This window comes from Pteronotus mesoamericanus, unplaced genomic scaffold (genome assembly GCF_021234165.1).
Source record: "Pteronotus mesoamericanus isolate MK-2021 breed Mesoamerican mustached bat unplaced genomic scaffold, CSHL_Meso_final contig_493, whole genome shotgun sequence".
NCBI lineage: Eukaryota > Metazoa > Chordata > Mammalia > Chiroptera > Mormoopidae > Pteronotus > Pteronotus mesoamericanus.
The window spans coordinates 920,231-1,055,413 of record NW_026555183.1 but is presented as its reverse complement, the minus strand read 5'-3'; the positions used below and the strand labels follow the sequence as shown (position 1 = coordinate 1,055,413).

Below are 135,183 nucleotides of genomic sequence, written 5' to 3'. Positions count from 1 at the left end.
AATCCCCCCGCCTTGTTCTTTCCTGTGGGTCATGCATATAAGTTCTTTGGCTACTCCATTTCCTACACTCTACTTTACATCCTATGGCCATTCTGTAACTACCTATTTGTACTTCTTTTTTTAAGAAAAAACATTTTATTTGCTAATTTATTTCCAGAGAGAGAGGAAGGGAAGGGAAGGAGAAAGAAAAGGAAAGAAACACCAATCAGTTGCTTCTCACATGCCCCCAGCTGGGGACCTGGCCCACAACCCAGGCATGTGCCTTCACTGGGAATCGAACCAGAAACCTTTCAGTTCTCAGGCCAGTGCCCAACACACTGAGCCACACCAGCCAGGGCCTGTTTGTATGTGTTAATCCCCTCAACTCTTTACCCTTCCTCCACTTACCTCTCCCATCTGGGAACCATCAAAACTCTCCATATCCATGATTCTGTCTCTGTTCTTCTTGTTTGCTTAGTTTGTTTTTTATATTCAATTGTTGACAGGTATGTATTTTTGCCACTTTAATATTCATAGTTTTCATCTTCTTTTTCTTAAATAAGCCCCTTTAACATTTCATATAATAATGGCTTGGTGATGATGAACTCCTTTAGCTTGTGCTTGGCTGGGAAGCTCTTTATCATCCCACCCATTCTAAATGATAGCTTTGCTGGGTGAGCAATCTTGGCTGTAGGTCTCTGCTTTTCATGACTTTGAATTTTCTTGCCAGTCCCTTCTAGCCTGCGAAGTTTCTTTTGAGAAATGAGCAGACCATCTTATGGGAACTCCCCCGTAGGTAACCAACTGATTCTCTCTTGCTGCTTTTTTCTGTTTGTTTTAGATTTTATTTATTTAGTTTTAGAGAGGGGAAGGGAGGGAGAAAGAGAAAGAGAAACATCAATGTGTGGTTGCCTCTTATGTGCCCCCTGCTGGAGACCTGGCCCACAACCCAGGCATGTGCCCTAGATTGGGAATCGAACCGGCGACCCTTTGGTTTGCAATCCACTGAGCCATGCCAGCCAGGGCTCTCTTCCTGCTTTTAAGATTCTCTCTTTATCTTTAACCTTTGGCATTTTAATCATGATGTGTCTTGCAGTGGGCCTCTTTCCATCCATCTTGTTTGGGATTCTTTGTGCTTCCTGGACTTGCATGTCTATTTCCTTCATCAAGTTAGGGAAGTTTTCTTCCATTGTTTTTTCAAATAGATTTACAATTTCTTGCTCTTTCTCTTCTCCTTCTGGCACCCTTATGAGGAGCATGTTGGATTATTTCAAGTTGTCCCAGAGGCTGCTTATACTATCCTCATTATTTTGGATTCTTTTTTCTTCTTATTCCTCTTGCTTGGTTTTTTTTTTTTTTCTTCCTTATGTTCCAAATCATTGATTTGATTCTTGGCTATATCCACTCTACTGTTGTTTCCCTGTAAATTGTTCTTTATTTCAATGAGTGTATCCTTCATTTCTGACTGGATCTTTTTTATGCTGCTGAGGTCCTCACTAAGTTCCTTGAGCATGCTAATAACCAGTGTTTTGAACTCTGCATCTGATGGATTGCTTATCTCCATTTTGTTTAGCTCTTTCTGGAGTTTTGATCTGTTCTTTCATTTGGGCCGTGTTTCTCTGTCTCCTCATTGTGGCAGGCTCCATGTGTCTGTTTCTGTGTATTAGGTAGAGCTTCTTTGATTCCATGTCTTGGTAGTGTGGCTCAATGCAGTAGGTTTCCTATAGGGTCCAGTGGACCCTCCCCTATTACCCAAGCTGGGTACTTGAGGTGTGCCCTTCATGTGAAGTGAGTACACCCTCCTCTTGTAGTTGAGCCTTGGTTGCTATTGGCAGATCAATGGTGGGGGGGGATTTACCCAGACCAGTCAGCTGCAAGGACTGGCTGTGACCACTGACCACCAACCTCTGCCCTGTGTGGAGGATCAGCTGTGCAGGGGCAGGGTGGTGGTGCTCTGATGTGGATGGTAGCTGTCCCCTGGGTGCCCAGGGCCCTGGGGTTTCCCGGGTGGTCCAGGCCAAATCAGCCCCTACCTGTGTTGCCCGGGGTACCCTGCCTAAGCTATAAAGCTATCTGAGATGGCTGCTACTTGTGCTGGGCTTGGAGATTCCCAGATATAGCCAAAGTGTGAATCTAGGCTGTTTGCTGCTAATTTTGAACCTGGGGCTCACTGGGACCAGCTGTTGCTCATTTGAGAGGATTTAGGAAGTGGTACAGTGTGAACAAAGATCTGCCATTCATAGGGAAATGTATCTTGGGTGGGACCATAAGTTGGGTGGCTCTGAGTCTCTAGGGGATCTAATAGTGTTAGCCAAGTGGATGGAGTCTCAGATGTGGCACCAGCTTGCCGGCTCAGTGACTCTGTGGGGTGATGGTTTACAAAGGGGACAATGGTCTCTGCTCACCTTGACGCCAGATAGATACTTCAGTATTTACCCAGTATGCCACTGGGCCTTTGAAGCTGCCACCCCTGTCCTGGAGTTCAGAGGGGGTGAGTCTGAGTAGGTGAGTCCGTGTGTGGGTTCTTTAAGAGGAACTGCTTGGGGCTCCAGAAGTTTCTTCCACTGACTCAATCCCCGCTGGTTTTTGCAGCCAGGTGTGGGGATTTATCTTCCTGATATTGGAACACTGAGCTGGGGAGTCTGCTGTGAGGCTGGTACTTCTCACTTCCAAGATGTCCCTCCCGAATTTTATCCACCGCATGTGGATGTGGGACCAGCCCATTCTGTGTCGGCACCCTTCCTACCAGTCTGGATGGATGTGGTTTCTTTAATTCCGTAGTTGTCAGACTTTCATTCAACTCAATTTCTGTTGGTTCTGAGTAATTGTTGTCCTATATTTTAGTTGTAATTTTGATATGGTTGTGCGAAGAGGTGAGCCGTGTCTGCCTATACTGCAATCTTGACCAGAAGAGTTAAATTTAAAAAAAAATGTGTTATTTATTTATTTTTAGAGAGAGGGGAAAGGAGAGAGAAAGAGAGGGGGAGAAACATCTGACGTGTGAGAGAGAAGTCAATCGGTCGCCTCTCACATGCTCCCGACTGGAGGCCTGGCCCACATACCAGGCATGTGCCCTGACTGGGAATTGAACCAGTAACCTTTTGGTTCACTGGCCCGTACTCAATCCATTGAGCCACACCAGCCAGGGCAAGGAAGAATGAAATTGTTTTTAAAAGATAGATTCCAAGAGGTAGACTTACTGAGTTGAATATGATTTATTTTATAAAGCTCTCAATTGCACTGCAGAAAATGTACTCTCCAACCAGAATGCTGGTTTCCCCCATCCTTGTCGCTGTTGGGTCTCCTTGGCAAAAATCTTTTAAAAATTTCGTTTGCATGGCAAGAGCAAACAACCCAGAAATGATAAAATCAGAGCTTTGTGACCGACTAGTCTCGTCTCCGGTCAGTGAGGAAAAGTGCTGGGGCAACTGGCTTAAACCTCTCATTGGAAGGAGTGAGCTCCCTGTAAATTATATCGCAGCTCTTGCTAAAGTCATTTATTATCACAGCTCTTTTATAGATGCCATCGGATTGTCTCGAAGATGGTCGTGCTTTCTTGGAATAAAGGCAGCTTTGCTTCCTTTTCAATGTGGATGGCTTTTATTGGTTGATATCGTTTCTCGACGTCGGATTGTATTTTCCTGCCTCTCCACATGCCTGGTAGTTTTAGATCGGATGCTAGATATCGTGATTTTCCCTTGAGTGCTGGGTATCTTCATAGTCTGAGACATATGTTTTGCCATTAGTTCTGGATGCTATTAAGTGACTTGGCTAGAATTGGATCCTTTAGAGTCTGGCTCTCAAGATTTGCTGTGTGGGCCCTTTCAGAATGGGAGTCATTTTTGCCGCACCCTACTGAGGCAAAACCCGTGGGAGCGCCCTGCCTGATGCCTCCCAAATTGTGAGGTTTACCACCCTGGCCGGTGGGGACAGCCACTAGTCCCTGTCCTGCTTGAGCCCTGGGCGTGGTTACCTTTCATCCCTTCAGGTAGTTCTCCACCCCCCGGCCCCGCCCCCGGCCTCATGCCGATTCCTCACAGGCTTGTGCTGCTCAGTGGCCTGCGGAATACTGGGGGGGGGGGGGGGGGGGGACCCTCTGGGATAGGCAGCGTTCTCTCCCTCTGCCACTCTCCCCGCTGCGGTCCTCTACCTCGCAAACTCTAGGTGCTGAGGATTTCGGTTCCTACTCCTAAACTACGGGTGTCCGTGGGCTCTGCCAGGAAACTCCCTGTCCACACAGTCGGCTGGGGCAAGTGCAGGGCAGACCTCTCGTTTCTCTTCTCCCAGAGATCACTCATCGCTCGATACCCGTTTTCTTTACAGCCTGTGTTTCATATATTTTGTCTGGTTTTGGGGGGTTGTTTCAAATAAGTGGCAGCCTAAATCCAGTCCCCGTTACTCCATCTGTGCGAACAGAGCCAGCCATTGTAGGACGTGGGGAGCTGTGACGTTGTGAGCTGGGGCGAGAGAGATGCCCTCGATGGGCTGATGGCCGCGGTGGTCACGATGATTGTGAAGTATCTCACCTGACAGCATGCAGCACTCGTAGTGGCTACAGATAGGGTCTGTTTGTCTAGCTTGTTTTCAAAGAAGATTTTATTTATTTATAGAGAGAAGGAAAGGAATGGAGAAAGAGAGGGAGAGAGACATCAATGTGCAAGATATACATCAATAGGTTGCCTCTCGCACGCCCCCTACTGGGGACCTGGCCCGCAACTCAGGCATGTGCCCTGACTGGGGGATAGAACCTTTCGGTTCACAGGCTGGCACTCAGTCCACTGAACCACACCAGCCAGGGCAAGAATCATTTCTTTAAAAAAACTAGAGAGCCCTGGCTGGTGTGGTTCAGTGGACTGAGTGCCAGCCTGTGAACCGCAAGGTCGCCAGTTCTATTCCCAGTCAGGGCACACGCCTGGGTTGCGGGCCAGGTCCCCAGTAGGGGGCATGCGAGAGGCAACCAGATATTGATGTGGCTCTTTCTCCCTTTGCGTCTCTCTAAAAATAAATAATTTTTTTCAAAGAAATGATTCTTAAGTTCTTAATTGTTGATAGATGAGGACTTAGCTCTTTTACACCATGTACTCTGCTTCCTCTCCTCTTCCCCACATGGTTCTGTTAAATTCTAGGAATTTCTCTCTTTTCCCCTGAGGTAAAAACTCACCTAGTTTAGTTTTTCATAGTCGTAATTTGTTATTTCACAATGATGATTTTAAAATTCATCTTCTTTGACGAGCTCTTTCCTCTTCCTGCATGGTTCTCTCCAGGGCGCCTGCCTGCACAGCTGCCACCCTAGGACTTCCCTTTGTCTGGTCTTGAGTCCTTAAGCTAGATCACCTGGCTTTCTCTTTACTCTTTTACCTCTCCTTTTTCTTTACTTGTTTGCATTTGAAGTTAGGTTTAATGAGATCTAATTCCCATACCATTAACTTCCCCATTTTAGGTGTACTAGTCTAGGACTTGGGCAAATTATATATATTCCTATAACCACCACCAGAGCCTACCACCTTGGCCCCATCGACCCGACTGCTGAAACTGCTTGCAGCTTTAATATTTAGGTCAGGCCGCGGAAGTCCTGTTCCATGCCTGCTCTGGGATCCCCTCACTCAGAGAGAGCCAAGGCCTTCACAGTGACCTCCAAAGCCCTATGTGACCTGGCCTGCACCCTCACCGGCCTCCTCCCCTCCCCTCTCCACCTTGCTCACCCTGATCCAGCCCCATTGGCCTCCTCCCTTTTCTGAAACACAGTAGGCCCCCTGCTGCCTCAGGACCTTTGCGCTGGTTCTTTCAGGTCTGGAACTGCCTTCCTCTGGGGATCTACTGGGTGCACTCAAATATCATTCCTGGCCAGTCTAATGCAAATTGCATTCCACTTTCTCCCCACCTGCATTATTGTAATAGGTATATGGAGGGTAAGAGGTAGGTAGGTGTATCATGAATAAGATACAACTGGGACAGTAAGGACTTGTCAGATATGAAAGTCTGGGTGCAATGAAGCCACTGGAGGGTTCTGAACAGAGCAGGACAATGGGACAAGATCCATCTTATATCTTAACAGGATCCCAGTACCTCCCACACTGAGTACAGCCTGAGAGCAAGCAGGGCAGAAATAGGGATAGACGGGGATCCAGGCAAGAGACAAGGGCACTTGGACCAGGCTGGGGGCAACAGAGGCGGGGAGAAGGGAGTAGATTCCGAATGGATCTTGAAGGTAGAGCCACCAGCACTTGCTGATGACGTGAACATGGCCCTGGACCTCCTTAAATCCTCAGAAACCCTGCAATGAGTTACCCTACCTCCTGTAAAGAGAGTCCAGTTCATCTGGAGTCCAACAGTCTCCCAACCTGTTTCCCATGTTCGCCGACCACCTACCTGCCCCAAGGACAAAGCCACACACGAACTCCATTTTCCCAACATTTAATTAGGAAAAAAAAATTACATGAACAAAAGAAAACTCATGCAACGAAAGAGGAGGGAATGCTGTTTTCAGGACGATGAAACGGGGTCAGATTCCTCAGAAGAGGCAGAAGAACAAAGGAGTAAGGCACTGCCGCCTCAGCCCCTTGGGGCGGGCGCAGGACAGGGCAGCTGAGGATGAGGGGATCCAAGGCAAGTGCAGACAACACTGAGGAAGTTTGGCAGTAGGGCCAGGAGAAGGGGAGTTCTGGGGCCCCCAGGACCAGGTCAGGCCCCGGAACACGTCTAGTTCCAGCTCTCCAGGTGCACGGAGAGAACAGGGCCCCGTGAGAATGCACGGTCCAACTCCCAAGGAGTGTGGAGATGGACGCTGTGGCGCAGCTACAGGGGGAACCCCTGGCACAGCCACGGTCGGAGGGCAGCTTCAGGTGCATCGCCCCACTCCCAGTGCTGCTGGTGCCAAGGTCCCCTTCTTGGAACGGGTGGGGTCAGCCATGGCAAGGATGAGGTGCCAGAAGCTAGGCCAAGGCTGACAGTGTCTCAAGGGAGTCAGGACGACTCAAGGAGAGGTGAATGAGGTTAGCGACATCCCGGGGAGGGGGACACATATTTACAAATAGAGAGGGTGAGGTGGAGATAAATTAAATAAATAGGCGGTTGGGGGTATAAATAGCAAGGAGGGCAGGGGCTGTCACAACACCCGGGCGCAAGGGCAGGAGGCTGGGGGCGTTGCTGCTGCTGGGGTCGGGGGGGCTTGGTCCTGTCACCCCCTCCCTGCCTGCAGGGCCCAAAGCAAGGCACTAATGACGGGGGCCCAGGTGTGTTGGGGGCATTTTGGCCTGGTGACCTCACCTATGCCACCCAATCCCGGGCTCAGCCCTGAGACCCAGGCGTGAGCCCACCCCCTCCTTGACAGGAGGATGGCCCAGGACTGAGAAGCCTCCTCCTCACCGGTTCTGCTACCCTTAGCTGTTGCTGGACATGAGGCTGATGATCTGTTCCAGCTTCTGGCGCAATTTATGCTTCCGACAAGAGACGTCTCTGTCCAGAGCGGTGAGAACCTGAGGGAGGAAGGCCCCAGAACTGGGCTCACAGGGAGGGGCCAGATCCCCCTGGGCAAAGCCCTCTCCCCTTGAAGTGTTGAGCTCTCCCCTCCCTCACACCTCTTGGGCACATCCCTCCTCCCGAGGCCCCAGGAACCTGGGAAGGGCTCCACCCTCTTACCTCTGAGCACACCTCCCAGCTTTTCCTGGGCCCCAAATCCTCCTCCAGCTGCAGAGCCTTCTTTTCCTCCTCTCCCAAGCCTCATCTGGACTCGTTGTCCCCAGTTCTCTCTTCTCCCACCCCCCTCCTAATGCCTCCCTGCAAAACTTCTCTCGTCCAGATCTCCATGGTCTTGTCACCAAACCCAGCCAGCTTTCTTGGGTCCCCTCTCCCTTGACCGTCAGCAGCGCCTGACAGCTCATCACCCCCTCCTCCCCGATCCTCCTCTGTAGGCAGTGGTGGGGGGTCCTCACACATGTCCCAGGACCAGCTCGGCGCTCTTGGGGTCCTTCCCACCCCACTGGCCACCCCCACTCGTCTCTGCTGCCTGCTCCACATCTTCTCTGCCACCTCTGAGTGTCCCAGGGCCCCAGGGCTCGGTGCCAGAGTCACCCTCCCTCTGCACCCACTCTGCTGCCCTTGCTGAGCTCGCCCAGGCTCAGGGCTTTCAGGGCCACGCCCTGGTTCACAAATTCGTATCTCCAGCCAAGAATACACCCCAAAGTCCACACCTCTATGTCCCTCGCCTGCTGCCTCCTCCGGTCACAAAACCCACAGGCCCTGCAAAGGGCTGCCCATGCTCCTGGCCCTCAACTTTTGCCCAACCCAAACTCTGTCCTATAGCCAGTGGCTTCTCTTCTGGGTCCCTCAAATCCCAGCACTGAGGAACAGCGTCACCCGTGCCGACCTAGGGGCCTGCTTTGGGGAGTGAGCGTGAGCAATCTAAAAGATGGGCTCCCTCCACCCTCCAGCCCTCCACTTCCTGGTGGCACTCCTCGACTCCCACCAAGTCCCCTGCCTTTGTCACACCCAGAGCAGCACACACCTCCTGGCGGTACTTGGTGACATAGAAGTAGAGCTCGCTGAGCGCGCTTAGGACACTGAAGTCACTGGCATGGAGGCGGGACTGTTCCACCAGGTAGGCATCCATGTCCTGGTCACTGATGGATGCCATCTTTGCGATGTCCCGGTAGTACCTGTTGGGACCCTGAGTAGGTCACATGGGCAGGTGGCACACAAGCCAAAGTCCCTGCCCTGCTTGCCAGGCCAGCCTCTGGGCCTGTTTCCTGTAGTTGGCCCACCTCAGACGAGCCAGCCCAGAGAGGGACAGCTCCTGCCTGCCCCAGCCCACGGCAGTTTCCCCTGGGCCGCCTGGCTCTGCCTCCCCCCAGGCACGGGGCCACGGACTAGGGCGCACCTCTCCACCCAACTCTTGTAGTTTGGGATGTCCTTGGCATAGAGCAGCTTATTGGAGGGCGAGTCCTTGCCCAGGCGGTGCTCGGATGTGGAGCAAGAGTCCATGAAGGTCTGGGCCACCACTGACAAGCAGGCGTCCGTGATGCTGCTCTTGTGGATGTCGAACACAAACTGCGGATTCTTGATCACATTCACCCAGAAGCGCAGGGGCAGGCTGGACGGAGGGACACATGCATGCAGCTCACTAGTCTCCCCGTGAGCACCCTCTCATCACTGTTCCCCTCCACGGTTCCTGTCTGGCCAGCCCACACCTTTCCCTGAGCACCGAGGGTGCCACATTTAGGGGTAATAGCCTTTTCTTTAAGTGTCTGCCAGAGACATAAGAGAAAACAGCTAGCAGTTGGGCCAAGCTACCAGCATCTCCGCCCCGTGCCAGGCCCTGAGGACTAAGAGCCACCTGTCGGTACTGGCCCTGCTACCGACCAGCCAAATGTCATATAGAGCCCACCTCAAAACTGCGCTCACTCGCCCTCTTTGCTCAGTGGCACCACGGACACTGGTCTGCTCCTGCCTGGATGACCCCTCCAGCTCCCATCGGGTGTCCTGACCCTGTGGCCCCTGAGTCCTGGCAAAGCCACCGGCCTCTTTCAACCACCCACCCCTAGAGAGGCCAGCAGCAGCAAGGCACGGGGCAATACCAGTTGCTCTTCCAGGTATGGCGTACGTCAGGGTCACTGATCTGGTGCTGGTCGGCCTGCTCGTCCAGGAAGTCAAACATGTACTTGATGGCCAAGGGCAGGGCAGAGCCCCGGTGCGCCGTGCTAAACACGGTCTCAAAGAGGTCGTCCACAAACTTCTGCAGCGTGCCCTGCGGGGGCACAGCAAAAATACGGGCTGTGAGAGAGCCAGGTGAGAACGTCCCCGCAGTAGGACAGGCAGGGGACTGACCTGGCAACGAGCAGGGCTCCCCTGCAGGGCCGGCGCGCCCCTGAGCCAGGGTGGCCTGGGGCAGGCCTATACCTTGGTGGCCAACAGCCGTGTCAGGTAGATCTCTGAGACCATCTTGCTGCCACGGTCCCCCTCGCGGTGGTCGGCGTGGTCGTGGTTCTTCACCAGGTGCCACAGCTTGGTGCCCGTCTCCTGGTCAGGTGTGATCATGGGTGCCCGAGAGCGGAGGCTGTCAGGGCTGCTGGCTGTGCGGAGCAAGCTCTCTGGGGCAGAGGACCAGTTTCCCCTTAAGCCAGAGGGGCCACACCAGCCATTGCTGGGGCTCTTGCCCCGCTCTGTCCCGGGAGCCCAGCAGGCTGAGGGGGGCCTGTCTGCTCTTGGTAGCCCACCCCACTTCTAAGCCCTAGGGAACCGGAGACCTTCCAAGGGCAAGGCCCATGGAGGCCACCAAAGCCAAGCTGGCCGCTCGGGCAGGGTCTCCCCGTGACGGCTGTCATAGCTTCAAAGGGCACGGGGCCAGCAGAGGCCACCACACTGAGGATACCTACCATAGCGGCTGAGGGAGCGGGTGAAGGTGAAGGAGTTGGCCATGTTATAGGCAGACACTTGCTTGGGAACCAGTGCCACCAAGGAACCATCTGTTACCTGGAGACCCCAGAGACAGAGAGGGAGCAGTGCAGGAGGCCGAGAAGACGAGGGGCCCAAGCCAACACACAGCCCGACCCTGCAGTGTGCATGCAGAATAGCTCCCGGGGCTTTCTGAGAAGGGCCTGGGAAAGCAGGGGCCGAAGAGGGAAGGAGCCAGGGTCCCTGCTCCTGTGTCATCAGGGCAGGGCCACAGCTCCCAGGTGGCCCTAGGGGTGAGTGGGCCCCCAGCCCCTCACCTGGTAGTGGGCCAGCGAGTTGACCCTCTTCCAGTCACACTCGATCTTAGTGGTGACGTCCTCATCCTGGAGGATGATGCGGGCCATGCGGCCCTGGCGCCACTCTGCGGGCCACGGACAGTCCTTGAGGACCTGCTCGGTGTCCCCTGAGACCCTGGGCCCACTCAGAGGCCAGAGGCCAGGTGGGCAGTGTGTGTGCCAGCCAAGGTAACATGGCCACAAGGTGGGGGCCAGGAGGACAGGGTGGAGGCCTCACCTAGATCCATGTCCTCAGCTTTGGGACGCTGGGAGTATGGAATGCCCTTGTAGACAGCATCCAGCAGCTTGTCTTTAGCCTGGGTGATGCTGTCGCAGTTGAGAACCTTCACCGGGACCTGAGTGCTGCCCTCGCTCTCCGGGCACACACAGTACAGGGTCTGCAGGCGAGGAGAACCACACAGTGGGTCCTAGGCAAAGCTCCCACCCATCCCCCATGTCCAAGCCCCGCCCCCCAGGTCCCCCACTCACCAGCGTCTTGTAGTCAATCTGCTGCCGGATGAGCTTATCCTCACTCAGGGAGTAGCGCGCCTCACCTGTGATGGCGTCGATGGGGCCCTTCTCCATCTGTTGCTTGATGGCGCAGTAGAGCAGGAAAAGCGGCTCTCCGGCGCACTCCTGCGGCCAGAGTCGGGAACATGGCTCGCTGCCTGCCTGACAGCCAGCTCCTTTCCCGCGTCCCCTTCCCTGCAGCCCAACTGCCAAGCGCACCTTCAGAAACTTATGCAGCAGGAATGTAAACCAGTTGGTAAGCATCTTCTCAGCCACTGACTCCGTCCTAGGGCAAAAAGGCTACTGGGGCCCTGTCTGGCCTGGCAGGGGTTAGGGCTGCTCAGGGGCCAGGCTGGCAGGGGTCGGGGGCCGGGGTTGAAACAGTACCTGCGCAGTAACAGCTTTGGGTGGTTCTTGCTCTCAAGGTTCTTCTCTATGAGGTCTGCCAGCAGTTGCTTGAGCAGCCCTGTGGCGTAATCGAGGCGGCTCTGCAGGGCCACCATGGTGAGGGAGGCCACCGTGCCACGATCACGCATGGAGAAGCTGCTCTGGGCCTCCAGTGTGTGGATGAAGGTGAGCACGAAGGCGCGGCTATGCAGCAGCTGCCCAAAGAGCCGCAGAGCCTTCTCGACATTGGGCGGGCTCTGTGAGGGACAGAGCGTGTCAGAAGTGGGGCACTGGCCGTGGGGACGATGGGGAGTAGGCAAGCGAGGTAGGAGGCTCACGTCCAGCTCCTTGAGCACTGGGTGAGCCTCAATGCCTGGGAAGAGCACGCGCACGGCATAGGTCCGGTAGTCTAGGAAAGGGATCTGCACCACATCCATATGGTTTGTCAGCTCGTTGATGTCTGTCTGCAGCTCAGCAAAGGCTGGGAGGGGCGGGGAGAAAAAGTGAGCAGAACAAGAAGAGGGAAGCACCCAGCCCACCCACCTTGCACTGCACCCCTACCCCAGGCACCTTCCTTGCATTCCAGAGCCACGCGGGACTCCAAATTGTCCATCTGGAGTTGGAGCCGCTTGAGCGTGCGGTCTGCATCCTGAGTTTTGCGCTTGTAGGCGACCAGCACGGCGGTGATGGCCAGCAGCAAGAGCCCGCCCCCTGCTGCCAGTCCCACCATGGCTGGCAAGGTCAGTGCCCGCTCGGCCGTGATGTGTAGGGTGCCCAGCCAGAACTCCAGGCCGCCCACCAGCACCTACGGGGATAGGCTCACTATGAGCTGAACCCCACACCCACCCCGCACTCCCCTGGTGCCCTTCCCACCCCCGCAACCCACCATGACAGGCTGCCGGCCTGTCTGACTGGGCGAGTCACACAGGAGTTGCGTGTCTGAGACGGTGAGCGCACACGGCTGGCCCCCGATCAGCACGGTGTAGTTGAGGCGGGAGCTGCCAGCTGCCACAGGGATCAGATTCTTGCCCTGCGTATGGAGGGCACGGTCAGCCAGAGCTCCCCACCTCCCTGCCCTTCACAGCCCCTGCACCCCACTGGCACCTTCAACACTACGTGGGAGCCAGGTTTGACATCCAGAACACCGGAGGGTCCAAGTGGCTCAAAGCTGGGGTCGGGGTAGTAGGTGAAGGACGACCGGTTGAGGGAGCGGGCTGTCTGCACATGGTCTAGCAGGAAGCCAAACTCATCAGGGTGTTCGCCCTGGGCCCGCGGCTGGGGCCGCCCCAGGAAGATGCCAGGGGCCTTACACAGCATGGCGGTATCGTTGATAACCTGGCACGTCTGCGTGGACAAGGGCGGGCAGCTCAGTACATGAGACTACACGCTAGCAGGAGCAGGGCGAGGGCGGCTGGCACTCACATTCGTGGTCTCGATGCCTCGGTACTTGGCCCGGACCCGGGGCTCTTGGACCGTCAGCAGGTGGGTCCCACTTACAGTGATGGCGGTGCTTCCACTGGGGACAGGGGAGAGGGGCCTTAGGCTCTCTTCCCCAGTGCCCCCAGGCCAGCCCTGGAGAGCTATCAAAGCTGCGGTGGGGGCCAGTGACCCGCACCTCCAGTCACTGGGTAGGTGCCAGGCGCTCTGTGGTCAGGAGGACACTGCCCCCTCTGCCAACAAAGGCTCAGGTTCAGAGGAGTCTACTTCGATGCCCAAGGACCCAGGGGTCACGTAAGGCCCTGGAACGAGAGACTGGGGACCCGTTCTCCCTAGGGTCTTACTTGATGATACTCCAGGTGGGCTCCAGGTGAGTGACAGTGGGGTCCTGGGTGTAGGTGTAGAGAACTCCGGGGCTGGAGATGTTGGCACGGTCAATGGCCAGGGTGATGGGGGCCTGGCTGGGGCCCAGGGTGGAAACAGGCGAGATACACACGATTGCTTCGGCATCCCTCCTATGTGCGCAAGCGGAGTGCTTTGAACAGGTGGCCCAGGGACCTCACCGGCCCCGCCCCGCCCCTGCAGCCCCTACCGAATGCCCACCCCAAGACTGGCAGGGCCCTACCCACCTCACAAACTGGCACTCGCCATCTCTCATGATCACTGTGACCCTGCTGCCGGCATCTAGAGAGTTTCCAGAGATGGTGAGCCTCGTGCCCCCGGAAGCCGGGCCCCGACTGGGACTCACACGGTCAAACGTTGGGGTCTGTGGGAGAAGCAGCCCTGAGGGGAGGGAGAAGGCAGCCCGGTGCGGGCCATACCCTCTCCGAAGGGGTGGGTGTGGGAAGGGGTGGGCGGCTCACACACCACAAAGCTATAGAGCTGCTCTGACTGTGTTCGGAAGTCAGCAGAACAGTCGCCTACACAAAGCTCCACAGGCCCCGGCGGTGGACTGGGCACCAGCGACTCCTCCATCTCACACACGATCCTAGGGGTCAGAGAGGGTCAGAGCCAGCCTCGGAGCACCAGCCTGAGTGCCTGCACGGCCACACTCACCTCTCGGCGCTGATGTACTCAGCGGGGATGGAGTTGCAGCGCACACCGGCCACCCGAAGGCCCACCTCTCGGTAGGTGAGGCCCAGGTTCTCACCCACAATGGTGACTCGGGTGCCTCCCTCCTTGGGCCCCATGAGTGGGTGGATCTGTGCAACAGAACAGGAGGTGAGAGGGTGAGCCCTGACTCCCAGGCGCCCAGCATGCGGAAGGTGTGGAGGCTCACCTGGGCAATGCGGGGGTGGCTGCAGCGCGTGCCCTTCTGGCTTGGGTGCATCCAGTTGGTCTTGGGAGCTGGACAGTGGGCCCGCAGCTGGCACCTGTGCTCCGAGACGCACCAGCCGCAGTTGAAGCGGGGGTCGGCCTTGAGGCAGAGGCCGCAGCTGGGTCTCTGTGCCCAGCACTTGTACAGAAGAGCTGTGGGCACAGAGGGCACTGCTGGGGGCCAGCTATGGGGAGCTAGGGCCACCGAGGGCCCTGACAGAGGGTCCCCCTGTTGGACCTGGTCCCAGCGTGGGCCAGCTCTGCCCTAGAAGGCAGATTCCTCAGCCCCATCTCACCCCTCACCTCGGAAGGTGGCAGGCTTGTCGATGGGGAAATCTCCGTCCCAGACCACAGAGAAGTCCAGCTCGGTGTCACCATACTCATCACCTTCATAGGAGTACTGGGGGAGAGGGACCACAAGACCCCTCAGAAGGTCACCTGCCACAGCCACCTCAGGCTTCCAGGCCAGTAAGCTGGACACAGACCCAGGGGAGGCGCGGCAGGGGAGCCTCACCGAGGCGTTCTGGCACTGCACGCTGCTGCTGTTGAAGCGCACGGCGGGCACCCGCTGCTGCCGCCCCTGCACTCGCACTACACACTCGTAGTTCTTCTGGCCTGACTGGGGCTGTGGCAGGTTCTTGGCCCGCAGGGTAAGAGGCTGCATGACGCCAACAGGGATCAGGAGGTCCCCGCTGGGCAGGATCTCAGGACAGCCCTGCGGGGAGAACACCCGTCAGCCATACCGCAGCTGCTGCCATCTTGGCCCAAATGGGCCAGCCCTGCATTGAGGAGGCTCCAAGAAACCAACCAGATCAAAGACAGAAAGGCCAGAGGCCAGCCCACACAGAGCCCAGCCCCCTCACATGCAGCACCCGCCTCACCTCAGGGCTGTGGACCCTGCCTTCCTGGAAGGAGCACTCGTGGGGGTGGCCGGTACACACATGGCGGTACTTACACCAGTGGCAGGGGTAAGGGCTGCCAACGCAGGACATGCACCTGGGGAGGGGAAGGCTTCAGCAACGACAAAGAAGGCCAGGCCTGCCCCCTCAACGCCCCTCCGATGGGACACGCAGGGAAGTGAGGGAATAAGGCACCAGGGCCCACCCGAGGCCTACACAACACAGCAAGGGTTGAAGTGACATGGGGACAGAGGTCAGGGAGACCAGTACTCACGACTGGAGGACGCTGCAGTTGTAAAAGACAAAGTCAGTCCCGGCGAACCTCACACCAGTCTCCTTGGAGAGCAGCTGCAGCCGCACGGTGCGGGTGGCCCCTGCAACGAGCCCCAGGGTAGCCGCGAGCCGGCCGGGGACCGAGTGGCCCCATCCCAGGCAGCCCCAGCCACTGACCATGCCCCCTGGTGAGAGCCCGGAGCTCCTGGAGAGAAGGCGAGGGGCAGCGCAACTCCCCAGAGGGCAGCAGGACGGCCTCGTTCTCCGTCACCTCCTCAAAGGCACAGCTCACGCCTGCGCTGAGGTCGGGCACATTACGCATGGCCACAGTCAGCTGGGGAAGGCAGAGGACTCAGCAGGGTACGCCTCGAGCCAACGCACGCATTGGCCTATGCCCCCTACCACCACATCACTTACCTGCACCCCAGGCGATGTCACTGACACGTTGTTGGGCCGGACCCGCACCTGGACACACTTGCTCAGTTCCTCGGCAAAGCCATGTGGGGCTGAGGCACCTGGACAGGCCCCTTCTCGACAGCATCTGCATGGGGTCAGCCAGAGCCCATCGCGCATCTGCCCTGGGAGGGCCCTGTCCCGGACTCAGTGGGGGTCTGGGGGGGATAGGGTACAGCCGGCCCAGCCCATAGTGCCTGGGCCCCTGGGGTCCGAGTGGCCTCGCTTGGGGTGGAGCTTGTGCTCATTAGCTGGAGAAATGGAAGGAGAGGGAAGGGAAGGCCTAAAGGGCCCCGCTGAGAGAAGTGAGCACGTGGGCGAGGGCAGGTAATGTCCTCCGCGACCAACGACATGCCCGGGTGGCTCCTCCCAGGAACAGAGCCTCGCTGAGCCCATCATCACCGCCCAGCCCCGCACTGCCTCCCTCACCTGTGCTGCAGCACACACCAGCCACAGTGCGGGTCCCCGGAGCCCAGGCAGGCTGCGCAGCTCACGTACTGCTCGCATGTCTCCACTGGGAGCTGGCTCACCTGGGGACGACCTCATCAGCACCCACCCCACCCCCACACAGCCGCCCACCGCCACCCGCCTCGGGCCCACCTGCTTCTCACTCAGGAGGTAGATGTGCCGGTGGTCAGGGCTGAAGAGCAGGTCTCGAAGTATGGGGCTGCCATCCACCACAGGCACTGTCTCGTACAGGTGGGCATCCTGGGAGCCATCGACTCGTACCTGGGCCACGAGACCAGGGACGAGGGATGACAAGCCAGTCTGATGCCACAGCAGCACCCCATGCACCCAGGGCGTCCTCTCCTAGAGCCAGGGACTTTCCAGCTTGTGGCCAAGCTGAAGCCGGGGCCTGGCGGGGCTCAGCGCTCGGCCTTCCCCTGCCCCCACATCTCCATGAGCAGGGGAAGGAGGGCTCAAAGGCCATCCCCTGGAGGGCCTCGAGGGTGACTCAGCCAGCCAGAAAACGCTCCCAGGAGACAGACACAGAGAGATTATTGATGCCTAGGGATGGGGGATGGGAGAGAGGGGTGATATCTGAAGGGGAAGAAGGTTTAGGGTGATGACAATGTCCTGGAATGAGACAGTGGTGAGGGTTGCACAACTCTGCAAACTTCCTAAAACCACTGGAATGTATACTTTAAGCAGAGGCAGTGTACGCAACGGGAATTACACCTCAATAAAACTGTTAAAATGACAAAAAGGGCCCAGGATGGGAGCAGGCCCAGCCCAAGACCTCAGCAGCTCCCTTCACAAACCTCCCCCCAATCACCACCCAACCCACCCCCCCCCCCCCCATCTCCCTGGGGATAGCTCTACAATTGCCAGGCAGGCAGGGTGAGAACGTGCAGGCTGTCCTGACTCCGCTTTAGAGCAGAGCAGAGCTCCCAGGGCTCATCTTCCCATCCCGCAGCACCCGCAGCCCTGGAACGGAGGCAGCTGTGGCACTGCCGCGCATGACGGGACGAGAGGGCAAAGAGGGTTCTGTGCCGTGTTCATTTGACTAAGGATCCAGCACTGACGGCCGAGCCGTGGCCACCTACTCTCCCGGCAGGGAGGCCCCAAGGTAGGCCTGGTCTCTGTCCCTGCAGCCACAGGAAGCCGGCAATTGAGGCAGAAGCGAGCGGTGGCGCCGGCACAGGTGGGTGGCTGCGGGAGCGGCCCGTGGATCACGGCCAGTCTCCTGGGGCCCAGCCGCGGAGGTGCCCCTTCCCCTATGGGCTGTGTACCGACCAGGGTCTCACAGGGCTCACCTGCACATTTTTGTCCCTACCCCTTACCGTGTATCTCAAAGCCTAGCCCAGTCTCCACGTGCCAAGGGGGCCAGGGCCTACCTTCTTCAGACTGCCGCTGCGCGTGCCGATGAACACCACGGAGTGCTGGTGGTAGGTGTAGGCAGCCACACTGGCCATGCCATCAGTACTGTCGGCCAGCAGGGGCAGCCCTTCAATCACATGCAGGCCGCCCAGTGGCTGGTTCAACACCAGCCCGCAGAAGTTTCCATTTATCTGCATGGGCTGGTGAGACAGGAGGAATGCGTGTGAGACTCAACGCGTGGGGGGCGGCAGCTGGGCGGAGGCCATGAGACCCCATGTTGAGGAAGGGAGCAGGATCTGGAACTTGTTTCCCACCCGTTAAGACCGACTGCTCGCCGTGGACCCCACAGGAAATCGGGGGGCTGAGGAGAGAAACGGAGGAGGAAGAGGAGGCAGGAGCACGTAAGGAGGACGAGGCCTGGGCCCGCGAGATGGGACCGGCCAGGAGACTGCCACTGACTCAGCGAGGGACACCCATGAGATAGAGCGAGATGCGGCAAACTGGGGGTGGGTGGAGGGGCAGAAAGAGAGAGAGATGGTCCACAAGCAGAGAGCGCCCACCGAGAGAGAGTGAGAAGGCAGGCCAGGGGAGAGGGCAAAGCGGCAGATGCAGGGAGAGGACAAGAGAGGGCAGAGGTCCCTGAGAGGGAGAAGCAGATGTTCCAGGGCTAAAGCCCACTGTGCTCACAGTATTGATGCAGGGCAGCTCCTTGTTGAGCAGCCAGGGGAGGGCCAGTGTGCCTTCCCCTCGATAGCAGGACTGGATACGGCGCCGGATGTGGGCGTTGATGGTGCTAAGGGTAAAGAGGCAGAGGACGGTCTGCCGGGGCGGGCTTGCCCGGTTCTTCTGGCCCTGAGAGAAGACAGTAAAGAGGATGTCCTCATCAGCCGGCACACCCAGGGCCTGGGCCAACAGCAGGCCGGGCTTGGCCAGGTGGGCACTCTGCACTAAGCGGTACTCCACGCCGCGCCAGGAGCAGCCGATGGGAAACTCCACGTATGAGTAGAACTCTGAGTCCCCTGCGCACATGCGCACGATCTTGGATGTGAAGAATTTCTCGCCCGCTGTGTCCAGCAGCGTCTGCTGGGTGTCCAGCTGCAGTGTCAGGAAGTACACGAAGGAGGCACTCACAAAGCCGTAGATGTAGTAGATATCAAAGGCGGGGTACAAGGACAGGGTGTCTGAGGGAATCTTGATCTGTGAGGAGACAAACTCATCCTGGTACACCTGGAGAGCAGGCCGAGGAGAGAGCATGGGACGAGACCTGGGTCTGTTATCAACCCCCCAAACTCTGGCCCTTCAGCCCCCCCACGACATTGTCCCCCCCAAGGCTTCCCTCATGACCTCCCCTGGCCCACAGTCAGAGGAGCCCAGACCGGGAGCCCCATCCTGTGCCTCAGCCCATCCTCCTGTCTTCAGAAGCTTGCCCTCTCTAGCACCAGGGCTCTTCCAGAGGTGGAATCAGGAAAGAGTGAAGGCAGGAGGGATACAGATGCTGGCTCTTGAGAGGGACGGGAAGAGAGGCAAGGGGAGGATGGCAAATAAACGGGCAGGTTCACCCACCAGACTAAACATGTCGGCACTGTCCTCATCACTGATGAGCTTGCGGGAGCTCAGAGTGGGGAAGTACTCAGACTTGCCATCCACGGCGGTACCCACAAACAGCTTGCTGGGCCCCTGGCCCTGTTCCACGATGACACCGGCCATGGAGTCGGGCTCCTGGGCCCCTGATAGATAGTGCTCCTTTCGGTGGTGGGGCTCACCCAGCTTGAAGAGGTCATCCAGGCGCAGAAACTGGCAGATGCCTTGCCAGATGCTGCCACAGGCCACCAAGCGGCGGGCAGCGTAGTCTATGAGAAGCAGCTTGTTCACATTGTCCACAGGTGCCAGGCGGTGGGTGCACACACGCATACTGGGGGGTGGGTAGCAGCGAGCATTGTCCTCAACAGGCCCTGTGACGTGGGCCCGTAGCTCGGTCAGGTTGGGGGCCAGCTTGAAGACTCGGTTCACTGCACCCACAAATACCTCCCCAGTCACCCGGTGCACAGCAAGGTGGGTGAGCGTGGTATCTGTCACCGAGAAGGCAGTGAAGGGCCTGCTGCCACCCAAGGCTCCCCCCATGGCAAGGAAGAGCAACGGGAGGAGGCTGACAGTGGGCATGGCAGGTGGCTGCGCCCCGGGACGAGCCTGAGAAGAGATGGCGAGTGCAGGTCAGAGGTCAGAGCCCCCTGGCCCAGGCTGCCGGCCCTCCTCCTGCCCCAGGACCCCCAGCAGGCTAAGCTCCATGCCACAGTGGGTGGAAGCCACTCATTCACCTACCACCACACCAGAGCCAGAGCCCCAGATGGTGACCATGGCTGGGAGAGGAGGGGCTTCCACCAGGGCGCATGAGTGAGCAGTAAGAGCAGGCAGGCTTGGGGGCCATCAATCATCCCCCACCCTCCAACCCCCCCACCCCTGGAAAGGAGCCAAGAGGCCTCGCCTCAATTGGGCCACACCCAAGGGGGCAGCAGAGCCAGATGCTGGGAAAGGCAGGGAGGGAGGCCCTCCTGGAATGAGACCCGAACACCAGATCCCAGAGCTGGGAGCAGCTAGCCACACACAAGAGCCACTGTAGACAAACCCCAGGCCACAGAGACTACCCACGCCCAAACTGGGGGAAGGGGAAAAGAAGGGAGAGAACATCACAAGCCGGGGGCTGGCGGGGGGACACCACCCCAGAATGGCACAGCCACCAGAAGCCCTGGAACAGAGCTTTGGGGCATCACGGCCTGAGACTGGACCCGCACAACAGCACCACCACATTTCCACTCCTGGTCCCAGCTGCCCCTTCACCCCGAGGGCCTCCCTCAGATGGCTGTCCAGGAGCCTGCTGTCTGGCCTACCGGCTGCAACACAAAGCCAAGTCTCGCCTGCCCACCCCCACTCCCAGCCAGGCACCACCGAGACAGACATAAGTCAGGCTCTGCTCAGGCACAGCCAGACAGATGGCCCAGGCAGTTCTGCACAGCTCTGCCTCCAGATCCAGAGGTTAGCTGGAGAAGGGGAGGCGCCAGGGGGCCCAAGGAACCCTACGAAAGGGGAGCACAGACCCCAAATACAGAGAGACTTTGGGGAAATGGGGTGGGGGCTGTGAGGACAGTGCCCAACTCGGCTGGGTTTTCACCCCCAGGCCACACCCAGCTGTCCCGCCAAACCCAGGTGGCAAAGATAGCAGAGCAGCGTCACAGCAGCCGACGGGGCAGCCAGCAGGGAAGAGCTTAGTGCTACCCTCTCAGTGCCCAAGCCCCAAGGGAGACAGAAGGTACCCAGATTCGGTGGGTGTGGGGGATGCAGGGAGCCAAACCAAGGAGGTGCAGAAGAGAGAAAGGAAAAAATGCATTTGCTAGAACAAGGAGCAGGCCTAGCTTGAAACTGCAAAGTTTCAGCTCAGACTGATCACCTCCCCAGGGTTCTTTTGTCAGGTCCACATCCTGGACCCCTAATGCAACAGCCAGAGAAGAAAGGAAGGCAAAAGAGAAGACAGACTGCATCCCGCCCTCGCCTCCTTCACACCCCGCAAGAACACAAGCCGAGGAATGGGGACGGGGACAGACTGGGAGGGTGACCTGGAGAGGCAGGATTTGAATTCCAAGCCCCCCCATTCCAACCTACACCTGTAAGTGGGAGCCTGGGGCATCATAGGCACACCCACCTCTCTGCCACAGCTCAGCCAACAGAGGGCCGAGGATAAGGACAGCCCCTCACGGAGACAAGGCTGGAGACAAGGCTCCAGCGCCCGCTCCCCAATGCTCCCAATGCCCCCCACCATGCTGCTAGCCGGTCTCGCCCTGCCCCCACCAGGGGCACCCCTCGGCCGACCCACGGGGACCCTAGTGGATGGAGGCGCCACAGCAGTCCTTGGAGAGGCCGCTCCTCCACCACAAAGGGTCCTCATTGGGCAGGGGGGCTGGGCTCAGAGTGACCATCCCTACCAGCTCGGGGCACGAAGGACCAGTCAGACCAGCGCCCAAGGAGCAGGAGGAAAGGCAGGGCGCGACCCCCTTAAGGTTGACAGAACCCTCGCGCTGCCCGAGCCCCGGGCCGCTGAGTGGGCTGACCTCGAATGGGTGGCGGGGGATGGTGGCCACCTACCTGTCTCTCCGCCACCGCTGGCTCCTGGTGGCCTCCCGCCAGCCACGTGGACGCGCCCCCGATCCCCACACCGGTCCTGCTGGCGTCCCCCCCCGACCCCGCCGCCGCGCCCCACGTCCTGAGCCTTGTGCCCCGCGCACCACTGCCGCCGCCGCCACTGTCGCCGCCGCCGCCGCCGCCCACACACTGGGCAGGCCCGCGGCCGCCAGGGCCTTTTAAACACGGACCGTACCACCGCGCCGGGCGGGGGCGCCCAGGGAGGGCCGGGCGGTCGGCCTCAGGGTCTGGGGCCGCTTTTCTCCGGGGTCGGTGGAAGGCCCAGAGCACAGCCCAGGCCCCGTGAGCTGCTGGAGTCCCAACCCAACGAACTGACACAGCCCCCCACTCGCGCAATGGCCGCGTCCGCAGCGCGCGCCTGTCCCCCTCCTTTCCACCCGCTGCCTCGGGCAACCCTGGGACCCGCGCGCGCCCACGCCACACCCCCTCGGGCCCGGGGCGCGCGCTTGGCTAGCTCAGGCGCGTGCCGGCCCCGCCCCGCCCTGGCGCTCGGAGGAGCGTCGGGGCCACCTGCTGCCAGAGTGCGGCCTCCATGGTCTCTCCGGCACACGCCAGCCAAGAATTCTGCGGTCCTTGCTTAGGACACGATACCCGTAATGGTCCATAACCTGGAGGGCCAGCGACTAATAGCATGCAAGTGCCCAGCACGAGGGCTTGAAGCTGTCACCGTTTACACTTGGCCCCTTCCCCAGCTGGAGACCAGAATGGGAATCTGGGGATTTCGTTCCCTTGCTTTCCACCTATAATTCATCTATCATATAAGTCATTTAAGTCACACATTTAAAGTGTGACATTCAGTAACTATATTCACAAAGTTGTGCAACCACCCCCGCTATGAAATTCCAGAACATTTTCGTCACCCCCAAAGGAAACCATCCTACCCATTAGCAGTCACTCCCCAGTCTCCCTCCCTCCAGCCCCTAGCTAAGGTTAATCTACTTTCTGAGTAGGATTTCACTGTCTGGAGGTCTCAAATGCATGAATTCATGCAATGTTCGCGTGTCTTTGCATCTGGCTTCTTTTACTTCCCATAATATTTTCAAGGTTCATCCATGTTCTAGCATGTATCAGTACTTCATTTCTTTTTTAGGGCCAAATAATATTCCATTACATGGATAGGCCACATTTTATTTTTTCTATTCATCAGTCAGTGGACATTTGGGTTGTTTTCATCAATTGGCTATTGTGAATAATGCCTCCAGAAACACTAGTGTACAAATTTTTGTATGAACACATTTTCATTTCCCATCCACATAGGAGTGAAATTGATGAGTCACATGAGAACTCTACTTTTTACATTTTTGAGAAAAAGGGCCAAACTGTTTTTCAAAAGTGGCTGTACCATTTTACATTCCCACCAGCAGTGTATGAGGGTCCCAATCTCTCCACTCCTTTTTTTAAAGATTTTATTTATTTATTTTTAAACAGTGGGGAAAGGAGGGGAGAGAGGGAGAGAAACGTCAATGCGTGGTTGCCTCTACGCACTCCCCAGTGGGGGGACCTGGCCCACAACCCAGGCATGTGCCCTGACTGGGGATTGACCTGGCGACCCTTTGGTTCACAGGCCAGCGCTCAATCCACTGAGCCACACCAGCCAGGGCCCAATCTCTCCACATTCTTGACAAGACTTATTATTATCTTTTTGTTTCTAGACATCCTAGTGGTTTTGAAATGGTGTCTTGTGGTCTTGATTTGCATTTCCATGATGGCTAATGATGTTGAGCATCTTTTCATGAGCTTATTGGCCATTTGTATATCATCGAAATGTCTATTCAAGTTCTTTGTCTATTTTTAATTAGATTTTTGTTTTGTTGTTGTTGAGTATTAGGAGTTCTTTATATATTCTGTATAGAAATCCCTTATATATGATTTCTAAGTATTTTCTTTAATTCTGTGGGTTCTCTTTTCACTCTGTTGATACTGCACTTGGATGCACAGTTTTAAGGGTTTTTTTTAAAGATTTTATTTACTTATTCTTAGAGAGAGGGGAAGGGAGGGAGAAAGAGAGGGAGAGAAATGTCAATGTGTGGTTTCCTCTCACGTGCCCCCCAGTGGGAACCTGGCCCGCAACCCAGGCATGTGCCCTGACTGGGAATTGAACCGGTGACCCTTAGGTTTGCAGGCTGGCACTTAATCCACTGAGCCACACCAGCCAGAGCAAGTTTTGATGATGCCTAATTTATTTATTTATTGTTACTTGTGCTTTAGTTGTCATACTTAAGAAACCATTGTTAAATCCAAGTTCACAAAGATTTACCCCTATGTTTTATTCTAAGAGTTTTATAGTTTTGCTCTTAAATTTAGGTCTCTCATCCATTTTGGGTTAGTTTTAGAATATGATGTGAGGTTATGGCCCAACTCATTCTTTCGCATGTTGCTATTATCTAGTTGTCCCAGCACCATTTTTTCAGTCGTCTTCCTTTTCTTTTTCTTTTTTTAACTTTATTTTTCCATTACAGTTTGCATTCAATATTACTTTGTATTAGTTTCCAGTGTACAACACAGTGGTTAGACAACCATATACTTTACGAAGTGTTCCCCCGATATTTTCAGTGCCCACCTGGCACCACACATAGTTATTACAGTATTATTTACTATATTCCCTAAGCTGTACTTTACATCCCCATGACTATTCTGTAACTACCAATTTGCACTTCTTAACTCCTTCATCTTTTTCACCCAGTCCTCCAACACCCTCCCCTCTGGCAGCCATCAGTCTTTTCTCTGTATCTCTGAGTCTGTTTCTGTTTTGTTTGTTCGTTTATTTTGTTCATTAGATTCCACATTTAAGTAAAATTATATGGTACTTGTCTCTCTCTGACTGATTTAACTTAGCATAATAGTCTCCAGGTCCATCCACGCTGTTGCAAATGATAAGATTTCATTCATGTTCTATGGCTGCACTATATTTCTATATTTCACTGCATATATGTATCCGGCTTTTTTATCTACTGATAGTCACTTGGGCTGTTTCCAGATCTTGGCTGCTGTAAATAATGTTGCCATGAACATAGGGGTACATATATTCTTCTGAATTAATGTTTTGGGTTTCTTCAGATACATACCCAGAAGTAGAATGGCAAGGTCATAAGATGGTTTTATTTTTAATTTTTTGAGGTATCGCCTTACTGTTTTCCACAGTGGCTGCACCAATCTACATTCCCTCCAACTTAAACTGGAGTTTCCTTTTCTCCCCATCCTTGCCACATAATAGTATCTTTTAAAGGGCAAAAGTTTGAATTTTTGAAAGTCCAACTTACCAATTTTTTCTTTTATGATTAAGGTTTTTTATTTCCTCTCTAAGAAACCGTTGCCTAGCCCAGTCACAAAGATTTTCTCCAATGTTTTATTTAGATGTTTTTTAGTTTCAGCTTTTATTTTTAGGTCTACAACCCATGTCAGGTTCATTTTTCTGCATGGACTAAATAAGGCATGTGAGTTTTCTGTGGCCACCATCACAAAATTCCACAGAGTGGCTAAAACCACAAGCATTTCTTCTCTCCTAGTTGGAGGCTAGAAGTCTGAAATTGAGGAGTGGGCAGGGCTACACTCCCTCCAGAGGCTCCAGGGGAGGGTCCTTCCTTGTCTGTTCCAGCTTCTGAAGGGGGCTGGCAATCTTTAGCATTCCTTGGCTTGTAGATGTGGCACATGTTTCTCTTGTCACGTGGCATTCTCCCTGTGTCTGTCTCTTCTCTTCTTAGAAGGATACTAATCATATTGGATTAGGGCCTACGCTCCTCCAGTATGGCCTCATTTTAACTGGATCATGTATGCAAAGACCCTGCCTCTGCATCAGGTCTCATTCACAGGGAGACAGGACATAGACGTGTTTTCCCAGGGGACAAAATTCAACCCATAACATCAGGGTTAAAGTTTACTTTTTCTTCTCTGACCAGTGTGGCTCGGTTGGGTGTCATCTGGCCAAGCAAAGGGTCGCTTGTTTCATTCCCAGTCGGGACACGTCTAGGTTTCAGGCTTGGTCTCCGGTCAGGGATCTGCAACACACAACCTATCGACATTTCTCTTCTTCCCTTTCTCTCTCTCTTCCCCACTTTCTAAAAAATAAATGAATAACAAATACTTTTTAAAAGTTTGCTTTTCTGATAAAGGTACTTCTGGTCAAGATGGCAGTGTGAGGCAGACATGGCTAGACTCTATGGACATCCACCTCAAATTACAACTAAAATATAGAGCAACAATCACTCAGAATCATTAGAGACTGAGTTAAATGGAAGTCTGACAACTATGGAATTAAAGAAACCACATCCATCCAGACTGGTAGGAGGGGCGCACACGTGGAAGGGGCTGGTCCCACACCCACATATGGTGGGTGAAAGTTCGGGAGGGACATCTAGGGAGCGAGGAGTCCCAGTCCCACACCGGGCCCCCCAGCCCAGGGCTCCAGTGCCAGGAAGGTAAGTCCCCATAACTTCTCGCCTCAAAAACCAGTGGGGACTGAATCAGTGGACAAAACTTCTGGAGCCCCAAGCAGTTTCTCTTAAAGATCCCACACACGGACTCACCTACTCAGACTCACTCCCTCTGGACTCCAGCACTGGGGTAGCAGCTTGAAAGGCACCAGTGGCATAGCGGGAGACACTGAAGTGTCTGGCATCGAGGTGAACAGAGGCCATTGTCCCTTTTCTAAACCACACCCTCCACCAGAGCCACAGAGCCAGAAAGTTGGTGCCATCTCTGAAACGCCATCCACCTGGCAAACACTGTTTAACCTGCCCTGGAGATCCCCAGAGACTCCGCCCCACCCACCTCATGGGCCCACCCAAGCTGCTTTTCCGTTTGAATGGCTGGTCTCTGCTCCTGCTGCACAGCTTCCTAAATCCTCCCAAACAAGCAACAGCTGGCCTCAGTGAGCCCCAGGCCAGCACTAGCAGCAGCCAGCCTAGTTGCACAGCTTGGCTTTGCCTGGGAATCTCTAAGCCCTGCACAAGTAGCAGCCATCTCAGATAGCTTTATAGATCAGGCAGGGTGCCCCCGGGCAAAACACAGGTGGGGGCTGAATTTGGCCTGTACCACCCAAGAAACCCCAGGGCCAGCGCACCCAGGGGACAGCTACAGACCACGTTTGGAGCACCCCCACTCTGCCCCTGCACAGCTGATCCTCCACACAGGGCAGAGGTTGGTGGTCAGTGGTCACAGCCAGTCCTTGCAGCTGATTGACCTGAGTAAATCCCTCCCATTGAGCTGCCAACAGCAACCAAGGCTCAACTACAAGAGGAGGGTGTACTCACCTCATAGGAAGGATGCATCTCAAGTACCCAGCTTGGGTGATAGGGGAGGCTGTGCCACTGGACCCTACAGGATACCTATACTTTTTAAAAGATTTTATTTATTTTTAGACAGAGCGGAAGGGAGAGAGAAAGAGGCAGACAAGCATCAGTGTGTGGTTGCCTCTTGTGTGCTCCCCCACTGGGGATCTGGCCTGCAACCCAGGCATGTGTCCTGACTGGGAATCAAACCAGTGACCCTTTGGTTTACAGGCTGGTGCTCAATCCACTGAGCCACACCAATCAGGGCCAGGACACCTATTGTATTAGGCCACACTACCAAGATGGAGAGTCATAGCAGCTCTACCTAATACATAGAAACAAACACAGGGAGGCTGCCCAAATGAGGAGACCAGGAAACATGGCCCAAATGAAAGAACACACCAAAACTCCAGAAAAAGAGCTAAATGAAATGGAGATAAGCAATCCATCAGATGCAGAGTTCAAAACACTGGTTATTAGCATGCTCAAGGAACTTAGTGAGGACCTCAGCAGCATAAAAAAGATCCAGTCAGAAATGAAGGATACACTCATTGAAATAAAGAACAATTTACAGGGAAACAGCAGTAGAGTGGATAAAGCCAAGAATCAAATCAATGATTTGGAACATAAGGAAGAAAAAAACAACCAATCAGAACAAGAAGAAAAAAGAATCCAAAGAAATGAGGATAGCGTAAGTAGCCTCTGGGACAACTTGAGGTCCAACATGCTCTTCATAAGGGTGCCAGAAGGGGAAGGGGAAGAGCAAGAAATTGGAAATCTATTTGAATAAACAATGGAAGAAAACTTCCCAAATTTGGTGAAGGAAACAGACATGCAAGTCCAGGAAGCACAGAGAGTCCCACACAAGATGGATGCAAAGAGGCCTACTCCAAGACGCATCATAATTAAAATGCCAAAGGTTAAAGATAAAGAGAGAATCTTACTTTTTAAAGATTTTATTTATTTATTTTTAGAGAGTGGAAGGGAGGGGGAAAGAGGGAGAGAAATACCAATGTGTAGTTGCCTCTCAAGCACCCCTTACTGGGGACCTGCCCTGCAACCCAGGCATATGCCCTACACTGAGAATCAAATCAGCGACCCTTTGGTTCACAGGCTGATGCTCAATCCACTGAGCCACACCAGCCAGAGCTAAAGAGAGAATTGTAGAAGCAGCAAGAGAGAAGCAGTTAGTTACCTACAGGGGATTTCCCTTAAGATGGTCAGCTCATTTCTCAAAAGAAATTTTGCAGGCTAGAAGGGACTGGCAAGAAATATTCAAAGTCATGAAAAACAGGGACCTAGAGCCAAGATTGCTCACCCAGCAAAGCTATCATTCAGAACTGAAGGGCAGATAAAGAGCTGCCCAGACAAGAAAGAACTAAAGGAGTTCACCATCACCAAGCTATTATTATATGAAATGTTAAAGGGACTTATCTAAGAAAAAGAAGATCAAAAGTAGGAACAATAAAATGGCAAAAATATATATCTATCAACAATTGAATCTAAGAAACAAACTAAGCAAACAAGAACAGAGACAGAATCACAGATCCAGAGAATGTTTTGATGGTTGCCACATGGGAGGGGTATGCAGGAGAACGGGTGAAGAGGTGAGGGGATTAAGAAGTACAAATAGGTAGTTACAGAACATCCACGGGGTTGGAAAGTACAGTATAGGAAATGGCGTAGCCAAAGAACTTACGCACATGACCCATGGACGTGAACAACGGTGTGGGGATTGCCTGAGGGAGTGGGGGGTGCTGGGTGGAGGGGACAAAGGGGGGGGGAAATCAGGACAACTGTAATAGCATAATCAATAAAATATAATTTAAAAAATAAATAAAAGTTTATTTTTTCCACTGAGATAATCTGACTGCTCCAGTACTATTTCTTTTTTTTTTTTTTTAATTTTGTTTATTGATTTTAGAGAGAGGGAGGAAGGGAGAGAAAGAAACATTGATTTGTTGTTCCACTTTTTTATGCTCATTGGTTGATTCCTGTATGACCTGGGATCAAACCTGCAACCTTGGTCTATTGGGACAACACTCTAACCAACTTAGGTACCTGACCAGGACCAGCACCATTTATTTCTTTAATTTAAAAAAAAATTATTTATGTATTCTTAGAGAGAGGGGAAGGGGGGGAGAAAAAGTGGGAGAGGAACACCAGTGTGTGAGAGAAACATCCATTGGTTGCTTCTTGCACAAAGCCCTGATGGGGTACAGGGCCCCTGTGCAACCCAGGCATGTGCCCTGACTGGAAATCAAACTGGGCCTTTTACTTTGAGGGACGACACCCTACCAACTGAGCCACACTGGTCAGGTTGCCAGCACCATTCCTTAAACATCACAGCTCTGGCCAGGCGGCTTGGTTGGAGCATCATTCTATACACCAAAAGGTTTCAGGTTCAATCCCTGGTCAGGCCACATACCTAGGTGGCGGGTTCGATCCCCGGTCTGAGTGCGTTCCAGAGGCAACCGACTGATGCTTCTCTCTCTCTCAAATCAATAAACAGCCTGGGCTGGTGTGGCTCAGTGGATTGAGCGCTGGCCTGCGAAGCAAAAGGTTGCTGATTTGATTCCTAGTCAGGGCACATGGCCTGGTTTGAGGGCCAGGTCCCCTGTTGGGGGCATGCGAGAGGCAGCCAGTGTTTCTCTCACACATCGATTTCTCTCTCTTCTTCTTCCTTCCTTCCCCTGTCTCTAAAAATAAACTTAATTTTTTTAAAATTTTTTTAATATGTTTTTTTAATTAAACATATCCTCAGGTGAGGATTTAGAATAAATTTTTTAAAAAACATAAATGTAAGGATTTATTCCTGGAATCCTAATTCTGTGCCATCTACCTCTATGCCTATCTTTGCTCCTATACCACACTGCTTTGATTACTGTGGCTTCGTAGTAAGTTTTCAAATCAGGTAATGTGATCCCTCCAACTCTGCTCTTTTTCAAAATTGTTTTGGATATTCTAGGTCCTTTGCGTTTCTGTATAACTTGAGGGTCTGCTTGTCAATTTCTACAGAAGAGCATGCTGGGATCTGGGATAGGGACTGCATAGAAGTCAAAGATCACTTTGGGGAGAGTTGTCATTTGGGGGCAGAATTCTAAGATGACCGCAAGGTTTCTGCCTCCTAGTGTACAAACAGTCCCCTCCCCTTGAGGCAGAACAAAACCTCTGCACATGATAGGTCTTCACTTCCATGGTTAGGTTACTAATCTGCTGACTTTGAGTTCATCAAAGGGGAGATGACCTGGGAGGGCCTGGCCCAGGCAGGTGGGTCCTTAACCAAGACTGGGACCTTCCTGAAGGATGAGATTCAAAGCATGAGAGGGGCTACGGCCCCTTAGGCGGCCGTCAGGAGCTGAAGCCATTCCCTGGCCAGTAGCCAATGAGAGAACAGGGATCTCAGTCCTACAGTCACAGGGAACCAAATTCGGCCCAGAACCACGTGACCTTGGGAGAGGACCCTGAGCCTCAGATGAGACGGCAGCCCAGTCAACCTTGATTGCAGCCTTGTGAGACCCCGAGCAGAGGATCCAGTTCCATTACGTCCAGACTTCTGACCTGCAGAAACTGTCAGGTAACAAGTGAGTGTTTTGAGCTACTGAGTTTTCATTAATTTGTTACAGGCAAGTGAAACAATACAGTCATCCCGACAGCATTGAGTCTTCCAATGCATGATCATGGAATGTATTTCGGTCTATGTAGATCTTTAATTCTCTGATTCCGTTTATGTGAAACCTCCAGAACAGGCAAATCCATACAGGTGGAAAGTAGATTGGTGGTTGCCAGGGGCTGGGGGTGGGGGAATGAGGAGAGACTGTTTAATGGGTACAGGGTTTCCTTTTGAAATGATGAAATGTTCTGGAATTAGATGGATGTGATGGTTGCGCAACGTTGTGAATGTATGAATTGCCACCAAAATGTGCATTCTTAAATGGTTAATGAATATTTTTATGTGACTTTTTCCTCAGTTGAAAAAAATTTAAAAATAAAACCCACACTAAGAGAGCACGAGCCCTGGTGGGAAGCAAGAGCGCTCTGTGGGCAAAGTGCAGGGCGGCCAGGACTCTGTCACCTGCTGGTGGGGTGGCAAAGTGGGTCAGGCCCCAGGGAAAAGAATTTGCCAATATCTGGAAAATTAATTACACTGTTCTTTAAACAAAAGAATGAGGCTCTGCACACAAAGATATGGAGAGACATGTAGGATATTCAGATATATTAAGTGACAAATACAAGTTCTTCTTTGTTGGGGGCATTGTGGGAACTGGGCCAGGAGAGCTGAGTGGAGGTGAGGCATCGCCGTGTCCACCCTTTCATGCTGATGTGTGAACCAGGTGAATTTCTTGCCTCTGCAGGACGGTCCAAGGTAAACAAGAAAAGATCAGCATCCTCCTCTTCTCACTCAGCTACTTCTGTGACCTTTCCTCCCAGCCTCTCCTCCCCCTCCCTCCTTCCCTCCGTTCCAGGCCCCACTCCCCTGTGTCTTTGCATGTGGATCACTCCCTGCCCAGTTTTGCAATGACTGACTTGCCTTTCTTGTCAGCTTCAATGTCACCACGCCAGAAAGGTCTCTCCATCTTGCTTGTTCATTTCTTGTTCCATATTTGTTTATATCCACATACATTCACACACCTACACACACACAATGAGTGAAGGCTGGGCTGGCCTTCGTCTCTCCATTGTGTCTTTGGGATCTAGTGCACCTCTGGCCCTGGGACACTGGTCCCCAGAAATATTGTCAACGGCTTACCGACTTCAGTGACTTCATGTAGTTCGAGCATCAGACAGCAGCTCTCCAACTTCTCTCCGCAGCCGCCCAGCCCCGCCTCTAAGCTCCACGTTCATATGAATCCAAGGTCTCAGGAGAGAGCCCTAGGGCTAGACAGTACCCGCTCCGAGCAAAAACTTGGGGGACAGCTGCAAGAAGCTTGCTCCACCAATGCTCTTCCAGCTGGTCCTTCTGGACTGCCACCGCAGTCCGTACTTAAGACAAAAGGCTCCCCCCCGGGCTCCCCCACCGTGGTGCAGCCTTTTTCTTCACTGGCTCTAAGGGAGTCTCCTTCCCTGACGGTCCCCCTGCCCCTTGATCCTGACCCCAAAGGGCTTCTTCCTGGCCCGGCCTAACTTCCCAGGGACTTAAGGGGGCTTCGACCAACGAAGTTCTTCCCTGCCACGACCCAAAATTGAGCCTCAAAGAGCTAGCTTTCCAGAAGGTACGAGGCTGAAGGAGGCTCCCTCAGAAACCATCCGCCACTGGGTGAACTGGCTGAGAGAGGTTCATTTCCCTGGGAAGCCTGCTTTTCTGATGGCTTCTCAAAGAATGCAGGAGGGGGTTGGTGGAAGGCCAAACAATCCCCCCTCTAGGGTTCCTGGAACCGAACAAAAGGTCCTATTGAGGTTCCCCAGACTTGTTCATGACCTAAGGTCAGGCCTGGCCACCCCCTCCCTGCTGTGCCCGAGGTATTCTGGCCCTCCTCCCTCCTCCAAGTGACCCCAGATGGCCACATCCCAGACTCAGGGCCTGGAAGCCTGAGTGAGAGCTCCTAGCTGCCAGCCAGGCCTCCCCAGGCTCTGGCTGAACAGGACACAGGGTCCTGCTGTGGGAGGAAAAGGGCATAAGAGCCTCAGCACCCAGCAAAGCCCACACATTTGCCAGTGAGGTGGGGCCACGCTCGGAGCTTGGAAGCTCCCTACCAGCCAGGAACTGTCCCCCATCCCCTCCGATTGGTCTCAGGCAAGGGGAAGATGGGCAGTAGCCAGTTGTGGTCAGCTTGCCTTCCTCAGCCTCCTGGAGCCAGGTCTGCCTGCCTCAGCTTACCCAAGGGGAACTAGGGAGCACCCACCCCTAACTCAGATTCCCCCTTGGGGCCATGAAAGCAACCAGCCCCAGGGCAGTCTGAGCGGGGCACCCACAGCAGCCTTCCCATGTCAGGACTAAGGAGACATGCTGGGAAGGGCCCAGAGCAAGGACGGCAAGGGTGGGTTTGCATAGCTGTGGTAGCGATGCTGGGTGGCTAGGAGCCACAGGACAGGCCTGTCCCCTAGGGAACAAGCAGCTTGGAGACACAAGAGAAGCCCAAGGGCCTGGGAGGGAGGCTTGCGGCGGGATGCCCCTCCCATTCACAGTAAAAGAACCACAATGCCACGTAGGTGCCTTGGGGAGGGTGGGCTGGCTGCAGGCACAGCTGGACCTGCGCAGGCCCCTGTGGGTTGCAAATGCCCCCCTTCTCCCTCCTCAGACTCACATTCCCACACATCCTCTTCCACCCTCCCACCCCCACCAAACACATTCTCGCCAGACACAAAGACCACAAATATTGAATTATTCCTTTTATGTGAAACTTTCAGAATAGGCAAATCCACAGAGACGGGAAGTAGACTAGGGGATGCCAGGGGCTGGGGGAGACTGCTAATGGGCATGGGGTCTCTTTTTGGGTGCTAGAAATATTCTGGAACTAGACAGAGGTGATGGCTGCACAGCATTGTCAATGTACCAAACACCTCTGAATGCACACTTGCAAATGGCCAAAATGGTGAGCTTTGTTATGTGAATTTTATCTAAAAAAACGTGTCTTTTTAAAAATAAAACACTGCTCTGACTCTGACATGTACATTTCTTTTTTTTTTTCCCTACAAGGTTTCATTTATTTATTTTTAGAGAGGGGAGGAGAGGGAGAGGGAGAGAAACATCAGTGCGTGGTTGCCTCTCACACTCCCCCTACTGGGGACCTGGCCTGCAACCGAGGCGTGTGCCCTGGACTGGGAATAGAACCAGTGACTCTTTGGTTCACAGGCTGGCACTCAATCCACTGGGCCACACCAGCCAGGGCTCGCGCGCGCGCTCTTTTTTTTTTTTTTTTTTTTTAAGATTTTATTCATTTATTTTGAGAGAGAGGGGAAGGGAGGGAGAAAGTCAGGGAGAGAAACATCAATGTGCAAGAGAAACATGGATAGGTTGACTCTCATATGCAACCTGATAGTGGTGGGGGCTGGGGGGGGCAGGACCGAACCCACAAGCCAGGCCTGTGCCCTGACCAGGAATCAAACCGGTGACCTTTCACTTTGTGGGACGATGCCCAACCAACTGAGCCACACTGGTCAGGGCCATGTGCATTAATCATACAAGAAAAAAGCAGTAAATGACAACATCGGGGGGCAGGGGATGATCAGTGACGTCACAGGAGGGAGGAGCCAGGCATCTGGAGTCCTAGAGGCCCAGGGAGTGGGGAGACTGTAGGAAACTGGGGGAGCAAGTCTGCTCCACCTGTGCATTCACCGGATCTGGTGTGAGGACAAAGGGACAGAGAAGGGAAGCCAAGCTGAGCAGGGGTGGGTTTGCCCATCACCTGTGGTCCTCTAGCAAAATAATGCACACCACCCCCAGCCAGGCCAGCTCCCACGCCCCAGCTCAAGCTGACTAGCCCAGTCCCAGGGCCACCTCAGGAGGGCCTCCTTACCGTGTACTTGTCCCACTTCTTCTCAGGGTCATATGGTTCCCAGCGGCTGGCGGGGAAGATGTGCTTGTTCTTCTCATACCAGCTCCTTAGCACCACCTTGCCCGCATGTGACTGCGGAAGGGACAAGAGCCAGGCCTTGTGGCTCAGAGCCACCTGGGGGCCTGTTTCTTCACTTCCCCTTCCTCCACTGCTCTTCCCTCCCCTGGCCCAGTGTCCCAGCACCACCATACCTCATCCTTCTCCACAGTGGCATCACTGAGCAGCCGCACATCATCATGAACATCAAAATTGAAGAGCGGCCCTGCAGGGGAGAAGCAGCCGGCTCACCCTCATGCTGCTGCCCTGATATGTTGGGGACAAGTCGCTGGGGAACGGAAGGGACCGGGCTGGGCACACTCACCACTCTTCCCTCGTGCCTTGGTGACGATGAAATCATAGAAGCTATGGTGCTAGGGGCAGAGGACAGGAAAGCCATGGCTGACGATCCACCTCGGCCTCTCCCACCTACGTGCCTGCCCGGAGGCTGGATGCAGGCACAGCTACACACAGTGTGCCCCCAGCCCGAGCCAGGGCTCCAGAGCAGAGCAGTGACTGTCCCACAAAGCCCCCAGCATGCCAAAGCTCACCGCCCCTCCCTCTGCCACCCTGCCCAGGGCTGTGGGAAGAGAAAGGGGACTCACGTGGGGTATGATTAAATCTTCCTTGATGTACATGAGCTGCTCCACCCCTGCCGACCTGAGGGAGAAAAGCAGGAGGTGTGGCTGGATGAGGAAGCAGCCAGCCAAGGAGACCAGTGCCAGAGCTGGGAGACAACCCCAACTGCTTCGAGGCCGGCCTCTAAGTATGGTGAGCCCAGGAGTAGTGCCCACTGGGCTCCACCTCTAGGTTAAACAGCTAAGGCCAATGCTCCCACCTAAGCCGCATATGGTGAGAGGAATGGAAAAAGAATCCTGACCTTCTTCCTAGGAGCACAGTGCCAGCATGCCCCCTTCCTAGCCAGGGAGTAGTCATCCCGGTGTGCCACAGGCAGCAGCCACCACCGGGGGGTCCTGGTACCAGGGCTGGGACTGCAGGCTCCACACGCACACACACACTTGCTCACACACGCTCATGCGCATGTACATGCACGCGCGCGCACCCTACCTGAGCTCACTGAAGTCTTTGCGCAGGATCTCAAGTGCCTTCTGCAGGAACTGCTGCATAGTGTTGCCTTTTTTCATCTGCATGAGTGGGCCCGAGAGCCAGCACCCAGGACGCCAAAGAGTTGGAAGGGAAAGATGAGGCTGTGGTGAAGTGCTCTCAAGAAGGCAGGGGCCTGGAGGCCCCTGCCAGGGACCCCAGAACCCTCACTACCGTCACAGGTGGCCAGGCCCCCTTCCCCGCTCCCCCCAGGACCCACAGGGGCCACCCACATGAAGGGGCCTGTGGGGTTCCAAATTCAGATCAAAGCTCCTCCTCACCGAATCTTAGGAGCACAGGGAGCGGGGCGCAAGCCCCACACTGCCCACCTTGACTGTCCGCCGGTGCCCAGAGCCATCCCAATAACTGAAAGTGATTTCAATCTCTTCACCTACAAAGCAGAGTTACCACTAAGCCTCCAGAACCACGTGCCCCCAGGCTCCACAAGCTCCCTGAGGCTCAGTCCCCAGCCCCGGGCTCTCACTGCCCCAGGACGCCAGGCTGGGCCACGCTGGCCCCACTTGGTGAGCACTCACTCTTGATCTTCTCCTGCTTGGCCTCCCATTCCTGCCGCAGCTCTTCCCGGAGCCGATTCTCCTCCTCCTGAGAGAGGAAAGGGATAAGGAGGGAGACCCGAGGCCGCTCAGAGCAAAAGCCTCTGCCAAGGTCGGGGCCAGGGCTGGGGTCAGGCTGCCTTTACCTCGCGGTCACGGTCAGGCAAAAAGCTTGTGTCCACATCTGGGTTCTTTCCCAATTTCCTCTTCTTCGTGGGGATCTCTGGAGCTAAAGGAAACACGGGCGTCAGCTGCACCCCGGACCTTTATCGCTCGGGCCTCGGCTCAAATGCCACTTCCCGGGAGGCTTCCTAGACCATCCTGGTTGGGACTCACTGCCCTCTGCTCCCAGCCACAGAGGCCTGCATTGTCCTCTTCGCAGCACCTATGGAGACCTCAAAGGCACCCTTACGAAGGGGCCTTCACCTTGATCTCTACTGCCAACAGTGGGCAGACCAGGTGCTGCGTTCTTGTCCCATCAGCTGTGACCTGGAGTACCCTGGAGGATTTAAGGCGTCAACGTCAGTGCCTGAGGGAGGAAGGGCTCCTTTTCATTGGGTGGTAGGTTCCCCTCTGTACCGCAGTCACATATCCTATGTCTCATCCAATCCTCACAACAGCCACAAAGGAGCATGACATTCCTTTTTCCCATTCGAGGATAGTGAAGCCCAAAGCCAATGGGGAGAAGGGCAGGAGAAGCCAGCTTTGCCAACATCCTGGGACTCGGCTTCCCCCATTAGGACGTGGATGAACTAGAATGGTGCTTCTTCAACTTGCTGGTCTCAGCGCCCTTTAACACTCATACAAGTTACCAAGGACCCCGGGGAGTTCATATCTATGCGGATGGTAGCCAACGATATTCACTGAATTAGAAATTGAGCCTGAGAAACACTGAACACTGTAGAACAGAAAAGCAAGCACTGTTACCTGTTAGAGTAACGATGCCATGTCACGTGGCCTCTGGAAAACTCCACGGCACACTCATGAGAGACAGTGCAAAAGGCCAAGAACGTCTTCGCATGATCATGAATGCTTTTGACCTTGCAGACCCCTCAAAAGGGTCTCAGAGACCCCCAGGGGTCCCAGGCCACTCTTTGAGAACCACAGACCTGGAAGACAAGCCTGCCCTCCAGCCTGCTGCCCCAAAGCAGGGTTTCCAGAGCCTGGCTGCACATTAGAATCACCCAGAGTTTTTTTAAAAATCCCATGCTGGTGCCCCATCGCCAGGTCCCCAAACCAAAACCTCTGGGGGGAGGAAAGCCCCAGGGAACCCCTGGCGATACAGTGAGGCTGACAGCCTTTTCCTAGGCCCGCACTGTCCAAAACGACGGTCCCTGCCACATGGGTGTGTAGCTTGTGCAATGGCGTGCTGATAGTAATATTTTAAATACCAAATACGACTAAATACTTAATACTTCTAAGTAGTACGGAAATGAACTTCACTCATTTGCTTCCCCGTGTTTTACTGTGGTTCCTGGAACACTTGAAACTCCAGGAGGCTCACAAGCTTCCTCGTGACCACATCAGCCACTCCCCTTAAAGCTGTCACACCTGAGCTGTCACCACACTGAGCAGTGCCATCTTGAACTATTCCTTGGCCATCACACTTTCTAAACCAGCCCAGGCCTGTCACTGCACCCTCCTGAGTCCTCAAATGTGTCCCTCCTGTTACTCCACTTCTGGGCTCACTCATTTCTCAACTCCACATTTCCCCACTCCCACATCTCTCTGGCTATTACTGAAATTCCCCTCATCCTGAAGGCCCAACTCAACTGTCCCCCATGGGCCACTCTCCCTGAGCCCTGGGCCGGCCCAGGCCCTGGCAGGCTGCATGCTGACCCCTGTGATTCCCATTAGAGACATAGTGCCCTGCTTCTGTCCATCTGCCTCAGCCCTGGCCCCGCCTGAAGCGGGTGCATGGCACACAGGGTCCCCGTGCTGGCTTCGTCCTCGCTCCCCAGCCTCCCCAAATTATCCCTGTAACCCCTTATTCCTTCAGCTGAGACCTGCACTGCCCAATTACTAGCCACTGAATTTCTGTGGCTGTGCCAATTGAAATTAAACAAAATTTAACAGTTTGGTGCCGCAGTGACACGAGCCACATGCCCAGTGGCCACTTGGCAGCAGAGACACGTACATTCCATCATCATGGAAAGTTCTACCAGCCAACCTGATCTAGACCATCCTCTCCCCAACTCGGTCCATCCTTCTTGGTGACTACAGCAGCTTGCTGTGGCAGCCTCTCGCGCTGAAGACCCCATTCCCCTGCGCAGGGGCCACGCGTCTGGCTCTGACTCACTGTGCCACTGAAAGCGAGCCGCCCCCCGCTTAACTCAGCTTTACACACACTGCAGACTTGGCCCTTCCTCTCCTGCCCTGACATGTGAGGTTCAGGACCACAAATGTAGCGGGCAATCGAGGTTGGGGGGTGAATGTGCTTCTTCGCTCTAGTGCCAGAAATCCAGAACAGAGCGCTGCAGGCAGGGCCCCTCCCTGGTGCCCCAAGCCTGCCCTCACCTTCCCTTTCCAACTCCTCATACATGGCCTCCTCCTCCTCCTCCTCGCCCACCTCCTCTTCTTCCTCCAGAGTGAAGGACAGGCTGGAGATCTTCCTCTTAGCCTCTTTCTTGCGTTCCTTCTCTCGCAGCTTCTCCAACTTCCTGCCAAGGTATGGATAGGCATCATACACCATAACCTCACCCCGAGGTCCCGTCCCTGACCCAGAAATGCCTATGTGCTCAGTGTGGGACCCATGTTGTGCAAACCCTGAGGAGTTCTACTGCTCTGGGTCACTTCAAGCTCATGGGCAGGGTTTGATTACGACACAAGGGTCCCCCCTTCAAGGTGCAGGAACAGCCTGACCCGATCCCAAGAATGAGCTACATCTCAGAGGAGGGCTCCTGGAGGGGAGGAGAGGACTGACAGCTGCAGTTCCTTGGACTGCTCCTTCTTGGCCAGCTGCTTCTCCCGTTCCTTCACCAGTGCTTCCTGCTTGGCCTTCATGTCATTCAAGGTCACAAGTCCTGTGAGACCAGCAGACGTGGATAAGGATCAATCACCCAGAGCCAGTGAAGTGACAGGCCTCTGGGTCCAGAAGAAGGAGACATGCATGCTTTACGCACCCACTGTGCTGGACTTGAGCTCTGCCTCCACAGCATCATAGTGTGCAGAGAACTTCTTATCAATGTTGGATTTCATTATGTTCTCCTGAAAGCGATAGAGAGTAGCAGTGAGGGCCGCCCACCACCCCACGATGGAAGTGGGGACCTGGATTCTTGGATTCCAGTCCCAGATCTGCTCCTGGCCTAGAATATGACCTTGGAGAAGAAATGTCTCCCTTTCCTCGGTCGATGGAAGGTTCCACAGGGTTGTGAGAAGCTCTTTCAGTGCTGAGGGAGCCAAATGGGGTTCTTTCCCTGTGACCTCTGAGCTGCTCTGGCCCCTCCCTGCCTCCCACTGAGGACCAGGGCTCCCTCAGTAGCCTGGAGCCATGGGTTCTACCTGCCTTTGGAGTTTTTCTGCACCCTGCTTTTAAGCTGAAGCTCTGGAGACCCAAGCCAAGGGGTGACAGGAGAGTGAAGAGTGGCCGAGGGACCTAGTTCCTCCCTGAACAATGCTGTTCCCTCTCAGCTCCAGATGTTGCCAACAGCTTCCCATGAGGCCCCCTCACTCGGCTCACCCCCATCCCATGTCCGTCCCCTCTCTGGCCAGTGGCTTCCAGAGGAGGTGGCCAGCAGAGAAATGTACCTCTGGCTGTCCAGAGAGTCAGCACCGAGACAACGGGGCATGAATCGAGGCCTCAGCAGGACTCAGCATGGGGCCACTTCCTTGGACCCAGCTTCCACAGTACCTAAGGTAGGAGGCTCACCCCTCGAGTCCTCAGTTCATACTCTTCCAAAACAAGTCTCCCGCAAAGGCCAAGAGAGGGCTCCTTCCTTCCTGATCTCTCACTGACCTTTGTGAACCACTAGCGCCCCTGATGCTCTCGTCTACCTTTGTTGACACACAAAGGGCTCTGGAAAGAGCCTCAGCAAAGGGTGGATTGGCTGGGGCCTGCCCTTCCTAGTATCCATTGGCTCAGGGCAGAGAACCTCACTCTCAGGGCTCAGGAGCCAGAGCAAGGATGCTCTGTGCCTGCGAAGGGTCCCCCAACGTGACTAATGGAACCACTGACTGTGGCTTCCTCCAGTTGGAGACGTGTCACAAGGTAGCCTGGCTCAGCCTTCTGAGCCCATTTTATAGATGAGCAGACTGTCGCCAGTTTGCTTCTGCCCCTTGCTGAAGATCAGCAAGCAAGGACCCCAATCTGCACGCCGCCCGCGCTCTATGCCCGCCTACCGGGGTTGCGCGGGGCCCCAGGGGGCGAGGCAGTGGGCAGCACGCATGCTCTAAGGCGCCCCGGCCCAGCCCGCACCTCGGCGATCCGCTGCTTCATCTGCTCCATCTGCTCGCGTTGCTTCTCTCTCTTCTTCATCAGGTGCATGGCGCGGCCCGCCTCGCTCGCGGCGCCCTTGTACTGAGCCATGTTGGCAGCGGCAGCGGCAGCGGCAGCGGCGACAGCGACAACAGCCAGGCAGAGTCAGCGGCTCCGGTGACCGCGGCGCCCGGCGTCCGTACAATCAGCAGACGCCCGCGCGCCGTGACGTCGGCCACCGGGAACGTGCGGGCGCCTCGCCCCGCCCCGGCACGTGACTGCCGGCCGCCCCGCTGATCATCGGAGGCAGGCTTGGGGTCCCCTCGGCTTCCCGCCCAATAGTCCACACTCCTCTCCTCCCCTCAGCGCTGGCTTCTTTGGTTCCCCGTCAAGTCCCCAACATTAACCCGAGGACAGAGGCTGGGCTCCCCAGTCCTACTTCCTCCTGTTGATCCCAAGGCTGAGCATCCGGGCCCTCCACTTCCTCGATGTTGACTCGGCCCAAGGCCAGACTGCCCCGCTGCTGCTGCCCCGACAGCCAGTTTCCCTCGTTCCCACCAGTTTGACCCTCACCCAAGACTGGGCCCAAGTTCTCCCGTTTACAGACCACGAGGCTGGAGCCTGGGTCCCCTCTGCCTCCTCTTTGATTTGGGGGGAAGGACTGCTTGCTCCTCTTCAACTCCCACCGCCCCCCCCCCAGGCAGACCCCTCTCCCACTTTCTTTCACATTGACTCCTGATGATGGCAGTCCTGGTGCCAGCACTAACTGGCTGGGAGGCCCTGGGCAGGTTCATGTGACTTGTGTCCTTTGTATAGGCCCTTGTAGATCCGGAGCTCTTTTAATTCCCTGATGAAGAAAGTGACTTTTTCATAGCCATCAGGAGCCAGGCTAAGACACAGTCCCAAACTCATAGAGACAGCATGATATCCCAGTAAGCCAAGGCCCCTCCCAGTGCCCAACTTTTAAAAAATAAAGCTAAGCCCTGGCTGGTATGGTTCAAATAGATTGAGCACTTGCCTGCGAACCAAAAGGTCGCCGGTTTGATTCCCAGTCAGGACACATGAGCACTTGAGCGTGGGTTGCAGGCCAGGTCCCCAGTGGGGGACCCGTGAGAGGCAACCACACATGGATGTTTCCTTCCCTTCCCCTCTGTCTAAAAATAAATAAATCTTCAAAAAAAAAAAAAAGAAAGAAAAGAAAAAGAAAGCTAAAGATCTGAGCTCAGGTTTCCACACAGTTTTATTGGGAGGTTTTGTTTTCTGTGAAATACACTAGAGGTTGGGGAAGGGCACACATTCACTTTGCAAGATAAGGGTTTCCCACCACTAAGGGAAAGTCGTGGAGGGGGGTACACTGGGGGTCTGGATCCATTTTCCCACCTCCTTCTGCTTTGCTCACATTTCTCTCTCAGCAAGTATCAAAGGACAAAGACACAAAGAAACAAAAACAGTAAGATCAACCTCCAATGGGGCCACACCCAAGCCCTTTCCCCTTGCAGGCTGCCTAGGTCGCCAGGGGAGCTGCTCCACAGCCCCAGGCACCAAAAGACGGCAATGGAGGGGTAAAGCACTCTCTTCTCAGACAGGGTGGACAAAAGTTAATAAATTAGAATAAATTAACGGGGATGGGGAATGAAGGATGAAACTTTGTGCTGGGAGGGCCCCTTCTCTCCAACACGCAAGAGAGTTGGTGGGGGGAGGCAGGGGGCATCTCCAAAGGCCACTACAGTGGGAGGAAGAGCGGTGGGGGCAGAAGTCAGCTTTTTCTCCACGTTCTTCCCAAACAGAGCAGAAGAATTACAGGTAGGGGGAAGAAACACACATTAAGGAGAGGAACCCTCTTTTCCCAGGATAAGTAAGGGCCAAGAAAGAGAACACTATCCAACCCCCGCCCCCCATCTCCCAAGCCATCACTAAGATTAAGGATTTGGTCAGTGAATCAATGAGGTGGGTGACAGGAATGTGGTGGGGGAAGCAGAGGATGCTGGAAACGGGCGCCCAGCCATGCCCATCTCCCTAGCCCTGGAGGAGAACAGGGGAGAGGGTATCCGGGGCTGGGGGAGGGTCAGCAATCACTGGTCAGCTTCTCCAAAGACATCGTTCTGTTTGCGCTTCATGTTCTCAAAGTCGAAGGCGGAGCCTGCCATGCGCTTGTAGATGTCTTTGATGTCATTGCATGTTGTCTCAAAGTGTGTGGTGGCATCGTAGGAGCAAGAACAGAACACCTGAAAACAGTGAGAGCCAGGGTCCAGGGTGAGTTGGGCAGGGCCCTGGGCAGGCAGCCAGGAGCCAGGGCCGGGCTAGGCTGCCTACCTGGCTCTCAGAACCGTCGTCGATGGGCTCATACAAGTCACTGATGGCCACAAACCTGAGGGGCAGATAGAGGGGAGGAGACAGGCTTCACAACCAGCCTTGCGCTTCCCTGCTCCCCATTCCCTAGTCCTCCATCTCGGTGGCTCCCTTCCTCCCCCAAGCCCCTCACTTCTGGTCAATGGGCTCCAGCAGCTCCAGGGCCGGCTCAACCTCCTTTTCAGGCTCCGTGGTCTCCACCGTGGTGCTGGCAATGGCGATGTATTTGCCCTGAGCAGCCACATTATGTGCGTAGGAGATCATGCACACGTAGATATCTGCCCGCAGGAAGCACTCCATTAATGTGGGCACACAAAGGGCTCCCGTGGGTGGGCTCAATTTGGGCTTGCCTGCCCCTCCCCAGCTCCACACAGCAGGCAGCATCGAAGCTGCCATCCTCATGAAGGGCAAGAGTCCAAGCCACCCAATCCCTAGAGCTCCAAGTCATGGGGACTGTGATGTGGGTCCCTGTTCTTCCATGGAGGGATCAGGCAAAGAGCTCCAAGGCTTATGAGGAGAGGCAGTCACCCCAAAGACAACACCCCGAAGGAAGTCTCGTGGGGCTTGGCCTACCTGACTTCCTGTTGACCTGGTTCTGGGGGATGATGATTTGGCAGGAGTTGGCATCATTGGTGTTCTTGATGGGGTGGCTAAGGATACAGATGATGCGGATAACCTGGCCAGCCTTCCGCACACGGTCTGGAACGTAGCTGGGGTCACAGATCAGCTGCTTGCATCGGGCCACCTGTGAAAGCACCAAAAGGCCTTGTCCCTATTCAACACTCCCCTAAGTAGTCATGGGGATGGGCCCACCGCTAGGACTGGCAGCTCCGGCCCGCAGGGCACTCCTCTGAGCTGTCACCACTGCCCCTCCTGTAGCATACTGCTCCATCCTGCATCTCAGAGAGACAGATCCCCATATGCAGAGCTGGACGACCCCCTTTGCTGAGACACTATGATCAGGAACACTCCCTGGACCACTGACTGACACAGCACGTGTGCTTTGAGAGATACCTCTCCCCAAGAGGAATGGCTACGTAGCCTTCTGGAGTTCCAGTGGCCAGCCCGAGGCCCTCAGAACTGAGGAGCAGCAAACCCAGCAGAGCCAGGGTCACTGGGAAGAGAGCCCCTTAAGAGCTCCACCCAGACCATCATCATTGCACTACGGGGAAGGCTTACCTCTCCCTCAGACTTCACACCCACCACCTTGCCATTCTCCATGATGATGTCATCCACGGGTTTGTTCAGCATGTACGTTCCCCCATAGATGGCACTCAACCTGTGGTGGGGAGAGTGATGGTGAAGTACCCCACCCAGAAGAAACAGGGGCCAGTGCCACTGTACCCCCACCCCGACCAGCACCGGGGTGCAGAGGGGGCTGCCCCAGGCAGGCAGAGCTCAGGAGACCCGATGGTTCTTCCCAGGCCTGTCACCCAGAATATCCTGCAAAGGGTAGCCTGAGGGTGGCGTGAGAGCACAGCTCCTCAGGGAAGGGGTCTGGGAAGCAAAATGAAGGGCTCTGGGGAAGTCCCGACTCAAGTTTCCAAGTACTCAGTCCAGCCATAGCACTGCCTGACTCAGGCCGTGAGCAGAGCGAGTCCCATCCGCGGTGGGCTGCCTCTCCAACTCTGCCCTTCAGCACACTGCGGCGGCACCCCCATTACCCAAGGAGGATGCAAAGTGAAGGAAGACCACGTGGCAGACCATGAAATGCCATGAAAATGCTCAAAGGAGCCGTTCCCATTCTTGGCCTTGGTCCTACTTAGTACTGCCAACTGAAAGAAGCCGTTTCCTCACCTCGCAAAGCCCTGAGGCAGCTCGCCAAGGCCGTAGAGTGGGTATAAATATGGGCTCTTGCCATACCGGGCCAGGGACTCACTGTACAACTTGATGCGGTTGATGGTCTCAAGACAGGGCTGGTCCAAGTAGCTGGGGGGACAGAGTCAGAAGAGGCTCCAACAGCAGAACTCCCAGCTTACCCCCACCCAGGCACCAGACCAGCATTCCCCCACCCTCAATGGCCTGAGGAAGCCTATGTGTTAAACACAGGGAAGGAATGGAAAAGGCAACAGGTGAACATGTGGCTGAGTACAAGAGATGCGCACGGTGGGGCCAAGGAAGCAGCAGGCAGGGGGAGGGGGGCAGGGTGCAGGCCAGGCGAGGTGCAGTGTGCCATGCCAGTTTCCCCTCACTCATCAGTGCGGTAGAGCGCCAGGGCATGGCCAGTGAAGTCAATGACGTCCTGGCCCAGGTCAAACTTCCGGTAGACTTCACGCATGCTGGTGCTCTGGGGGTCGACGCCCTCAAAGGTCTTGGGGTCATTCTCATCAAAGTTTGCGACAAACACTAGAAACTTGCGGAAGCGCCGTTTCTCAAACATACCCATCAGATCTGCAGAGGTGACGTGAGGAGAGCCTTCATACCACACAACATGAATCTCTCCTTCCCACCAGGCAGGCCAAGAAAGCAGGTTCCCCAGCTCCCAGCCGAGTTCTCCCACTAACCACCATGTGACCTTAGATTAACCCCGCTGCCCTTCTCAGCCTCTTTCCCACCTGTACAGGTTCAGAAGGACCTCCCAGCTCTGACACTGGGGGATGTTTCACTGGTCAAGCGGTGGAGTCCCTGTCAAAGGCTAAAGTCTCTCAAGAAGGAGTCCCTCCCTCCACATCCCCTCTGCATGTGGACTTCCCTCATGGCGACCCGTGTGAAGCACAGTCAGGGTCAGTAGAGGGAAGACAGAGCAAGGGGCTTCCGCTACTACACGGGGATGTGACCTTGGGCAAGGGGTGCCCCCATCCCCATGACTCTCTGCCTCAGGGAACCCACACTCACTAGAAGCCAAGGCTTCAGTCTCAGTGGACGGCACTTTGTAGATCTTGCCCCCCTTGTAGACAAAGCTGCCCTCCACCACCTTGAAGTCCAAGTAGCGAGTCACCTCTGTATACAGTAGCATCTTTACCAGCTGCCCTGCAGGTCAGTGAGGGAACGGCAACAGTATCAGTATGGCTCCATCCAGAAGCTCCATTTGCTCTGGCTGCCCCTTTATGACGCCTGACCCTTCTCTGATTGTCCCAATCACAACCCACAATACTTCCTTTGTCTCCCTCACCATTGGCCATGAGGAATTTGGGGATCAGGTCAACATTCCAGTCTCGGCCCCGGCCCATCGACTCAGGTGGCCCCTCCAGCAACTGAAAACGCTTATACAGCTACAAGCAGGAAGGAGAGAAAGAGAGGTATCTCTAAGACCACCCCTCCCTCCCCTGCTCCCCCTTGCCCAAAGAACCTAAGGAGTGCTTCGGCACCCTACGTAAGAGGCTAACAAGGGATGGGCCTGGGCTCCGGTGGCCTCACCTCCTCCAGGGGTGTGATAGAAGAGCTCTCACCCCCATAGTAGGGGTTCCGGTCCATGTGCAGCACCTTCTTTCCATTCACAGACATGATGCCCGACAGGATGCATTCCTGGGGAAAGGGTGACATTTGCTGCACTCCTGACCACATTCCCACCAGTAGCCCTTGTTCCCCACCCCAAACTGAAGAGGAGAGCAAAGCTAGGACTCTGCATCAACCGACAGCTCCTTTCACCTGCCGCTGGCCAACTTGCCTAAAATTGGGGGGCAATGGCTTCATCTGGCCTCGGTCTCCTTTATAACCTTGCGGGGCAAAGAGGTGAAGATAAGTAACAGAGGCACAGAGAGAGCATTGAGCAGACACCCGGATGGACTATCAGCAACTACTGTGCCAAAGAACTCATCTATCTACATAGAAACAAACGAAAAGACAGATAAGACACAATGAGCCACAGAGACCCAGCTGGACAGGGAAGAGCCTCTGGAAGGGAAGTGAAGAAAGGCTTAGGACAGTCCAGGAATCGCAGGCCCCACCCTGGGCTGCTGGGTCCTCCAAGTTGTCCCTGACCCTGAGTCTTCCTACCTGGGGAGGGGATTCTGCACCAAGATTGAGGGAGAGGAGTCTCTTAGAGGAGCAGTCCAACGGGGTTTGAGGGAAGGGGGAAAATAAACACCTTCACCATTCACTGTCAATAGCCCAAGGACAAAGGCTGAAGGCACTAGTCAGCCTGAGGTCTCCATGGGAAACCAGGGTGGGGGAGCGGGAATGTGGTCACTGCTGCTCCTTCTGGAACATTCCCTGGGTCCCCAGGCCCCATAAAAAACCAGGGAGGCAGGATGTGGGCCCACCCTGGTGAGGCCCCTCGACCTGCAGTCCTTGTATTTCATCATCGCCAGGATTAGCGCAAGATGGGAGGGGATGCTGGACCAGCCGCAGGTGCGGGCGGTGTAGGGGCCAGTGTCGAAGGGTGGGTATTGGGGGATGTAGGGCCGAGTGGGGGTGCAGGCCGAGTGGGGGTGCAGGCTGGGATGGGAAGCACGGAAGGGGCCGACGGTCGGGGCCCGGGAAGTCGAGTTGGCAGGAAAAAAGGGTGCCGTTTCTTGGAGAAGGGGCCACGGCGGTGGATACAGGCGATGTCGTGAGGGGGTGGGCACGGGGCTGTTTTTTTTTTTTTTTTCCGGGGACCCGAGCGCGAGCGCCGGGGGCGGCTGCGCCGCGGCTGGCAGTGACAGGATGGGGCTGGGGGCGGCAGCATAGCGGGGAGGAGGGGGCGATGCGGGACTCCAGGCGCCCGAGGCTGCACTTACGGTGAGGCCGGTGCCCAGCACGATCACATCGTATTCCTCATCCATGGTCAGGCCTCGGTGCCAGCGCTGTCGGCTCCTCCTCCTCCTTCACCACAGCCTCCGCCGCACTGGACCAAAGATGGCGGCGTGTCGGCCACCGTCAGACCCCTCCGCCGCGTCAAAGAGTTCCGTCCCCTCCCTGTGCCCCACCACGCAAGGGCCGGGCCACCGCCTCTCCGGCTCTCCTCCCGGGAGGGATGCCAGCGCCCAGGCCTCAGCACCAGCAAGGCTCCACTCACTGAGAGCCCTGAGGGGAGAGGAACGGGGTGGGAAGGGCGGGGCAGGCCGATGGCCGGTGCTGCGGTGGAGGGATCCGTGCGCCGGTCTGCCTCGCCCTCCGCCCCGCCCTCCGGGATGCTTAGCGCAGCCCCCAGGGCCAGGCGCACGCCCCTGCGACAGTAGGGGGTGGCCCCAAAGGGACCCGAGGGCTGCTTTTGTCAGGGTAGTCATCCCCAGGCGCTGACCGCCCTGCCCCTTCCTGCCTGTGCACTGCAGACCCCCCCCTACCCTAGCCACTTAGGGGTCCAGCTTGTTGAAGACCTACTGCCTCTCCCCTGGCTCCCTGAGGCAGTCCGTAGACCCCTACAGGCCTTCCCGCCTCCCCCTTGACCTGACTTGGCTAGTTACATCTGGGAGTCTCCCTGGAAGCCCTCAGCCAAGTGCATCCCTCATGGCCAATTCAGAAATGAGTGACAAGAGGCCGAAGCATGGCGACCCATCTTTATTTTATTAGGAAGGAAACCCACCAAGCTCCCCAGGCTCCTGCTAGGCATCCCTGGCAGGAGCCGCCAGAAACCCAGTTGAGCACACCCAGTCCACCTGCCGTGTAGGTCCCTTCCTTCTCAGGCCACAGAAATAAACCCGTGTACTGCTTACTGTTAGCACATCACCAAAAACACCACCATCCAAGCAGGACAGACAAAAAGTACTTCCACCCCCCAACTCAGGGAGCCTCCAGCTCCTGGCTGCTGCAGGGAACCCCATAAAACCTAGGGAGGGAGCACTGGCTACACAAAAGCACTATAAACAGCAAGGGGTGAAGGTGGAGACATGAAAATAAATAAGGAGAAAGGGGGAGGAGGAAGGGGCTCTAGAATTCATGTCCCCTCCCCTCACAATCACCAAGTCTGGGAGATTTGTCTACCATCTACGCAGAATATGTACACCTGTTGATAGAAACGGGGGCGGGCAGCCCCAGGGAAGTCTCTCAGAGGGCTGAACAGGAACAAGACAGGCTGAGGGGAGCTGGGGGTTCATGCTATGGTAGGAAAAGAAGGAAGTCCTTCAGTCCAGCATGCCTCGAGGTGAGAAAGTGACAACCTGGACACCATCACACCCCTAATCCCCAGTGGGTACAGGGTCACACAATCTGGGTCAAAGTGATGGTGGGGCCCTTGTGGTCATCAAAGCGGTCCATGGTCTTGAGGCTCAGGATCATGTGCAAGCCGTAGGTGAAGATGAAAAGCATGAATAAGGAGGTGAGCAGCCCCATCCAGATGCCCGGGGAGAAGAAGCCGGCACAGTCGCTGGCGTAGGAGAACTGCTCGCCTGCCACGTTGAAGGCCTGGATCTGGGGGATAGAAAGGACCACGTGGCCCCACAAAGAGGGAGGCCCAGTAAGGGCTGACGTTCCCAAGTTACTGGGTAGTTCAAATCTCATGGGATGGAAGCCTAAGCCCAAAGACTTCAGGCCTCTGATCCCTCCCCTCTCTACCAGGAACCTGCTACCTCCAACCTGGGCTCCTCCCTGCTCCCTACCTGGAAGTCCTGAAGAGTCATATGCCAGAGAGAGGGCTGTGTGCGGGGCACAAGGAGACTGCCCTTGTTGCTAAGACTGCTGACGTACTGGCAGTGGAAGGAGTAGATGCTGGGCCCTGTGACCTGGGAGGCGTTGAAGTAGACTACAGAACCATTGCTGTGGATTTCGAGGCGCTCCATGGTAAACCAGTGCCGGGCTGATACTGGGTAGAAGCGGTTCACCAGAATGAACCTGGGGGAGGCCACAGCGCTGTCAGGTTGCTGAGGAAGCCAGAGCCACACCGCAGTGCCCACCCCACACCTCAACCGCCCCTCGGACTCACTTGAATGTCACCATGGTGCCAAAAAGTTGTTCATAGGTCAGCGCAAGCCTGCAGGATCAGAGTAAAAGGCAAGCTGTCAGGCTCTGAAAGAGCCCCGAGCATCTCAGATCAAGTTGCTCAAATCTGCTCCTACCTAAGCTGCCTGGGTCCTCATAGCCACCTGAAGAGGCAATGCCTCCACTTGAGAGATGGGAAAACTGAGACCCTGTCACATTTCAGACCAGAGCCAGTATGCAGGTCACCCACCTCCAGCTGAGGGCTCCTTCCGCTGGCTCCCCTGAACCCACCGCCCCTCCTCCTTTCAGCTCCCCCTTGGGGTTGTTGAGGTGCCCAGGTTGGGCTTTGGGAGTGAGGACGGTCTCTCTCGCCACACAGGGAGGGACTGGGAGCCCCAGGACTTGCTCAGGCCCGGTGTGCAGCACAGTGCAGTCTCCTTGAGGCTGCTCACGGAGGAAGCATCAGGTTCCCAGGTGACTGGGAAGTATTAACAGCCAAGGTCCCAGTCAAGGACTAGAAGGCACAGGGGAACAGAACTCTGGGCAACCCCTACTTTGAGAGCCCTCCAAGAGCCCCGCCCCATGATACCACCAGCATTCCTATGGTGAACACACACACCCACCCCAAGTGACAGGTATTTTGCCTTTACCTGGCAACGGAGTCATTCCAGAAGGAGCCGGTTAGGTTGAGATTCTGGCCCCCAAATGTCAGGGGCGTCAGGTCTTCCCAGTGTTCCCTATATGCCACTGAGAAGTTCTGGGCCCAGAACAGGATCCGGGGGGCAGTGTCATTATAACTCACAGGGGGGTGGACCACAGCTGACACTGGCTGTTTTTGCAGTAGCTGGCGACCTAGCCCTCCAGCCACCATGGCTACGTCACGGGCCACCTGCAGAAACAGCCCACAAGCCTGCTCTCAACGGCCCTGGGAGCAGGCCCAGGCCCCCAACCAAGTGGCCTGCCCTCACTGTCCCTCTCTCCACCATCTGTAGTCCCCCCAGTCACACTCAGAGGCCCTTCCTCCAGGAAGCTTTCTCTGGCTGGCCCCTAAGCCTTTGTGATATTTATTCCTAGTCCCTCCAACTCCGGAACACTTGGGACTTATTGTCTGAGCGTGCCAGTCTGCGAGACTGACAGGGCAAAAGCGAAAGCGGCACCTGGAAGGAGTAAGCAGGCCTTCACGGTTCACATTCATCCCCTCAGACATCGGCCCGGCGAGAAGCTGGACCCCGCCAAGGCCCCTCGGAGCCACCCCCCCTCCAGGCCAACTCACCACGTGGCCTCTGCCCACACCTCCCAGAGCCCTTGCAGCACGGCACATACCCTGGAAGGGCGCACCGCCGTGAGGGCCGCTGTGTATGGGACATCTTCAGACTTGAGCATGCTCAGCACCTGCCCAATGATCTCATCTGAGGGGCAACGGGGAGAGCAGAGAACCAGGTCACAGGAGGACGTTCATAGCAACGCTTCCCACGGCCTGTTAGAAACCATCTGGCCTTCACATGACAGAAGCCAGCAGAGGCAAGGTTGTGCCCTTCCGCATACCGTATCAGTGGCCCCTCTTGACGGCGCTCCGTGAGATCAGCTCATTGAATTGGGAACCACCAGATGTTGCACTGTGAAGTGCCCCCACCCCCGGCAACTGGCGTGTCCTCTGTAGTGGGACACTGAGACCCTTGAGGAGTCAGCTCCCCTCAGCCTTCACCAGTGCTTCCAGTGTCCAATGAGGGTCCCTTACAGCAGCTGCTTTCTCATCCTGCCCACCCCTAGGCTCCCCTGGGACACCTGTGGCCTTGACTGTCAACTCCCTAATGCCAAGCCCTAACTAAAGTGAATGAAAAAAGATGAAGATATAAGAAACTCCAAACCCACCCTTAGGTTTCCAGTAACCTTTCCACAGGGAACGACTGACTGTCCTTTACAGCAAAAAGAACAAAAATCTTCAGAACTGCTTTTTGAAATGTTGTCCAAGCTACAGGGTTCATGCTGCCTAAGTGGAAACTGGCTCCAAGGCTCCTGCATGGAAGACCCCTAGACATCCTGAAATCTCTGCCAGGAAGGTTCCAACTGCAGATGGGCGAGGCCTGAGGGCCAGCAGTTCCCTGATCAGCTGCCAGTCGCTCCGAGAAGCAGGAAAGTCGCCCTGAGGTTGAGGAGGGGCTGAGGAGCTGTGGACTAGCTCTCTGTGGTTGAGGACTGGATAAGGATGGAAAGCGCGCACTTTCCCTGACCCTACTCACCATTGCCCGTGAGGACTTCCCTCGGCGCCATTAGACCCGAGCTACGGAAAAGACAAAGTGTTAGAGCCCCCACAATCCAAAGAGCTCTCCGCCACCCGCGGCCGCGTTCCCTCCGCCCCCCAGCCTGTCCTCTACTCAATGCCACCACCCTTCCCTACGAGCCCCATTCACCTAACACATTCCAGCTGGGAGCTCTGGGAGCCATGCTCACTGCTCCCTCCACATCTTTGCTCACCTCATGGCCCTGCCTGGAGTCCCTTGCCCCTGCCTTCACAGTCCCACTCATGTCCCTGCCACCTGCCGCATGAAAGGGTCCTGGCTAGGTGAGTTGGCTCCCTGCCACCAGAGCCCAGGTCCACCTTGTCTCTGGAGGCCCAACAGGCCTAGTTCAGTGCAGGGCACCGACTCCTGAGACACATCCCGGCCGGAGACCCTTCCGGCCTCTTCTGGCCATACAGGGCACCTTCTGGAAGGGCTTCAAGGTTCTGAATGGGAGGGCTGTCATTGTCGACTGAGTTGTGCTACCAGAGCCCAGAGCCTTGAGGCTGGAGGCTGGGCCATACCTGGCTGTGTAGGGCAAGCGGATGAGCAGCAAAGCTGGGAGGCTAGCATTGAGCTTGAGCTCCCGCAGGGTGGCCAGGTCCACGTGCAAGGGGCTGGCCCCAAGCTTCTCCTGAAGGTAAGTGGTCAGAGTGCTGACTGCATACCAGTCAACAGCAGGAAGCACAAGAGAGGAGGGGGCCAAGTCCAGGGCATTCTGGGGACAGAAGATAGGTGGGGGATGAGTTAGCAAGGGACTAGTGGGCCTGACCCAGCCCCCCAAACCTCTCTGGTGGCCCTCCTCTGGCAAGCGACACCCACGCCCACACAGGAGTCTCATTCGGAATCAGAAAGAAAATGCCCCACACCCCTGGCCCCTGACACTCAGGCTTTTCTATCCACAAAGCCAGCATCTCTGGTTCCCAAGGGGACAGTTCTCATTGTGCTCGGGGAGCGGGTGCAGAACAGCCCCCACGACCCGCAGCTGGGAAAGGACTCTTACCTCCAGGTTAGAGAAAGTGCTGTCCTGCTTGTTTCCAAACACACCACCATATGCCGTGAAGTCCTCAATGCTCAGCTAGTAGGGAAGCAGGGAAGACGGCCTCAGAAGGTTGGGCCAGGGCCAGGGCAGGGGGCAGACACTTTCCCTGTGCATTTGCAGGGCCAACGAAATCTCATTTAGAGTCATATTTGGTTTGGTCAAAAGAGCAAGCAAGGGCAAGTTGGGAGTGGGGGTGCAGAAGGAAGGTTCTTTCTTTTCTTTAGCACCCTCCTTGCAGGGTGAGGGTTAGAAATCATGGAAGGCAGTCATGGGGTTGGGAGGAAATCTGTGGGCAGCTGACTTGTGGTAACCTCAGGAGTTAAGAGTCAGCTGCCTGCCTGCAGACAACAGGAACTGGGTAGGGAAGAGAGAAGCTAGGGGAACGGACTGGGGATGCAGTTAGAAGCATTTACTCCATCCCCCCGCCCCTCGCCACCACCACCACTAAAGGGAAGTCAGAAAAAAAGGAGAACCCGCGTACTAGTTCCAACAGCTATAGCCACCTGTGTCCAGTCTGGATGGGACCTTTTTTAAAGAAGGGTGAGAAGTCCCCCTCCCCACCTAGTCTTGGTGGAAGCAGAGAAACAGGTAAAGATCTTGGAACATGCTGGAGAAAGCACTTAAGTCTTCTGAGCTCCCCTGACCACAGGAACCCCAACGACCATCTCTTTTCCTCTGCAACCTAGAGACGTCCTTCAACTGCTGCCCCTCCACCCCAGCTCCCAGCTTCCTCTGGCTTTCCCCAGTTAGGCCCAGAGGCGATCTTCAACAGCTTCCCTAACCTCATTCTGTTTAGTATACACACTTGCCCAGCTTCCTCTCCCTCCTGGACAGGAATCCTGACCTTGTCTGGACACCTGGGCTCTCCTTCTGAAAGCCCAGAAACCCCCACTATCTCCTCATGTCACTCCATGCTTGAAACAACCCAAGGTTTCCTTGCCACATTTAGAACTGCAACCAACCTATTCCTCCCCATCTCCTGGCTACCTGGCTAACAACCTCCCACCCCTTTCTCTCACTCCCCATACTCCAGAGACACCAGCTCTTCCATGGGCTCACCAAGACCACTCCTTGTCCAGGGCCTTTGCACCTGCTCTTCCCTCTGCCAGGAACATCCTTCCCCCACAGTCACGTGGCTCTGTCCCTCCCTCTCTTTAGGTCTCTGCTCAGATATCACCTCCTCAGTGAGTCCCTGCCTCATCACCTTAATCTTAAATATCGCTGCCAGTCACTCGGTCCCCTCAACCTGCTTCTTTTTTCTGTAAACACTATAGCACTGACATTATATAAGAACTTAGTATTTACTTGTCATCCTCACATGAATGTCAGCTTCCTCAGAGTGGGGACACGGGCATCCTCAACACTTAATAACTGGTACATAGTAAGCAGTTTATATTTGGAAAATGGACAAATGCTATGAGATAGGGACCCAGCTAGATGTCTTATGTGGATATTAAGAATAGCTCCTCACAGCCCTCTGATGAGGTGGTATTTTTATTTTACAGATGCAGAAACTAGCATTCGCAGACTATTCCAAAGGCTGTTAAGTAGCAGAACTAGAACTGAGTTCCAGTCTGACTACATTATTTTCCACCTCCTGGAAGGACTACAGGAGAGCACGATTGCCACAACCTGCCCACAGAGTGACAGAGCAAGACCACAAGGGAAATGAGCCATACATGCCACGAACAGGGAAGGGACAAGCAGAGGCTCCATAACTTCCCAACACCAAACCTACACTGCCCTAGAATCTTCTCATGGTGTAAATGCCTGGTTTGGGAGCAGAGAGACATGAATGGGGAGGAAAACAGCATGCGGATTTTGAGCACAAACTGGTGGGGCGGGAAGATGACATCTGACAGACTCAGGCTGGGACCAATTGTGATGTGCAAAAACCAGCCAATCATTGCACCTCTACAAGCCTTAGTTTCCTTGGCAGTAAAGCCAAGATAATGACATCAGCTTAGCACAGTGCATATGAAGCACTCAGTAAGTGATCATTTCTTAATTTCTATTATGATCATTACAATTAGAATCACAACTCTGTCACCCACTAGCTAGCTGTGTGACCTTGAGCCAGTCACTTCCCCTCCCTGGGCATCTTGTCTTCTCTTCTGTAAAAAGGTTCAACAATCCCCACCATGTAGAGCAGGTCAGGTAAGTGCATGGTACCCTAGAGGCATCTGGCCTCCAACCACTTGCTTCCCCCAATCAAGTTGATGCCATTTCTGGGCCCCCACTTTTCCCATTGAATCTTCTCCCACAGGCCTTCCCAAGAGAGGAGCCACACCTCCCTGCAGTTGGGACAAGGTCACTGAAGCTTCCCTTGGGGAATGGGCTTCACTGTCCTGGGGAGAGGGGGCCTGTCTGTCTCCCGAAACCGAGGGAGAGAGGGCTGGGCAGGCGCACCTTGTCTTGCAGGAACAGCAGCACATTGCGGGGGCCCAGCTCCAGGGCGGGGTCTAAGTAAGTAGAGAGCTGCAAGTCGCTGGTGATGTGGCCCTCATGGGTGTCGGTCGCAGGAGCCCACAAGTCCCTGCCAGTGGACAGAAGAGGTGCTGTCAAGCGGGGGTGCATGGCTTGAGATCCAAAGCCCGCGAGCTCCCATCTTGAAGTGTGGGTCCCGGAGCTCTGACCCGGCCGACTCTCTCTGGGCCGCCGAGCAAGGGAAAGTCCCCTCTGGGCCTCGCAGCTTCTTGCCGAGTCGGGCGAGGGCACCCTAACCGCCACGCTGCGCAGCGCGGCCCGCCCCAGCCCACCACCCCGCTCACCGGTCACTCGACCACAGCACCAGCGGCACTTGCTGCTCCGTCGCTGCCGCCGCCACCAGAAACAGTGACAACAACCGCATTTGCCAGAACGCCGGGACACGCTTCGTCCCCTCCCGCACCCAAGCCGCCACCTTCACCGCCATCACAGCTTCAGCTTCCACAACCTCGGCCACCACTGCCGCCACAGATCAGGTGACCCTCGCCCCCGCCCGAGCTCCGCCCCGCACCACCATTGGCCAGAGTGTAGGCCTGGGACCCAAGCCACAGGAGAGATTGAACGAAGTGCCTGCCACTCACAGCCGCTCCTTTTCACTGATTGGCCATACGTGTCTCTAGGCGCGCACGCTCCTCGTAGGAAAGAGGTTGGGCTCAGCCAACTGCCAACGCCACCTAGCGGACGGCAGCTGACACACACAGGACAGGCGGGGCGGGGACAGCGGGAGGCCTGGAAGGGCTTCCGCTCCACAGGTCCCCGCACCCCCGGGTTCGCCCCTGTTTTAATCTTTCCGCTTAAAATGTCAAGAGTGAGTGCCTGGGGAGGGCATGGAAGCGCCGCCCCCTTTCTCCGTATTTTGCCCTGTGCATCTCTTCGTCTGGCTGTTGCTGAGTTGCGCAAGAGGTGTGATGCTGGCAATTCAGATGTGCCAAAGAGAAGCCGTAAAATACTTCCTTTAAGTGAAAAGCTTCTATGTAGAATTGTTGGAATGATCTTTGTGTACAAGAGTTCCAGAGTTGCTGGAAAGTGGAAACTGTATACCTTCAAACTTCACTTCTGTGCAAGGGGAGTGATACAAGCTTTATCTGTAGAGGACAATGGATAGCATCGGAAAGGAAGATGCTGTCCTTCCTGCTCCTGTCTGTGTGTGCACCCATCATCCACAGCTTGCTTGCTCTCCAAAGAGTTGTTCCTGCAGCTCTTGGTAACTGTAAACCAACTCTGGCCTGGGCAACCCAGTGAACTTCTATACTATCCAGAGGGCTGAAACGACATCTTTTAGTGAGAACCCACCCTTCCAAGGAAGTTTGTCCTTCTTTGGATATACTCCCTTTAGAGTTTGCTGTTTACCTTTAAAGTTACTCTCCTATTATTGCTTAATAATTTTTATTTTTTAAAATATCTTTTAAAAAGTATTTCATGACCTTAGAGAAGAAGAGAGAGAAACATCAATCAGCTGCCTCGGATACGCGCCCTGACCGGGTACCAAACCCCTAACCTAGGTCTGTGCTCTGACCAGGAACAAACCCTTGATCTTTCAGTGTACGGGACAATGCACCAACCAATTGAACCACACCAGCCAGAGCTTAATAATTTTTACATTGAAAGTTCCATATTTAAATTACTGTGTGTTGGGAGACCAATTCCCCTGTATTTCTTGGCATTCCTGCACGGCTGGGGCCTTCTGAGCAAAGAAAATTGATAAGCGATGATAAATATGTCTCCTTTCCTAGAGACATTCTAAGATCATTAAAAATTTCCTTCTTTCTAGAGATTTGCTTTTAGCTTACATTTAGAGCAATAAATCTGGAGATGGCTTCCCCCTCCCTAGGGAGGATTTGTTTAATTCCAGAATAAAGATGAGGGGTGTGTGTGTGTGTGAGTGTGTGTGTGTGTGTGTGTGTCTCTTGGGTGGCAGAGGTGCCGGAAATGCTACATAGCTCTCAGTGTCATAATTTCAGGGTTCCTCTCCTGTGGGTACAACTCTCTACATACATGTGCAAGGTAACCAGCACTAAAATGTTCTATGAGTAATAAACTCTGTTCTATGAAAAAAATCCAATTTTCCTGCAGATGGACCCTCTGTAGGGAGAGAAGAGAGCCCAGGATAACATCCAGAGGAACACCAGCACTTATAATGAGCAGGGAGGAAGACAATCCGGAAGAGATATTGAAGGAGCAGGAAAGATGAGGACAGAAAACTGTTTCTTGGAGTTAGCAACAACTGGAGACTTTGGTGAGAAACACTGGTGTAAAGAAATACAGACATGGTATACGATTGTTCTCTCTCGATGTTTGCCTTAAAGAGAGGAAAGAGACAGAGTGACAGCTAAAGTCAGAAGATGTGAGGCACTGTCTCGGATGAAATTGAGAGACTCATTTTTTCCTGTGCCTTTTTTTTTTAATTTCTCAGATTGGTGACTAGTAGAAACAAACAAACAGACAAAACCCCCAATAACTATAGCCAAATATTGAACTCTCACTAAGGATATGTATACTGATTTATTTGGGAGGAAGTGAACTGATGTCTGTAACTTAGTTTGAAATGCACCAAAAATAAAATGAAGAGAAGCATTGGTACAGAGATAGGTGATAAAGCAATGATAATAAAATGTTAATGGCAGGATCTAGGGAGTGGATAGGATATATGGGGGTTCACTGTAAGCTTTTTTTTTTTTAATCATCACCCGAAGAGATATTTTTATTGATTTTTTTTTTGAGAGAGAGAAACATCAATGTGAGTGGGAACCATCAATTGGTTGCCTCCCATACATGCCCCAACTGGGGATCAAACCCGCAACCTAGGTATGTGCCCTGATCGGGGATCGAACCAGCAACCTTTTGGTGCATGGGAGGGTGCTCCAACCAACTGAAGCACCTGGCCAGAGCACTGTAAGCTTTTTTTTGACATTGCTATGTATGTGCTGGATTGAATGGTATCCCCCTAAATTTCATGTCCATCTAGAACTTGTAAATGTAACCTAATTTGGAAATAGGATCTTTGCAGATGTAGTCTAGATAAAGTCCTGCCAGATTAGAGTGTTGTCCTTATAAAAAGAGGAAAATTTGGGCACAGACACACAGGGAAGATGGCCAATTGACGATGATGGAGACAGATTAGTGATGCAGCTACCAACCAAGGAACTCCTGCAGAAGCTGCGAGTGGCAAGGAATGGTTCTTCCCCAGAGCTCTTAGAGGAAGCAGGCCCTGTTGACACTTGTTTTTGAAGGTTCCAAATGCACTTTATTTCTTCAGTCATGCCATATTTTAATGGGTACACCGTGCTTTCACTTGGCATCAGTATGAGTTGGTTTTGAGACAGTTCATTATTACAACAGCTGGAATGATTACTGATCTCTCCATTCCTTTGGGGTGACTCTGCCAACAGGGGACAGGTTCCATTTTGTTCCAGTTTGTGTTGCTGTATATACCCATGCAGCAACACAGAAAGCATTACCACATTTGTCATGGAAATCAGGTGTCAGTTTCTGGTTGCTCTGCCTTACCGTTATTTGCTGAATGCTATGGACCGGGAGACAACTTAGTGTGTTTTCGGCCAGTGGAAACATCGTGAAGCTGAAGACAGAACTCCAGCAACTACAGCTGCTCGTTTGTTGGAACTTCCCATCTAGTACCCTTGCAAAGAACCCCTGTTGACACTTTGATTTTGGACTTCTAGCCTCCAGAACAGAAGAGGATAAATTTCCACTGTTTTAAACTGCCCAGTTTGTGGTAATGTTACAGCAGCCCTAGGAAACTAATACACTATATGTTTGACATTTTAAAAAATATTTTAAAATTTATTTTTAGAGAGAGGATATGGGAAGGAGAAAGAGAGGGAGAGAAATATCAACGTGCAAGAGAAATATCAATTGATTGCCTCTCACATGCCCCTGACTGGGGATCTGGCCCGCAACCCGGGTATTTTGCTGTGTATAATGCGTGCACCCTTATTTTTCCCTCACAAATTTGGGCAAAAAAGTGTGCCTTATACACAGCCAAATACAGTATGTGTCCTGACCCCCTGAGCAGGAAACCAATCTGCAGCCTTTTGGTCTGCGGGACAATGCCCAACCCACTGAACCACACCAGTCAGGGCTGGTTTGACATTTTTGTTAACAAAGATACATGGAACACTAGCTGGTGTGGCTCAGTGGATTGAGTGCCGGCCTGCGAACCAAAGGGTCACTGGTTCGATTCCTAGTCAGGGCACATGGCTGGGTTGCAGGCCAGGTCTGCAGTTGGGGCATGTGAGAAGCAACCACACATTGATGTTTCTCTCCCTCTCTTTTTCCCTCCCTTCCCCTCTCTCTAAAAATAAATAAATAAAATCTTTAAGAAAATACATAGAGAAGAAAGTTTAATATTGCCCATTGTCTGTTGTCGGCAAGGATGTAATGGAATCTCACCTACACAGTGGTGAAGAATGTCAGTTGGTAGAACCTTTTTTTGGAGGGTAATTTGGCAGCATCTAACAAAGTATAAAATGTGTATGACCTTTAACCAAGCAATTTTCCTCCTAACGATCCATAATACGAACACTCAGCTGAGCAAAATGTGCACATACAAAGAGGTCCGTTTCAGCATCATTTGTAGTTGAAAAAGCTAGGCACTGATAACTGGATACTGCGACGCTGTGCTCAGTCACTACTTTCACCCCTTCCCCTCAAACACAGGATGTTTATGAGCTGACCCAGAAGGCTGCCGAAGGAAACCAACACCCCCAGGGCCATGCCTCTGAAGGGCGGAATTCAATCTGCGTGCAGAGCCCTCGATATAGTGCAGGAGGGCATACCAGAAGGAGGGGCTCCATGCGGGGCCCCACCATACCGCCTACGCAATGACTCCCTCCCAGCCTCGCGTAGCTGACAGTCCATTGATCACCTCCACGTGTCCAAGAAACTGCCTATGAGACTGTAGTCATCACAAGTGTGGCTTGGATGGGGATGGTGGCAATTGAGTTGGAGAGAAGAGGTGTACTTCACAGGACACGGTCAAGGAAGAAGGTGGCTGGGGACTGAGAGATGAGGTCAGTTGAGAACAGGTACGTTTGCATTGTTCGTGGGGACTTTGAGATATTATGAATTATAAGATATTCGGTGCTCTCTACAGTTCCTGGCTCACAGCTCCCCAGACCTTTGGAATTTTCTGTGTTGAGAGTGATCAAGGTGTCTTTGTTATCTTAATGAAGTGACCTTTTGAAAACACCTAAGGATGGTGGAGCCAACCCTGTGATTAGAGGGCTGGAACTTTCAGTGCTACCCCCTGACCTCCGGGAAGGGAGAGCGGCTGGAGGTTGGGTTCAGTTGCTAATGGCCAATGATTTAGTCAATCATGACTATGTAACAAAGCTCCATTAAAAACCCAGGAGGGCAGCTAATAAAGCAATAATCTAGTAAGTAACATGTTTCTCAGAGTTCTGTGAATTGTTCTAGCAAGTTAATTGAAGCCAAGGAGGGCATCTTTGGAACCTCCAGTCAATCAGAAGCACAGATGAGAGCCTGAGCTTGCAACTGGCATTCAAAGTAGGGGGTGATTTTGTGAGACTGAGCCCTCAGCCTGTGGATTTGACTCTCAATCCAGGTAGGTAGTGTCAGGGTTGAGTTGAATCCTCAGACACTCTGCTGGTGTCCAAGAACTGCTTGTTGGTTGGGGAAGCCTCCACACACACATTCGAATTGGGTCCAGAAACCCCATTCAGGTCCCCAAATGTCAACATCCAGGCCAGCTGAGGGGAGAAGTTTGCCGTGGAGTTTACTGTAGCCCCAGAAGCCCAGGAGGAGGTCTGATTTGTATTTTTTTTAAGATTTTATTTCTTTATTTCCAGACAGAGGGGAAGGGAAGGAGAGAGGGAAACATCCACATGTAGTTGCCTCACACACACCCCCTACTGGGGACCTGGCCCACAACCCAGGTGTGTGCCCCAACCGGGAACCAAACCTGCGACCCTCCAGTTCATAGGCCGTTGCTCAATCCACTGAGGCACACCAGCCAGGGCTGATTTGTATTTAAAAGGGCTGATCTGGCTGTGGTGAGCAGAACAAGATAAGAGAGGATAAAAGTGGCAGCAGGAGACCGTTGCCATCTCTGGGAGAGAGATGACAGGGGATCTGGCCACTGAAATGGAGGGGCAGAGAGATAGAGCCAAAAAGACTACAAAGGTCAGTGCCTCGGTATTGGTTTGGGACTGAGGTTTGACCGGGTGGCATGATGGCAGAACAGGGGCAGGGACCCTGGGAGAAGTGGGAAGTCAGAGCAGGAGCGGCCAGTGGGTGGGGAAAGGCTCGCTCTTGTTGTCACCCTGGGGCTCAATCACATTTCCTCAGTCACCGATAGTCCTATAGAGCCTGCTCTCCGTAACAGTGCCGCAGGAGTTGAAGCTGTCCTGAGAAGGGACAAACACTCTTCAGGCCAGGAAAGTGGTGAGACAGAGTGACAAGAGGAGTTGATGGCCATAGGCAAACCTGGGAACACGAATGACACCATTTAAATCGTTTGAAGGCAAAGACTTTCTCTCAAGTCTGATCTTGCTGGCCAGGGGCCTCTTGCTGAAATGCTTCCATCCCAGGGGGATAAACTCCTTTGTGACTGCTTTGGTTCTTCCCTGAGCTGTGGGATGTCCCTGGGGCGGTAACCCTCACCACTTCCTGAAGCACTTGCTATGGGCCAGACACTGAGTCAGACTTGGACCCCGGTCTTCAAGTTCACGTTCTGGGTGATGGATATTCACCCAGGGGGAGACACTGGGCTGGAAGGGAGGCACAGAGAGAGGTACCCACCTGAAGCTGCTTTGATCACAGGTGACATTTAAGCTGAGTCATTCACCAAATGATGACAGCACCCATAAGCACCTGCCTCCCCGCCCCCGGAAGTAAGCACTAGACTAAATAGGGTGTTTATCATTCACTCTTTCTTTTTCCGTAGTAGATTGGCCACTTATGTGTATGTGCCCCTAAACAGTCTAATGCTTAGTCTGCTCGTACTTGAATTTGATAAAATGTCATCACACTGTCCTGTCCATAGCGCTATGCAAGGAACACAGGTAGCATTGTACCACCGCTGCATACTCCAGTGTGTGAGCCTTCCAGGACTGTGGCTCCCTTCCCCCTCTGGTGGATGCAGGCGCTGCTTCCCCATGTTCCCACTGTTTGCCAAGAGGCTCTTTGTGAGCTACGGATACAAGATGTCTCGGGTACCAAGACAGATGGGATCGCTCACAATTATTCAGTCTCCCTCTTCCCTTTAGGAGGGATCCTCCTTGCTCATTGTCAAGCAACAGACAAACTGGAAGTGCCAGGTGCTTGTTTTGTTTTTTTTTTCCAAAGATTTTATTTATTTATTTCTAGAGAGAGGGGAAGGGAGGGAGAAAGACAGAAAAACATCGATTTGAGTTGTGCAAGAGATACATCAATCTGATCCATTGCCTCTCGCCTGCTCACAACTGGGGGCCTGGCCTGCAACCCAGACATGTGCCCTGACTGGGAATCGAACCAGTGACCTTGTGGTTCACAGGTCAACACTCAATCCACTGAGCCACACCAGCCAGGGCTGGAAGTGCCAGTTTTAAGGGCACCCCACCATAGCTGTGATCAGGATCTTTCAGCACTGGGGGAACAAGTGACTAGGCACTGGAACGTGAGTGGTGAAACCTCCAAACCACACATTGCACTGGCTGTGAGAAAGAAGCGAAGGGCGAGGAAGGGGGCCACCACCTCACCCCTGCGTTCTAAGTTGCCTGAATACATCTTCCAAGCAAGGTGGAATCCACGCCCAGAGCCTGTTCGCCCCGACCACCTCGCAGCCCTTCCCAGACTTGCCTTCCCTGCACACTCCCTGCTCCCCTCACACACTGGCCTGACCCACATGCTAACAAAACAAAAACAAAAAAAACAAACAGAAAATGCACAGAACAAAGATGTGCAGGGCAATGACTTCTCCCAGCAAACACTCCCTTGGCAGCACCCAGGTTGAGAACTGGAGCATCTGCACCCCGAAAGCCCCTCCCATTTCCCCTCCCATCACTTCCTTCTCCTTTCCCCCAAAGTGACCATGAACTTGATTTTTGTGATAATCATTTTGGTGTCCATGATTTTTGTGGCAGTCAGTTTGGGTTGCTATAACAGAATGCCACAGACTGGATGGCTCATAAACAGCAGAAATTGATTGCTTACCGTTCTGGAGGCTGAAATCTGAGAGCAGGGTGCCAGAAGGATGGAGGGAGGGCCTTCTTCCAGGTTGCAGACCTCTGGTTGTATCCTTACTTGGCACAAGGGGTGAGGCAATCTCTCTGGAGGCTCTTTTATAGGGTACTAATGCCATCACGAGAGCTCCACCCTCATGACCTAAAGCATCTCCCACAGGACCCACCTCCTACTATTCAACATTTGAATTTGGGCGGGGGGACACAAACATATAGACTACAGTACCAGTTAACCATGGGTCGCTAAACATGATGGTTTTCTTTTGTCCTGAGACCTTATATAAATGGAATTCTTCAGTATTATATTTTGTGTCTGGATTCTCTGCTCAAGATTAAGAAGTTAATGTGAATCATTGCATAATAGCAGTATTGCTGCATAGCATTTCCCCGGTAAGTATTATGCCAGTCATTGAACTCTTCCACTGTTAAGGGACATTTGAGTGGTTTCCCACTTTGGCTAGTGGCTAATGGTGCTGTGAACGATTATGTGTCAGTCTTGTGGTGTACCTATATGTGCATTTCAGTGGACATATTCCTAGGTGGGGAATTGCTATGTAATAGGGTATATGTACTGGGTTGAGGGCCCCCCTCAAAAATTCATGTCCACTTGGAACCATCAGAATGTGACTTTAGCCCTGGCTGGTGTGGCTCAGTGAATTGAGTGCTGGCCTGCAAACCATAGGGTCGCTGGTTTGATTCCCAGTCAGGGCACATGCTGGGTTGTGGGCCAGGTCCCCAGTAGGGGGCGCTCGGGGACAACCACACATTGATGTTTCTCTCCCTCTTTTTCTCCCTCCCTTCCCCTCTCTCTAAAAATAAATAAATAAAAATATTTAAAAAAAGAATGTGACTTTATTTTGAAGTGGGGTCTTTGCAAATATAATTAGTTAAGATGAGGTCATACTGGAGCGAGTCCTAATCCAGTGACTGGTGTCTTTATAAGAAGAGAAAAGAAGACAGACACAGAGAGGGAAAAGCCATATGAAGATGCAGGCAGAGATTGGAGTGTTGTGCCTACAAGCTAAGGAACATCGAACATTGCTGACCGCCACCAGAAGCTAGGAGAGGGGCATGGAACAGACCCTCCCTCAGAGCCTTTAGAAGGCACAGGCCCTACCCACACCTTGATCTTGGGCTTCTGGCCTCCAGAACTGGAAAAGAATAAATCTCCCTTGTTTTAAACCCCCCAGTCTATAGTGCTTTGTTACTGTAGCTACAGGAAACACATACAATGTGTGTGTATATATATATATTTATATATAATAAATATATATATTTAGCTCTGCCATTTGTGTTTCCTCTTCTGTGAAATGCCTGCTCCCATCAATCTTTCCATTTTTCTATTGGATTATCTTTTTCATATTGAGTTCTCGGAGTGCTTTATGTGTTCTGGGTATGAGCTCTGCACTGGCTATATGTATTATAAATATCTTCCACTCTGTAGCTTTCCTTTTCACTTTCTTAATGATGCCTTCTTCTTTGTTTTTTAAAGATTTTATTTATTTATTTCTAGAGAAAGTGGAAGAGAGGAAGAAAAAAGAGAAACATCAATTGGTTGCCTCCCATACACTCCCCAATCTGGGACCGAACCAGCAACCCAGGCATGTGCCCTGACCAACAGGTCAGAGCAATGATATCTTCTGATGAACAGAACTTGTTGATTTAATTTTATTTTATTTTAAGATTTTATTTATTTATTTTCAGAGTGAGGAGTAGGGAGGCAGAGAAACATCAATGTGCAAGGGAAACATGAGTTGGTTGCCCCTTGCACACCCCTGGCCTGCAACCCAGGCATGTGCTCTGACTGGGAATTGAACTGATGACCTTTTGGTTCACAGGCCAGCGCTCAATCCACTGAGCCATACCAGCCAGGGCAGAACTTGTTAATTTTAATGTAGTAAAATTTACCATTTTTTTCTATTTTGTTTATTTATTTTTAGAGAGGGGAAGAGAGAGAGAAAGGAAGAGAAACATCAGTATGTGGTTGCCTCTCGTGTGCCCCCTACTGGAGACCTGGTCAGCAACCCAGGCATGCGCCCTGACTGAGAATCAAACCTGCGACCCTTTGGTTCGCAGGTCAACACTCAATCCACTGAGCCACACCAGCCAGGGCCCATTTTTTTCTTTATGGTTAATATTTTTATGTCCTATTTAGGAAACCTTTTCCTGTCCCCAAGATTATGGAGATATTATTCTATATTATCTTCTAAATGTTGTCTTGTTTTTCAAACTTTTATGTATGGTGTAAGGTAGCAGTCAAGTTTGTTGTTTTTTTGTTTTGTTTTTTCATAGAGATCTGCAGTTGTCTCAGTACAGTTTATGGAGATGAACATCCTTTACCTACTGTCTTGAAATAATGCTTTTGTTGAATAACAAGTGTTCATATAGCTGTGGGTCATTTTTTGGGGTTTCCATTCCATTCCGCTTGTCAATTTGTCCTTCTAATACCATACCATCCTAATTACTATAGCTTCATAATAAACCTCAATACCCGGTAAGGCAAATCCTCCCACCTTGTTCTTCTTTTTCAAGAGGCTCTTCGTGTGGTGATTGCAGGTAGAGAGGAGGGAGGAGGCTATAAGGGGGAATAAATGGTAATGTAAAAAAATACAATAAAAATAATTTTTTTAAAAAAAGACTCTTCTGGCCCTGGCTGGTGTGGCTCAGTGGATTGAGCGCCGGCCTGCGAAACAAAGGGTCACCGGTTTGATTCTCAGTCAGGGCACATGCCTGGGTTACAGGCCAGGTCCCCAGTAGGGGGTGCGTGAGAGGCAACCACACATTGCTGTTTCTCTCCCTCTCTTTCTCCCTCCCTTCCCCTTTCTCTAAAAATGAATAAACAAAATCTTTAAAAAAAGAGAGAGACTCTTCTTGAGCTATGGTGTTTCCATGTAACTTTTAGAATCAGCTTATTAAATCGATCAGATTATTTTTAAGAGCCTGATTGAATTATTTGAAATTGTGGTAAAATAAACACAACATAAAATATATCATTATAGTCATTTTTTAAAAGACTTTGTTTACCTATTTTTGGAGAGTGGAAGGGAGAGAGAGAGAAGGAAAGAAACACCAATGTGAGAGAGAAACATCAGTTGGCTGCCTCCTGCACACACCCCAGTTGGGGGCCAAACCCGCAACCCAGACATGTGCCCCAAGCAGGAATTGAACTGGTGACCCCTCACCTTGCGGGACGACACCCAGCCAACCGAGTCACACCAGTCAGGGCCATTTTAGTCCTTTTTAAATTTTTATTTATTTATTTATTTTAGAGAGAGAGGGAAAGAGAAAGAAACATCGATTTGCTGTTTCACTTATTTATACATTCATTTGTTGCCTCTTGTATGTGCTCTGACTGGGGATCAAACTCACAGCCTTGGTGTATCGGGATGATGCGCCAACCGAGGTACCTGGCCAGGGCCAAAGCATTTGAGTCATTTTTCACTTTAAAATTTTATATCGTAGAAAGATATCCATAATACAAAATTTATCAATGTATATATTTAAAAAAATTATTTTAGAGAGGAAGGGAGGGAGAAAAGAACATCGATTTGTTGTTCCTGTTATTTATGCATTCATTGGTTGATTCTTGTATGTGCCCTGACCCAGGATAGAACCTGCAACCTTGGCGTATGGGGATGACACTCTAACCAATGAACTAGCCAGCCAGGGCCCCCATTTTATCCTTTTTTAAGTGTACAGTTCACTGACATTAAGTACATTCACACTGTTGTGCAACTACATCCATCTCTAGAACACTGTCATCCCAAACTAAAGCTCTGTCCCCAGTAAACACTAACTACCCATTGCTCCCCTTCCCTCAGGCCCTGGCAACCACTATCCTGCTTTCTGTCTCTATGAATTTGACTACTCTAGGGACCTCATACAACTGTAATTATTCAATATGTGGCTTTTTGTGTCTGGCTTACTTCACTTAGCATAATATATTCAAAGTACATCCATATTGTAGTATGTGTCAATTTCTTTTTATGGTTGAATAATATTCCATTTGTAAGACCACATTTTGTTACTCTGTCAATGGACACAAGGTGTTTCTGCCTTTTGGCTACCGTGAGTAATGCTGTTGTGAACACTGGTGTACAAATCTCTGTTTGAACCTTGATTAGCTTTTGGTTAAAATTACATTCAGTCTATATATCAATTCTGGAGAACTGACACCTTTACTATATCAGGTCTTCCTGTTCATGATTGTGGGATCTTTCTCCATTCACTTAGTTCTTCTTTAATGTCTTTCAGTAAAGTGTTATGATTTTCTTTATATAGTTCTTTCATATATTTTGTTAGATTGATTCCTAGGTACCTTGTAGCTTTTGTAAATAGCGTCTTGCTTTAAATTATATTTTCTAATTCTTTGTTGCTGGTGTATGCATAGAAATGTAGCTGAACCCTGGCTGATGTGGTTCAGTGGAGTGAGTGCTGGCCTGCGAAATCAAGGGGTCGCTGGTTCAATAAAAATAAATGAAGTCTTTAAAAAAAAAAAGACTTTATTTTTAGAGGGGAAGGGAAGGTGAAAGAGAGGGAAACATCAATGTGTGGTTGCATTTCGTGGACTCCCTGCTGAGTACTTAGTCAGCAACCCAGGTATGTGCCCTACCTACACTGGGAATCAAACTAGTGACCCTTTGGTTTGTAGGCCGGCGCTCAATCCACTGAGCCATACTAGCTAGGGCCACAGTTGCAGTTCTGATCTTTGAATCTTCTCTCTTCTTTCTTTCCAGATTTCTATTATAGTATTTTTCATAGTCTGCCTGACACTGTCAATTGAACAGGGTTTCAAACTGTTCTTCTTTTTTAATTTCTTTTTAGATTTTATTTATTTATTTTTAGAGACAGGGAAAGAAACATCAATCGGTTGCCTCCCCAACTGGGGACCTGGCCTGCAACCCAGGCATGTGCCCTGACTGGGAATTGAACTGGCCACCTTTGGGCTTGCAGGCCAACACTCCATCCGCTGAGCCACACCAGCCGGGGCCAACAGGTTTTGTTCCTGCTGACCCAAGTATGGGGCTTCATTTCCTTGTTTGGTGATCTTTGTGAGGTCTTTTTGGTTAATCTTTACCTTGGATTAACTGGAGCCCTAAACTGAGCTTGCTTTCGTCTAGAGAGGATTTACTTTCTGTTTGTGCCAGGAGTGCCACCATCCAGGGTCCCAAACTCAATCTAGGTGTTCCCCTTACCGCTTCTCACCACAGCATGTCGCCCTTAGAGGCTCGTGGGGCCCTTCAGACACCTCCTTCCTCTTGGAAAGCAATGGCGGAGGGAAGATTGAACTGCTACCTTTTTATCACTGTATTTTTTCCCATTACTATTTATCCCCCTTATATGCCCCTCTCCCCCCACCTCCTGAACTACTGCTTGCTTCTCCCTACTTTTTGCTAGTTTTAGGTTTTGAAACAAGTCTCTTAGCCTTGCTTTGCCTCCTTTGCAAAATGAGATGAATCCCTACTTTCACAAGGCTGATACGAGGATTACTGACAATGACTGAAGTTAGTGACTGGTGCACACCGAGAGCTCTACACCCTTCTGCTCAGGTGCTCTGAATGCGCCCAGGGCTGTAAGGGCCCAGCCTCCCTGTCCAGCGTGCTACCTCCCATCCCCACCCATCCCCACCAGTACAGAGAGGCCAGAGGTAAAAGAGCACAACACAGATGCTTTACTGTTTACAAAACATGGAAACCCAACCCCTGGAGTGATGCCAGGGACACAGAAATGACAGAGAAGTTGATGGGCCCCAGCATGGGAGGAGTGACCAGGTCTCAGGCCCTCGCTGCTGCAGGCTCCACTCTGGCAAAGGGCTGCGTTTTGCCTGCAGCCCAGGGCCGGGCTCTGCCTGAGGCTCCCAAGGCCTGTGGGAAGCTCAGGCAGAAGGAAGCGGTGGCCTAAGACCATCCCTGATGAGGCGGTGAATAGCTCCAGGCCAACAGCCTGATGGGACCCTCCCCAAGCTCCAGCCTAGTCATCCACCTCACTTCAACTACCCTCCCTCCAGATGCCAGCCCTGGGAGAGAACACAAGAAGGAAGGAGGCCACTGCCTAAACTTCCTCCTCCCTTTGTGGCCGAGAGCGAGGAGCAGCTGTGATCCTTCCTTCAACTGAAGAACCACAGAGGAGCTGGAATGCCCACTAACCAGGAGAGGGTACCCTTTAAGGGTTATGAAGAAATCTGTCTAAAAAACCCTATCTGACCTCAAAGCATCAGTCCATTTCCCAGCCCTAGCTGTGTGCAGGGGCAAGAACCGAAAGGCGGTGCTGGGAGCCTGGCAGCTCGGACTGGGCCCCAGAGCTGCCTCTTCGCCAGGCTTCAGGGGCGCGTGTCACAGGACCATGAGGCAGCCAGGGCAGGGTCTGGGCAGGGCGGTGCCTATCTCCCAGGCTGCAGGTGGTTGTGGAGCTGCTCGGCCTGGGTCTTCAGGCGCTGGAATTCCTCCTGAATGAAGTCAGTCAGGGCTTTGCGCATCTCCACCTGAGGGGAAGGACTGGGGCTGACCTGCAGCCCTCAAGGAGCTTCACCCAGGGGCCCTGGGGAGCCAAGGGTGCTGGGAGGGGCCAAGGACAGCCAGGGGACATCCTGGGGAAACTCACGGTGGACTTATTCTCTGCCCGGAGCCGCTCCAGCACAGGCAGGACACTGAAGGGCTTCCCTATCAGCACGGTGATTTTCTGCAGGGGAAACCGGCCACCAGATGACAGGAACAGGGCGAGTGCCCACAGCCCCAGCCCCATCGCCCCAGGGAGCCAGAGGCCGAGTCCTGCCCCTGGCTTGCTAGGTGCTCCCTCTGGCCACTCTCCCTCTTTAGAATGAGGCTTAATGGTACCCAAGGGCCATCCTGGTCCTAGGGTTCATGCTCTAGATGTCCTGTCCTGTCCTAACCCCAGGGACCACCCCTGCCAAGGCCTGATTTCCTTCGCTCTCCTCCTACAGGGCTTGGTGCCAGGAAGGCCCTCTCAGTGTTCCACTTGGTCCCTCTGCCACAGCCTCAAGCTCAGCTGCTCCTGAATCTGGCCTCAGTAATGCTGAGCGGGAGACAAAAGGCAGATGGCAGGCAGGCAGGCAGGCAGGCGAAGGGCAGCAGCCTCTACCTACCTGACCAAAGCGGGGGAAGTACGGCGGGTTGTTAGGAAGGACGTCGTTCATTCCTGCAGCACAGTTAACGGAAGGCTGGGAAGCAGGCACAGGGTGGAGCGCGACAGCCCCGGCCCCCGACCCCGGGCTCCCTCTCTCTGCCACCCTGTGCAAACCGCCCCAAACACCACCTAGGGAAGCCCCTCTCCCTGCGTCCAACCCCAGGCTGCAGGCTCACCCCGAGAGGGAGGCTTACCGACATGCCACAGCGGCAGGATGATGGGGTTGAGACGACACTCGGCAATCAGGCGCCCGATTCCTGCTCCACGGAGAGGCAGAAACGTTGGTGCAAGCGCAACTCCAGTGCCAGCCTCCAGCGGGGGCCGGCTGCCCTCCCCTAGTTAAAACCAGCTCCCCTGTCTCTTGGGCCAGCCCTTGTCTTGGCATTTGTCCCCTTGCTGCTGCTGCCATATACCATGGTCCAACCGAGCCAGAGAGGACCAGAGGCCCTTACCCCACTTGAAGCGCAGGAACTCGGAGCTCATGTTCACTTTTCCTGGGTGGGGGGAGACAGAAGTGAGGCTTTGGACGGTGTGGGGAGTCTCGCCCATATTCTTGGGGGCTTTGTGACCCTACCGGCCTCACTGACCTTCTGGGAAGATGTGCACCCAGTCCCCGTGGTTGAGCTTCTCCAAAATAAAGTCCATTCCCTTCTGGTAAACACCATCTCCTGCCAAGAAAAGGAATCTCCCCATCAGCCCCCATTCTCCTGGGGTCCCCCGCTTCCCTCTCCTTCAGAATAAAGCAGCAGCCCAGGAACTGCCTCTTCCCCCTCCCCATTGCACCGTCCACAGACAGCTTCCAATGACCGTCTCCCCTGAGCCAGCTCAGCCCCAGCTGTACCACTTTGTAGCCCTTGACATTCTTTGCTCAGTAATATCCTCTAAGTGCCTGTCCCTTGCAAGGCAGCGTCATCTCAGACTAAAATTCTGAACTTGACAATTCCTCCACTGACCACCAATCTCACCTTTTTTAAAAATCCTTTTTTTTTAAAATTTATTGATATTAGAGAGAGGGAGAGAGGGAGGGAGATTTGTTGTTCCACTTATTTATGTGTTCATTGGTTGTTTCTTGTATGTGCCCTGACCAGGGATCAAACCTGCAACCTTAGTGTATCAGGATGATGCTCTAACCAACTGGCCTACCCAGCCACAGCCCAACCCCATCTTTTGCCTGTGGGTCCCACCATAGCCTCACCCACTGAGCCATTCAGCCACAGGCATACACCTGCAGTACAGCCCCTGGCAAACCCCCAACCCACACACCGCCCTCTATACCCTCCCTCCGTCCCCAGCCAGGCTCTTGGAGCCTTCTTTCTCCTTGGGATGAGCCACCCTGGGGCAAGCCTAAATCTGCTGCCGCTGGCCCCGAGGCTGCTGCTGGAGCAAACCAAGTCTATTCATGACTTCCAGCCTCACTTGGGCCACAGATTCTGGATAGCAACCCTTTCTCAGTGGCTCAGCCAGGCCAGTTCCTGCAGCCAGTCCTCACAGGCCCCCCAGCCCTGCCTGCACCCTCAGCCTCCTCCATCCCTCCCTCCTTCTGGCCCCTTAGTCACAGGGCTCCCTTTGAAAACTACACTCTCCATCTGATGGAACATATGGTATTGAGAGTCAGGAAAAGCTCAAACTTGCTAGACTGAAAAAACTGGAGTTGAGCTGCCCCCAATGCTAGCAACACACGCCTTGGAGATGCCCTGAGACCCAGACACTGAACTCAGGCGGCTCAGAGGTCAGCAAGGACACAGACATCAATGCCTAACGCGGCATGCTGGCTTTCAACTTGGAGCCATGTGGAGACAGTTCATGACCACACACAGTAATAATCTCATCAACCTTGTCCACACAATGGATAGAGAAGGGGGGGATTGAAGGAGCCGGGCAGAGTAGGAGTAAACATCTTAGCAAGTAGGGAATAGATGAGAGCTGCGTCACAGGGGCAAAGGTCCCACGCTGGCACTGTCTCGGGCCAATACGCTGAGAAATGGACTTTTAATCTGTTCTCTGCAAGTCTGGGTCTTTGGAAGGTGCTACTTAAGGCTCCAGGAGTCTCAATCTAACCCAAATGGGGACCTGGCCCAGCAGCTTCCTCAGGGGCTGGAGCTGGGGAGCAGGGTGAGAATGGTGGTTTCCCTTCTTGGGACTGCGTTACCTGGGAGAGGCGGGCTTCAGAGGTATCAGCTCCTCTCTACCAAAACCCACTGGTGCAACCAAACCATCCAGCTTGAAATGGAAGTTTTAAAATAATGCTATGCTTTCGGAGCAACACTTCATAACGTCTAGCTTTTGCAAATGCTCTTTCTGCTCACTTGTAGAGCCTGTGCAAGATCACCCCGATACTTCATGTCAATCACAAAGCCTATGCTTGGGGCGGGGGGGAGGAATTTTTTTGGAGCGCGGAAGCAAAGTATGCCAGATACTTCCTTTGCTTCAATACGTTAGGCCTTTGCTGTCCATCAAATTCATCTGATAAAAGGCTTGCCCCTGCTCACTTTCTCTCACTGAAACTGTTTAAGATGAAGATTTTGCATTGTTTTTAATTGTGCAATAAATCTTAGATGCAGGTCAAAAAGAAGAATGATATAAGAAGTGGACATGGGATGACTCTGTCTGGGGTTGCAGAAGGGAGGAACCGAGGCTCAGGGACGGGGATGTATGAGCAGAATCCCCATCTCTCAGAACAGGGCATGAGAAACAACTCCATGGTCATGCCACTGTAGTCTCTGCTTGTGCTTTAAAGAAATGAAGGAGCCTCCAGAAGCAACAGAAAAAGAAAGCATTCTAGGCCACTGTCTCTGGGGAGTCGTCTGAGGATTTGGAGGCATGAGTGCGGTAGCTTTTCATTTATTTGAGATTATTTTATTAGATTTTACCATGTTTTACCTTGACCGACTAGAAATAAAAACAACAACAACAAACTTCCCCTTGACACCTCCAACACCCTTTGGTTACTTCTTCCTCTCTCTTCCCCACAACCAACCTCTGGGAGGAGTGGCCATCCCTGCTGCCCCCTTCCTCCTCCCCTCTCCAGCTCCCAGAGGGCCCTGGGGCTTTGCTTCCTTTCTCTCTGGCCATTGCTTCCTGCTTCCTTGGTGACTTGTCTGTCCTTCTGTGCTCTGAGGTGCCATCCTGGGTCCCTGCTCTAACCCTCTGCAATCTCACCTCTATGTCTGTGACTTCGTTTCTGGCTGAGTCCCTAGTATCTTTATTCCCAACCATTCTTTTGAGTTCCAGAACTGCATACCCCCCTGCCTCTGGAACTGGTCCCCTCCTTGGACGACAGGCTCCTCAGATGAATTACACGCAAAACAGGTCTCACCTCCTCTCCTAACCCTCTCATCCCATCTCCAAGTGGTTTAGTATCACCAGATATCGCCTAGTGTCATCTTTGAGTTCTCTTTTCTTTGCCCCTTCCCACACCCAATCTATCAACAAGTTCTGTCAACTCTGCCTCCAGGGCCCATCCCAAAGCAGTCCCCTTCCGCAGTGACTCCCAGAGGCCCAGCTACGACCCTCTGCTGCCAGAACTGTTGTGACAGCCCCTGGCCAGGCCCCCCCGCCTCCACCTGGCCCTGTTCCCATCCACCAGCCACTCTACAACCAGGGCGCTCTCTCTCTGAACCAGGGATAGAGCACATCACTGCCTTGATGAGAGAACAGATTCCAATATTCTTTACATGATTATTCCAGCCCCTTCGGCCTGCAACCTGCATTTTCTACCTTTATCAATTACCTGTCCAGTGCCTGGCCAATGCTTCCTGTGTAGAATGCTTTTCCTTTCATACTCTGCCTGGAAAAATGCTACTTCCCCAGAGGAAAGAGCAGCCTGGATTTGAATCCCGGCTTTGCTACCTCTCCCATGGTGACCTTGGGCCATCGGCTTCATCCCTCCAAGTCCCTTTAGGTAGAGAATGGGAACCAAAAATGGCCCCTACCTCCTGAGGCTCTTGAGAGGTGTTGAGTAGTCATTCAATGTTATACATACTCCATACGTAAGCACGTTTGTTCTCCCAAGCCCTGCAGCCTATGGCACATGCCACTTCCATCATGGCCACACGGCCACCAGTGAGTTAGCAGTGTCCTCAAGAGAAGGGGCTCTGGATAATACCTCCTTGACTTCTAATGCCAGAGCTCCAGATCTGTACAATACACAGGCAGTTGCAGAGAACAGAGCACTCTCCAAGAAACCATCGCTCCTCCAGCAATGGAGCTATGCCTCACGCTAGCGGGGCAGCACTCCCTGGCTCCCCTTGCTCCCAGGCTGCCTGTCCCACCTGGGTCCCTCCGCTCCCGGTGCTGCCAAGCCAGAAGCACCAACCACCATGGGAGGCCAGAGAAGCCTGCAGAAGTGCCTCCCTGCATCCACTGGCCCAACAGCCCCTCCCGGGGAAGCAGCTCACCTCGGCATACCGGCACGCACTTGCCCAAGCTGAAAAAGTGAGAGTGCAGCTCCTTAGTGAAACAGATGTCTGCAGCTGCGGGGGTCCTGGAGTGGGGACAGATGCAGTCATCCCTGCCTCTCCTGCACCTTGCTTCCCAACCGCCCTCCGAGCGTGATGGCTGACATCATCAGCAATGTGGGATAGAGGTACAAGAGGACCTGTGGGGTCCCACCCCCTGCCCTGCCTGGACTGCTGGCCGCCGCCTCCTGGGCAGAGCAGGAGGAGGGCAAATCTGGGCAGAGACGGGTGAGGCCTGCCGCGCCCTTCGGGAGGGGCCCATTCCTCCTCACCAACGCATCAACTTCAGGTTCCAGATGTGGCGAAGTTTCAGGATCCCTAGAGAAGGAGAGGAAAGGTGTCATGCCCCAACTTACCCTGTTTCCAGGAGGCACCACTTTCTGGCCACACCATTTCAGGAATTGAAGAACAAGGGCAGCAGCACTACCATTTCCCTGGGGCCCACAGTGGCATCTTCTAGATCCTTGGGCTGGACTCCCAAGTTTTTGCGGGCTCTTCACTCTCTTCCACTCCCCATACCTCATTAGTAACCATGCCTGGTCGGCCTGCCTCCCCAGTATATTTTGATGCTGTCTACTCTTCTATATCTCTCTCTCCAGTTTCATTGTCACCACCCTGGTTCAGGCTACGGGAATAGGGAATACTATAAGCAGGGGTGTCCAACCGGCGGACCGCAGGCTGCATGCAGCCCAGGATCGCTGTGAATGCGGCCCAACACAAAATCATAAATTACTTAAAACATTATGATATATTTTTTTGTGATTACGTGTCACAATATATTTAATATGTGGCCCAAGACAACTCTTCTCCCAGTGTGGTACAGAGAGGCCCAAAGGTTGGACACCTCTGCTAAAATCTATGGCCTCCTTCCTGGCCTCCTGGGATCTGCCCGTGGTACCCCACAGACCATCCACTACCCGGCAACCAGGGTGAGCTCTGAAAGGCTCTCATTAGACAATGGTGGTTCCCCATGTAGTCTAACCTCCCGCGTTCAGCAGTGAAACCTCTGGACACCCTTCTACCCAGCCATCCAGATTACTGAAGCAAAACATTTCTGTGAAGTCAGTAGAGCAGGAACTTCTAGGTGGGAAGCCAGGCTCCCAAATAAGGTTGATTGATTGAGGGGTACAAACCCAGCCTGGGGCAAACCTGGAAACGGGATACAGGTCTCCCAGCCCCTCGCCCAGAGTTTCCTTGACAGGTCCTCAGATTTGTTCCCAAGACTCCAAGACTCTGTGGGACCTTCAATAACTTAGAGAATGAAGGGTTCCACAGGCCTGCTGCAACAGAGAAAACTGTCAGACCTCGCCCTGTGGCCAATTCCTCACTTCCTCATTCGCTCCAAATTTCTGAGGCTCTCTCCAAATCACCTTCCTTGAGGGGACGCTCAAGGGGTCACAAGTCAAACTTTCACCATTAGGGCAGGACACCCCATAAACAGTGGAGCCAGAGCTATGTGAAGAACCCAATGAGAAGTGAGTTTGTTCTGCTTTTGTTTGGCTCTTTCTGGGGTTCTCCCTGCCTCCCTGTGCCCAGCACACTGGTAGGTGTACCCCAGAGATGAGGGTCATCCATGCAGGACTGGTGATTGGAGACAGTGATGAGGGGGGTGGCTGGGCCTCGGTTCTCGATGAGCTCATACAGCACCTCCTTGTTGTGGACGGTGAGATGGTTCATGTACTCTGGGGGGAGAGAAACAGTGTGGTGTGGGGGTCTTGACCTTCTTCTCCTCTGGGGCCCAGGGCTTCCCCCAGCCAAGCCCACTCACTGGTCCAGAAGCAGCTGTAGGTGCCCACCAAGCCCATGACGACGCTGCTGGCCAGGGTCCAGGTGACCCGCGGCACCGCGGGGAATGGCCATTTTACATGCAGGGGCATCTCCTCCCTACCGCCCCCGGCGGCCTGGCCGTTCCCCTGACACGGGGCAGCCTGTGGGGCCGCTCTAGGTCTGTATCCTCAACCGCTCCAGAGCCCAGTCCCTAACAGGTCCGCGCCAAAAACACACGCCGCGGGTCGGCGCGACAGGGGACTCGACCAAGGTCACCTTGCGGGGCAGGCCAGAGCCCGGCCCGGCCCCGCTCTCTCGCCACAGACGAGCCGCCACCGTGATCAGGAGCCGGGGATCGCAGTGAAGAACAAGAGGAACTGGCGCCGGCAGGCGCGCGCCTCACGCAGCCACCCGCGGAAAAGCGAGCCTGCAAAGGCCACACGTTCTTCGGCCGCCTGTCGCAAAACGCGCTCGGGCCGCTTGACGGCAGCGGGGGAAGTCCTAACCCTAACCCCGCCCGGCCGCAGCGCAGTCTCAGTTCGAGGCCGCCCGTCAGCTGAGCGTCCCTTTTGTGTCAATCCGTCCCCAGAAAAATCTCCGTAGGTAATGTGGGTTGCGTAGCAGGATTACCTGACACTACTCAAAGTCGGGGCTGGCGAAGCACTTTTACTTTAGTTTTCTCCTCATTATTTTTATTTAAGTAAAATTTATATAACAGAATTAACCATTTAATAGTATTTTATAGCATTTAAATTATATATTTTATGTATATAATATATACGTTATGTTATAAATTATGTAATTTTACATAATTACAATGTTATAGAATTGTACTATATGTTCGTGTATGATATGTATTATGTGATATAATATATAGTAATATGTACATAGTGTGTATTACAGAATTTTATATCATTTAATACATTGCGATATTGTCAACCACCGCCTCTAGATCCAAAACATGTCCATCACCCCCAAAAGAAAGCCCCGTACCCCTCAAGAAAACTATTTTTTTATTTTAAATTATAATTCTATCGATTTAAAATTTTTTTTCAACCTGCTCACTGGCAACGGCGACAATGGCCGCTCTACAATCATCCAGTGAGGACTCACCTCCCACCCTCAGACCTCGCGGAGCCCCCCAGTTGTCCCAACAGCGAGAGTGCCGGACACCACGCGATACTGAGCTGTCAGCTCTCTAATCCACCTCTCTCAGGGACAGTTCCTCAGTGTACCCTTGATGTCCAGCACCGCGGCCAGTTCCTGCGCCAACCGTCGCTCACTTTGGGTCTCTGGAGAGCTCAGGGAGTGTGCAGCCCCACTGGGGCCCGGCCCGAGAACTTGGAGAGAAGGCTCTTGTCCTCAGGGGTGCCCAGGCTCTCCGCGGGACTCCCCTACGTAGAACATGAGCTGCAGATTTTGCGTCTTCCCTCACCAAATGCTGCCTGGAGGGAGTCCCAGAGCGGGGGCTGAACGCCAGGTCTGGGAGAATGAAGCTCGGGGTTTGCACTCCGGCGCCAGCTCCTCCTCGCCGCACACCCTTTGCACAAGCGACCACTCATTATTGGGCTGCTGCCGCTCGATCTTTGTTACTCACAGGTCTGTCATCTGCCTGCGGCCCCGGGCCTCCGCCCCTGCTGGGTCTCACGCAGGCCGGGGGCGGGGGATAAGGCGGGGTCTGAAGGGAAAGTGGGCGGGTAGGTGCCTGCTGTTGCAGGCAAACTGCCTGCCAAATCCAAGCGCTGGGGCGGAGCCGGGACCGGTCCTGCTTGTGTGGAAGTTTAGGTTGGCCGGCCTGGCCCGGACGGGTGGGGCTGTTAGACAGCCTGTTCCTCTTTCTCCTCTTCGATCCCTGCTAGGCCGGCGCTGTGATCCCGTGGGGTGTCTCGATACGCTTGCAGTTGAGGCAGGTGTGCAGAAAAGCTGGTCTGTGCAGGTATGGAAACCCCCTGGGCAGAGGGAGGGTGGAAGTTGTCTCCCACTCCGGAGGTGGTGGGGGGAGGTAGTAAGAGGGGAAGGGAACCCTAGGACTAGGGCCAAGGAAGGCCTGGTGTTGGAAGCCCAAGCTGGACTTCGGTTCTTCTTGTCCTCCACCCTCCTGGGGGCCCCTGGTCCTAGAACCTCCAAGCCTGCCTTGACAGCCCAGGGATGCCTAAACGCCCACATACATCCCATCATAGGCACCAGGGCTGGTGACTCAAACTGACATGAGTGACAGAACAGGTGATGGGGGAGAAACAGGCATCGAGCTGGCCAGGAGAGTGAAGAAGTGCAGGGAAGCCATGAAAGGTGATCAGAGAAGAGAGGCCAAGGAAGACAGAGGCAGAGTGTGAGAGAGGTGGAAAGTGAGCCCCAGGGGGAAGGTGACAAGATGACGAGAAGAGCAGGCAGACAGAAGTCGAAGGACTTATGCTATTACTGAATGAGAGCCACATAAACAGGGTGTATCAAGTTGCTGAGCCCAGAAGAGCAAAGTCTGGATGAGTCTGAGACAAGAATAAACCAAGAGAGACTCTCCGGAAGCGCAGGTGGGGGTGGGGGCGTCTTTAGCTGGTAAGATGAGCAGGAAGGCCGCAGCAGTGGCGGTGGGGCACGGGGAAGGGGCCCGTCACATACTACAGCAGGGTATCAGAGGCAATTTTTAATGCATATGCCCTTGAACCCAGCAATTGTACTGCAGGGAGTTTGTCTTAAAGATAACATCTCACAAGCAGAGAGAGAGAGATTTGTGAAGATGGTCCTCCTAGTTACTAATGGTGGTGAAAAGCTGGGATCAACCCTGAGGTTGAACCCTTGTGCACTACTGGTGGGGAGGTAAGTTAGAATAGCTGCTATGGAAAATAGTATGGCGGTTCTTCAATAAATTAATCATAGGATTACTATGTGGCTCAGCAATTCCACGTATGGATATATACCAAAAAGAAATGAAAGGAGGAACTTGAAGAGATATTTGTACAATCATGTTCATAAGCAGCATTACTCGCAGTAGCCAAAAGGTGGAAGCAATCCAAGTGTCTATTCACAAATGAATGGATGAACGAAATGTGGTTACCTCTACAGTGGAATAGTATTCAGCCTTAAAAAGGAAGGAAATTTTGAACCAATGTCACCCCAATAAATTCAATTTTTTAAAAAGAGAAAGGAAGGAAATTTTGACACTCTACAACACAGATGAACCTTAAGGACATTATGCTAAGTGAAATAAGCCAGACACGAAAGGACGAATAGTATATCATTTCATTCTATGAGGTCCTGGGAGTAGTCAAACTCACAGAGACAGAAAGTAGGGTGGTTGGTGCCAGGGACTATGGAGAGGGGATGGGGGGTGGGGTTAGTGTTTAATGTGGACAGAGTTTCAGTTTGGGAAGATGAAAAAGTTCTGGGGATGGATGGTGGTGATGGTTGCACAATAATATGAATGTATTTAGCGACGCTAAACTGTACGTTTAAAAATGGTTAAGATGTTAAATTCTATGCTATGTATATTTTAGTACAATTAAAAGAATGAGGTCAAGCCATATGCCAATGTCAGAAGGTGTGCATGGGGAGAATAGGCGGGAAATCTGTGGCGCTGGCAGCTCTGGGGGGCTGATGTTGGGCAGCAGGATGAGCATCACTTTCTCTGTCCATAACACCATGTCCTTCTGAAACCAGAACCAAGCCCAGCTAGGACTACATCCTGAGGCAACCTGGATTCCTCCAGAGGGTCCCAGTAGCCCGAACACAACCATGCGCTGCCCAGCTGTGCTCCTGCTCCTGGTTGGTGGGGTTGAGGCCTTTCGCATCTGTGCCTTCAACGCCCAGCGGCTGACACTTGCCAAGGTGGCCAGGGAGCATGTGCTGGACACCTTAGTTCGGGTAGGTTCATAATTGCAGGGAAGCTGCACTCCTGAAGACCACAAGACAAAGCCCCCAGCCCTGCCCGGCCCGGAGCACGGCCCAGAAAAGAAGGGACGTGGGTGCAGAGACGTTGAGCAAATCCTTTCTGTGCCATTGACCTGAGTCTCTTCCCCTGTAAAACGGGTGTAACGCGGGTGGGGATGGCACTCCGTTTTCTCCCAGGGATTTTCTAGTCCCACTGCTCTCTCTGGGCCACAGCCAGCACACCATGACACTCTTGCCCATGTCAGGGGCCAGTGCCAGGACCTCACTCCCCGGCTGGGGCAGCTGGTGCTGAGTGGGGCTGGCCTTCCCGGTGTCCTGCAGATCCTGGCTCGCTGTGACATCATGGTGCTGCAGGAGGTAGTCGACTCTTCTGATGGTGCCATCTTCTTACTGCTTCGAGAACTCAACCGGTGAGCCGGGCTCTGTGGGTCTCATGTGGGGTCCCCTTGAGCCGCAGGGCCCCTGACCCTGGCCTCCCATCTCCTGGCAGATATGATGGCTCTGGGCCCTACGAAGTCCTGAGCAGCCCCGCTCTGGGGCGCAGCACATACGTGGAGAAGTACGTGTACATCTACCGGTAAGTACACATGGCGGCCAGGGCACACTTGGTGCTTGGCCCACCGTGAGATGGCTGAGTAGCTGTGAGGGCGACAAGCCCCTTCTTCCTGGGGCAGCCCTCACCTTCTCATCACACTTTTTTTCTCAACCATTTTATTCTGGGATCTGCCTCTCCTCTTCCCTTGCCAGCTTTGGTGTTTACACGTTCCTACACCAGGCCTTCTCCACACACAGATGTTGGGTCTCTCTGCCTCTCTCCTGTGGAAGCCACTGGCGCTCAGGGCATGTCTGGGCCTGCTTGGGAGTGGCCGGCTGCAACTTCTGGGAAGAGGCTTAACCAGGGCTCATCATGGGCCTTGGATGGATATGGTTTCTAGAAAAAGCCCTACGATCCTGGGAGGACATCCCAGGGGGAGTCCTTTGGAGTCGGGATCGAGAGGGCAAGGGGGACTGTCTGGGAAGGAGACCTATTTCTTCATATAGACGAAATTATAGAATGACTAGAATTCACTCCAAAATAATGGGGGAACAATGTTCACATAGGAATGCTCATAGCAGCATCACTCATGACTCCTCAAAGTGGAAATGACCCAAGTGTTCATCAGCTGATGCATGGATAAAAGGTGGTCTTCCTATGCAATGAAATAGTATTCAGCCACAAGACGGAATGAAATACTGACCCATGCTGCAACATGGGTGAACCTTGGAAACCTATACTAAGGGAAGGAAGCCAGATACAGAAGAACAAATATTATTCAATTTCATGCATACATGAAATGTCCAGAATAGGTGAATCTAGAGGCAGAAAATAGATCACTGGCTGCCAGGGGCTGAGGGGAAGGAGAATGGGAAGTGACTGTTAATGGGTACAGTTTCTTTTTGGAGTGATAAGAATGTTCTAAAATTGATTGTGGTGATGGTTATATAACCTTGTGAATGTACTAAATGCCACTGGAATTTTATGGTATATAAATTTTGTCTCAATAAAATTCTATGAAAAAGGCTAGGGAGGCTGTGCCCCCATGAGATGAAGCTGCTGGTGGGTGGCCCCCTCCCTGAGCGCCAGCTCTGATGCTGGCACTTGCAAACCAAAGTCGGTAATGTGGGGCCACTGCTTCCCATCCCTTGGTCCCCCAGGTCACACAAGACACGGGTCCAGGATTACTACTTGTACAACGACGAGGATGACATCTTTGCCCGGGAGCCCTTTGTGGCCCGGTTCACTTTTCCCAGCACAGGTAGGAAGGAGAGGGCGGCCCTGCTATGTGGGAGTGGGAAGGGAGGGGGGGGCCTGGCTTGCTCTAGTGAGGGCTTGGTTACCCCGAGGAGGCTGTGCGAAAGGGCCAGGAGTGGGTGGGAGCCCTCCATCCCTGGGGCCTTGCAGTCCTTCCCAGCTTGGTGTTGGTCCCACTACACACCACTCCGAAGGCTGTAGAAAAGGAGCTGAAAGCCCTGTACGATGTGTTTCTGGATGTCTCCCAGCACTGGCAGAGCAAGGTAAGGCTGGGCAGATTGCATGATAGAGGGGGGAACTGGGTGGCAGGGTGGCCAGGCCCGACAGCTGTCCCCCTCTCTAGGACGTAATCCTGCTTGGGGACTTCAATGCTGACTGTGCTTCACTGACCAAAAAGCGCCTGGGTGAGCTGGAGCTGCGGACTCAGGCCGACTTCTACTGGGCAATTGGCGACGAGGAGGACACCACGGTGCGGGCCAGCACCCATTGTGCCTACGACCGCATAGTGCTGCACGGAGAGCGCTGCCAGAGCCTACTGCACTCTGCAGCTGCCTTCAACTTCCCCAGGAAGTTCCAGCTCACTGAGGAGCAGGTAAAGGGTTGAGGCACGAATTAGTCACAGGGAAGTCGCTCAGCCCTGACACTCTGTCCCTTTGTCCATCCCCAGGCCCTCAACATCAGTGACCACTACCCTGTGGAGGTGGAGCTGAGCAGGGCAGCGCGCAAGATCCGGCCCCTCAGCCGGGCTGCTGTGTTGCTGCCATCCCTGCTGCTGGTGCTGCAGCCCCTCCTGCCCTCAAGCTGGGCCTGACGGCCTGAACCTCACCCCGACGTCAGTGCCTGCTGCGCGCGGGTGTGGTGATGACACTAGCTTCGGGACTCAGACCGCAGCCTCTCCTGTTCATCTGCCTTGCAGCCAAAGCAATTCCCGAGGGGCTTGAACTGCAGCCCTCCTCCATCTCCAGGGCTACCTTACTGACTGCAGCCCTCTGCCTTTGGTTTGGTTTGGCTTGTGTCCTGTGGTTAAGCCTGTGCCTGGCATTCGAATGTGGTAGAGAAAGGCAGGACCCTGAGGCTGGAGCCGTGGCGCTCTTCCCCCAAGTAGTGTCAGGAATAGGGACAAAGCAGGCTCCAGGGCTGGGGGAAGGGAAAGGGGCTCAGAAAAGGGAATCACAACCCATGAAAAATTATGACAAAAAGGGAATTTAGGTACACACCGAGGACAAAAAGCTATATTAGATGTGTGTAGCAGATGTATCATGTGCCATGTTTATTATAGATAGGAATCATATAATCAGTATGACGATCCCAGTAAAAAGAATGGAGCCCTAGCTGGTGTGGCTCCGTGGATTGAGCTTTAGCCTGCGAACTTAAGGGTCACTGGCTTGATTCTCAGTCTGAGTACACACCTGGGTTGTGCGGCCAGGTCCCTGGTTGGGGGCTTGTGGGGGGGAGGCAACTGGTCCATGTTTCTCTCCTTTCCTCCCTCCCTCCACCTAACTCAAAAGGTGAATAAAATTTTTTAAAAAGTCGCTGGTGATTCCCAATCAGGGCAGATGACCAGTGTTTATCTACCACACTGGTATTTCTCTCCCATTCCCCTCTAAAAAACAAAATCCTTGTGGAAAAAAAAGGGTCAATGGTTCACATACAAGCGAACCAAGGCCAACACATAAGGTCAGCTGTCATCGAATGAAAACAGCCACAAACAGCCCTAATGACTATAGTCCAGCCCAGGAGGTGCAGTCAGTCCATGTTGGCACATTCCTCTGGTATGGCCTCGGGGAGGCTCATTGCCAAGGCTAGATTCACAAATGCATGAACAAGGTATCAGGTAACTGTTAATAGTGGTAATTGCTAAATTTTTAAACTTTTAGTGGTTTTCTGAAGCACTCATGTTAATGGTTACTGTATCCTGATACATGTCAGCAAATGGAACAAGCAGATTTCCTTGGGATGTTAGAGCAGTCACACACCAAGTGTGAGAGGGAATGAAGTTGCACAAAAAGGAAATGAGGGACCTAGCTAACTTCAGAAGCACTCTATTCTCCAGGAACAGAGCTCAGTAAAAACAGCCTTAGCAAGACAAAGCCATAAACTGCAAGTTACAATCAAATTAATGGTTTGGGGCTGCACAGCATTTGCTCTAAGGTCTCCTGGAGGGCTGGTTTAAACATGGCTGTGACCATGCCGATACCTCTGGCTCTCCCCATTCCATGCTGCTGCTGGCTTGGGACCCATGGGCAAAGATTCCATAGCAGCCGAAAGGTAGCCTTAAGCCACAAGCCCCTTTTTCACCACCCAGGGAAGGGGCATTTAAGAAAGGTAGCACTTGCATTAGGACTAACCATGGCCTGGGTGGGCTTTTGAACCTATAGCCTCTGATCCAGGCAGGTCCAAAGTCAATGTCCCAACTACATTGCTGTTCTGGGTTTGTTTGTTCACAGCTCTGACACACTGTCAGTCTATTTTGGAAAACAAAAGACCGTGACCCTGGGGTTCCCAAGGCTCCCCCTTCCCCCATGAATTTAGATGCAAAGACATGGACAGGAAGTAGGATTTATTGGTGTGTGTTAAGGTGGAAGCAGAGACTCATGAGTGCAGAGCCCGCCATTTTTCCAGGGGACCACGATTAGGGATGTATTTGACCCCACAGCCATCTGGGATGAGCCGCTTTTCAGCCACCATGTCTTCAAATTCATCCGCATTAAACTTAGTAAAGCCCCACTTCTTGGAGATGTGGATCTGGGGAAAAACAGAACTGAATCAAGATACTTGGAGACTGGGGCAAGTAAAGGGAGAAACAAGGCCATAGCACTACTTACCTTCTGGCGGCCAGGGAACTTGAACTTGGCTCTGCGTAGGGCCTCAATTACATGCTCCTTGTTCTGCAGCTTGGTGCGGATGGACATAATGACTTGGCCAATGTGGACCCTGGCCACTGTGCCTTGGGGCTTTCCAAAGGCACCCCTCATACCTGTCTGGAGCCTAGATTGGGGACAGCATGAGGTCAGGAGTGTCCACCAGAAAGGGCTGTATCCAAGGTCCCTTAAGGCAACCCATACTAGCAATAGGCTGCGTACACTACCAAGGATGCTACTGTCTGCAGACATTGCACACCAGGCCCTCACGGGTAAAAGAGCTTGGTCGGCTTAATTGGCTGCAGTGAACCACAAAACAGACTAACTAGAATCCCTACCCAGGTGCCACTGGGCTTGCTGGCAGGTGGCTGTCATCAAGTTCAAGCCTACTTCCTCTACCTGCCACCCAGAGGCTGCTAAAAGACTTAGTCTTGATGCCCTAATGTTTGTTTCTCGGAGCCAGTTCTATTCACTTATGGACTGCTGGAAAAATTAGTGTCCACCAAAATCTTGCCAGCCATTTGCCTTGCTTTGCTGGGTGGTTAAGTCTTTATTTGGGGCCGCCTCTTTGCCCTAATACAATAATCAAGCCCAACACAGAGGCCCTTGAGTTAGGGGAAAACACCCAGGACCCAGCTCACCTGTCAGCTCCAGCACAGGACAACATCTTGTTGATGCGGATGACGTGGAAGGGGTGGAGCCGCACTCGGATGTGAAAGCCATCTTTGCCACAGCTTTTCACCATGTACTTGTTGGCGCAAATACGGGCAGCCTCCAGGGCTAGAGGGTGTGGGAGAAAGGCAGCAGAATGAGGACAGCACAGAAGCACTTACCATGGTCCTCCCTGGCTCTCAGGGGATATCTCTACTGTCTGGGTTTCAAAAAGAGGCTCACAATTGGGTGTTTATGATTAATGAGCTGGTAATTCCAGTACAGCGTGCTCTGGATTTGGCTGGGGGAGCACACAGAAATAGGCACAATTAACAAGGGATCCTGAACCTCACCTTCGGAAGAGAGCTGCTCATATTCATCTGACACCATGTGGCCACAGAGTGGGAACTCATCCACTTTTGCCTTTTTCCGGCCCAGGTCAAAGATGCGGATCTTGGCATCTGAAAAAAGCTTGGGTAAGTTGTGTGTGGAGTGTCTCAGACAACTGAGTCAGTGCAGCCAAACCAGTTGGGGAGCTGCTCCGCAACTTACCAGGGACACCTCGGCAGAAGCGAGACTTTGGGTACGGCTTGTTCTTACAATACCGGTAACTGCGGGTGGGGGGGGAAAGGCAGGTTTTCAGGGATTTACAAGTGAACTCGACTACAGGGACTTCCAGTGCTCCCTCTAAGTTTAGACCAAAGGAGGGCTGGGAGGGAGTACGGTGACACGTCACTCAAAAAAATAGCTCTAAAGGAAGATACAGTCACAAATAGGTGGCCAAAAGTTAGAGGACAACCATGTTACTAACAGTTAAGAAAAACAAACACCTCACTTCCATACACTGCATACTACATTTGCCGCAAAAAGAGCAGTACAGTTCACGACATCCACCTAGACTTCTGGGCACGCGGCATTTTGCCTCCGAGCCACGTGAAGGGCTCCCGGCGCCCCCTACAGGCCACACAAAAATTCTGAGCCCACACGGCACGTAGCCCGGAAATAAGACGGAGATAGCACACAAAGGCCCAGAGGGCAGTGAGCCTGAAAAGGCGGCGAATTTTCAGGACAAAGGGCGGGGTGCAAGGAGGACGTCGCTTCGATCCTGAAACTGGCTCAGAAATGCAATGCTGGGTCAATAACACCCCAACTAAATTGTGGAGACCCTTAAAGGACGTCATCACGTTTTAAGTTAAAGAATCACATTACATAAACGAAAACCTAAAGCAGCCCGGAAAGCACGTAGAGTCTGTTTGCAAAATAGAAAAGCTACAGTAGCGAGGCCCCACCCCACGGTTGCTTTCAGCAGCCAAATGCAGTTATCCCTCTTCCCAGCAGTGAAATAGCATGTATTCAACACTCACCACCGGGCGGGGCGGCGGCCCATGGCGACACCAGGATCTTCACTGGCTGCAAGGAAACACAAAAAAGTCGGAACAAAAAATGAAGCCAGGTAACGAACCAAGAAAAGGAAATGGTAAGGGCCCAGGAAGACTGTTACACCTCCACTACTCACCACGCTGAAGGGAAAGAGGCGCTCCCACGCCTGCGCATGCCTTATATATGCCGTCTATCTCCGCGCGTAGGAACCATAGAGTCTTGGCGAAGGTGGAGAGACACTCTATCAGACTTGCAGACCATAGAGGCAATGACGCTCTGCGCCTGCGTGCAAGCAGCCTGAAACATGCGCAGAACGGGAAAGTAGCTGAGCGTCTGACCACAGCAGGCAGTTGGCGAATGGGAACTAGCCACATCAGCACGAGAAAACCTCTTTCAACTGGCCATCTTGGGCGTAGAACTAGGCCCGAGGGTTTGCTGTAACTATTAAAGACTTATGTTCCTAGAGTTGAAAGAAGGGAAGTACCTCCGAAAGGGGCTCACGGCGGTTGCGCGCGTGTTCCGGGGGTTCGCTGTGCCCAAAACATGCTTTCCGTGCCCCGCTCTGGGTTCCATGGCCTGAAGGGGATGTGCCGTGCTGGAGCCTGCATTTCTTTGTCGATGGGGAGGACAGAGCCGGAGGCCTGCCACGAGGCCCCCAACCCGCGCCGTAACCTAAGACTCTGCAGCCGGCCTTGCTGTGAGCTCTGCTCCATGTGTTTGTTACCCCAAGACCTGGGTCATGGCCTGCGCCCTCCCGTGAGAGTAAGGCCAAGGAGAAGCCTCCACCGAAATCCAGGGCCCAGGAAACCCAGTGAGCACTGTTGACCCCGCTCTACCCACCTTGGCCCGGCAGAGAAAGACTTTGTGCTCCCCCCGGTGACTTGGAGAAGGGGACAAAGAGGGCTGCGATCCTGTATCGCAAAGGGTACGGTCGCTGTGTCTCCGGCCCCGCCCAGTCCAGGCTTCTAAGAGCAGCTTCCACTCCCAGGGCCCAGGACATGCACCCCACACACAGACTCCTTGCAGAGCCCACTACGTTCCGGTGCCTCCTGAGTGTGTCTGGACGGTTCTCTGTAAAGCATAGATTCACACACACACGCACACGCGCGTGCGCACACACACACACACACACCCCCGAGCCTAGTATCCAGGGAGAAGTGGGCAGAGCTGTGGCCAGTCACTCAGGAATGTGCTGTCCAACGGAGGTGTCTGTCCAAGCATCTGGAGGTGGGGAAGGCAGGACATAACAAAGTCTTCTCAGTGTGACTTGATGGGTGGCCCTGAAGAGAGGGAATCCTGCTCAAGTATGCCTGTTCTTCAGGATAATCAGGTCCCTTTGGGAAGGCTTGGAAAGATTTGTGATGTGCACGTCCAGCTGTGGTGCAGAGGCCTTCCCAGGGGACCCAGCCTCCCCTTCTGGAGGCTCTGGGTCCGGAAACTGGGTTAGAGGCTGTGACCCTCTACTATAGCAACTTAAGTCAGCTGTTCAGCTCCCAGACCTAGAGCATTTAGGGTTATATACATCACTGTGGTCTTTTTTTTTTAAAATAAAGATTTTATTTACTTGTTTTTAGAGGGGAAGAGAGGGTGAGAAACATCAAAGAGTGATTGCCTCTCATGCGCCCCCTACTGGGAACCTGGCCTGCAACCCAGGCATGTGCCCTGACTGGAAATCAAACCGTCGACCCTTTGGTTCTCAGGCTGGATGCTCAATCCATTGAGCCACACCAGCCAGGGCTGGTCTTTTTCAGAACTTTTGAAAGACACAGGTGTACCCCCTGTAATGGCGCTCAATGCCTCCCTGAAAAGAACTGCTTCTGGGCCTTTCTGTGGAACATAGTTGGGTGATGGAGAGTTTGGATAGAATATGATAAATCTACTCCAAAATTCTTTTCTCCTTGAGCCTTTGGATTCTTTCCTCCACCTCATGCCAGGACAGCTCTGGCATCAAAACCCATGAACTGCAGGCCACAGGTATGTCCAAGTTACAGTCAGTCAACTAAGTGAGATGGTAACCTTCCCACCAGCTGCATGCACTAACACATTCCAACTGGAATTCTAGTAAGTGCACCCCTGTCAGTGAATCCAGCCTCAACTGAGTGTTACAGCTCACCTCCTTAGTCTAACACCCTGAAGATCCACACCCACAGCTGGTAGATATCAAGTCATGGAAATTTTTTACGCATGAGCTATTTCTTCCTGGGTTATACTTTGTGTCTGTCCCATGGAGCATGTAGGTATTTGACACACATAATGCCAACAGGGGATGATTGCAGAGGATCTTGAGGACAACAGGTGTCCCCTAGCAAGTCACCTGCCCAACTGAGGTAATGACACAGTCCTCCAACAATGAAACACCAATGCCCCAGACACCAGAGGGCAGGCTACTTACATCACCAAGGGAGGCTCAGAGGGACGGGGGGATTTCCCAATGTTCATCTTCAACCAGATGTCCCCATTCCAGGTTTCAGGGCCCTGCTTCTCCAACCACTGCCCTACCTTTCACATGAGAAACATGGAGAGGCTGGGAATTCGAAAGACATCGGGATTCTGTAACACACATAATTAAATACTCTGTTTGATTTTCAGCACTGTCAGCCCTGCTGAAGTAAGGGAAGTTCTCTGCTTGTCATCCTGTAATGAGCTAAGAGGTAAGGAACTGGAGCTTGAATATAAAAGGTTGGTTACTCAGAGGTTGGAAGACTGAATGTGCAAAAAGGGATACCGAAGAAACATAATACAGGAAGAAGCTCCCACCCCTAGAGCAAGGGGAAGGAGGAAAGAGGTTGGTGTCACTGGAAACCTAGAAGCCAGGAGGAGGGGTGATGAAGAGCCGGAGCCCAGATATCTGAAGACAGGCTGCTGCAATTTTTCAGGGGAGGAAGCAACATCCTCAGCAAAGAAGGGGAACAAAGCAGGAGGTAATTTCCAAGGCACCATCTTCAGGTCACTAATTCTTTGGTGCATCTCTCTGAAGTTTAATCCGTCTGTTGAGATTTTTATTTCAATGACTTTTTTTATTTTTAATAAGATTTTATTTATTTTCAGAGAGAGGGGAGAGGAGGGAGAAAGAGAGGGAGAGAAACATGGATGTGCGAGAGAAACATCAATTGGTTGCCTCTCTCACACCCCCAACTGGGTACCTGGCCTACAACCCAGGCATGTACCGTGATCAGGAATCAAACTGGTGACCTTTGGGTTCACAGGCCGGCACTCAGTCTGCTGAGCCACACCAGCCAGGATGACTATGTTTTCTTTAATAATTTATTTTTATTGTGTTTTTTCCATTACCATTTATTCCCCTTACACTCTCTTCCATGTCCACCCACCCCCTTCAATGACTATGTAATTTACTTCTAAAGTTTTTTTCAAGTCAGCCTGGACTTTGAAATTTACTTTTATCTTTTTGGTCCCTTCCTCTGTATCTTTATTTTGTTGCATCTCAGAGGGCATTGAAGATTCTGGGAGTTGGAGTAGCTTTATACCACAATAATGCAAACAATTTGTAAATATCCATGAGAACTGTTTCCTGATCTCATGAGAATTCAAAGGTAACATCAATCTATGTTTCTAAATCTGCCCCCGCCCCCCGTGTTAAATACAAAGGTAGAAGATGGTTCTCCTTCTCACCCTCCTCACTTCTTTATGTGCCTGCCAAGGCCTGGGGGATATTCACCTGGGTTCGCCCTTCACACCATTGGAACACACTGATGTGCCACAGGCAGCCCGGGGACCTCGGAGTGAGGGAGCAAGCCAGGCTGCGGAGCGTTGCCCGCAAACCAGGGGGTCAGACGTGGGGCCCAACGTCCTTGATCCACACCCCGCCTCGGCCACTTGCTAGCTGGTGATCCAGAACAAACCAGTCGACCCTCCTTTGTCCTGTTTTTCTCATTTCCTCATCTGGGAAATAAGGATAACGCTGCTCCCAGGCTCCAAAGGCTGCCAAGAGGATGGGATGGATGAGTCCAGGCACACAGCAAACACGGCCATCACCCAAAATCGCCGTCTGGCCCCTGGCAGTTACGCTCCGGGAGCATTGGCGGGGCTCGTCCTCTCTCTGACGGATCTGCTGACTCTCCATGAAGGCGGGCAGCGTCTTCAGTTCTAGATGGCTGACCCGTCTTCAGCGGGGCCTCTGGGGGCCTGGGGCGAGGTGTCCCCTTCCAGGCAGGGAGAGTTTGCTCTACCAGGACCTGAGCAGTACGACGATGATGGGGGGCCGTTCCTCTCAGCCAGGGGTTCACCAAAGCCCCTCTGCCTGCAGCCGGGTAAAGGCAGCCCCTGCTCACTGACGCTGTGGGTGGTGGAGCTCCTGGCCCTCGCACCCAGACCCGGGATGGGGTGGAGCTGCTGCTGCTTCTCTGCCCGGCCTTCCTTTTCACCGTGTACGTGTCCCTTCAAGAGCACCGGTTTTAGGGGGGGTCCCAGTTCGGCTCGCTCACCTTCAGGGGCCCGTGAACCCTGAGTGCCTTGGAGGCCCAGCCCCAGCTCGGCCCTCTGTTTTCATTTGCTCTGATTCTCTGGGGATTCCCCCCCTTACCTGCGGGTCACCTATGCATTTAAAGAATGTAACTAAACACTTCTCACTGCACATTTCCTTGTCATTCTCCCAAACTGAACTGGCGTCCCTGGAGCGCAGGGGCTGGGTGCCTGAGAGGCATGGGCACTAATCCAGGCCCAGGCGGCCCTGGGTCCTGTGATCAGCAGCCCAGGCCACAGTGATGGACCTGCAGGCCCACCCACCAGCCTGGGTCAATGAGCAACTGGCAATCCAGGCTCAGAAATTCTGCTTTGAGTCTCCCCATTCATCACATGCAGGAGGAGGCCTCTATGTCTAAGATACACTACCCAGAACTCATCTACTGAGAGTTTAATAAATTTGATAATATAAAAATATTTAACTTCTGCCCTGGCTGGTATGGCTCAGTGGATTGAGTGGCGGCCTGCTATCCAAGGGGTCGCCAGTTAGATTTCCAGTCAGGGCACAATACTGGGTTGTGGTCCAGGTCCCCAGTAGGGGGCGTGTAAGAGACAACCGCACATTGATGTTTCCCTCTCTCCCTCGCTTCCCTTCTCTCTAAAGATAAATACATAAAATCTTTTTTAAAAATGTATACCTTCTTCCCTTAAAATTTTCTTAGAATTTGTTTTTTAAATAAATGTATTATAACAAATCTTTATACAATTTTCACAAAGGAACACACCTTAACATAATGTTACATGCTTCATTTACTTAGAAAAAGTTAAAGATATAGTGAAAACAAATACTTGTCACTTATAAATGCCAGTTTCTTTCTTTGAGTGATAGAAAGCTCATATGAAACATCAGGCTGAAAGCCAGTGAGACATCATGCGGTGAGTGTTCATCACTTCCCTGAATGAGAAGAAATGGCCTCCCAGGCTGGGGGCTGTGCTGCTTCTCTCTGGCCTTCAGTTCCCTCTGCACCAAGGGAAGACTGGATAATATCTGAAGTCCTGTCTGTCATGGCATTTTCATTTCAGAGGACAGTATATAGTTATAACAGAATCATTTTCTTTTTGAGGCAAGTTAGTAAGAAGCTAGGAAAGTTTCTTGGCAAGTGGAATGGGGAAACTGAGACAGACAGCCAAACAAACTGGCTGAGTAATTTATAGCCAGATGCAGGTCACCAGGGTGGAAAGCCCCGGGTGTCTATCAGCAGGCAAAACTCGGGCCAGACCTTGCCCCCGGGGTGGCCTTTCCTCCCCTGGCATATCGCTGGCCTTGTGGTTTAGACTCCCTGCCCTGTGCTGACCAATCAGTGGAGACCATGACCCTGAAAGGGCACAGCTGGAAAAGCTGATGAATATTCTATTGAGGTCTTCCCCTCAACTCCCAACCTTTAAAACCCTCAAGACTTCCCTGACCGGCATGGTTCAGTGGGTTGGACACCATCCCACAAATTGAAAGGTAGCTGGTTCCATTTCTAGTCAGGGCACATGCCTGGGTTGCAGGCCAGGTCCCCAGTTGGGAGTGTGCAAGAGGCAACCAATTGATGTTTCTCTCTCCCTCCATTCCTCTCTCTCCAAAAAAAAAAAAAAAAAAAAAAAAAATCTTTAAAAAGAAAAAAAAGAAAACCCTTAAGACAAAGGACCCAGGAGTACTTCCTCACCTTTATCCCCTCTTCTTCCCCCACAGGCCTCTCTGGCTAACCTCCTGAACTTGTGTCCCCCAGTGGCCCATTTTCTCTGACTTCTCAGTGAACCAAAGCATCCACATCATAGGCTGGTTTCTTTCCTATAACATTTCTCTGAGAGAGACATCAATTGGTTGCCTCTTGAATGCCCCCATCTGGGGACCTGGCCTGCAACCTAGGCATGTGCCCTGGCTGGGAATCGAACCAGTTACCTTTCAGTTCACAGGCTGGAGCTCAATCCACTGAGCCACACCAGCCAGGGTGTTTCATAGTTCCATTGCTAGGAAAGTGGCATGATTCAAAGAACCAACTGAAGTATTAGATTAGATTTAAAGGAAGAGAAAATACAGTATCAGTTATACCATATTCCTACCTTGGCATATAAACTAAAAAAAAAAATTCATTTTTAAAAAAATTATATCTATATCTCACTGGTTATGCTATTACAGTTGTCCTGATTTTTCCCCTTTAGCCCCCCTCCACCTAGCACCCCAGTTTCTCACAACTTTGAAGGGGTCTGATAAAGTAGTCTCACGGCCTTGAGTCTGGGTCGGATAAACGGTTCCCATAACGTGAAGTTGGCTCACATGTGCAGCTCATGCTATGTTACTTAACTGCTTGGACTGAAGCCAGCTTTGTTTGTGTTAGTACTTAAGGAGATAGGGGCTTCTCACTGTGAATGGGGGCGCAGACATAGACATGGGCTTGTGACCTGGGTGGCTCCCTTGAATAAAGGCATGTCAGACATCCCAACGGCTCTGAGAATATTCTTCTGTATGCACGAATCCCATGGACCTGTCCGGCCCTGATGGGTCGCAACACAACCCCCTACTCTCTTAGACAATCCCCCCACCATTGTTCATATCCATGGGTTATGTGTATAAGTTCTTTCGCTACTCCATTTCCTATACTGTACTTTCCAACCCCATGGCTATTCTGTAACTACCTATTTGTACTTAATCCCCTCACCTCTTCACCCGTTCTCCTGCACACCTCTACCATTTCATAACCATCCAGTAACTAACTTCTTTTCTCTTGCTTCTTTTAAGATTCTCTCTTTATCTTTAACCTTTGGTTCTTTACTTCTGATGTGTGTTGGAGTGGGCCTTCTTGCATCTGTCTTGTTCGGGACTCTCCATGCTTCCTGGACTTGCATGACTATTTCCTTTACCAAATTAGGGAAGTTTTCTTTCACTGTTTTTTCAGATGGAGTTCCAATTTCTTGCTCTTTCTCTTCTCCTTCTGGCGCCCCTATGACGCGAATGTTGGACTTCTTGAAGTTGTCCCAGAGGCTGCTTATGCTATCCTCATTTTTTTTTTTTTGGATTCTTTTTTCTTATTGTTCTGTGTAGTTGTTTTTTGCTTCCTTATGTTCCAAATCATTGATTTGATTCTTGGCTCCATCCATTCTACTGTTGCTTCTCTTTTTTATGCTGCCGAGGTCCTCATTAAGTTCCTTGAGCATTCTTATAAACAGTGTTTTGAACTCTGCTCTGATAGATTCCTTATCTCCATTTCATTTAGCTCTTTTTCCGGAGTTTTGCTGTTTTTCATTTAGGCTATGTTTGTCTCCTTGTTTTGGCAGTCTCCCTGTGTTCGTTTCTATGTATTAGGTAGAGCTGCTTTGATTCCATGTCTTGTTAGTGTGGCCTAATGTAGTGGGTGTTCTGTGGGGGTGTCCAGTGACACAGCCTCCCCTATCATCTAAGCTGGGCACTTGAGGTGTGCCCTTTGTGTGGGCTGAGTACACCCTCCTCTTGTAGTCAAGTCTTGGTTACTGTTGGCAGGTCATTGGGAGGGATTTACCCAGGCCAGTCTGTTGCAAGGACTGGCTGTGACCACTGACCACCAACCTCTGCCCTTTGTGGAAGTTCAGCTGTGCAGGGGCAGGGTGGTGGTGCTCCAACATGGTCTGTAGCTGTCCCCTGGGTGCGCTGGCCCTGAGGTTTCCCAGGTGGTGCAGGCCAAGGTCAGCCCCTACCTGTGTTTTGTCTGGGGCCACCCTGCCTGAGTTATATAGCTATCTGAGATGGCTGCTACTTGTGCTGGACTTGGAGATTCCCAGGTGAAGCCAAGCTGTGATTCTAATCTGGCTGCTGCTAGTGCTGGCCTGGGGCTCACTGAAACCAACTGTTGCTTGTTTGATAGGATTTAGAAAGCTGTTAAGCTTGTGCCAAGACCAGCCATGCATATGGAAAAGCAGCTTGGGTGGGCCCATAAGGTGGGTGGGGCGGAGTCTCTGGGGATCTCCAAGGCAGGTCAAACTGTATTAGCCAGGTTGATGGAGTCTCAGATACGGCACCAGCCCACTGGCTCTGTTGGGGGAGGGTTTGGCAAAGGGACAATGGCCTCTGCTACCCCTGATGCCAGACACTTCCGTTTTTCCCTGTACACAACTGGTAGCCTTTCAAGCTGCTACCCCAGTGCTGGAGTCCAGAGGGAGTGAGTCTGAGTAGCTGAGTCCGTGTGTGGGTTATTTAAGAGGAATTGCTTGGAGCTCCAGCAGCTTCTTCCACCAACTCAGTCCCCACTGATTTTTGCTGTCAGAAGTTGTGGGGACTTATCTTCCTGGCGGCATTGGAACCCTGGGCTGGGGGGCCTGGTGTGCGTCTGGGACTCCTCATTCCCAAGGTATCCCTCCCTAATTTTTATCCACCACACGTGGGTGTGGGACCAGCCCATTCCACGTGTGTGCCCGTCCTACCAGTCTGGATGGATGTGGTTTCTTTAATTCCGTAGTTGTCAGACTTCCATTCAACTCGATTTCTGATGGTTCTGAGTGATGGTTGTTCTATATATTAGTTGTAATTTTGATGTCGTTGTGCAAAGAGGCAAGCCACGTCTGCCTATGCTGCCATCTTGACCAGAAATCCATCCATTTTTTTAGTGATAAAAATACAGTTCTTTTGTCCTGGCCAGGTAACTCAATGGGTTATAGTGTCATCGTCATACACCAAGTTTGCAGTTTTGATCCCCAGTCAGGGCATATACAGGAATCAACCAATGAATGCATAAATGCGTGGAACAACAAATCAGTATTTCTCTCTCTCTCAAAACAAATCAATAAATTAAAAAAATACAGTTCTTACGTGAGCATAGACATAATACATGTAATATTTTTCTTTGCATGAAAAGTAGAGTCAAAGGACAAGGACACAAATTCTGTTGCTACTTTTTGGTTAACCTGAGTTAGAATGTACATAAACTCAAGTTTGTGAGTGTAGTTTCAGCACAGCATAAAGTGGATGAACCAGGATTCATCCTTTGAAATTCTCTGGGAATAGCAATCAGGTGCTGCGGAGTACGCGTACAAGAAGTCTGCCTCGACCGGTATTTTCTTACATGCTATGTCACCGTTGTTACCGCTGTTGGCCTCAATACCGCAGTCCAGTTCTGGGCCTTGGCAGGCCTGAACAGTGAAAGGGCTGGCTTTTCCAGTTAGGTGTCTGCAATATGCCCCTCTGAAAAAACTTCATTTTCTCAGATCAACATTTGTTCCAAAAATTGTTCCTTCATCACCATGGCTTATAAGCATGCAAATAAAACTGCTCCTTTTGCAATGATCTTCTTTAGAAACACTGCACACTTAGGGGGGAAATTGAGACAACTCTAATAGACTAACAGTAAAAAATTTAAAACAAATAGGTAAATAAGTAAAAATTAAAAACAAGAAACACAACATAGCAATTCCACAATGTCTTTGCATGGAAGATCATTTTTATTCCTGAATTCATATTTCAAGTTCATGAATGTTTCCCTGAGGTTTGCCGCATCTATATGTGTACCAGACTAAGATGCCATTCCAGTAGTTTTATGAAAGTTCTTCTTATATGTAATATATGTATATGATTATTATATGTAAACCCATTTCAGGATAATTCATCTTGTAACTATTGTCCGAGGATATCCCAGAGTCCATTGATTTGCTTCCACGTAAGCGCTTTGTTTCTGAAGTTTTAATGGCTTTTGAATCCACTGAGTTTTCAGTGTTCTCCATGGATACTTTTATTAACACACAGCCCCCACACAGCAGGCACCTGCTTGCCCCCATTTCCCCCCTGGGTGGGAGCCAATTTGGTTTCTGCTGCCAGCCCTCAGACCATAGCCCTGAGTTCCAGAGAAGGCCACGCCCCTGCTAACAATGTTTAGCTTCCTCACAGCCAAACCCAGCAAGCCTGGTCTTTTAAGACAAAAGACAAACTGAGGGAAAATATTTGCAACATACCTAACAGAGGACTAACAGCCCTATTGTATGAGAAGTAGGGTTTTTTGGGAAGACACTTACATAGTCTTTTTTGTTTGTTTGTTAATTTATTGATTTGAGACGGGGAGAGAGACATTTGTTCTTCCACTTATTTATGCATTCATTGGTTGATTGTTGTATGTGCCCTGACGGGGAATGGAATCTGCAACCTTGATGTATGAGGAGGACATTCTAACCAACTGAGCTATACCACCAGAGACACATAGTGTCTATTAACATGTTAATTGCCCATAGGTTTTGACCTGGCAATTCCACTTATTGGAAATTATCCTAGAGGGAGATTGACACGTGTTCAAAGCTGGTAGTTGCAGCATTAGTATGATAACAAAGCAGGAAAGAAAGAAAATGTGACAGTACATCAACTGGGAATTCATTATGTACACATATTCTATCAAATACCAAGCAGCCAGAGAAGAAATGAGCTAGACATTTATGTACTGACATGGAAGGACTTCGAAGATACATGGCTAAGTAAAAGAAAATCACAATAAAAATGTATAGTATGTCATTTTTTTAAAAAAACTGTGAATGCCCTATGAGTTGGTTGGGCATCATCCCACAAAGTGAAAGGTCGTCAGTTCAATTCCTGGTCGGGGCACATGCCTGGGATGCTCCTGGAGTCAACTGATTGATGTTTCTCTCCCTCTCTTTCTCCCATCCTTCCCCTCTCTCTAGAAATAAATAAAATCTTTTATTTTTTAAATTAAAAAGATTTTATTTCTTTATTTTTATAGAGAGGGGAAGGGAGGGAGAAAGAGAGGGAGAGAAACATCAATGTGTAGTTGCCTCTCATGCGCTCCCTAGTGGGGACCTGGCCTGCAACCCAGGCATGTGCCCTGACTCGGAATCGAACCAGTGACCCTTCAGTTCACAGGCAAAGAGCCACACCAGCCAGGGCTAGAAATAAAGAAATAAAATATTTAAAAATATAAAAAAGTGTGAGTAACTATACTGGTGATTGCATAGAAAAATGTAGTTAGAAGAGAAAATTGTTAACAATCTTGTTTAAAATAATGTTTTGTAACATTTTTCAAATACATGCTTTAAAAATATGCATGGTGTTAATGTAAAATGGTACAGCCACTGTGGAAGGCACTTCAGCTGTTTGGTTTTTTTTAAGCTAAACATCCATCTGCACAGGACCCAGACATTGCACTCTTGGACACTTATGCCAAAGAAATGGAAAGTTGTACTGGCAGGAACACCTGTGCTCCAATGTTCATAGCAGGTTATTTGTAGAAGCCTAAACCTAGGAACAAGCAACGCATCCGTAGTGGGTGAATGCTTGAACGAACACTGGTTGAACCACCACAAGGGCGACAGCCAGCAGTGCAAAGGAAGAACTACGGATACATGCGACAGCTTGGGTGGACCTCAAGGGAATCACATGAGTGGAAAAAAGCTCACCCCCATTTACATACTGCATAATTCCATTTATGTGTATGTAACAATCTTCAAATAACAAAATTATACAGGTAAGACTACAATGTTAGTTGCCCTGGCTTGGCAGGATGAGGGGAGAGGCTGTGGCTCTGAAGGGTCAACCAGAGGGATCCTTTTGAGAAAACAGGCTGGACATTGACAGCAGTGGCAGCCACTTGAATATACACACTTGATTAAAGTGCACAGAGCTATGCGTGTGCACACACTTGCACACACACGGATGTAGCCCGAAGCAGCTCTCTTGTGGCACCAATGCTATTTCCTGGTGTGCGATTGCACTAAATGTTCAAGATGCCGATGCTAGGAAACTGCAGGAGGGGCCTCGGGGTCTTGAACGTTTTTATGTAGCTTCCTGTGAATTTAATTACCTCAAAATACAAGTTCACATTGAAAGTACAGAAGCAGGCCCTGGCCTGGTGTGGCTCAGCGGATTGAGTGCCGGCCTGCGAACCAAAGGGTCGCCGTTTGGACTCCCAGTGTAGGGCACATGCCTGGGTTGCGGGCCAGGTCCCCAGCAGGGGGCGGGGGAGAGGTAACCACACATTGATGTTTCTTTTCTCTCCCTCTTTCCCCCTCCCTTCCTCTCTCTCTAAAAATAAATAAAATCCAAAAAAAAAGTACAGAAACAGGACTCAGCCTGTATCTTAGCCTGTACAGACAGGATGACTTGCTGTGTGGAGAGTCCCTGCTCCCCCCGCGGGGACATCTAGGGGCCCTCCGTCCACAGCCTGCCCGCCCCAAAGCCGAGAGGGGAGCCCACGAAGGAGGAGCCTACGAAGGAGGAGCCTAGAGGGGCTTGCAGGATATCAGCTAACGCTGACTGGGCAGAAGAAGTGTCCTTCAGAACTGAGGGGCTGGGCCTCTTCTGGTGGCCTGGAGGTGGGTCTCGTTATCAGACAAGCTTGGTCATTGGCGAATCTGTCCGGAAAAGGCCCCAGAAAAGTGGGGCTCCCTGACAGCGACACAGAGTTTCCGGTTGGGCTTGCGAGGAGGTGACCGCAGAGATGATCAGGGCGGTGCCCCACATGTCCCGGACACGCCCAGGCCACTAGTCACCAGCTTCCTCCCCTCTGGGTCCTGGGCTCGTTCCAGAATCCCCATTCCTAACACACGAGGATCTATACCCTGCCCCCCAGGAAGAAGCCACCACCGAGTCAAGGTCCCAGGAGATTGTGGGGCTCTGTTGGGTGTGAGGCGCCCCTCCCGCTTCCACTGGCAAGACCTCCCCCAGAATCCTGAGGGTGTCAGGCCCCCCAGATGGCCAGACCGTCCAGATGGCCAGACCCTCTGGATGGCCAGGGACAGTGTACTGGGGTCCTGAGGGGCCTGGTGAGGGAAAAGGTGGGTGGCATCCGCATCAGGATGGCAAAGGGCAAGATCACTCCATCTCTGTCCTAACCTGTGAGGGTGACCTTGCTCCAAGCTCATGGGAGCTTCCATCCTCCCTGGACCCAGAGGGTACCCACCACACACACTCACATACACACTCCTTCCTGGACCCACTGTGTTCAAGCACCTCCTGAGTGTGTCTGGACAGTTTTCTGTAAAGCATAGAGTACATACACACATGCGGGAGCCTAGTACCAGGGAGAGGTAGACAGAGTTGAGGCCAGTCACCGAGGAATGTGCACGCTTCGGAGGGTGAGGACAGAAGGAAGTAACAGTCTTCCCTGTGGCACTTGAAGGGGTGGTTCTCAGGGCAGGAATCCTGCTCAAGCATGTCTGTTCTCCAGGATGGCCCATAGTTGCGGCCATCAGCTGTGCCTGCCCACCTCCCACCCGGGGAGGTCAAGGTGAGCCCTGCAGAGATGGCTGGTGGCTTCTCTAGAACGGGGTGTTATCAGGAAACATCCATCCTGGTAGTTGTCACACTGGAGGGAGCAGGTGCACAAGAACACCTGGAGGGCTTGTTCAAACTCAGCTCACTGGGCCCGCCCAGAGGCTCTGATTTTGCAGATCTGAGGCGGGGCCTGGGAATTTGGGACTTTCACAATCTCCCCATGATGCTGATGATTCTGGTCCAGGGACCCCACTGTGAGAAGCACTTCTTTGAAGATTTGAAGCTCCTCGGTGTGTGCCCCCTGCCTTATTTGGGGCTGGCTCCTTTTCAGGGTCCCCACAGGTCTGGGAAATGTTCAGTGGGCACAAGCCCTTGAGAGATCAGGGGCTTTCTGTTCAGCAGCCGTCGCCCTTCCCTGTCCAGACACACCGGAGGGCACCGTCCACAGCCCAGGCTGGGAAAGGTGTCGGGTTTGGAGCAGGCGCTCAGCAGTCCCCAGGCTGTACCTGATAACATCTGGACGTGTAGGAGGGAGCGAGACAGAGGTCGGAGTTGTGCCTGGGAGTGGGGACGGAAAGAACTCTCTGGTGAAGCAGAGGAAAGACCCAAAGCCTGAGTTGGCAGATGGGAAAGGGACATGGCCCCGAGAGCAAGAACATGGACGTGGGGCCGCACGCAGACCGGAAAGTGGTTTTCTGCCTGGGCACAGGGACTCCCCTGACAGTTGTCAGGTCTGTGGGTGTGGCCCGCCCTCTCGCTGGCGCGAGGCCTCCACCTTTCCTGCCTGCTGTTCCTCACCAAGAGGGTCTCCCAGCTCGTGGGGGTCACTGCCCAGCAAGCAGCACCACCCCCCCTTCACCGGCCAGTCTCCGCAGGGCTCGGTCGCCGGTCTGTAATCGGCTCCACGGCGGCCCGGTGTCTAGTTGGAGCAGCAGGTGAAGTGCAGCGCTAGTGGCTGGCCGCCCCCGTGGGTCCCTGGGGGCCCAGGACCTGAGCACATTCTGGCTGCGGGAACAGATGGTGGAGTCATCTTCGGCTTTGGTGTCCCACGTCTCCCCGCCTTGACCCCCTCTTCCTTTTGGGTCATCAGGCTGTTCCCTGTGCACTGGTTCAAGCTCTGTACACGCTAATGACAGGAGCCCTGAGTCACCTCTTGCCGGTATATTTTCCCCACTTTGTCCCTTGTCTCTTGACTTTGTGGTTTGGAGTTTGTGCTTGGTCAGGCAGATGAGTTTAGTTCCCATGTCCTCAGACTTCCCAGGCTTTCCTAATGACTTCTGGGGTTCCTTGTCCGTTTGCTTCAGACCGACTTAGAGTCCTCTTTCTTTAACTTATTTATTTACTTATTTATTTCTGTCCTCTCCTGAAGATATGGTTCTTGATTTTTAAAAACGTTTTATTTATTTTTAGCCCTGGCTGGTGAGGAGCAGTAGATTGAGCACAGGCCTGTGAACCAAAGGGTGGCGGGTTCCATTCCCAGTTAGGGCACATGTGTGGGTTGTGCGCCAGGTCCCCAGTAGGGGGCGTGTGAGAGGCAACCACACATTGATGTGTCTCTCCCTTTCTTTCTCCCTTCCTTCCCCTCTTTCTGAAAATAAAGAAATAAAATCGTTTTTTAAAAAAAAGTTTATAAACCATTTTACTTTTTTTTTTGAGAGAGAGAGAGAGGGGAAGGGAGGGAGAAAAAGGAGAGGAACATCAATGTGTATGAGAGATACACCGACACATCGATCGCTTGCCTCCCGCACAGCCCAACAGGGGACCTGGCCCACAACCCAGGCATGTACCCCGACTAGGAATCAAACCGGTGACCTTTCGGTTCTCAAGCCAGCACTCAATCCACTGGACCACACCAGCCAGGGCTGTTTGTTGGTTTTCGAGAGAAAGGAAGGGAGGGTGGAGAGAAAGAGAGACAGAGGGAGAGAGAAACATCGTTGTGAGAGAGACACATTGAATGCATTGGTTGCCCCTCGTTCATGCCCCGACTGGGGATCGGATTGAACCCACAGCCTTTTGGTGTACGGGACCACACTCTAACCGACTGAGCCACCCAGCCAGGCTCCATTTATTTATTTATCTGTCTATTTTTTTTTGGACTGATTGATTGATTTCAGAGAGAGAGAGAGAGAGAGAGAGAGAGAGGAAGGGGGAGAAAGGGCGAGAAACATCAGTTGCCGTTCCCAACATTCAGGCACCCGTTGGTTGATACCTGCATGTGCTACTACTGGCGATTGAACTCGCAACCTTGGTGAATTGGTACGACGCCCCAGCCAAGTAAGCTGCCCGGCCAGGGCCCGCTCTCCACTTAAAATTGTGCACTAGTTCCCTGTGGCTGTGTGCCAAACCGCCCCAAACGTAGCGCCCCGATGTGGCTAACACTCGTGACCTCCCAAGGCAGCTAGAGGGCTAGGCTGGGACCTCTGCTTCAGGACCTTCCACAGGCTGCAGTCAAGACATCGTAGGGGCTGCAGCCCTCTGGTCTACTTGGCGGGGAGGGCCGCGCAGGGCGGGGTGGGGCGGGCTCTGCCTCCAAGATCCCTCTGGTGCATGTGGCAGGGGTCTCAGTGCCTCCCACGGGGCCTGCCTGGAGGGCTGCTCGGGGCAGGGCTCCCCCAGAGCCAGGGGAGAGGGGTGAGCAGCCCCCAAATGGAAGCCGGTCCTTTTGTCACTTCATCTCTAAGAGACATCCCCTCCCCTCTGCCGTGTTTTTAGGGTCACACAGGTCAACCCTGGAACCATGCTGGAGGGAACGAGGACACCCGCCAGGGCCAAGGGTGCTCCCTTCACGGCAAATGAGAAGGCTCCGAGGGGTGTCCTTGCTCCCAAACCTGGGTGTCCGGGAGCGAGGACTCCTGGTGCCACACGGAACAGGCCCCTCAAGAACGTGGCCTTTGTCTGTGTGGCGTGGCAAGTTCTAGCGCCGGCACCGGGACAGGCAGGGCCCGTGCTCGTCAGGGCAGCGTGGCTCTTTTGTCTTTATACGGTTGTGACGGCATCACACACCAAGCCAGCGGAGAGACGACTGCCCGGTCAGAGCCCCCGTGTGCCCACGGTGCGTGCTCTCTGCCCTTCGCAGGGGAGTTCGCGGCCCTGGTGGCAGGCCCGGGCCCAGGGACAGGAAGCGCTTCCTCTTCACAGCAGCTCCTGCCAGCGCCCTGTCGCTCCCCACCCAGGCTGGGCCTCAGCGTGTCCCTGGCCTCCGATGCCGCCACCCGGTGGCTCAGTCTGGCCCCTACTCAGTCTGGGCAGGGGCAGGGGCAGGGGCAGCTGCCTTGCCTGAGGCAGGGGTGACCTCTCTCTGCACACAGGCACCTCCTCTCCCCCCTCCCTCCCCTCCAGCCCTCCACCGTGCAGCCTTGAAGTGTGTGGGGCAGGAAATGGGGAGGGGCAGGCCACAATACGGAGGTGCCGGCTGACAGGCCCCTTTCCTGCACCGAGGGGATCAGGCGTCCCGGGCTGGGTTCTGGTGGCTGCGCGTGGTGGCGGCGGCAGGCGCCAGCCCGGGGGCGGGCGGCCGAGTGTCCAGTTGTTGAGGAAGGAGCTGCCGCTGTGGCTGAAGGAGGCCCTTGGCGCCTCGTTTCCCTGGAAACACGCCCGCCCTCTCCGCGCTGGGGCTCGGAGGTGACTTCCCGATGACGCGCTCGGTGCCTCCGAGTTTGCCACACAGCTTCTGTGGGCAGCGAGGCTTTTCTTGTGGGCTCCGGCTGCCAGGCAACGCTGAGGCCGCTGGCAACAGCCCCTGGCACCGTCCGAGGCTGCTGTGGGCTTCTGGAACCCAAGGACAGCGAGTTTCAGGGGAGCCGGGCTCTCCGTTCCCCCGGGAGCAGGAGCAGAGACCGAGGTGCCGCTTGCCGGCCGTGCCTCGGGGATGCCGGTCGCGACTCCCGGGGACAGTCGGCCGGGGCGTTGCCACACACGGTCCTGGGGCTGCCCCGCAGATGCTAGATGCTCAGGCCCGGTGCGGCCCCACGCTGCCGGGCCGGGCCACCTGACCGCTGACCTCACCGTCCGCTGGCCTGTGCCGGAGCGGAGCCGCCTTCCCGTCCCTCCGCCCCGGGCGGGAGGAACGGCGGGGACGGCCCGCTTGCCCTGCGGGCTTCCCTCGGGGGCCGCCTGCCCACAAGGGCCGCGGAGGGCCGGGCGGGCGCTGGGGCCTCCCTCGGCCGGCTGCACCACGGCAGCCTCCCCCGGGGCAGCTCCTCCTCGTGGCCTGCTCTGAGGATGAGCACAGTCACAGCCCCAGCCAGACCCTGTCCCCGCCCCCCCTTCAGGGACCATCTGCGGCCTTTGCCCTCTGCCTGAGGACCTGGGCCCTTCCCCAGCGACCACGGGCTGCCTGTGCCGGCCCGTGCTGACCCCAGGGCGGCCTCTAGCCCACCCACTGCTCACCGATTCCCTCAGCCCTGCCGCCCCGGCTGCGGCCTCGCTGGGCTCAGGGGACGCGCCCTGACACTGCTGGGGGGTCACAGAGGTGGCCGACACCAGCCTGACCTCCAAGCAGCGCAGCGTCCTCTCGCTGGGGATGCCCTCCCTGGAGACGCCTCAGGCCGGAGGAGCAGCCTGGCGTGCGTGACAGTCCCTGCCCTCTCGGGGACCTGTCCGCAGCTGAGATGGGCCGGGGGGGAGGGGCGGGCCTGCCCCAGAGTGGGAGGAGACCGCCCTGAGCCACAGATCGCCCAGCGCACACGATGACCCAAGGCCAGCACCCAGCGCCCCGCACGCTCCCGACGTGGTGGCTACGCCTCCTCGGCCCGCTGGCTCCACCGGGGTTCCCAGCGGGCTGCCCTGGGGCACCCCGGCCGCACGCCTGGAGCGGGATGAGGCTGCCCACGCTTGGGGGCCCCGAGGGTCCCCAGACTAATGTTCCCCTTGTTGACTCCCTCACTGTTGGGAAGGGGGCTGGCAGCCTTGGCGTGGGTGTCCAGCGCTCCCCTGTCCCCACCTGGGTCCCTCGCAGCCCCCTGGGAGCGGGGCAGCAGGGAGGGTCAGGCCCGGAAGCCTGGCTGGGGCAGCGGGCAGTGGGGGTGGTCAGCGCGGCCCTCCCCGGCCGCGGGGTGGGGGTGGCGGTGGGGGACGCTCCCGGCAGGCTGACCGGCCATCTCCTCCCCTGCCTGAGTAGGTGAGGTGGGCGCGCCAGGGGAGGGCACGTGGCAGGCGCCTCTCCTCCGCTCCCGGCACCCAGTGGCCAGCAGGGCTCGGGCGTGGGGACTGGTGGGCCTCGGCGGCCGTGCCGCTGCCTCCGGGTGGGCGGCCAGGCCTCCAAACCCAGTGTGTGAGCCTGGCCGATGGCCTGGGCCTCGCACCTCCCCGTGTCCCCGCAGCCAGGGCGTCCTCCGGGGCTTGCTCCGTGGGTCAGCCGGGTCCCGGGCCATTGGCCCGCAGCAGCACGGGGTCCTGGTGGGTGCTCTATTTCCTGGTACCCACCGCTGGTTCTGCCCTGGAGCCCCTCCCCTGGAGCCCCTCCCAGGGACGGCGCCCCAGTCTCACTCCCTTCTGCCCCGCGCCTGGGCGGGTCTCCGTCTCAGGCCTGGTGTGTCCTGTGGTCTGTCCACTGCGGCTGCCAGGGGCCTGTTCCCCCCAGTTGCACTGCCCATCCTCGTGGCTCCACATGTGCCACAGCTGCCTGGGCCTGAGGTGGTCTCCGGGGAGGGGACAGGGACTCCCGGTTAGCTCGGCTCAGCTCTGGGGCCTTCTCCGTGGGGGCCCTGCCAGGCAGGCATTTGGGAGAGCGAGGGAGGCAGGGCTGTCTCCTCCGGGAGGGGCCAGCCCAGGGAGGGCGCACGGGGCTCCGGGTGACTCCGGGAAGGGAGGGCGCTCCGTGCACGCAGCATCCTGGGTGCCCAGTGGGCCGAGGGGAGGACGGGGTGCCTTGGGGGAGCCCTTCTTTGCCCAGTGGCGCTGGCCTCTCTGGGCCTGGCTCTGCCTCCCCCTGCCCCCTCTCCAGCTGGGCAGCCTCTAGAAGCCTGCAGAGCGCACCTGCCTCGCTCCACGCCCAGCCATTGATGGCAGTGGGAGAGGGAAGTGGTGGGCCAGGGAGTTTCATTCAGCTGTGTCCTGAGCCCCTGGGGAGGACTGCAGACTGGCACCCAGAGCCTAGGGCAGCAGTCCAGCCCCAGGTGCAGTAACGGCAAAAATCCAGCGTCACTTCCCATTTCTGTGCCTGTTGACCCGCCATGCACTGTGGAGTGGTAGAATTGGGGAGGGTGGAGCCCCACCATGGGCTTGGGGAGCTGGCAGCTGGCTCCTGCCCGGTTCTCTCCATTCCGTCCCTGAGCTCACGTTCTTTATCATGGGCCAAGAAGCAACTGGCCTGGGCTCTGCAAAATGCTTCCAGAAGGCGCATGGCCAGCATGCCTATAGCTGGCCATTTGCGGAAGAGGCCTATAAGCTGATTCTTGGCTGGCTTTAGGGCCCTTCCCCTCGAGTTGGGGAAGAGGCCGTCTGTGCCCATGGCCGAGGTCTCTGAGCGGGCATTGGGAGACTCGGTTAGTTTTAGAGCGGGACATGTCGGGGGCGATGCACAGGGATGCAGAGGACAAGACACTTAAGTGAAGGGCTGAGATTGCCCCTGTGCACTGTTGGGAAGTGGGAGGGCAGGGCCAACTAGGGCTCCTGCGGTCAGGTGGGAGTGGGGCAAACTCTGCAGCTGGCTGGCAGTTCCTGGAATACGGCCACCTGCCTGCTGCACCTGCTGCGGAGCCTTGAGGCCCACAATCTGCCCCTTAGGGCAGAGAGCTTTGTGACAGTTCCTTATCCAAGGGATAGTGGCACATTTAAGATGTTTAGGAGATGGCCAGGTCCCGCTGGGATTTCAAGCCTGACTATCTGGTATTCCTGCCCAGCATTTTGCATCCTGCAGCCTGGTCATGGCTTGGCCTCTCCCTGGGATAACGTCTATTCCTGGTGTGGACTGGGACTAGTTTACCTGTGCTGGTGGTGCTACACACCCTTCGCCCTGCATTGATCTGAACCCAGGGAGGCAGAGGAGGTGAGTGCAGATGGGGCCTCCTGAGGTCAGGGGTGGGGGTCAGCTGGAGCGCCTAGGTGCCAGAGCAGTGGGCGGGGGCAGGCCTGGAGATCCAGCAGCCTGTGGCCTGGGCGCATACTTCTGCCTACCCTGTCGGTACCCTCGCAAAAAAGCTAGAGCCACTCTCAGGAGAATGAAAGCTGAACTTTATTCTTCTTGGCTAGGGAAGAGAACTAGCAGGTGGTCGTGCACAGGCCTCCCCACCCGTCACCCCTCCCACAACCAAAGAAGACAGGTGGAGCCGCCAATGGCTCCCTCTGCTCGCCTCTCTCCTTTGCCCAAGTGGAGGCAGGTGAGCGCAGGGCAGGGGTGGCTGCAGTGACAGGGCGGCCAGGGCTGGCCGGGGCTCCAGGGCTGAGGAGAGGAGGGGGGCTGCTTGGGAGGGGGGGTTGGGGGCTGGGGGACTTCTGGTCCTGGGAGTCGCCACTGGCACGGGCATAGAGCTCAGGGCACTAGGACACGGTAGGGACTGCCTGGGATATGCTCATCGCCCCACTTGACAACCAGTGTGTACTCCCCCTTGTCCTTGAGCAGGTAGGAGACACTGTAGAGCCGGCTGCCCACATGCTTCACCAGGATCTCCTCGCAGGGCGTCCGGGGGCCATGTACCCCAACTAGCAGCATGTTGTTGCCTGGCAGGGGAGGAGGGAAGGGGCCTCAGCGCCAGGTTCCACATCCCCTGTTTTTAGCTGTAACTACGCTGACCCCCTCCTCCTGTCCTGTATCCTCCCCTGCCCCTCTTGCCTGTTCCAGGGTGACAGCCCATTCATTCTGAAGAGCTACGAGCACCCCTGCCCCCACCCCAAGCCAGCACAGGAAAGTCCAGCTCCTTCAAGGTACTTTCCTGAAGGGTAGAGGACAGCGTAGGGAGGCCCGGACGGGAAGTGGCTCTGTAAGTGACAGCCATACCCCCAAAGGCATTCCCAACCCCTCAGCGCCCCTTCCTGCGTTCCAGGCACCCACCTGCTTTGCTGCAGTCCACTGTGAAGCTGCTCTTCTGGCCCACGTAGGCCTTGCTCAGCCCCAGGCCCTTGGCCAGCACCTTGCTGGCATCAGTGGGACCTGAGCCCGGGGTGCCATGCTGCGGGACACTGGCAGTCTTGGTCAAGGAGTCCACAAATACCGATGATGTCTCATGGAGGCTGTGGTTGCTGACAAGACGGGGACCTGCGGGGCAGAGCAGGTGGGGCTGAGGTAGCCGGAGCGCTGGGCACTGGGGTGCGCAGCAGCAGTGTTGGTACAAGGCTCACCTGTCACTTTGGCCTTGAAGGGGCTGCCCCCGATGTGGTAGGGGCCACCATATTTGATGGAGATGAGGTAGCTGCCAGGTACCATGGGGGTGTAGGTGACGCGGTAACCCTCAGGGCACTCTTGGCAATCCATCTTCACCTTGGAGGGCCCGTCGATGGTTACCGACAGGGCACCAGCGCCCGCATTGCTTGTGTTCACGATAAACTCAGCCGGGCTCCCTAGGGGCACAGGAGGTCACACAGAGCTGGTCTGGCCCATTTCCTACTCCAGTCCCCAATCCCACCCCAGAGAAGGCCCACTCCCGTGGGCCTCCTGTTGTCACTGAGACCTTAGCTAGCAGCTGTGTCCACTTAATGAAAGCTGCACCTGCTGACCTACCTGTGACGCCACCTTCCAGGCCAGCTCCATAGGCAGATACCAGGCCTGGGTCCCCTCCATGCCCAGGCTCCCCAACTCGGATCTTGAAGGGGCTTCCAGGGATGTGGGTGCCATTAAACTTGACATCGATCAGGTAGACGCCATTCTCCCGTGGGATGAAACGCACGGCATACTTATCTGAGGAGCAGAAGGGCATGCTGTGGACCGGGGATCCTTCCTCTAAAACTGACCAAGTGGCATCTGTGAGGAGCTTCCCTTGCCCACCAGTATGAATCGAGCAGGTCCATGCAGCTCACTCAGTTTCTTCCATGGACCGCGCTGGGCACTCACACCCCACAGCACAGATCTCTTAAAACCTGAGGGGTGAAGCTTCAGATGGCCGAGCAGCCTTTCGAGACTCATGTGGACTGAAATCTTTTACAACCAAGACACTGCCTCTTCAGAAAGGTTACCATGAGTGCCGTACTCCTAGTTACTGCATGTAACCAGGGCTCAGAGGCAGGCAGGAACGTGCTCGAGGTCCCACAGCTGGGAAGGAGCAGGACTAGGCCATGACACTAGTCCGACTTTGCCCAGCAGTAACTCTCACCCTTTCCCACCCTGGGTTGCCCCAGGACTGTTTGTAAGTGCCGTGCCCTGGCTACAGGGCCAGGCAGCCTCTCGGCTGGAGTGGAGGTCTCTCCTTCGGGAGACTGCATCATGCTGCCTGCAGAAGACTGTCTTCTTTCTAGTAGTCGTGGCTGCTGAGCCAGATTCCCAAGGGCATGAGTCACAAGCAGTGGCAGGGTTGCCTGGCTGAGGGAGCCCAGTTATGTGGGCCCTATCTCGGCTGCTTACAGAATCTGTACCTTCCTTTCGTACTCTCAGCCTGCTTCTAGCCAGCCGGGCAGGCCTGCTGCTCCCAGCAGGGCCAGGGCAGATGGCGGGGTGGCCGGGCAGGGACAGAGCCTCACCTTGGTCGATCTCTGTGACATAGCACTCTTCCAGGGCTCCAGAGGGGCTGTGCACCTTGGCATCGATCGCCCCCTTGGCGCCATTCAGGCTGACTGCAAAAGAGGCTGGCTGGTTGACCTTTAGCCCTGACTCCTGGAAGCACAGCAGACGTGGTTAGACAGGGCGGCCGGGGTGAGGGAGGGCAGGGCCCCAGAAGCAGGAGGCCCACAGGGTTGCACTTACCCATCTGGCGTCCAACTTGGTTTAAAGAGGGAGAGCCATTGATTCTTGAGGGGCAGCAAGCTACAGGCACACGCCACCGCCCCCAGACCCACGCGCTCTGCAATCACACATCTGGGCAACGTGAAGGGAGGGCAGCCCCACCCTGTGGCCAGCACTCAGCCCTTGCCGGCTGTCCCTCTTTAAACCTCAGCCCTGGTGCTCAAGGGGCACGGGCTTCTGTTCAAAGCCTTTAGACCTGAGACACGAGAAAAACTCCACACGGTGGGCAGGGGTGCTTCCTGCCAACCCCAAGCGTGGGCTGCACCCGGCCAGAGCAGAGGCCCGGAGCCCTGAGCTGGGCTGGGCGGGTCACTCGACACGGGGCCGAAGCCTGCTCTATGCAGCGGCTCTGGTCTGGCCGGGCCCAGGAGCCCCAGGTGGGCGGTTTCTCTCGGTGCCTCACCTGAAGACTAGAAACAGTAAGGCGGCGGGCGTCGCCAGACGGAGAAGCCACGGGCACCACGAAGGGGCTGTCGGGGATGTGTTCCTCGTTGAACTTGACTGAGACCTCGTAGTCACCTGGGCAGGAACACAGAAGGCGTGCTGGGAGGCCCCCACTTTCAGTGTTCTAGCCTCCAGCCTCCCCACAAACAAAACAGCCTGGGTGGCCCTGGGTCAAGGTGGAGGGTGGGAGCTGAGCAGGGCTGTCTGTGTAGACCCAGACCAACACCCCTCACCAAGGCATCGCCTCCCCTGACCCCAGCCAGGCCCTCCGTACCTGGCTCCTGGACCACATAGGCCACGCCACAGGAGCCATCCTTGCGGTCCTCAAAGGAGATCTCAGCCTTGCTGGGGCCTTCGACAGCAATGGCCAGGCCGCCAGCGCCAGCTTCCCTGGTCCAAATGCTGAATTCAGCTGTGGGAAAGCAGTGCGTCCTCATGGAGGGCCGTAACCCCTGGCCTCAGCCCGCTCCAAGCACAGCTGATCTTCCTCAACCCCCGCCCTGCCCAGGAGAGCAAGGACCTGGCAGAAAGCAGGCCTACCTGGCACTCCAGCTTCAGCCCTCTCCAGGCCAGGGCCCCCGGCACGGACCTTGTGGGCTCCCCCTTCCCCGAGGGGACCCACAGTGAACTGGAAGGGGCTCCCAGGCACGTGCTGGCCTTTGTACTTGACGCTGACTGTGTGCATGCCCATCTCAGCAGGCACGAAGCGGATGCAGTACGTATGGTTCTCCCCTTCCACAATCTCGGCTTCATGAGTCTTGCCTGATGGGCTGGTCACCTGGGCTGTCATGTCCTGGATGCTAATTTCTGGGGGTGGAGGAGAGTGTGGTGAGCAGGAGCTCCAGGGTCCCCTTCTGCCTGGGACCCCCAGGACCCCCCCAGGACCCCTCCCTGGCCCCCTATAGCTCCTACCAGGGATCTTTAGGCTGAGGTCACAATGACTGCCAACATTGGCCACTGAAGGGGCCCGTCGCCTGCGCGTGATACTCTCTTTCACCCGGCCCTCGCCTGTCACCTTCACAGAGAAGGGGCTGCCTGCAGGAAGAAAGCACAGCCCATATCCCACACAGGTTACATGCCGGCCCTGGAATACGATAAAGAAGGTCACTTGGCCACGGGAGAGATGCGTGTGTGCTGCACTCACCAGGCACGTGCTGGTCAGCGAACTTAATGTTAATGATGTAATTTCCAGGCTCCGTGGGGCAGTAGGTGACCCTGCACGTGCCGTCCTCCAGGTCCTCCGTGTTGATGTCTACCTTGCTGGGACCCTCAATGGATAAGCTGAGCCCGCCATAGCCTGTAGGAGAGACATCCCTGAGCCAGGAAGCCAAGCACAGGGGTCTCACCTTGGCTGGCAGGCCACCACCACTTACCAGCATCACGGGTGTCAATGATAAACTCTGCAGGCTCAAAGGTGTGGCCTTCGTGGAGGCCCTGGCCTGACACTCGCACCCGGCTGGCATCCCCGATCTCCGACTGGCTGATCATCACTGGGATGGGGCTGCTGGCCACATGCTGGCCGCTCTTCTTCACATGCACTAGGTGCTCCCCTGTCTCCTTAGGCACGAAGGAGATCCCTGGGCACAGAGTGGGGATGTCGGCCATAGAAAGACGTGCCCCCCCACCCCATCCTTCCTCCCTTCCGGAAGGCCCTACCCCTCGGCCTCTTACCCACATGGCCATTGCGCAGCCGCTTCAGCAGGCAGGGCTCTTCCCGGCCTGAGGGTGGCACCACAGTTGCTGTCAGCAGGCTGAGGTCCGTCTCCGAGATATTGATGGGGATGTCAGCAGCAGAGCCCACCTTCAGGTGGGACATGCGCATAGAGTCGTCGCCTGGCAGAGGACAGTCACTGAGTGTCCACGAACAGAGAGACTGCACCTACCCTGCCGCCTGTGTTCTGTCACTGTTCCTGGTGGCACCCACCTGTGACCCTGGCGGTGAAGGGGCTGCCTGGGATGTGCTGCTCGTTGTACTTCACTAGGATGCTGTAGTCGCCAGGCAGCACGGGCAGGTAGGAGACGCTACACGTCCCATCCTGATTGTCGGTGCAGCTGATTTCTGCTTTGGATGGGCCCTCAATGGCCAGGGACAAGCCCCCTGGAGAGAGTCGTGGATGAGGGTGGGAACTGTACCCAGGGACACTGTACCGATGAGGAAGAGCCCCAACAGGCAAGCAGAGGCCACAGCGGGAGAGCAGGGAGCCCCATTCGGGAGCGTCTCTCCTGCGTCCAGCTGTCCATAGGATGAGGACATCCCACGGCACACAGAAGATCAAGACTAGAGCTGCCACTCACCCTCTCCTGCATCCTTGGTGTTGACTGTGAAGACGGCGGGCTTGTTCACTACTCCGTGGGTGAGGCCAGGCCCATAGGCGGTGACATGGCCACAGTTGATGTAATCCACGTAGAACTGCAGGGGGCTTCCTGAGGGAGGAAGAGGGACCGTGTGGAACGGGGACCTTGTGTTGCCTCCAAGTCCTCCCCCAGCCCGAGGCCTCTGTGAGGCGGTGGCGGCATACAGTGGGGACACACCTGGGATGTGCATGTTGTCATAACGGATATCCATTTCGTGCAGGCCAGCTTCGCTGGGTGCGTAGCGCACAGTCACAGTGCCATCCTTGTTGTCGGTGATGGCTGGCTGCGCCACCTTGCCTGAGGGCATCCGCACCTCCCCTGTAGGGCAACGTGGCCGGGGTCAGGGCAGCCCATTGGCATACCCTGGCCTCTGTGGCTCCCCAAGCCCCTTCCTGCTCCCACTCACCAGTGATCTCGCCCTTCTTGATGGTGAAGGGGATGACAAGGTCGAAGGGCCTTAAGCTGGTCATATCCAGCCCATTGACGCCCACCATGGGTCTCTCCGGGGCCTGCAATGGAGACAGAGGGCCCAAGTAAGGGAACTGGTAGAGCTGAGGGAGTCCCAAGCAGAAGAATTTGGGGTCCCTCCTCACATGTGTCAGAATGGGGCCTCATGGGACACCCAGCTGGCCAGCCCCCACACGTCCCCCAGAGCTAGGCAAGCCGGAAGGAGGCAGGCCAGGCCATACCCAGGTCTGCTGGCCACCCTGCGCGTAGGTGTATGGTGGGGCCAGCTGCTGAGGCCGCAGTGGAGGCTGTGCCGTGGGCTGGTCCCCAGCCAGAGCCTGCAGAACAACACACAAGAGCTGGAGACTGTCATCCATTACAGAGGAACCCCCGAGAGACAGAACAGGTCCCGCCCAGACCCGTCATCCCCTGCCCATTCTAACCGTCACTTGGAAGGGGCTGTTGGGCACATGTTCACCGCCAAATCGCACACAGATGACATATTTGCCCGGCTGGGGGGCCGTGTAGAAGATGTCAAAGGTGCCATCCTCATTCTCTACCACGTCCACGTCCACCTCGGAGCCATCGGGTGTGCACACAGTGCAGGTAACCTTGCCTTTGCCTGCGGCCTTGGTGTCCACAGTGATCACCGTTTCCTCCCCAATCTGGATGGTGGGGCCGATGCCAGCACCTAGTGGGGCAGGGCAGGTCCCCAAAGGGGGAGCCAGTGCATGAGCTTGGCACTCAGGCCACTCCTATCTGCTTGCTGCCCGCCCAGGCCTTTTACTGCCACCACCAAGCACAGCCAGACCTTCCGCCCCTGCCCCCCAAGCTGGGACGGTGAGTAGTTTCTCAGAAGGCAGGAAAGGTTCCCTTGAGCCACCTCAAGCCAGGGAGTCCTGTTTTGGGGGTGTAGCCCCCATGTGGGAAAGGCCCAATGGGTGGCACCCAGGTACTTGGGAGGAAGGGCCGGCCTGGAGGCCCATGAGGCCGCTGCTGCCATCAGGGCACAAGCGTTTGTGGCCACCTCGCCTGCCAACTCAGCCTCAGTTGGTACCGTGGACTATGCTGACCAAGCCAGTGCTCTGGCTGGGCCCAACAGCTGCCTTTGCCCCTGTGGCCTGGCCCTGGCCCCCAGAGCTGTGTGCGGACGCGGTGAGGCGGAGTCCTGCTGCAGTGTGGGGAAAATGTGATATTTGCCTCCCCCACCCCAGGCCTGAAGGGGAAACTTGAGTTTCCTGACAACTGAGAATGCTTGCTCAACCGAAGGCTCATGGTGAGGGGTGGCCGGGCATGGCCTGGAGCAGGCAGGGAGCTGGGAGCAGGGAAGCAGGGAGGCAGCGGGGTTAGCACCCTAGCAGCACAGCGCACAGGCAGTGGCAGCACCCGGAGGGAAGGGGGACAGGAGGCCCAAGCCACAGCCACCGCCTCTAGGTTGCAAGGGCAGAGCAGCTGAGCAGCCTCCAGGGCCCCAGAGTGCCTGAGGAAAGGGGAGGGACAGTGACGTTAAGACCTGGGCTCAGCCGTGGAGGCTCAGGGGGTTGTAGGCTGTGAGGTCTTGAAGTAAGAGGTAGGCTAGCTCCTGCCAGGGAAGCCGCCAGGAGCACGGCACCTGCTCCAGGGCTATGTTCGAGGGGCTCCCCAGCCAGCCTGCCACTGAGCTCCCCGATGGCCGAGGGCTCCTGCTGCCCTCAGGCTCCATGCTGGCCTTCCCCAGCTCTCCTGAGCTCTAGACCTGGCCACCTGCTGCCCACTGCCCTGGGAGACCTCACCTCATACCCACTCACAGCTGTTCTCCCCGGCTGGGAACCTGAACCCACCATCTAGCTAGTGGTTTGGACCTCGACCTCACAGTTGCCCTCGAGTCCCACCTCTCCCACCCAGTCCATCATCAGGTCTTGGCTGTCCGATCCTCAAAGTATGCCCCCAACTTGGCACCCGCCTCAAGTCCGACTGCCACAAGCCTGGCTCAAGCTGCCCTTCTGGCTCGTCTAAAAGGGACTTCAGCCCCCTCACTGGGCTCTCTGCCTCTGTTCTGCACACAGTGGCCAGGTAAACTGAGACCACTCCCTCAATCAAGGCTTGACCCTGCCTCTGGTCCCAAAGGCCTTGTCCCCTGCCCTAGGCATACATGCCTATCATCTCAGATCCCAGGGCGTGCTCTCTACGGCAGATGAGCCCGGGCCGCAACATCCTAGCTACCCTAACTCTCATGCTGGCTGCTTTGCCCAAGCTCCAGGCCTGCAGCCTTCAGAGCCTCCTAAATAGTTGCTGCCTCTTATTGGTGTCCCTGGCTGGGGCTGGCTCTCCCCTGCCACGCCAGAGTAGGGGAACCTCCATGCCTGGTTGGGGACCCTCTGAATAACGTCACTGCTGGGGGAATGGGGTAGGGAAGAAGGCAGGGAGAGCGGGTGGGCCACTTAGTGCACTTTGGGGCTCTGAGGCTGGGCCAGGCCCCGCCATGCTGGCCGCCCAAGCAGTTGACGCTGGTGCTACTGCGCTACCAGCTAGCCCCACCCGCTCATGCAGGCTGCACCTCCCCCGGCCCGGGACGCAGAGGCCCCTGGGAGGTGGGGATGAGGGTCTGTGGATCTGGCCAGGGCTGGGATTTCCCGACTGTTGCGGGGAGACCCTTTGCCCCTTAGCCAATGCAGGAGCCCTTGACATGGAAGGAGAAGGCAAGAAGGGCCCACTGCCTGTCTCCAGGGTTTTCCTGGGGTGCCAAGATCCCCAGACCCCAGAGCCCCAGTGGGGTGCCTCTCAGGATGCACCTCACCCCAAAGCTCTCAGCTGCAACCCAACTTCTCAGACGGGGAAACAGAGGCCCAGAGAGGGGAAGGGCCGGAGCGCTCATGCTCAGCTCCGGAGGCCTCCCTGGGCCCTAACCCTCCAGCCCCCCCACTCTGTCCCTGCCAAGAGCTGCAGCTGGAACTGTCCTGGGAATCAGCATGGAAGAGGAAAGGAAGCTGCCCTCTGGGCAGGAGGGGCATTGGGAGTGGCCCCGGCAAGCAGCTTACCTAGCCCGTGACCTCCGATTGACACTGAGGTGAGAGGGCAGAGAGCAAGGAGAAAGGTCAGGTGAGTCACTCAAGGGGGCGGCCCCCACTCCCACACGCTGCCCCAAGCAGCGAGCCCTTGCACACAGGCACACCCAAGCCCCGTGCTGACAGCCGTGGCCGATGGCGGGCTGGCTCACCTGTGACCGTGCACTTGCTGGCATCCCCCGTGGGCACGGCACGGACACGGTACGGGGAGAAGGGGATCTCATCACCGCCATACTTGATAAGGATGGTGTAGCGGCCTGTCACATCTGGTACATAGGCCACCGTGTACGTGCCGTCATGGTTATCTTGAATATGTGTCTTCTTGGGCTTGCCTTCAGGGTCCTGTGTGGCAGAGCACGGGGGAGGGAGGTGGTTGGCCTGAGCCTACCCACGCCCAGAATGACCTCAGGCTCTCTCAAAGGAGCAAGTGTCAAGTGCTGCTGCTGCAGGGACAGCCTCCAAGTTACTCACCTGCCACGGCCCAAAACAGCTACTTGCATCCAGCACTATCCTTTACTTGTGAAGTCCCAAAATGCTCAATGCCCCCTACTTCCGCTTGACAACAGGCAGGGCCAGGGAGCTTGGCACTCATTCTGCTTTATCCCTACGAGTACCTCTCAGCTCCCATCCTCTGCCCCAGGGCCTGCCCCAGCACTAGGACAACCCTGGAAGACCTCAACGTCCTAATACCTATACCTGGCCCATGAGAATATTCTAAGTGGGCAAGCTGAGGAACTAAGAGCTTTGGTTTTGGTCATGTGCTCAAAGTCAGGAGTTAGCTAGCATGTTGATGGGGGAACCTGTGCCTATCATCGTCATCCTAGATGCCGGAGATCTGCCTGGTTGCCATGACTCCCAAGGGACACCTGTACTGCCCCAGCTGCATGCCCTGTACTGCACACGGTTCCAGTCTGAGCTCCTCTCTTCCCTCGCCTTCCCGGTGCCTGGAATGGCTGTCCAACAGGGCCAGGAAGCAGCCCAGGCAGCCAGCTCACCGTGATCTGGACAGCTAGCAGGCCTTCCCCTGCGTCCTTTGCGTCAATGGTGAACTCCACAGGCAGGCTGGCAGGCACGCCGGTGGTGTTGAGCCCAGGGCCACTGGCCTTCACCTTGCTGGCGTCGTGTGTAGGGAGCACCTTGACCTTGAAGGGGCTGTTTGTTGGGCCAGCATGTTGTGAGTGGTACGGGAAGGCTCTTGGTGCCCAGCCTTCTGCCCTCCACCCCAGCAGTAAGCTGCCTCTTACCTGCGGGGCACCTCCTCTTCCCCATACAGCACAGAGATGCTGTAGGACCCCTCACGGCTGGGCACATAGTTGACAGTCTGGGTGCCATCGGCGTTGTCCACTACATCCACCGGTTCCACCAGGCCTGGCCCCAGTCCCAAAAACAGAGCCTCAGGCCCCCCATACTGGATGGCCGGGGCTCAATCCTGCACTCAGCCCCAGCTCTAGGCCTGGACCTCACTTTGCACTCATCTGCCTTTCCAGGAATGGTCTTGAGCTTTTGTGACACCAGAAACTAATCTGAGTGCCATCTTGGACCCTGGCCCTCTCTCCTTGCTGCCACCATCTGCTCAGTGTCCAGGTCCTGTCTGTTCTAGCTCCTCCTGGTCCCATCGCACGAGGCTCCTCTATCAACTTCCTGCACACCCGCTCCAGTCTCTGCATGCTGGGCCTCCGCTCTCCTTCCCCTGCCCCTCAAAGAGGACTGCACCCTCTCAACCCCCCACTCCTAGGTGTGTGGACACTCACCTTTGGGTCCTTGCACTTTGACCTGTAGCGGGGCCACACCGGCCTTGCTTGTGTCTACCTGGAAGGACTGAGGGAGGTTGGCACGGACCATGCCTGGGCTCAGGCCAGGCCCAGAGCACTTGACCTTGGTCGCGTCTGTTACATCATGCACAGGGACCTTGAAAGGGCTCCCTGGGCAAGGGACAGAGGGATGGATTCTATGTGAGACAGAGTGGAAGGCAAGCACATGGTCCCAGTCCAGCCCCAGATGACCTGCCTCCTTACCTGGCACTTGGTGGCCGCCGTAGGTGACATTAAGGCTATAGGTGCCAGCCTCATAGGGGATGTACTCAACTGAGCAGCTGCCATCCTTGTTATCCATGCAGGACATCTTGGCCTCAGAGGGGCCCTCTACAGCCAGGCCTAGCCCCCCTGTGCCAGCTCCCCTGGTCCAAACAGAGAGTCAGTTATTCCTGGGGCTTCAAGGCCCACTGCGGCCCCTGCCTCCTGGGTGCTTGCTCACCTGGTCTCTACAGTAAACTTGTTGGGCTTGTTGGTGGTGCCACTTTGGATGCCTGGTCCGTGGACACGCACTCGGGAGGGGTCACAGCCCTCCGTCACAGGCACCTGGAAGGGGCTGCTGGGCACAGGGCTGCCATCGTAGGTCACGTCCACAGAGTGGAGTCCTGGAGGATGGCGGGCCAGGTAAGACGGAGCCCAGGCTGCCCAGCCATGTCCCACGTCCCTCAGGAGCCCCAGCACATACCCTCCTCGTAAGGCGTGTACTCCACTTTGTACGTGCCATCACCACAGTCCTGCACATAGGTCTCAGTCAGGTTGCCAGACGGATTGGCCACGCGAGCCTTGACATGTGGCCCTCCAGTTTTTGTCAGAGCCCGGGCATCCACACTGAACTCAGTGGTGGCCTCTCGGAAGACACCTGCAGGGGGGCAATGAGGAGGCGGCATGGGGCTCCAGGGGCTCTGGGGGCCCTAGTTGCCCCCACCCCCCTTGTCTCACAGTGGAGCCTCTCACCTTGGCCCTCGATCCCAGGCCCATAGCACTGGACACCCGAGGTGTCTACTGCAGGCTCCACCTGCAGCTTGCTGGGGAAGTTTGGCACAGGCTGGCCACCATATTTGATGGTGACGGTGTAGGCCCCGGGGCAAAGGGGGATGTAGGTGATGGTATGTGTGCCGTCGCCGTGGTCTTGTATATGCACCTCAGCCGGCAGCCCTGCCTCAGAGCGGATCTCGATGGTTAGCTCTGCACTGCCTGCACTTGAGCAGTCCACATGGAACTGGCCTGCCTCACCTGCGGTGGCCCGTTCCAGCCCAGGGCCTGAGCACTTGACCTTGGATGGGTCAAAGCAGGGAACCACGTGGGCCTTGAATGGGGAACCAGGGATGTGAGTGTCAGCGAAGAGGATGTTAATGTTGTAGTCCCCGGGCTCGGTAGGCACATAGGACACAGAGCACGTGCCATCCCCATTATCCAGGCACTCGAGCTGGGCCTCACAGGGGCCTTCCACTGTCAGGCCCAAGCCGCCTGTGCCAGCGCCCTTGGTGTCAATGGTGAAGCGGGCAGGGGAGCCTGCACTGCCTCCCTGCAGCCCCGGCCCAAACGCCTTCACCTGAGGGAAGAAGGGCAGGTCAGGAGCTGAAACCACACCACCTCCCTGGCCCTTGACCCAGACCCCCACTTCCATCTACCTCTTCTTACTCTGGCTTCCCTCCCCCACAAGACAGGGGCAAAAGAAGGCCTGGGCAAGGCCATGGTTCATAAGGACAAAAACAATAAAAGGTGAGGGTGTATCTGTAAGACAGGTGGCCCCCATACCTCAATTACCTTACTAGGCTTTGTGGGGGGCACCGCTTCCAGAGGAAAGGGGCTGCCAGGCACAGGCACACCATCGTAGGTCACCTCAACCTCATAGGACCCTTCCTCGCGGGGCACAAAGCGCACGACGCTGTTGTCAGCCCCCAGGCCTGGCTCCACCTTGCAGGGGACGGAGGCACCCGAGGGGCCCAGGATCTTGGATGCCACTTTGCCTTGGCCACCAGCACCCTTTGACTTGACCGTGAACTCCTGGTCTTTGCCAACGTCCACCTCTGTTGAGATGACAAAAGGAGGGAAAGAAGTGTGGCGCTTAGCCCAGGCAGCCCCCGGGGCATCCTCAGTGACTGTGACGAGGGCCCCACCTACTTACTCTCTCCCAGGCCGGACACCTTGATCTTGCTGAGGTCCAAGCTTGGAGACACCCCTACTGAGAAGGGGCTCTTAGGGATAGGATCCCCTCCGTAAGTGACGCTGACGCCCACCGGGCCCTAGGAGGGGTGCAGAAGGGCAGAGTCACAGGTCACGGCCCTGGTCTCCCCGGCTTCCCATTCGGGCATGGGAGGGTGGTCAGAGAAGCACTGGCTCTCCTCTTCCACCCCTGGCCTTCCACGCCCGCTGTCTCTCAGGTGTGAGAAAGGAGAGTGGGCAGGAAGCCTCCTGGAACAAACCGCCCAGGCCAGCGCTCAAGGAGGCCCATGGGCTTAGTGGGTGTAGCGAAGGGGCGCAGCTGCAGGCGGTTAAGGTAGCTACCTGCTGTACAGGAGTGTACTTGACTGTGTAGGTATTATCATGGTGGTCAATGATGTCCACGTCACGCACCGCATCCCCCTTGGCCAGCCCTGAGAACTGGACATCCAGCTTGCCTTTGCCGGCTGCTTTAGCATTGACCGTGAAGTGGGTGGGCTTGCCAAGCTCGACACCTGAGGAGACAAGGTGACCGTGTAGGGGTATCTTGCCCCAATCTCCCTTGAGATCCCCAACGTCTCCAGAGGGTGGTCATCCTTACCAGTGCGGCTGAGACCAGGGCCCTCGGCCTTCACCTTGCTGGCATCATGGGAGGGCTCCACCTTGACCCGGATGGGGCTGGTAGGTGTGGCCTGCCGTGAGTGGGAAGGGAGGACTAAGAGGAGAGCGGCACCCCAACACCCAGCAGTGTTAGGGGTGGGAAGCAGCAACACCTACCTGGTCAGCAAAGAGGACCATGATGGTATAGCTGCCAGCTCCACGGGGTGTGTACTTGACCGTGAAGGTGTCATTGTCGTTGCGAATGATGTCAAAGTCGATGTCGGCCTCAGTGGGGCCCACCACACCAGGGGCACACTTGATGCCGATGCTGACATCACCTGCAGCGGGGGAGGGAGCGGAGGCTGGGACCTCATATGAACGCCTCACCCACTTGCCCATCCACCTGAGGCAGGGCCTTACCCTGGCCAGCCTCCGTGCAGTCCACAGTGAAGTAGGTGGGCTCATGAGCCTTGAGCCCTGTCTTGGCCACCCCTGGGCCGTACACCTTGACCTTGTTTGGGTGGCTGCCGGCTCCCACATTCACCTGCGCAGGACAGGGGTAAGTGCAAGGACATGACCAGCCTGGAGAGGCAGGGGCTCCTTCATCCACTGCTGGCTGACACGCAAAATGGTGCAGCCACGTTAGGAAGTGGTCTGGTGGTTCCTCAAATGGTTAACCATAAAGTGACCACATGACGCAGCCACTTCACTCTCAGGTATCTGTCTACCCAGAGAAATGAGATCACTTGTCTGCACACTTGTACTCAAATGTTCATAGCGGCACTAGCCACAATAGCTAAAACATCAAAAAATACCAAAAGACCATCAACAAATAATGGGATAAAATGTGGTGTAATCCATACAGTGGACTATATCATTCAGCCATGAGAAGGCAGGAAGCACCAATTCATGCTACCATACGGAACCATAATGAAAACATTGCGGTGAGTGAAAGCAGCCAGACACAAAAGGCCAGGTACTGCATGATTCCATCTCTAGCAAATACCTAGAACAGGCAAGCCCACAGCCAGAAAGCAGACTAGTGGTTTTACTTAGGGCTCGGGGAGGGGGATATTGAGGGTAAAGGAGTTACTCTTTGGGATGATGAAAATGACCGAACTTCAACTGTTGGACTCAAAACTATCGAGCTGTACACTTGGAATGGGTGAGCTGCAGAAGATTCACGTTTTTGTGTAACAGAGCTAGATAAAAACAGAACAGGCGCCCTAGGGAGATGTGCTAAAGTACTGTTCAAGGCCTGCCGGGGGGCTGCTCACCCGGAAGGGGCTGTTCGGGATGCTAACGCCTCCCCAGGACACCATGGCTGTGTGCTTCACGGGCTTCCTGGGCACGTAGGAGCAGCTGTAAGTGCCATTGCCATTGTCCTTGACTGATGCCTCCACGGGGCAGCCTTCGTTGTCCTGGAAAGTAGGTGGCCAACTGCTGAGCGCCCAGATCTAGGCATCTGCCCACCCCCCACTTCACGCCATGGGTGAGCACCCCACCTGCACTTGCACCCGGAGAGGGGCCTTCCCGCCATGCTTAGCATCCACCGTGAACTCTGCTGGCTTATTGACGGCCACACCTGTCTTCTCCAATCCAGGGCCACGTGCCTTCACCTGACGAGAGGCCACCCAGATCTCAGGGGACCAAATACAGGCCACCAAGGATACAGAGTGGCAAGAACACACTGCTGGAGATACCAGCCCAGCCCCCAAGCAGAGGTAGGAGGAGGCCAAGACCAAGGCCAACAGCACGTGCCCTTTACCCTGTCTGGGTGGAAGTCCTGCGGGGCCTCCCGGATGTCAGCCATGAAGGGGCTGAGGCGGATGTCCTCACTGTTGCACAGCACATGCACAGCATACTCGCCAGCCTCCTGGGGCCAGTAGCGCACATCGCAGGAGCCATCGCCCTTGTCATCACATTCAATCTTGGCCTGTGATGGGCCCTCCACCGAGAAGCCTGACAATAGCCACCAACCCTGTCAGTGCCTTGGAGCTTGGCATGGAGGTGGGGTGTTGCTTGGCTACCCCTGTCCCCAGGCGCCCACACTGTAGCCTCCAACTTACCGAGGGTGCCTACGTCATCCCCAATAGCCTCCACTACGAAGTCCGCTGACTTGCCAACGACGCCACCCTCTAGCCCAGGACCCCAGGCCCGCACCTTCTGATTGCCACACTCGGTGCCCACCTTCACCTCGAAGGGACTGCAGAGAAAAAGCCACATAGAGGGGTATTGAGGGACACTGCCCTGGAGGGCTACCATCCAGAGCAGAGAGGCGGTTGTGCCACACAGGCACTCTGGCGGGGCCTCACCTGCGCCCGATGTTCTGGCCGCCCCACGTGATCGTGACAGTGTACGTCCCGGGAACCATCGGGTAGTACTCGAAGCCATAAACACCATCCCCCAGGTCCTTCTGTTTCACGCGCTCCTCACCCTCTGCCAGAGACAAAGGAGGGCCTCAGGCCTGCCCAGCAACAGCCCCAAGGCTGCCACTGCCCACCTTAGATGCAGGCCAACTTACTTGGACCCTTCACAATAACCTTCAGCTCCCCGCTGCCTGCGCCCTTCGTGTACACCTTGAAGTCAGCAGTCTCCTTCACCCGCACGCCCTTGGGCTGGAGGCCCCGGCCAACAGCACGACAGGCACCCGGGTTACATGCTATGGGCAGAGGGTCCACTAAGCTACTGGGAGCTGGCATTGGTCAATCCCTCCCTAGTTTCCCACAGGGCTGGGCCATCAGGATGGGGGTGGGGGCCCTCAGACCTTGGCCCCAGAGGATAGTGAGGGACATGCAAGAAAAAAAAAAACGGAAAGGGACCATGCCCCCAGGATCAGTGGCCCGGAGCAGGATGGGATGGGCCTCCTCCCAACTGCTCCACACCATCCTCCACCCCTTCCCAGCCCTCCCCTCCCAGGGGAAGACAGATTCAAGTACCGTGGACCCTGTGGGCAGAGCAGAGAGCAGCAGGTTTCTAGACAGCTGGAGCAAGTTCTTCCGAAGGTGAAAGCGTGAAGAGAGAGAGAGAGATGGAGAGGGCGAGAGAAGCAAGAAGAAGGGCCCCAGCAGGGGACGAAACAGAGCTCACCCGGACAGTGGAAGCACAGAGACCCAGGGTGCCAGGGTGGAGAGGGCTGGAGTGGGACCGTCTGGCTGACCCTCCCATGGGAGGTCCCAGCAAGGGAGAGGGGGAGGGCTGCCAGGACCGCCTACCTTGGCCAACAGTAACAGTGTAGGGGCTTCGAGGGATGGGCACACCAGCGAAGGTGACGTGCACTGTGTGGACACCCTCCATGGTGGGCTGGTAGCTGCAGCGATACGTGCTGTCACCCCTGGCCTCCAGCTGAGGCTCTACAGTGCCCTTCTGTCCTGCAGGGTCTTGGATCATGACCTCCACCTCACCCGAGCCAGCTCCTGCCACAAAGCACCAGATTAGCTCCCGGAGCCTCCAGGCCGCTCCCAGGCCCCTGGGACTCTCCCCGCCCTCCCCCCAGACCTGACTGCCTTAGCAGCGTCTCCTTACCTGCTGTAAAGATCTCAAAGTAGGTGGTCTTGTTGGCAATGTTGCCGCTGGGCTCCAGGCCAGGGCCCTGGGCAGTCACTTTGCTGGCATCGCCCTGGGACTTGTCCACATACACTTCAAAGGGGCTCTTGGCAATATGCTGGCCGGCAAAGAGCACAGTGACCTGTGTCCGGGAAAGGCAGACTGTGAGAGTGGGGTTGGGGCCATGCGGCCACTGTCCCTGCCACCAGCCTCCCCATGGGCTGAGGGCTCACCTTGTGAGTCCCCGTCACCTCGGGGACATACCAGACAGAGAAGGTACGGTTCTTGTCGTTATTGGCAGTCACTTTTGCCTGCGGTAGGAAGGAGCCCATGAGCATTTGCTAGGAGTGGCCCCTCCAAACGGAGGCATCACAGCGCTCTTCCCTGCCAGCACACGGTCCTACCTCCTCCTGGTGCCCAGCAGGGTCCTCCACGTATACCAGCACCTCTCCCTGGCCAGCACTTCTGGTCTCCACAGTAAACTCCGCCCGCTTCTTCACCATATTGCCTGTGGGCTCGATGCCTGCCAAGAGAAAATGAGAAAGGCATGGGCTGCCCGAAAGGGCCGCTGCCTTACCCTTCCACCCTGTCACCCTTCAGCAGCATTGCCTTCTGAGGGCTCAGCATCCCTCCTTCTTGCTGTACCTGCGAGAAACGTGCGGAACTGGGCGATTCAGTTCAGCATGAACTCTGGTGCACAGGGCCCAGCCTTGGGCCCCAGCTGCAGTTTTGCTGTGAGACAAGCCAGAGCCTGTTTTCTGGAACGCCCACATGGGACTGCCTGGGCCCCTGCCTCTGCGTGACACCCTGACTGGGTCCTTCCTTCCTGAACATGCTGCACCTTGGGCAGACGGCTAGTCACCAGTGGCCAGTTTTGACCAACCCTGACCCTTAGGGGGCATTTGATAACCCAGCTCTCATGTGTCTGAAGGCTCCCAGGGACCTCCAAGTTTAGAAAGGACACTGTCCTGCACGGAGGTCAGTGCACAGGCCTGGCTCCCTCACCTGGCCCGTAGGCTCGGGCTTTCTTTGGGTTCAGTTTGGGCCTCAGGGGAGCTCCTGGCTTCAGCTTGGCCTTGGGGAACTGGGACAGGTAGGTCATGACGGAGTGTTCATCCACATTGGGGTCCACGATCTCCTCGGGGGTGATCACCTGTCACAGGCAGAAGACAGGAGCCATTTGGCCTCCAGGCCTCAGGTTCCTGGGATGTGACACACCTCTCTGCACTTGGGAGTATGGCCCCTGGCAGCCCTGGGCACCCAGACAGAGTTGTACCTGAGGGATGCCCAGCCAGTCATCGGCCTGCTGCATGGCCTCCCGTGCATTGTTCACAGGCTTGCTGGCGTCCCAGGAGTCCCAGTCAGGACACAGGCCTGCGGTACAAGGAAGGCTGAGTATGGGGAACCACTGGACACCCTTGCAGGCCGTATCCAGTCTTACTCACAGACAGCCCCAGCCCCAGCCCCTTGCCCTCTACTCCCACACTCCTCACCCGGGGCACAGCTATCAACAAGGGCACCCAGGGCCCTGCCACTCTGCCAGTCTCGACTAAAGTTGGTGATGGGCAGCTGCGGCAGCTTGTTCTGGATCCAGCCCAGGAGCCTCTGCTTGGGCGTTTGCTTCTTGGCTTCTTCATCCTCCTCCTCATCCCACATGGGCATGGAAATGGAGTAGTGCAGAATCAGGGTCCAGATGAGGCCCAAGATCAGCTTCAGGTTCCCATCCACAATGGCCTTGCTGTCTGTGAGGAAGAAGAGTGGCAGTGTTGGGCAGCAGGGGGCTGACGCAAGTGTCTGTGTGCACATACACATGTGGACACACAGGGTGTCAGGTGACTCCCAGGTGATGGGGAGTGTGGCAGCACAGGGGACCCCAGGGAGGGAGAGACCCCCGGTGGGGTAGGGCGGACCCTTTCTGCCCAGGACCCCTAGGGGGTCTAGGTCATTTCACAGGTGGAGACTCCTGCGGGGAGATGAGACACCTATAAACATAGGCTGACAGTACAGCTCAATGAGGGGGTGTTGCCAGAAGCCCTGGGGCACCAGAAGGACGACTGAGGACAACTACAGGCTGCAGACAGGGCCAGGGGAGGCCTCTGGGGTGAGCAGGGTGAGTGCTTTGCAGCAGCCCAAGCAGGGGTCCATTGCCCATCTCCAGGGGTCTCCGGGGAACAGGCAGGAGGAACAGCCCAGCCGCAGTGGGCCTGTATGCCAGGCCTCTGACCTGGTGCTGGAAGGGGCGGGGCGGGGCTGGGGCTGAGGAAGAGGAAGAGGAAGGCCGGTGGGTGGGGCAGTTGAGAAATACAACTGCTGCCCCAGGGTGGGTAGTATGAGACAAGGGAAGTGGAGGTGTTGGGCAAGTACCCTTTGAGTGGAGGGTGTCCTCCCACCCTCCACAGAGCTCAGCTGGGAATCAGACAGCAGTCCTGGCACAGGGGAGGGGCTAGGAGTCTAACGGAACCACCAGTTGGGCTGAATGGCCCTGACTCAGTGGCACCCAGCAAGATGACCTACCAGCCAGGATGACCAGCAGGACACATTCCGGGGGGCCCCCTTCACCCAGCCCCAGGAGGAGGGCAGAGTCACTGAGGCTGGGTTGGCACCCAGGGCCCAGCCTGAGAACTGGGGTGGCAGAGGCCACGGGCGGGGTCCGAGTCCCGCTGCCTCAGCAGAGCCCAACCGGCTGTTGCCTGCCTTCCTTGCCACCTAACGGGCCGCTGGGCTTCGGGCGGGTGGCCACCAAGCTAACCACAAGGGAAGTGGTTAGGGCGGGCACCCTGCACCCCGTCGCCATAGGAACCCCTCTAGGCTCAGGGCCCCACCCAAGGCCCTTCTGGGTCTTAGCCTCAAGGGGTGGGGGGCTGGGAGCGGGGCTCAGAAAAAGGTCAAGCTTACTTAGAGCTTGTCTTTGAAATCCCTGCTGTGTCTTCACCCTACCCCCAATCAAGAGAAAATACTTGTCTAGTGAGTTAACTTGGGGGTAGGGAGAAGGGAATGGATGCCACCAAAAGGGTGATCAATGGCAGGTGGCCTCTGAATCCAGTGGAGAGCACCTTGAGGACCAGCTGAACCACTTAAAGCAGGGTGGCCTCTCTGTCCCTGGACTGGGGTTGTTCAGGGTCCTGCACCACTGCCTTGCACTGTCCCCAAATGGTGGGAAGGTGGAAGAGGGGGCTTCAGGGTAGGGGTGACTAGAAGGTTCAGAAGAGACTAAGGGCAGAGGACCAGCCATGGCTTCCCACTCGACCCCCATCCCCACGGTCCTGAATCCAGCAAAAGAGCCCTAAGGGGTCCTGAGGCTTGTTGTGACCCCCGAGGGGACACACAAGGCCAAGCTCATCAGCCCCGGTGGGTCGGACTGGGCCTGCCCCCTGGTCCATAGGAGGCAGGCCTAGGCCCTCCCCATCCCCCTCACAAAAGAGAGAGGGAAGGACCCCGCAGGGTTGGGAAGACTGGCTGGTTGGATGGCTCCGCCCCATCCCACCCCCTTTCCCCAGTCCCTGGGCCAGCCTGCCCCCTCCCTCCCCTAATCACTGCTGCTTTCCAACATTTTTTTGCCTTATATGGCAAAGCTCTGGGAACTAGGCCTGCTCCAGCCAGCTCAAAAGAGAAGGGAGGAGGGAGGAGGAGACCCCCCCAGACAGCTGGGGTGTGGCCCGCCTCCCCACATCCGGTTGCCCCCCCACCCAAGGCTCAGAGATGACTCAGCTTGGCTAGACAGGGGCTGGGACTGGGGGGTGGGCCTCAGCCTCCACAGGCATTCCAAAGAAAAGAGGTGAGGCCCTTAAGACCTGCCCTCTGAGTGGTTGGAGGCACCTGAATCTTGGTCTCTCACTTTTCCCAGGCTCAGCATGGACCATGCCAGGGCCAGGGGGACAACTGAAAGGCCCCTTCTCTCTCTGTTGTACATTCCCAAGTCACCAGTTCTGGTGCCTGTCCCTGAGCGGGTTCCATCTTGAGAACCAGGGATGCTGCAGTAGGCCAAGGTCAATGCCAGCATCACCAGTCCAGTGAACGGACACTGGGCTGGCAGTGAGCCCAGCATATGCTGGAGTACCTCCCAACCAACTCCTGCACTGTAGAGGCAGAAAAGCAAGTCCTACATGGAAGCAAGAGTTTGGCCCAAGATCAACAGTAACTCAGTGTCTCAGTAGCCTATAACCTAGCTCCACTCACTGGCTGACACCCAGATTCATCTCAGGTGCTGTTTTGCTAGCCATGCTCTTCTCTGGCCTCCTAAGTTCCCTGGGGGAAATCTACACAGAGGGTTGGAGCCATCTCCAGGGGGGTGGGCATCTTCCAGGGCCAGAAAAAGCCGAAAGCCTTAAACAATGGAACCCACAAGCTCCAACTCCCTTGTTTAGGAATCACAGGGGCACCTGAAAGCCAGAAGGACCTCTGCAAACTGCTGTAGAGGACGTCCCCCTGCACAGGGATGGGGTGCTGGGCGCAGGGCCAGAGCCTGGCCAGTGCCCACCCTCCAGGCCCTATCCCACAGCAATCGAAGTAGCGGGGGCGCGGCCTGCAGAGGATGTGAGCTCAGCCTGGGCGCGGGCCAGCCGGGGCGCAGCAGGCGGGGGCGCGCGTAGCGGTCCGCACAGCAGCCTGGCCGGCCTGCCAGCGCGCCTTTGTTCTCGAGGCCTGCGTGGAGCTGGGCGGCCGGGCCCACCCCCTACCCCGAAAAGCACAGCGACTCTGGGGGGTGGGGGTAGCTGGGAGGGTCTAGCCAGGGGAGATGGGAAGACGCGCGGAGCCCCCGCCCTCGCCCTCCCGGTGCCACGGGGCTGCATGCGCCCTCACCGATGGACACGAGCTTGATGCTCTCGCGGTCCAGGAACTCGAGCGCCACCGATACATTCTCGAGCTGCATCTGGCGGAACGTGGGCCTTTGATTGTGCTTGCGGTGCATCTTCTTCTGGCTGAGCACCTCGAGCAGTGCGATAAGCCGCAGCCCATCACTCAGGTCCGTCTGCAGGTTGGCGATACGCTTGCTCACGCATTTGAGGTGCTCGTTGCACCAGCGCGTGAAAGTGTTCTGCTGGATCTTCTTCCATGGCGCATCCTCCGCCAGGTCCTTCTCGGTGGCCGGCATCTCGGCGTCTCGCGCGTCGGTACCGCCACCCGGAGCCGCGCCCGCTGCGCTCTGGCCCGCTCGGGAGTGGGAGCTACTCATTTTGAGGCGCGAGGAGCCGAGGGGCGGTGCTGCAGCCAAGGCGAGGGGACGGCCCTTTAATTAAAGTCGCAGGCACTCCAGCGAGCAAGAGGAGATGCAGAAAGCCGAGGTTGCGCTGTGGAGAGAGCGAGCCCTTTAAATGCGGGCGGGGGCGGGGCGGGGGCGGGCCCACAACGGGGCGTGGTCGATGGGTGGGGCTTCAGAGTCAGCCCACCCCACCACGCCTCGCCCTTTGGAATGCCCCCCCAAAGCCCCCCGCCCGGGCCATTTTGAGCCGGGCCACCCCCCCTGCTCCAAGGAGGTATCGTTGGACCCCAAATGGGGGCAAGGATGTACTCAAGGCCCATAGCCTCAATCCAGCACTGCAGGAAATGCTGCAGCGCAGAAAGGCTGAGCAGCGTCTGGCCCTGGACCACTTGTCTCCAGCGAGCATGCCATACAAGGGACTTTCCTACCCCATGGCCCCTGTTGGGGGTAGCGCGGCAAGCCCTCCCTGAGTCATGTGGGCTCCGCCCTTCCAGCCACCCACCCCCAGCCCAACCCTGACCCCGCTCCCTCCCACTTCCGGCACCCTCAGCCGCACCCTGTCCAGTGCCCTGGAAGCAGGGTGAAGAGGCCTAAGGGTGAGCTCTTGGGGAGCACGGGTCCTGGGCCAGGTGCTGCTACACAGAGCTAGGACCCTACACTGCCCCACAGACCCTCTGCCCTAGGCCAGTCATTCCGCTCTGCAACGCTCTGGTCTCTGCACCTGCGACGATAGGCCCTCACCGCTTCCCTCCCTCTCTGCTCCACCCTGGAGGAAATGGGGCACTGGGCCAGGAGGCTGCCAGCACTCTAGGAGCAAGCGGTCTTGGAAGGGGCCAGGCGTGCCAATGGGCGCTGGCAGAGGGCACTGTGTGATGTGTGCACAGACAGCCTAGTGTCTACCTGGGGTTGCTGCCCACCTGGGGCACTGGTGGTTTGCTCTCCTGCCTGAATGGCTCCTGAGCCCAGTGTGACCCAGGAGGTGGCCAAGCAGGGGAGCAGGGGGCCCTTCCAGACCCAGAGTGGCCTGCTCAGGGCTTCCAATAAGGCTTGGCAGGCTCTGAGCGGGCTTCAGTGCCGTGGCAGTGCAGCACACCCACCGGGACAGGGGATCCAAGGACTGAGGGGGCAAACCACAGAAGGCTGCCAAGGCCTATTGAGGAGCCTGGACTGTGTCCCCAGGACAATGAGGAATTATAGTATTTGCTCAAAATTAATTTTCTAGTACATAACTCTGGAGACAGTGAGGAGACTACCGTGTGGAGCTGGAGACCAGCGAGAGGCCTGTTGGAGACACTCACTGCCACCTTTGTCAGTCAGGAGAAGCTAGCCTACCTATGGCTTCATCCCCAGTGTGTGCTTATTCCTCCCAGCCCTGTGTACCTCCCCTTTCCAGGATGTTCCCTTCTTTAGGTCTCTGTCCCTCCTTGCTTAATTCTTTGAGCTGCAGAATAGCCTTAAGTTATCTGCTAAAGTGCGACAGGAGGCCCTGGTTCAGCCACCATGTCATGTCCAAATATGGTTGACTCTTGCATGACTAAAGTCTGCATTACCCACGGTGGGACCCTGGTCACAGCTGGCATCTTCCCTGCCCGCCAGCATGCTCAGTTAGGGGTTACCTGTCACCCCACTGGTTTTCCTCACCAGTGGTGGTGGTAGGGATTCCAAATGGCATTTTCCTATCTGAGGCCAACCTCCTGTGTACTCTCCCCTCTCCTGACCACTTTCAACCATATCTGCACAAAACTCCATACTACAGTGTCTTGGGAACTGGAGTGGAGGTGGGAGAGCGAGCTGTGAAGGGGGAACCCAGAGGGACCCCTCCCTTCCTGGCACCATTTCCGATAGGCTGAGTTGTCCTTCTGTTCCCCTTGCCCCACTGGAAATCAAGTTCCCAAAGACAGCATTGCATCAAGGATTGATTTTCTTTTCACTAAGTGCTATCCAACTGGGATATGTGTGATCATTCAGAGAGTAGGGAAACTGAGTCAGAGTAACTGATCAAACTGATCAGCAGTCAACTCTACTAGAAAAGTAGACAGAAGCTAGGTGTCCTGGCTTCCAGCCCTAGGCTTTCCCTATTTGGGGGAGACAGGCACAGGGGTGTAGAGGGTTCTTGTCCCTAGGGGACATAGTATCACCACCAGATGGCGCCCCATCCCAAAGCCCCCAGATGAGGCAATCTTTGGAAGCCTAAATCCAGCTCTTTCATATTTTCCCTTATTTGGAGTAGATTCTTGGGTATTAGACACACCCCGCCCCCACCCCAACGCCGGCCCTCAGACCCCTGGCCAGGCCCTCTCGCAGGGGTGCTTCGGCTGCCAGGTGCTGCAGGTGAAAGCACTCATTTCCTGAGTTCCCACTTTGACCATTAAGTCTGGAGCATGTGCAGGTGGGCCTGCCAGCCCACTTCAGCTACTTTTCTTGGACCTGGGAACCTGGGCACACTGCTGCTTACATCCTGGCTGGCAGTGAACATCCAGCTCAGAGCCAACCTAGGGCAGGGCCCAGGGCCCCCAACCCAGGAACCTGGCCTTTCTGAGAAGATTCTGCTTTCTGTACCTGGCTAAAGCCCTGCCCTGGCCCCCATGGAGTGCAGCAGTTCCAGAACCAGCTCCCCTGTGCCCAAGGCAGCTGGTGTCCTGAGGATTGGTGCCAGTGAATAACCCGCTGTTGCCCTCCCAGGGAGCACACTGGCTTCGAAGTGTCCTTCCATGTGGTCACGCACCTTCAGCCCACACTATTTCCTGCTCTTGGGGCCATCCTTCCCAGTTACGTGGTGACCAGCTCAGGGCCCTCCACACGAGCCCATATCCTGCCAGACGCTCCGATACCCTCTTTCTCAGGGACCCCCACGGCCTTGGGCCCCCACACTCCTGGGTACAGACACAGCTTCGCGGGTACACTAAGAAAGGCAACCTCTGGGTAACGCACTCCCAGGATCAGGGGGCGCCTCCACAGCGCTCACGCACCTCAGCTGCACTTGGCTTGGTGTTGGGTGCCAGCCGGCGCCTGCGTTCTCAGGGTTCCTCCGCTCGCCTTCGCCACCCCCACCCCAGTCCGCGAGCAGCGCGGTGACCATCCCGAGCGGAGCCCCGCGGCAGAGGCCTCACCTGCTGTCCCTGCGGGCGGCCCGCAACCGCAGGGTGGCGCCCGGCTTTCCTTCGCGCCCGCGCCCGGCGCCTCGGGGCTCCGCTGGCGTCCGCTGTGCGCCGCGCGCCTCTACGCGAATGGGCTGCCGCTGCCCGCCTTCTTGTTGGCCGCACCCCCGCCCCGCGCCCGCCCTGCGCCCGGCCCGGCCCGGCCCGGCGAAAAAGCCTTAATTGGTAAAATCGCCCAGGAGCGGGGGAGGGGGGCTGGCGGGGGCGCGCCGTGAGCTCAAGCACCCGGGCCGTCTGGAGACATCCCCCTCCTCGATGAGCTCACCTCCCCTCAAGGGCCGCTGGGGTGATGTTGGGGGGAGGCTCGTCTCAAGAGCCCGTGGGGTCTGCAGGGCCCTCGTCTCAACACAGCCAGAAAGGCCACCTCCTCCAGGGAGCCGTTCACAGTCAGGGACCTTGTCTTTGTCCCAAACCTGCGCTGGCCAGGCAAGTGAGATTCTGCCCTCTGGGGTGGAGGGAAACAACAGGCCTTTGCAGGTGTCCACTGAACCCATACCACCAGCAAGGCCCCAGGCGGGCAGGGACCCAAGCCCAGCGATGAGCAAGCAGCCTAGCTGCCACTGATTTGGACCCTGCTGGGTGCCAGGCCTGGAAGTGGGCAACGGAACCGTACTGAATTCTTAGGAGCACAAACAGGCGCAGTCCTGAAGCCTGGGAGTGTACAGTGAGGTGTAGCCAAAGAGCCAAGTGTTTGTGAGCTGGGTGGGCACAGCCACACCCTGGCACTGTCAGGCTCCCTCTTCCTCTTCTATGTGCCCATTTCCTGGTAGCTCCAGATTCAGTTCAAATGTCACTTCCGAGGAAGGCCACATAAAGCAGTGTCGTTTTAACATTTTGCCCACAGTAAGAACTATATACTTTTTATATCCTGAGCCAGTATGTTTGAGCGCACATACAGACTGATACAAATAACTGATACAAGCATTTCACAAAACTACTCTCCCTTAGTATCTGCAAAGCACTTTGATA

At 54.8% G+C, this 135,183-nt stretch overlaps 9 protein-coding genes, 1 non-coding gene and 1 pseudogene across 16 annotated transcripts; 1 reads left to right on the top strand and 10 right to left on the bottom strand.

The window, feature by feature from the left end:
• Positions 1–6,476: 6,476 nt before the first annotated feature.
• PLXNA3 (plexin A3) lies at positions 6,477–19,960 on the bottom strand. 2 transcript variants are annotated; one of them, XM_054578177.1, is made up of 32 exons: positions 19,364–19,960; positions 18,488–19,027; positions 17,818–18,000; positions 16,580–16,708; positions 16,409–16,509; positions 15,944–16,067; positions 15,704–15,860; positions 15,528–15,627; positions 15,236–15,350; positions 14,869–15,069; positions 14,658–14,754; positions 14,317–14,507; positions 14,094–14,239; positions 13,905–14,025; positions 13,667–13,803; positions 13,382–13,552; positions 13,023–13,116; positions 12,705–12,944; positions 12,487–12,630; positions 12,171–12,405; positions 11,939–12,081; positions 11,601–11,857; positions 11,433–11,499; positions 11,193–11,339; positions 10,942–11,101; positions 10,686–10,789; positions 10,350–10,446; positions 9,874–10,064; positions 9,552–9,721; positions 8,855–9,067; positions 8,483–8,633; positions 6,477–7,454 (listed from the first exon to the last, which is right to left on the bottom strand). In XM_054578177.1, the coding sequence occupies exons 1-32, from the start codon at positions 19,958–19,960 to the stop codon at positions 7,359–7,361; spliced, it is 5,619 nt and encodes a 1,872-aa protein (XP_054434152.1). In that variant the 3' UTR covers positions 6,477–7,358. The 2 variants fall into 2 exon arrangements, with proteins under 2 accessions (XP_054434152.1, XP_054434153.1); XM_054578178.1 differs by having other exon boundaries at positions 11,601–12,081.
• A 13,631-nt stretch (positions 19,961–33,591) lies between these two features.
• FAM50A (family with sequence similarity 50 member A) lies at positions 33,592–41,081 on the bottom strand. The gene is made up of 13 exons (XM_054578127.1): positions 40,863–41,081; positions 39,571–39,655; positions 39,372–39,471; positions 38,966–39,108; positions 36,595–36,677; positions 36,431–36,497; positions 36,224–36,285; positions 35,859–35,935; positions 35,396–35,450; positions 35,116–35,164; positions 34,946–35,016; positions 34,716–34,826; positions 33,592–34,539 (listed from the first exon to the last, which is right to left on the bottom strand). The coding sequence occupies exons 1-13, from the start codon at positions 40,971–40,973 to the stop codon at positions 34,531–34,533; spliced, it is 1,023 nt and encodes a 340-aa protein (XP_054434102.1). The 5' UTR covers positions 40,974–41,081; the 3' UTR covers positions 33,592–34,530.
• Positions 41,082–42,084: 1,003 nt separating this feature from the next.
• Positions 42,085–48,018, bottom strand: GDI1 (GDP dissociation inhibitor 1). Its single transcript, XM_054578176.1, has 11 exons — positions 47,873–48,018; positions 46,569–46,676; positions 46,324–46,423; positions 46,047–46,181; positions 45,404–45,602; positions 45,009–45,140; positions 44,391–44,490; positions 43,785–43,956; positions 43,345–43,489; positions 43,176–43,230; positions 42,085–43,087 (listed from the first exon to the last, which is right to left on the bottom strand). Exons 1-11 carry the CDS (start codon positions 47,915–47,917, stop codon positions 42,935–42,937), a joined length of 1,344 nt encoding a protein of 447 aa, XP_054434151.1. The 5' UTR covers positions 47,918–48,018; the 3' UTR covers positions 42,085–42,934.
• Positions 48,019–48,618: 600 nt separating this feature from the next.
• ATP6AP1 (ATPase H+ transporting accessory protein 1) lies at positions 48,619–56,267 on the bottom strand. The gene is made up of 10 exons (XM_054578175.1): positions 56,081–56,267; positions 55,719–55,845; positions 53,271–53,345; positions 52,792–52,985; positions 52,229–52,269; positions 51,312–51,397; positions 50,639–50,877; positions 49,993–50,040; positions 49,670–49,901; positions 48,619–49,481 (listed from the first exon to the last, which is right to left on the bottom strand). Exons 1-10 carry the CDS (start codon positions 56,221–56,223, stop codon positions 49,272–49,274), a joined length of 1,395 nt encoding a protein of 464 aa, XP_054434150.1. The 5' UTR covers positions 56,224–56,267; the 3' UTR covers positions 48,619–49,271.
• A 2,877-nt stretch (positions 56,268–59,144) lies between these two features.
• Positions 59,145–59,366, bottom strand: LOC129074346 (cytochrome c oxidase subunit 7B, mitochondrial-like). The gene has a single exon (XM_054578125.1). The coding sequence runs from the start codon at positions 59,364–59,366 to the stop codon at positions 59,145–59,147; it is 222 nt and encodes a 73-aa protein (XP_054434100.1).
• Positions 59,367–69,672: 10,306 nt separating this feature from the next.
• TAFAZZIN (tafazzin, phospholipid-lysophospholipid transacylase) lies at positions 69,673–77,831 on the bottom strand. Of its 5 annotated transcripts, XM_054578173.1 has the most exons (12): positions 77,366–77,831; positions 77,151–77,279; positions 75,870–75,915; positions 75,538–75,623; positions 75,246–75,248; positions 74,858–74,941; positions 71,728–71,808; positions 71,593–71,634; positions 71,335–71,397; positions 71,100–71,152; positions 70,598–70,675; positions 69,673–70,478 (listed from the first exon to the last, which is right to left on the bottom strand). In XM_054578173.1, the coding sequence occupies exons 1-12, from the start codon at positions 77,472–77,474 to the stop codon at positions 70,377–70,379; spliced, it is 876 nt and encodes a 291-aa protein (XP_054434148.1). In that variant the 5' UTR covers positions 77,475–77,831; the 3' UTR covers positions 69,673–70,376. The 5 variants fall into 5 exon arrangements, with proteins under 5 accessions (XP_054434148.1, XP_054434149.1, XP_054434146.1 ...); XM_054578174.1 differs by lacking the exons at positions 74,858–74,941; positions 75,246–75,248 and having other exon boundaries at positions 77,318–77,831; XM_054578171.1 differs by lacking the exons at positions 74,858–74,941; positions 75,246–75,248 and having other exon boundaries at positions 69,673–70,502.
• Positions 77,832–79,149: 1,318 nt separating this feature from the next.
• Positions 79,150–84,772, top strand: DNASE1L1 (deoxyribonuclease 1 like 1). Its single transcript, XM_054578124.1, has 8 exons — positions 79,150–79,300; positions 81,019–81,222; positions 81,571–81,659; positions 81,740–81,826; positions 82,945–83,045; positions 83,192–83,304; positions 83,385–83,633; positions 83,709–84,772. The coding sequence occupies exons 2-8, from the start codon at positions 81,094–81,096 to the stop codon at positions 83,850–83,852; spliced, it is 912 nt and encodes a 303-aa protein (XP_054434099.1). The 5' UTR covers positions 79,150–79,300; positions 81,019–81,093; the 3' UTR covers positions 83,853–84,772.
• Positions 84,773–85,584: 812 nt separating this feature from the next.
• Positions 85,585–88,140, bottom strand: RPL10 (ribosomal protein L10). Its single transcript, XM_054578168.1, has 7 exons — positions 88,070–88,140; positions 87,918–87,963; positions 87,106–87,164; positions 86,907–87,014; positions 86,544–86,682; positions 85,867–86,029; positions 85,585–85,786 (listed from the first exon to the last, which is right to left on the bottom strand). Exons 2-7 carry the CDS (start codon positions 87,938–87,940, stop codon positions 85,634–85,636), a joined length of 645 nt encoding a protein of 214 aa, XP_054434143.1. The 5' UTR covers positions 87,941–87,963; positions 88,070–88,140; the 3' UTR covers positions 85,585–85,633.
• On the bottom strand, positions 86,073–86,207 carry LOC129074386 (small nucleolar RNA SNORA70). The gene has a single exon (XR_008529535.1). It is a non-coding gene; the product is annotated as a small nucleolar RNA SNORA70 (small nucleolar RNA).
• A 9,021-nt stretch (positions 88,141–97,161) lies between the features above and the next one.
• Positions 97,162–98,094, bottom strand: LOC129074344 (caspase-3-like; annotated as a pseudogene).
• Positions 98,095–108,762: 10,668 nt separating this feature from the next.
• Positions 108,763–134,275, bottom strand: FLNA (filamin A). Of its 2 annotated transcripts, XM_054578166.1 has the most exons (48): positions 134,167–134,275; positions 130,657–131,144; positions 127,350–127,598; positions 127,133–127,230; positions 126,862–127,009; positions 126,261–126,379; positions 126,090–126,167; positions 125,836–125,998; positions 125,526–125,726; positions 124,835–124,972; positions 124,626–124,749; positions 124,380–124,516; positions 124,079–124,272; positions 123,816–123,929; positions 123,588–123,731; positions 122,731–122,854; positions 122,488–122,648; positions 122,312–122,402; positions 122,056–122,225; positions 121,676–121,793; positions 121,315–121,577; positions 120,502–121,099; positions 120,233–120,406; positions 119,990–120,152; positions 119,752–119,912; positions 119,488–119,658; positions 118,981–119,104; positions 118,732–118,888; positions 117,889–118,078; positions 117,710–117,733; positions 115,136–115,383; positions 114,935–115,030; positions 114,652–114,754; positions 114,423–114,563; positions 114,186–114,314; positions 113,815–113,988; positions 113,562–113,723; positions 113,264–113,467; positions 113,035–113,187; positions 112,803–112,925; positions 112,431–112,697; positions 112,165–112,302; positions 111,850–111,965; positions 111,185–111,317; positions 110,232–110,408; positions 109,853–110,071; positions 109,566–109,769; positions 108,763–109,234 (listed from the first exon to the last, which is right to left on the bottom strand). In XM_054578166.1, the coding sequence occupies exons 2-48, from the start codon at positions 131,027–131,029 to the stop codon at positions 109,047–109,049; spliced, it is 7,944 nt and encodes a 2,647-aa protein (XP_054434141.1). In that variant the 5' UTR covers positions 131,030–131,144; positions 134,167–134,275; the 3' UTR covers positions 108,763–109,046. The 2 variants fall into 2 exon arrangements, with proteins under 2 accessions (XP_054434141.1, XP_054434142.1); XM_054578167.1 differs by lacking the exon at positions 117,710–117,733.
• Positions 134,276–135,183: the final 908 nt, after the last annotated feature.

Coding starts and splice junctions, on each gene's coding strand:
- PLXNA3 (XM_054578178.1), bottom strand. CDS start 19,960: ATGCCCACTGTCAGCCTCCTCCCGTTGCTCTTCCTTGCCATGGGGGGA. Junction 13,804..13,904: donor AGCAGCTCTATAGCTTTGTG/GTGTGTGAGCCG, acceptor CTTCTCCCACAG/ACCCCAACGTTTGACCGTGT. Junction 9,068..9,551: donor CATACCTGGAAGAGCAACTG/GTATTGCCCCGT, acceptor CCCTCCGTCCAG/CCTGCCCCTGCGCTTCTGGG.
- FAM50A (XM_054578127.1), bottom strand. CDS start 40,973: ATGGCTCAGTACAAGGGCGCCGCGAGCGAGGCGGGCCGCGCCATGCAC. Junction 39,109..39,371: donor CAGTCCAAGGAACTGCAGCT/GTCAGTCCTCTC, acceptor ATACCTTGGCAG/GAAGTTGGAGAAGCTGCGAG. Junction 34,827..34,945: donor CCACTGTGGAGAAGGATGAG/GTATGGTGGTGC, acceptor TCCCTTCCGCAG/TCACATGCGGGCAAGGTGGT.
- GDI1 (XM_054578176.1), bottom strand. CDS start 47,917: ATGGATGAGGAATACGATGTGATCGTGCTGGGCACCGGCCTCACC. Junction 46,677..47,872: donor TGCTGGGCACCGGCCTCACC/GTAAGTGCAGCC, acceptor CCCTTTCCCCAG/GAATGCATCCTGTCGGGCAT. Junction 45,141..45,403: donor GCGCTCTACCGCACTGATGA/GTGAGGGGAAAC, acceptor CTGTCCCCCCAG/CTACTTGGACCAGCCCTGTC.
- ATP6AP1 (XM_054578175.1), bottom strand. CDS start 56,223: ATGGCGGTGAAGGTGGCGGCTTGGGTGCGGGAGGGGACGAAGCGTGTC. Junction 53,346..55,718: donor TGCTGTTCCTGCAAGACAAG/GTGCGCCTGCCC, acceptor CTTCCCTACTAG/CTGAGCATTGAGGACTTCAC. Junction 50,878..51,311: donor CGGCGGTGCGCCCTTCCAGG/GTATGTGCCGTG, acceptor CTGTTTCTGCAG/GTGGCCCGTGACGTAGCCAT.
- LOC129074346 (XM_054578125.1), bottom strand. CDS start 59,366: ATGTTTCCACTGGCCGAAAACACACTAAGTTGTCTCCCGGTCCATAGC.
- TAFAZZIN (XM_054578173.1), bottom strand. CDS start 77,474: ATGCCCCTGCATGTAAAATGGCCATTCCCCGCGGTGCCGCGGGTCACC. Junction 71,398..71,592: donor GTTCCTGCGCTTCAAGTGGG/GTAAGGGCCTCT, acceptor TCCGTGGAGCAG/GAATCGGGCGCCTGATTGCC. Junction 70,676..71,099: donor ACTTCCCCCGCTTTGGTCAG/GTAGGTAGAGGC, acceptor TTTCCCCTGCAG/AAAATCACCGTGCTGATAGG.
- DNASE1L1 (XM_054578124.1), top strand. CDS start 81,094: ATGCGCTGCCCAGCTGTGCTCCTGCTCCTGGTTGGTGGGGTTGAGGCC. Junction 81,827..82,944: donor AAGTACGTGTACATCTACCG/GTAAGTACACAT, acceptor TTGGTCCCCCAG/GTCACACAAGACACGGGTCC. Junction 83,305..83,384: donor CCCAGCACTGGCAGAGCAAG/GTAAGGCTGGGC, acceptor CCCCCTCTCTAG/GACGTAATCCTGCTTGGGGA.
- RPL10 (XM_054578168.1), bottom strand. CDS start 87,940: ATGGGCCGCCGCCCCGCCCGGTG. Junction 86,683..86,906: donor TGAGCAGCTCTCTTCCGAAG/GTGAGGTTCAGG, acceptor CACACCCTCTAG/CCCTGGAGGCTGCCCGTATT. Junction 85,787..85,866: donor AGTTCCCTGGCCGCCAGAAG/GTAAGTAGTGCT, acceptor GTTTTTCCCCAG/ATCCACATCTCCAAGAAGTG.
- FLNA (XM_054578166.1), bottom strand. CDS start 131,029: ATGAGTAGCTCCCACTCCCGAGCGGGCCAGAGCGCAGCGGGCGCGGCT. Junction 126,380..126,861: donor AGCCCGAGCCTACGGGCCAG/GTGAGGGAGCCA, acceptor TTCTCTTGGCAG/GCATCGAGCCCACAGGCAAT. Junction 113,989..114,185: donor CACCAAGGATGCAGGAGAGG/GTGAGTGGCAGC, acceptor GACTCTCTCCAG/GGGGCTTGTCCCTGGCCATT.